Genomic DNA, 103,473 nt, shown 5'->3' with positions numbered 1-103,473 from the left:
CCATCAATCCTCCGCTATTGTTGTTTTTTGTCGTTAAATGTCATAAAAAAAAAATCTGCCGTCGGCTCTCCGCGCCAACAAGCGACATTTAGACGGCGGTTGATTGACGAGGAAAATGGCAGGAGTGGGCCGCAGACTCGCGAGTGCTGGAGTAATGGGACTCCGAGATGAGAGGTGGGCGACGTAATGACGGCGCGGGAGGCGGCGGGGGGGGGGGGGAGGGGGGTACGTAGCGCACGGCAACACGGCTCCCTCGTGTTCACTGTCAGAGAGCAGCCAGACAAAGAGAGAGACAGAGACGAGACGCCATCTGCGGCTGTCAAAGCAACGCTCATTACATATTCTCCGCTAATTGGAGTTGTTTGACTTCATCTGATTACACACTCCGTACCGCTGCCACGGAAGCCGTTGGCGGCGCACTTTCCAGGGATTGCGGGCCGCTAAGTAATGCGCCGCCATTAGCGGCAAACGTTCAACGAGGGGAAACGCCGTTATGTGCAAAAAGCAGCGCGATCGCTCTAATGAGCCGCCGGGAGAATGGAAAGAGCGCAACTTTCAACGGCGGGAAACTTTTTTACGAATTGCACAGCTAATGTTTTGGACTTGAACAGCTTTTCTTTTTCGGGTTGTGTAAAACGACGACACGTGCAGCTTGCCTTCGCTCTTGGGTGTCAAACCCAAGGCCCCGGGGGCCAGACGCGGCCCGCCACCTCATTTTATGCGGCCCGCGAAATCAAAATCGTGTGCCTCGACTCGCTAAAATCTGCACCCAAAGGTCCAATCGTCATGCGTAATAAACGCTCGTGAGCCTTTTTACACTCCCTTGAACAGTAAAGCGAACTCTTCCCGTGGACCGCTTTCAAAACTATCACTCCATTCATTTGTCAGTAACAATGCGGTGAAAGCGTTCCCCGTCAGAAGACAAAATGGAGGTTGACAACCGGGACCGGCCACCCCTGCTTGAGACGTGTCCCTCCTTTAACTCGAATGTTGTTCACGGGCTTTTGCAGCAGAGCTTGCCGACGCGTCGGACGGAGGGAGACGTCGAAAACAGACAGGATCCCGGATTCGGACTCCCCGCGGAGCCATCTTGAATTCCGACGTGCCGTTGAACTGCGTCGTGCCATTCTTTCCTATCTAGCTCGGTGTGTACTAATGCACTCATTAGCAGAGCGGGGGCCTTAATAGACTCGTAACATTGACTGCGCCCGTGAGAAATGAACGAGCCTGAAGATATTTGGTAAACATTGGACAATTAGGCTAATGTACGCCCTTCTTAGGCCGCTGTAAAAGACGAGTGCCGCAGCCATCACTCATAAATAAAACAATGGCACTTTTGCTAATGCGCGACTTCCAGGAAGAAAATAAATCATCCGTCGATCAGTGAGAGAGAGAGAGGGGGGGGGGGGGGAGCATCATGAGACCAAAATAGCTGTCAAAAAAAAGAAAGAAAGCAAAAGAAATTCATTTTTCTTTCTGCCGTTTGGGCAGCGCGCATGCGTTCCAGGAGCGACCAATCGATGCACAATTAGGACCTCGTATCAGGTGTGATGAATTGCGCTCTCTCATTTTAGTAGCGCAATCGCAGGCACATGATCAATCGCGGCCGCCGCCGCGTTCCCGAAAGCCATTCGGTCAGAGATATTGATTAAGAGCTTGCACGTGCGGCCAGATGAAAGCTCCATTCAAAGCTCTGTAATTATTCCACTGCTTTGTGGAAACAATTCCAGGAAATCCTCGAGAAAAAAATAAAAAATAGAAGTCGATAAACATGAAAAGAAATTCATTTTCAAGCTGCGGAAACGGGAAAACAAACAGGAAGCGCCTCTGAATTCAATTAAAAAAGGAGCCGGCAACATCAACGCTTCCTCATCGGCGTACGCGCCGCAAACGTCTCATTAGCGTTAGCCCGCTCTCCATTTTGGTGGCTAGTTATTTCCACACGCAAAATAGGCCACGTTGTGTTGATTATTCATACGAGATGCGTGGCGCAAATACACGGCGCCGCATCGTTGCGTCCCGCGACTTCCAAAGTCCTCGGGAGGGAGGCCAGAAGGCTCAATTTGGGAAGCGCGGCGTTCCCCCTCAAACTCTGTTCCCTTCAAACTGAGCCGACAGAGTGGACGATTTAAGCGTTGACTTGGGTACTTCATTTGATTGGCAGAAACGGTCCAGTACAGGATGTCACCCCGAAGGTTGGACGGTGACAAGCTGAAGGCGAGTCCATGAACCAGTCCGGGGTGGGCCCATGAATGCCCCCATGACTGGATCAGGACTTTCCGAGGGGACCACTCCGATGACGAGACCGACCTCATGCAGGAATGAGAACAGAATATTGTCATCATGTCTTTGTGGGGGGATGGCCACCATCACCCACAACCCTCCCCCCCCTCCCAACTTCCCATACAATGCGACCCATGACAAAGGCAACAACTTTTAATATCTTTTTTTTGTCCGTCGTCAAAATCCACCCATACAACGTACATTAACGTGCTTTTTTTTTCCATTCTTCCCCCCCCTCGTCCCCACCGCACATTGAGATTTTTTTTCTTTTTGTGTGCATTTCTTTTCCAAAGTTTTTTTTTTCTTTCCTCCCATCTTCAAGGACACGTTACATAGACACAAATGTTGCGTGATTTAGAAAAAGAAATGAAATAAAATAAAAATCAGCGAGCTGGCAAAATGGTCCTTTTTTTTTTTAAACTTGATTCGTGTGTCGTTTTGAATCAACATGCACAAATGGGAGAATTTCAACGTTTTCAGCACGTCTTCCACCAACTTCACAGCATACAGTCAATACGACAACTGATGGGTCAAGTTTTTTTCGGGGAGGTTATTGCTGCTCGGACACAATGAAAAGAGTTGCTGCAGTGCTCTGGAGAGAGTCGTCTCTCTCTCTCTCTTTTTTTTTTTTTTTCTCCATCCCTGCTAATTGAGCTTTATCCAGCAGACAACAGCACGTGGACGGCAAATGACGACCTGGTTTATTACCCCCGTTAACAAAAGATGCTCAGACAGGTGGACGCGTACGCTGCATATATGATGACGTCAGGGCTACAAATGATGCGAATTCCATTGGACTGAAGTTTTAAAAAGCTTGTCATGGCAAAGTAGGAAAACTTTTTTTTTCTCCAGTGTCTGTGTGTGTGTGTGTGAGAGAGAGACAGACATCTCAAAGTATAAAAAATGTAACCCCCCCCACACCTAATTCCCCCCCCCCCCCCCATGATTCATTATCAACACTATTTTTTTTGTCTTCTTCTGACATGGAATTACTATTGATAGGTATTCAAATACATATTAACATCATCAGCATTGGTAGTAGTAGCAACACAATGAAGAAAAGAGCAAGATGAAACAGACACAAGCGGTGGTGTGTGTGTGTGTGTGTGTGTGGTGGGGGGGGTGATGAATGGCGTCACAACAGGGCTAACATGCTATCAACAAGCAACAAAGCCGTGGGGGCAGGCAGTCAAGTGTCCCCCCCCCCCCCCCTGCACCTGCACTGCACTTATTTACACTGGTGGCGTAGAATATGGATGGTGAGATACGGGTTTGGGGGGGGGGGGTGGCTTGAAAAGGGCATCCAAGATGTCCACTGCCGGCCGCCGCCAACCCCCGATTACTTCTTTTGATTTTTGTGCACATTTTGACATCATTCATTGCAGGTTTAACTGCTGCACGGTTGGAAATGGGGGCAAGGCTGGGCGGTGGTGGGTGTGGGGGGGAGGGGGGCATCATCAGTTCCAGCGTTCTGGACATACTGCAAATCCGTTACGGATGCGCTCGGTCGTGCTCGCGAGTTTACGTCCACTCATTTGGGCTCTTTCGTGATGTGATGATTTGATCGAGCGCCACTAAAACAACGGCAAAGAACAACATTTGGGTGAGACTACAGTTTGCGCGTCGATTGATCAAGAATCCGAACAACGGGAAATTCTACTCATATTTCGCTGATTTTTGTAGCACCTGAAAAAATTAAAATAAATCCCGGCATGTGCCACTGCACCACTCTCGACGAAGGTAGGCGGCGATTTGCTTTTCGCAAACTCACCAAGTCTCGTCCCAAGGTCACGTTAGGGGTCGTGATGACTGTTGCTCATGACGACCGCTCCTCTCTTGCTACGCTTGTCACTATTCTCCTTCATTCAGGCCGCTTTGCACCATCGCAAGTGTAAATCGAAGCGTTTCTGTCGCTCTTTTCCCCGAGTACCGCTCGATTGATCCAATGATTTGATTGTGATGTTCTAAAAAAAAAAAAGCTCAATCTGATGAGCACATCAATGAAAGCCCCAAATGACCGGACGTCAAGCCAATCATGTAAACTTTCGACCACCTCTGTTGGATACGCGTGCGCGTGTGCGTCGTGTCGCTTTCAACAGGTCACGTGACCATCGACGCGTCCGCCGAAAGACCGCGGCGTGGCTTTGATGATTCACTTTTCCATAAGGCAGACTTTGCAGGTCAGTCAGTCAGTAGTAGACGGACAGATGATGAGAGCGCTGGGTGCGTGGGTTGTAGAAGGGGGCGGGGCCTGGGGGGGCGGAGTTGGCGTCCCCAGTCTGATGCGATGACTCAATGCATATACTTTTTGTTCACAGTGATGGGTTCGTTAATTAAAGAATTCCTTTCAGTCGAGGGGCGAGGGTAGGGGGTGGGGGGGGGGGTCGGTCGTCGGAGGGTCTTGCTTCTATTCCGTTTCCAGGGGTGGTTTGCGATTGTTACACCTTGAGCAGGACGGCGGCGGAGAGGGAGATCCAAACGCTGAAGCCCGATCGGAGACCGCTCGCTCGGCCCTGTATGGCGCCCGGTCCTTGCGAAGGCCAAAGTACAACAAAGCAAAGAGAGAAAAAGTGCGTAAATATCACGCCCGCTCCAAAAAGAAAGATATGTTTGTCGTACATTGTATGCACATGCGGTGAGCTCTGGAGTATTATGACCCAGCTGTAGCGTGCAAGACGCGCTTTATGAGACATAAACCGTGAGAGGAGCCATCAGATGTATTTCAGGCATGGCTTGATTTATTTTCATTGTCCACTGGGGTGGTCAACATGAATAACTGGTCAGAGTAGCCGCTCTCCCCGGTGGCAGGTGCAATTTACGATTGCTCCTCTAGTCATTTCGCGACACGCAACCTATGTGCCATGTACGCTCCTCATACACAAAAAAAAAAAACCCGACGATGACAGATAATCCATGCGCGGCACACGCACACTTGCTACACACCACATGTAATGCGATCGCTCTTCTAGCCAATGATTAACAATAACCGCCACCTGGCACACCCGACCAAACCACTAGAAATAATTGCCAATTTGAAAAAAAGTTCACGTTCCACGCAACGAGCGCCTTCCGAGTATGCCGGAGGAGGCCTAGCCGTGTCTAATTGGACCGTCTCATCACACTTGCAACGGCTGCTAATTAACCCCCTTGATTCCCATGATGTGCCCGTCAAGCAAGCTCGCAGGCCATGTGGATGGACGACCGAGATAAAGGGAGTCGCTAATGCCAGTGTGTGCATATATATATATATATATATATATATATATTAATTATATATACAGTATATATATTTTTTTTTTAAAACAATACATATATACATATATATATATATTTTAATTATATATACAGTATATATATATATATATATATATATATATATATAAGGCTTCAAATGAAGAAGACGCCGACAGAATAGCAGTTTCCGCCACACTTTATTTGGACCTGTGATGGCTTATTTAGCAGTCGCGCAATTTCTGTCACTGCTTAATAAGCCACCAGGTCCGTTCATTGAAGCAGATCAAGTGTCTTCCTTAATTAATTCATGCCAAACCTAGAAAACCCAAATATTGACATACAGTCAATCGGATACTGTTAATTGTAATCCAGATTAATTTATTTTAAAATACACGGGAAGAGGACTCAGAAATATAAATAAAATAATCACAAATTAGATAGCGATTGCAATATTGAGAGAAAAATGAGCTCATTTCCCCAAATTGTTCCAGCCTACTTGGCACCCCCCCGTATCAGAGAGCGAAAGTGAAAACGACGCGCCTCGGGTCCCCAAGTGGGCGGCGAGCAATGACACGGAGGGATGGTTTCGGCTGTGATTTGGGGTGGCCGCACGTCTGGAATTAAAAAACGTTTGTCGTGCTCTAATGACGGCCAGAGCAGATTTGGAGGGAAAGGAGGGGAGAGATGACGGAGCGATCGGCTGACACGAGGGGGAAAGCGGGAGCTGCAAGATGAATGGGCCCGACGCGAAGAGTGACTCATTGAAGGGGCACCGGCTGGGATCATGGCGGAAGAGGAAGAAAGCCGGCCAGAGATGAAGGACGAATGATGCCAAATGCGAGCGGGCGGGCGAGGGGAGTTGACGGGCGGGGGAAACGGAGGGGAAAGCCGAGCGAGAAAGAGATGGGATCAAACGGGGGGGGGGACGTACGGAATAGCAACATGCTGGCGTTGGAGGCCCCCAGACGGTTGCTGGCGAAGCAGGTGTAGTTGCCAAAGTGCTTCTCCGTCACGTTGGTGAAGAGCAGCAGCGAGCGCGTCTTCTCGTTTTTAATCCGCAAGGTGTTGTCGCTCTCCACTGGCCTGCCGCGACCGCAAAAAAGACAACAAGGGGGAAATTCAGACACACACACACACACTTCTCATTTTTACTATGCCGTGGGGCAACAAATTGAAATACTCGCAGTTGCAGTATTGCTACAGAGCCCTTATTAAGCAACATTATTAAAACAAAACAAAACAAAAAAACTTTGCATCCCCTTGCCAAGTTTGTGAGATAATGCAAAGGTTTTTTTTTTTTCTTTTAAAAAAATGCTCGTTTATGGTTATGGACTTGCGGGTCAGTTTGGCTCCTGTTTCCTGAACGCGCGGCTGTTTGAGAAACGACTAGATGTCTTTCGCTTATTCATGCTTGAGATCAAGAACAACTTTTTTCAATTTCAAAGTCAAAATCAACCAAAAATGTCGACTCGTCTCATCGCATGATGACTTGTAAAACAAAAACAAAAACAATCAGTGGATGCCTGTCGCCCGCGACCCATCTAAGGGGATAAGGATGGCTGGATGGATTACTAGCTTTGGAATCAGTCAACTATCATATTTGGTTCAGTGATTGTTCAGATGAGTGTCAACAAACAGGGTAACAAAGGGTCACAAAATCTCAACATGATTTATTCCACATGACAACGTGACTTTTCTGTACAGATGTGAGCAAAGATCATGCAAGTTGACACACGTGATTTGCTTTTGCGGGCCACATAGAATGAGGTGGCGGGCCGGATCTGGCCCCCGGGGCCTCGTGTTTGACACCCGTGACTTCGATCGCTTTCACAGTAAATTAAGCTTTTACACGGGTCGCAATTTGACCCTGAAGCTGATTATTTCCTTATGGAGGGAAAAAAACTCCACCCCAAGGTCATCTTTGCTCAACGAGAAGAGTTAATAGATTTTCCCAGAATTACTGGGCAGAAAAGTGACCCTGTGACCTTGGCCCAATTTGTGCCTCAAAATGTCCTTCTCGCGTCATTGTTTCACGCTGTTGGCCATTAGGCGCAACCTTGTCATCATTAAGGTGCGAATGCTCGGTGACATTCGGATCCGAAGAGCCTCCGAGAGCCGACTCGAGCCGACACCTTTTACACTTTTGTACCGTTGCGGAGGAATTATTCAAGGATTTCCACAAAAGCGCGACTGGCATCGACGGCGATCGGCTCGGTCGGTTTCGAGCGCCAACTGGTTGGCGTTCCAACAGAATTATACTTCTTTTTTGCCATTTTGAAAAAGAAAAGGGTGAATTCAATTTTTTTTTTAATTTATATGACATATTTAATGACCAATTGATTTCATATTTTGGTTTTATTTAACTTGAATCATTCCCTTTTCATTTAGAAAGGACAATTCAGTACACCACTGTTTTCCTTTTCTTGGGGAAATTTAGTCGATATTTTTGTTTACTTTTTTTGAATAAACTTTCCATCCATCCACTTCCTGATCCGCTCATCTTTGATTTTTGAAATGACAATAAGACAATAAATTCATCATTATTAAAACAGGATTATAATCCAAAACAATGTCCATTTACGTGTGGAAAAGAAATAACATCTTTTTTTTTTTTACTTCCATTTTTTCCATTTATTAAAAATATTAATTAGTGAGCATAAGCATTATTTTCCCGCAAATTGGAGAGCGGGGTATTCTGTAAATCGGCTTTCTCTTCAAACCCCTTCTTTTAAAAATGTATGTGAGTAAATGCAATGAGTGCTTTGTAGTCTATTTAATCATTTCTAATTTACAAGAGGCCATTCAATAATTCATCCAAATTCATAAGGGAATTGTCTTTTTTCATTGACAGAACTGAATTTTCATTTGTTTTTAATCTCTCTCTCTCTCTCTCTCTCACCCACACAAGCGCACGCACATGGAGCATTCGCGCCGAACCATTCTCACCTGTGGTCGTCGTGGTACCACTCAAAGGAGGCGGGGGGCACGGCCATGGCCTCGCAGCGCAAGATGGCGGTCTTCCCCAAGTGGGCGGGCAGGTTCTTCATGTCGGTGATAGTGGGCGGGTCTTGCGGCCCGAAAACGCGCACAACAAAGGAGGGATCTCAGAGTCACGCGATTGGATGACCACCGTCCAATGAGGGCGCACTCACAGTTGACGGTGACCTTGACCTTGTGCTGATCGGGCGGGGCCACGCCGTTGTGGGTGATGCACTCGTAGTCCTCGGCCTGCTGGCGCTTGATCTCCGTAATGTCCAGGAACTCGCCCTCGCTCACCAGGCCGTCTGGGGTGGGGCGGGGGCGGGGGGTTATTTTAACATTTTTAAGGCTGACAGGCGTCCGTACCATAAAAACGTTTTCCTGCCCATTGATTTTTTTTTTTCCTGCTATGGGTGGAACTTCATTCTCAACTGACACGAATACACAAAGAGGTACCACGTCCATTTGAAACGGATGAATGGAAATGATTGTTCTTTTTTTTAATCCGTAAGGGGAAACTCAATCAACCATTTTTTTTCTTCCTCACATGACTCGGACAAACTCCCGGGAGTTGCGCACCGGAGTGACGTCAGTCTCGCGCCGGGGTGGCGCGCAGCGGGGGGCGTGGCTTAGGGCAGCGAGCGTTTTCATTGGCCGACTTGCTCGATCGCGTCCGCTCAAATGTCTCTCGCCATTAAAGGAGGGCGGCCGACAGAAGCGAGCGCGTTTCGCATCGTCTCTGACAAGGAAATCCCGCTTCTGAATTGTCGCCGTCAATCAGCAAAACACACGGGCGGCCTTCTCGCTACAAACGCCGGCGCGCGCACACGTGCCAATCCACGCTAAACGGCGCTATTATTCACGTCAGAGATTATCACGCCGCCTCTAATTGAAGATTAGAGGCGGCGGGATTATTAGCGCGGCTGCCGAGCCGGAGACTGGGGACGCGGAGCGAAGGAAGGCGAAGCCGCCTGTCGGTGCCGCCCGATAGGCTCGGCGCAGCGCCGCTTGCCGGGCGCATTAGTCACGTTGACGCGGTGCCCGCGTGTGACAACGTTGGCGACAGAAGCGGGAGGAGAGAAGGATTTGGGGCACACGCAAAGTGAAACTTCAGTTGGGAGTAGGGCGATGTGGAGAATACATAATGGGCTTTACAAGCGCGTATGGGAGGGGGGGGGCAGGCGCCGATGGGCCTCAGTATCCCATTCCTGACACCAAAAATCACTCAGCGCTCTCCGTTGGCTTGTACTCAACTGGTGAAATGTAATGCAACCCCATGCCGAGTTAAACACAATTGTACGAGTCCTTCGGAACGGCCACGACGCGGTCGAATCAAACTCCCGATTTGTCACAGACCTCTTTGGAGGTGGACTTGAAATCCAGATTTTTAAACCCGGAGTCGAGAATGAGTTCAAGACAACAATCCGAAGGCTCCTTTGGAACGGACACATCGCGTCCGCCGCTCAATTGGGATGCGGTCTAAGCTCAGAATGAAACGAAAACATCATAGACGAGCCCTGGAGCTCAGCGTCCCACTTCTGACACCGAATTCGGATGAGGTGTATCCTCAAACCCAGATTTCAACCAGAGTCTTTACTGGCCACAACTCTTTCTTGGATCTTTCAGAACAGGCGCATGCAACCCGAGCCTCCCACTTCTAACAGCGTAAGTAGGAGTCGCCTCGACTCTGTTGAACCCGAGTCTGCAGAATTAAACGGCCGTCCTGCAAGTTCTTCGGAGCACAGTAAAAGATGACCTGCTGACGAAGCATCCCTACTTCTGATACTTTTGCTCATCCGGATCCTGACGTGGCGTAATCTCAGTCCGCCGGGGTTCAGAAAGGGTTGAAAACATATAACTGTCCTACGGATCCTTTAAAATGGACGCATCGTCGATGGCCTTTGAGCGAAACATCCCGCTTCTGACATCTTTTGCCACCGAACTCAACGCAGGTCAACCAAATGCGCGGATATCGTATGCCACCGAATTCTAATCTTCCACTTCAACGAAAGAAGAGAATCGATATCGGCTCGAACCCAACAATCCGACGGGACCTTTTTTGCGGCTGCGTCCCACCTCTAAGGAGACGCATTTGAAACCCAGACGTGAACCTGAAGATTTCACCACAATCCTACCTTTCCTGCAGAGCGGGGACACAACAACGATTCCCTCGTGGATAAACATGCCACTGTATGGGGGGGGAATAAACTTGCAAAAATTCTCCCCAGAACAGAGCAAGAGCAAGGAGGGCAAGCTGGTTGAGCCACAAAGGGGGCAGCAAATGATGATGATGATGATGATGATGATGCAGCCAGCAGGCGGGCACCGCTACCATGCCGTCTAAAAAAAACAAGTCCTTCGAGCACTTATAAGCTTTGGAAAGGAGCTTGAATCCCGACCACCTGAAGAGGGATGAAAGTGAGCCGAGGTTTTGCGGGGCTTCGGCACGACAAGGGAGTTTTCGAGCACTTTGAGCCGGCGAAGATCGCTCGAGCTCTACGCAACTCTTGTCTTTCACATCCCAGTAACAAAGCAGAGGGAGCGGAAAAGGAGCGCAGTCGAGTGTCGCCGAAAGCAACGAGCGTTTAGTACGAAGACAACGACGAAGGCCGAAATGACGCCACTCGTCGAAAAAAGCCTCGAACGTAATGGCTAACCCGGGGGTCTCCGAGTGCGGCCCTCGAGGGGCCCACCTGACCGCAACAACATCCCCGCGGTTGTCCCGGCGACGACGTTTTTCTTCTCGGCAAGAGACGATGAGCACGTTCAAAATTTGATGGCGACTCCGGCGGCACTTTGTCACCGAGTGAGACGAAAGGCTTTTTTTTCTTTGCGTCACGATGAACCGCTTGCACACAGCGAAGTCGAGCGAAAGAGAGGACCGCCTGGAAATGGATCCCAAAATCGGAAGCGTTCATTCCGTACATGTGCAGCTCGCCATTGTTTGTTTACATTAAAACGTCATAACAATTTCAGCAAAATGCCACCTTTGAAATCCGAACACGCCAACGCTTTCACTTTGAAAATACTCTTCACTGACAAACGGTGTCTTCAATGTTGAAAGTCGCCCTTTTTGTGGGGAATATTGATGGACTCGCCCGCTCGACTTCCTTACAAGGACACTTTGCTGCTTTCTGCCCGAGCGCACATATTTTTCAAAAACGGCTTTGTTTTTTTTTTTGTCTCCGCTCACAAGGGCCGCCAATCTCGTCGATGGGGGAAAACGCTCATCGGCTATCGGCGACGCGCATTCGTTGTGGCGCCCGTTTGTAACTGATGGCGTGTCACGTGATAAGCCAAAGAAGAAGAAGCCACCTCCGCTAGGCGGGTCGGCGATGCCGTCGATGCTATCCTTGCGTCTGACGACGGCCGCCGGTGTCGGACCTGCTTGATTCCGCGGGCGCTTCGCCGTAGCCTGGCAGTTTGTCGAGCGCAATAATGTCATTTTTCATGAACTAAAGGCGTCTGACAGAATAAAAGCCTCTTTCCCAGGAAAACAGGAGAGTGACCTTAAAGTTTTGCAATGCACTTTTTAAATATGACGTTTATATCATACTATTAGAGAAAAATATATACACACACGCACACGCGCACGCACGCACACATTTTACTTACCATAATTTCCCAACGACAAGCCGCTATTTTTTTCCCCCGCGGCTTCAGCGCGGTTATTTTACGGATTTTTACTCACCAGCCAATACGTTTACCGATAGTCTCGTCACATGTGCCGAATAAAATTGAAGCACACGTCACAGTGGACCAATGAAAATGTCCGAGACGGCGCTCGGACTGAATTTTCATATCGGGAATGAGAATGAAACCAAATGACCAAACGGAATGAAAATGCTGTTCACATGCGACATCTTCTATTCCATGTGCCACTCCATGAATCAGAACTGCAATTTTAGCCGTGTGACACGCTACAATTGTGTGTGTGTGTGTGTGTGTGTGTGTGATCATACCTGTCAACTCATCCGGTTTAGCCATAGTTTATACGGATTTTGTGGTGAATCTTACATATATGGCCGTATCGCACAAATCATACGGATTCTGAAAATTTCTGTTTTTTTTTTTTCACCAACTCCAAATGATTTGGAGTCGGTGAAAAAAGTAACGCGGGAATACAACTCTGAACACAGTAATGCCACCAAGTAGAATGATGAGTAGACATGAACCTGACATTGTGGCGCGTTTTGGCTGCCGCTGCTCAACCCGTATTGTTTTGTGTTTTTTGTTATTGTAAAGTGTGCTTGGGTGTCTTGAAAGGCGCTTATAAATTAAATGTATTATTATTATTATTGTATTATGGAGATCTACAATAAATATCATTGAACATTTCGTGGGTTTTTTTCTGCCGTTATTTTGACATATAAAATGCTTTGGTATGTTCTAAGGATTTTTTTGGTAGTTTATACAGGTTGGCGCTCCGAAAAGTTGACAGGTATGTGTTATATATATATATATATATATATACATACACACACACACACACACACACACACGCACACGCAAATACATATCCAACATTTTAGGAGAGCGTCAATTCCTTGTGTTTCTTTTTACCATTCGTGGTTTGGCTTTCTCATACCATTTTTTATTTCTTGTAACTTAAAAAACAAAAACTGAAAACAAGCATCGTTTGAATTGTTAAGAAAAGTAAAGGTACACCACATCTTCGTTGGGTTTGATCAGCGTTCGGATTACGAGGGGCTCCTTGGAAATGTTTCTGCGAAACGTTTGGGAACCCCTGATGTCCGCAACAGACCCGAATTCTTCCACAGCCCGCCTGTTGTCTTTTTTCCACCGAATAATAGGAAGTGATGGCTGCTAGTTCCTTGCTGTCTCCCCGGGCTTGTCCACCCTTTCTTTCCCCTTCACTGGCCCTTCTAGTCAGAGGCAATTGATGCTCGGTTGCAGACACTCTATCGGAATAGCAATGCGGCCGCTATCTCCAGAGAGCTGACGGGTTGCGCGGGTGGGGGGGGGGGGGGGGGCGGCGAGAGGGGAGGAAGATTATTGCCGACAGAGGAGAAACGCTGTCGGCCTGCAAGCGAGGACAAATGTTCGCCACTCGTAATGGTACGCAAGCGCGTGAATTGCGTGAAGGGGTCGGCGCGCGTGCGCAAGACTGCGGAGATGCTAACCGATGGACGGCTTGAATGGACAAATGTACACGCAAAACAGACAAAAGAAAAGTCATTAAAAGTATTTGTCCAATTTAGGGCATTCCCATTCATTCGGATGGGGACACAACGATTTGGGTTGAGCGCGTTGATCCACGAGCGTGCTCACGGAAACAAATTCCAACTCGGGCCACTGTCCGAGTTGGAATTTCATGAAAAATCCACTCGAAGCGAGTCAAATGCTCGGACACAAACGCAAAGCGCAAGCACCGTTTTTTTTTTTTTTTGCTTTGATTTGACAGATTTGCTCTTGGTTGGATTTGAGTTTTCGCAGTCAAGTTGGAGCACTCCGAGGGAACATTTGCGCCGGACATGGCGGGCGGGGAATCCGTGCGCGAGCAGCAGAGGACGGTCGGTTGCGCATCCTTTGCCCTCAGAGTCTAATTACACGGAGTTCAGTGCTCGTACACACTGACCTATTTCCCGCCGCTTGTCCCGGTGATCTACAGAGCTGCCGCCGCCGCCGCCGCTGCTGCTCTCGCCGCATCTCACCCGCCGCCGCTGCTGCAGAATTAAAAAGAGGCTTTGCTCGGAACTTTTTTTTTTTTTATCCTCCCCTCGGCTCCGAGGCAAACGGCTAATTATCTCGCTTGATAAAATGTTGGACGAGTTAAAGAAAATAATCCTGGCCAGATTGGAAGAGCTTCTCGTGGACTAGCACGCCCGTAACGACGAAGCGCATTTCATTTCCGAGTGCAGCTCGACGGCTAAAAAACACAAACCGGACGCAGAAAGAGAAGGTGATGAAAAAGAAGAAGGAGGAAAGAAGAGAACGACGGCGAAGATGTGGATTTTATGGCTGTGCTACGAAACGGGGGGGGGAGCAGCCCAGGTGACGGCAATGTTTTGTCCAATGTTTACACAACGTTCCCAATATTTGTATTCCAAGTATGTGAAGCAATCCAAAAAAGCAAATATGAGCAAAGCCAGCAGACAAGGCGCACCTCAAGACAAGACACGAGGGAGTGTCCGGAGGAATCTAATCAAAGCCGAAAAGAAAATCCTTCAAAAATAAAATATATAAAAAAAATCATGACAATGCTTTTATTTTTTTTAAGGTGTTGTATTTTTGGCGCGATTCCATTATTTGCTGTCTTCGATTGATTTACCCTATTGATAACCCTTTGGGGAGTTGTTGTTGCTGCATTTATTTGGTGCACATCTGGCCTAAAAAAAAAAAAATTGTAAAAAAGCTTTGTTTTCACAATTGTCTTATTTCTCCACATTCATTTCTCTTCAAGCGTGAAAGCCGAGGACCCAAAAAAAAAACAAAACATTTTTCACCACCCAACCTTTATTGACCGAAGATCTACTTTTCAAGCGACCGGGCCTCCCGCGATATTGACCCGTTACCGCACGCGCGGGCCCACACGTGCTGCAGCGTGTTAAGTGCAGAAATAATAGCACGTACGGTACGTGTACCGGATGAAAATGCTTCCCCTGCCGTTTCCATCGGCCATTCTTTGCCAGTGCCGTGGGTGAATTGGACATGGAAGAAACTTTTTAAAAAAACAGACATGGCAACTGCTCCGGTAGCAAGTCGCCATTGCGGACTGCTGAACTTCTAGTGGTGCAGATCGTGCGCCACCGCACGATAATCGTAGGTTAAAGGTGACTCGCTTTTTCTTTTATCGTTTTTTTTTTTTTTTTTTGGGTGAAAATGAAACGGTGGAGCGCGCGCTAACACAAACGGATAGAGTATTAATAACCCGCACACAGACACACATCAGCATCATTCCAGTTGAAAAGAGGCCGCGCGATGCTAACTCTGTAGCGAACATTCATGATGATGGACCAAATAGCCGTTACATTCAGTTCGGTCCTGATCAAATCTAATCAGAGGCCACTTATCGGGACACCGCGTGCCGACTACCCTGAATTGCGCAGGTGGGTGCTCAGTGGGGGCGGGCGACGGGAGCTAAAAATAGCCTCCCGTCAAGTTGCAAAAGTGGCGGTTAGCGTCATTTGGCAGCGCCGCGCCGCTCAACGCGGGGACCCCCCGATGAAGACAGATGCCGGTGATTATGGGGTGGCACGGCGGGGATAATCGCGGCTAATGAGCGGTTATTGGGGACAAAACACCAGGACGCCGGCAAAATACAGCAGAGTGGATTTTGTAGACAGAAAAGGCCAGGCTAAGCGGCTGGCGTGAAGGATGAAGAGCGCAATGCCTTGACCCCCAAATTGCTGTTCATAAAAAATACAAACGGGGAGCGTGAAGGAAAAAAAAAGAAAAATAAAGCTACGCACATTTCTGGTCCTTCCAGGTGACGGTGGGCTCAGGCCGGCCCACGGCTAGACAGAAGAGGTTGACGTTCTCGCCCTCATTCACAAACACGTCCGCGGAGATGTTGACGATTCTGGCCGGTACTGAAAAAAAACAAACAAACCCCAAATGAGTATTTTAGGCAACGATGCAAAGCCACGTTCAGCGTTCGCGGCGATCCGAACGTATCGCGACTTACGAGGGTTCCGTATTTCATTGCCAAGTTTTTCCTCCGTCCCAAGCCAATGGCGAAAAGTCCCGACTTTTACACATTGGCATCATCCGTTTGTCGGGTTTCACCTGAAACCAAATTTTGGCGAAATCCCCCGGGCGGACTTTGTTCAAGTAGCAACTGGGATGAGAGCGGAAAACCGCCTGCCATTCATCGCCTCGGATCACGGATGGTTTGGTGTCAATAGGGCAGACGAGTGGCGCATGCTAATATTTTGCGAGTGGAGGGCTGTGGTTTTTCTTTGAAGAATTAATCAAAAGTGTCAATTTTCTCTTGATCCAACGGCCGGGCAACAACAAACCCGATTAAACACCGCCGAAGAACGTGCGGCACTCCGGCTCATACTTAAATTGATAACGAGACGGCCCTTGAATTTAAACGGGGCCATTATCATTGTTTTTAATGAGCTCGGCTCCGCCGCGGCATTCGCTTCACTCGCCGGCTAGCCGCCAGCGGCGGCGGCGGCGCGATAAACACACGTTGCAAAAGCGCCGCTCGCCTCTACAAACACATCGATATAAACGTACGCGCGCGGATGTATGTCGTGCGCCTACGCTGGGCGATGCCAAGATTTGGACCCTCCGGACAAGATTGTTTGTTTGCTTGGACGCGGTTGGCAAAAAGCGCTCGAGTCAGCAAGCAGCTCTCTGCCACCTGCCAGCCACAAACACATCCTGTTCTTTCAGGGCGATGATGGGGTTTTTTTTTTGAAGCCGTTAGTATAAGAATCCATCCTGTTGATTTTAGAGGAGAGCAGATGCACAACGGGCACCGCGGCGTGCACGCATTCCACAAATTCAACGCAATCGCTTCCTGCGACGAGAACTTGCAGTTCAACATTTCTTCAACTATGGACACAATGCGGTTTTGGCAATTTTATGAGATGAGTGTTTTTAGGAGCTGCCATCTTCAAGATCAGCGCCTAAAAATAACGAACGACCCGGAGGAGGCCGGCCGCGCCATTTTGAACCAAGGAAAATTCCCGGTTTACCTTCGAGTGATTCAGAGAAACTGCCACATCGCAGCTTTCGGTTCAAATAGTCGTCGTGATTTTCGGGGAGGTCCGCAGCCCTCTACGCCGCTTGAAAAGGGTTCGCCCCCCCCCCCCCCCCCGCCCCGAGTAGATCTCCATATTCAGAACCGGAACAAGAGCCGACTCGAATAAACAGACAGGAGTGAAAATAGTGTTTTCTCCGGGGTCATACTTCATCCTGAAGACGAGACGGAAATCGGGATGCAGCTCGAGTCGGGAAATCTCATTCCTTTGCTCCACAAAGGCTTTACAGTAGAAGCTCGGAGGAGCCGCCTTTCAACGTCAGCCCGTCTTGTCTCTCCGCCGCTAATCAGCAATCACCGCGCCTTCTGCGACACGTTTCGAACATTTTCCCGAGCAGATGCAGTCGAGCCTCGGCGCGGCTGTTGGCTCGCGTCTGATCCGTCTGACTCCCCAAATCAAGACAAACAAGTCGACGGATCCCGCGGGCGCGGAGGCGAGAAAACGCTCTCATCCGTCTACTTTGTCGGCCGCCGCCTGCGCTTTCGGGCTCACGTTTACCTTTGCGCGTGAGTCGTAATGAAGCCGGGACTCTCGGCTCTCGTGCGAAATCGCCACGAGGATACGCGTCGATCGTCGCGATTTCACACGAAAAGATGCATCGAGTCCCCCATAAAACCTAGCGATTGCTTCCGCCGTGGCAAGCCTCAGTCGCGGCCAACTAACGCAACGCATCATTAAGCGGATGGGCTGGTTGGGAGGTCGACGGACGCACCGGTGGCGCGAGATATATTTGTGTTTAATGGTAAATCGGCTACCTTGGTCAAAAACAAAACAAAAAAATCCATAGCCCAAATTTCATACTAATCAGAAACACTCGTATGTCGCAGTTTGGTAAATTTGTCACCATTTTTCACAGATCTATACTATTGGTCAACCCACACGTGGGGGTGTTGTTTTTATCGATTGATTTTATTTATTTTTTTTAAACAAATGATTAACGGATTAAATCTGCTTAAAATCGCGAGTTCTCTCTGACAGTAAAATGTTCACGGGTGAACAAAAATGCGTGATCTCCAGAAAGGTGAGGATTTTGGAGGGACGAGGGTTACGTCTGATGCCAGCGACTGGCAGAAATTGCTCCCTAACCCTGGAAACAGCCCACATCAGAACCCCCCACCCCCCCCCCCCCCCACCCCCAAATCTATAACTTCGAATCCAAATGGCTGTTTCACAGCAGTATTCTATTTGGATTTTTGTGCGTTCTCGCACGATAGCCATGCGCGCTGAATTTCATATCAATCGGGCGTACGGGAGAGGGTGCTGATAACTAGCAAATCATCAAACTATTTTTGCCAGGATCTTCCTGCTCCGAAAGCGCCCCCCCCCCCCCTCCAAAAAATAAAATAAAAATCAGAATTCTGACCTTGCACAACGAGGTAGACGTGGGCGATGCGCGGCTTGTTGTTTGCCTGGAAGGTGCACGTGTAGGGCCCCTCGTCGCTCACTTGCACCTTGTCGATGTGGACCGAGAAGTCGCTGTTGTTGCTGTTGACCAGCGTGACGCGCTTGTCTAGCGACCACTTGTCGGTGCCCGTGAACAGAATGTTGGAGCGGTTCAGCCAGGCCTTGTGGGTCACCTCCTCGTTGATCCGACACCTGCGAGGACAAAAGGACACGCTTTTTTATGAATGTAGATGCACATCCACTACAGTAGGTGGCAGTGTCACATTCAGCTATCATTGATCCTTCTCGGATTGAAAAAGAAAATCGCCGTTAACCAACTCTCGGTCCGTCATTCTTGTTGACAGATGAAAGCTTGACGACGAAATGAAAGGCGAGGACTGTTCTGAATAATATCGCAATGGTGATTTCTTCTGGACGCTCCCGCTCGGTAGTCGGTGCTCTACCAGTCGCAACGTTTGGGATTTCTTGTTACGTTCCAGTTTCTTGATTCTCACGTTTCTTCACCGTGACATTTTTGTTGTTTTCTCCCTGGATGTTTTCCTCTCACCTTGCCTCGTCATCCACGCCAGCTTTGTGGCGTGCGTAGTGTCTGGCCTGCCCTTGGCTGCCTTCTTCCCACCTGTGTCTCCTCTTTGTTTGTTCAGTCTTGTCAAGCCTCTCACTCTCCCGCGCCCGCACTTCTCGTTAAATAAACGCAAGAATTCACGACGCTTCCCGTCGGCCTTGAGCCGTTCTTCGCTTTGCGTTGGCGCCCGCCCGCTCCAACCGACAATGATGACACTGACGCACGTCAACGTCCACCCCCGCCCCTCCGCCTCGCGTGTTTTCGCAGCACCCGTTGCGAAAAACCTCACAAGTGTTCTGGTTGATTTTTTAAAAAAAAAGAAAGATGTTCCATGAATAGAACATGATTCACGTTATAGCAGAGCTTTGTGCCGCCTCTGCTCGTTTATTCGCAATCACCCTTTTCCCATCCACCCCATGCAACGCTGATGAGTAAGCTTCTATGCGTTCAAATGATTCAGCCACGACGCCAACGCCAAAGCAGGGCTCCGAGTGTTCCGAGCGAAGCGTTCCAAGTCGTCGTGCGCGTTGCTACAGTGGTGCTTGACTTCCTTGTTAATTGGTTCAGCGACCGGGCTCCCAAATCATCGTTTTCCCCATTGAAAAGAATGGAAATGCAATCGAACCATTCCAGCCCACCCCCCAACAATAAATATTTTTGTTGGTGGGGGGGGGGGGGGGTTGTTTTTTAGAAAAGAAACGCAGCACTCCACGACACTGTAATGTATGTTCAAAAGAGTGATCATTTCAACAGAATGTCAAGAATGCACACATAATTCTAGTGTGAGCATATTAGCCACCGGGGGCAGTATAATGCAGACAGACCTACAGCAGATGGATTTGATGAAGGGTCTTCATGACAGTTTTTCACACCATTTCAATCAAGTACAATTTCTACTTGTCGGCGTTTCCATTGGCGAGCGTTTGGCTTCGGAGGCGTAATTCCGCATGACGTTCCGTCTCGCGAGATCTCATGATTCTCGTTCAATCTCATCAAATGTTCTCATCGGGCGAGAGGTTTGTTTACGCTTATAATGTCCTCCCTCGTGAGCTATCGCAATCAGTCCGTCTCTTCTTCCGTCATGTCGTGCACCCGCCGTGAAGGATCATCGTCAATGTAGCCCACAATGCCGCGCTTAGCTCAAGTGGGCGACATGCCACGGCGGGCGTGATGGTAGAGGAACCAAAAAGCGGGGTTCACTGAACAAAACACATTCACAAAAATACTTGCGCGGGTACACCGGAAAAACCAAATCAGTGACATTATCAAAGTCCTGAAAATAAACCAAAGTAACAAACAAACTCAAGCCCATGACAGTAAAACAAACCAAGTCGTGAAAACCACAATAAATCATAGGAACAAAGAAACTAAAACCCATAATAGCAGCGCCCCGAGTGGTCGGCGTGGCAGTCCTTTGAAAAGAAAAGAACTCATGACATGATGAACAGCCAGGCCGACACCCCCCCGCCCCCCAAATGCCACTCGTTGGTCACAAACGGAACAGCACCGTGACCGTAAACTATAAAACAAAACCAAAAACTATTCTCAACAAAAACAGGACCATGACACAAAAAGTTATGGTTTGTTTTTGACGGGCATTTTTCATATCATCACGTGACGGTATCGCGATAATTTTAATCTTGCGACATGGCCGTTAATCTCGTCAATTTCTTCGACATGGATAGTCTCGAAGATGAGGTTTGTCGAGCGGATGCGCAGACAAGGTTCGGGTGCGAGTAATTCCGCCATAAAAAGGACAAAATCTGTATACAAATGGTGCATTCATCTAATTTTAAACTTAATCACGTCTGCTGACGCTTCTTCTTCTGCTGCAGCAATCGGAGCCCAGAGGAAATGAGAAGCGTAATAACATCAAATGTGGCTTCGTATTAATGGCCCGCATCAAACGGCATCGTCTGGAGCACAGTAAAAAAAAAAAAAAAAAAAAAAAAAAGGACTTTGAGCCACTTGGGAGAAAAAAAAAGTGATTTACATTCAAGTGGAAGCTTATTTATAAAGCGCTTTTGTGTTTTGTTTGTCAGCCGCGGGCTGTCCGGCGAGTACGCGCACACTTTTGATTACAAAATAGGCCGTTTTATTGCCGCTCGTGAAGTCATGAAGGCCTGATGAGAAATGTTACACTGGGAGTCGTTTGTGGCCAAGAATGCTTTCCTCGCTGTCTGCCCTCTGATTTCATGCGAAAAGAACAAAAAAATAAAATAAAAAAAATCCAAACAACAACTAAGAAAACATTGCTCACCCAAAGAGTGTGACATCTTCACCAACTTCCTTCCTTGACTGTGTAACCTCGCAGGCGGAAGCTTAAGCCAGTAAGTTATTTATTTGATTTGATTTTTAAACAACAAAATAAAAAATGAAACCCCGGCCGGATTCATTAACCCCTCCGGTTTGTTTTAATTCCATAGGCTGCTTGGTTATACGGAAAAATAAAATTTTAAAAAAAGAATAGAAATGGTGACATCGATTGTTTGAAAGACGTCCTCTTGGTGTGTGACATTCAAGGAAATTCGATAGATTGAGAGCAGCTTGGAACTAGCAGGATTGAGCCGAGGGGGAGAGCAAATATCAGTTCGACGTGACTTTGAGATTAAACGTTGTGTTGCACCTCCACAGGGGTCTATGCACTTCCCTTGAAATGTTTTCTTAAAAATGTCTTTGGCTGGCAACCAGTTGAGCGTGTCCCCCATCTACTGCCCGAAATTAGCTGGGGGGGGGAATCTAGAAATGAAATTGAAAGTACAGCATCCAAAACCAGATCTACATGTCGTGTCAGCTTACTGCCTGCAACAACTTTCAGCTGATTTCCAAACTTTTTGGGTTTCTTGTGATAACATTATCCAAGCAAGAATCTTCAGGAGGTTTTTTTTTTTTTTTTTTCATCAATAAAATAATTTTCTCACTGGCAGGCAGTGTTCACTTTGGAGCGATAAACACAGTTGAGGAATACAGCAGGGGTGTGGGTTGACGGGGATCAGCCTGCATTTGGCGTGGCAGCTGTGTGTACGTGTACGTGTGCGTGAAGAGTCGACAAAGAGGTTTTGGAAATGTTAGCGGGCGCGGGTGCACGCGATCAAGACTCACCTCAAAGTGACGCTCTCGCCTTCAAGCACCGTAATGTTGTCCGGCAGGTGCCCAAATTCCGCTCCGTGCGCAGCGGAGCCTGCCAAGAACAGACGACAGACAGGAGAGTCCGGTGAGAATTAAATGTCCGCAACAGATGGGCAGACAGATGCTCACGCGAGCGACGAGCGAGCAAAAGATAAAATGAAAACGCTGTAGTTTACGTGCCAGACCAGTAGGAGGCATCGTAAGGAAATGGTACACAAATGTGAACTTCCAAAATGATTCATATTTTGAACAGATAGGGATGATTGAGATACAATGTCAATGCCATTACTGTAATCTGTTCTAGGCCTCAGCCCACCCCCAGGGGGCAGTATAATACATCCACTGTGGCTTGGACGATTAAACCCAAAGAAGCTGTTCCAATATATTGGTAGTTTTTCACAGAGTGGAAATAATACATGCTTTAGCGTAGCATTTTCAACATTGCTTATCTTGAACAGGGTCGCGGGGAGTTGCTGGAGCCTCTCCCAGCTGACTTTGGGCGGAAGGCAGACTACACCCGTGTCACGTTGCAAGGTTGGTGGTGGACCCCCAAAAAGCAGGCAAGAGGGAGGAGGGGGGGGGGGTGAACTTGACGAGTTGTATTCAAACACAGAAAATAAATCCCGAACAAACAAAGTCACGAAAGCAAAAAGGTTCCAAAGGAACAAAGCGAAACCATGGCTTTGGCAAAAATCAAAAACATGACAGCAGCAAACAACAACAAACAAACAAACATGACAGTGGCCAACAGCAACAATGAGCCGACACTGAGTGTTCAGGCTGGGAGTCCTTTTAAAGCACTAATTACATCATGACCAACAGGTGTGCAGCTGCAGGGAGAGCCCTACAGTGCCACCTGTTGGTCACAAACCGCATCATGACAACCCTCAACTGGTCGACAAAGGACCAATCACACACATCTTTATTTATATTACATGTGACAATTGGAATTTTTGGTCGCTTTAAAATCAGGAATTTTGCAAGATGATGTCTCCGGGCTTGAATTTGACAGCCGTGAGCCAAAACCATCAACTTAAGACCACGCTTGTCAAGTCAACAAACTGCCCCCCGCCCCCAAAAAACGTCACGTCAGCCTTTCCTCAAATCAGCTTTTTTTTGCTTCCGTTCTGCTGTCTTATTTATTTATGCACGACGTACGCACCAAGTAATGAATGTGCAAAACAACAACCGAAAAAAAGGCACAATGTCACCGCCGGCCGTCCCTGCGCCCGCCGGAATAATCTTTTTTTTTTTTTCTCCCGCCTTCCTTCAGCCCTTTGCATTTTGCCAGGATGTTCCTTGAACAGTGCTGATAATGAGCCCAAGGAAAAGGATTCACGCGGAGGTGCCGGACCGTGAAATGAAGGGACGGTAACAGAAGGCCCACACACACACACACACGCACACGCACACACACACACACACACACACACACACACACACACACACACACACACACACAAGAAGAAGAAGCACTGACACATCTAGCGAGCCATTTGTTAAAGAGGAAATATGATTTGTGCCGGACACTCGGGTGAAGCAAAAAATATATATACAGTATATATATTTTTTTTCCTCCCCCTTGGGAGGAATACAAATAAAGACTTAAGGCCTACTTTGTCCATGCCCGTCAGCCAACCCAGACTCTTTCTATACACCCGATACGACCAACCAAGGCTCCATCCTCGCTAGTTAGCTAGCTGAGCTCAATATCGCGGCAAGTGCCAGCCTAAAGCTTTCATAGATTCATCTTCATAAATGAAGGAGAAAGATGTGGAGCTGCCAAAAACACGCGGTCCATTGTGGAGCATCGCACTTTTCATCTTGGGAGCGCTCATCCGGCTAATTTTATTTTATTTTTTTAAACGTTCACTTTGAGCCTTTGTTTCTCAATGTTAGCAATATCATAGGCTTGAAAACACAGAAACACGGTAACATGGTATTTTACTCCAAAAAAAGCTTTTTTTGGAGTAAAATGTTGCAGCCTTAGTGCAACATTTTATCTTAATGAAACAGTTCCGGAATCAAACAAACTGCCGTTGTGGGTCATCGCGTAGCGCCTTGCATACTGGGTGTTGTTGTTCAAAAAGTGTTCTTCATTTTCTTATGCCAAACAATTCGGCTGCATCGCCGCCCGCCGGCCTCACAGAGTCATCGGCCCTTTTTCATGTATTCTCCCTGTTACACACCCCGCTTTATTTGGGTTAATTCTATTCGCTTCAAGAGCTGGGGGCTCGGATACGGCTGTGACACGCTTTCACAGATAGCCTACATTCCAAGACGGGAAGGAGTGGGGCTTTTCCCTGCTGTCGACACACACACACACACACACACACACACACACACGCACACACGCACACACGCTTCAACTGAATGAGTGATACACGCACGCCGAGGTTGCATCGTGGTGAGGTGCTATTCCCCATTTCCCTACTCAATTGCTATTTTCACAGCTCGATTGGCACCCAGCATGCCAAAACCTGCAAGGCGCTCCCACAACACAAAAACCAGGTCAACAAACGCACACACAAACACACACGTACACAATGTGATGCATGCTTGTCACGTTCTACTCAGCGAGCCAAAGCAGCAGGGATGAGTCTCCTTCGCAGTAGCATCAACAACACTTTGTTTTGGTGAGAATTTTTTTATGCGCCCCCCCCCCACATCCACACACACACACACACACACACACACACACACACACACACACACACACACACACACACACACACACACACACACACACATTTTTTGGGCATTTTAAACTTGGGATGCAGTGAGGTCAAATCAGTAAGAGGAAATTGCACACACAAAAAAAGTAACAGGTGGATTTTTTTTTCTGAAACATCAACGGTATAAATGACAGAATCTGGTGAAATCTGAGTAGAGCAAATTTAAAAACAAAAAATTGGAAATATCACAAAAAGGTAACGTGCTAGGAACGTTTACATCTGTGTCAAATCTACGTCTTGGGACACAAAGCCATCTCCGATAAAATTTGCTGTTCCATTTCCACCAAAGTCGTAGCATGAGGATACGATGAGGTTGGTAGGCAAGAATTTCATTGGGCTTTGCTTTTTGTTGACTACTTTCTTTTTTTTGAGGGGAGAGGAGCCGCAATGCGGAGCCGGAATGCGGCGACCATTAACTTTTGGCATTGAAAATTCATTTTGGCCTTGTTGACAAAGATGCAAATGCACAGACGCTAACAACTTCCCGTCCCATTCAAATGTCTGTTTCTTCTTTTTCACTTTCCATTTAATGCCGATGTTTTGGCGAAAGCGGCTAGTCGTTCTCTCGTCTTGTTTGTTTTGCCCAGCATAAAGGGGATGCAGAAAAGGTGCGTCGACACCCAGAGAAACAAGCCTACGTTGAAGATCTAAAAAAGGAAACCAATGTGAGGCCCAAGACGTTGCCAAAGTAAAAAAAACAAAAAACATAAGCCCTAAATTGTGGGAAAACAGGAAGTGGTAAAACATCCAACCTAATCAGAGTGAACTCATTAACTCATTCAGTACCAGCCAATTCTAGACCAAGTCTGAAAAGACGTTTAAAAACGTCTTTGGGAGTGAATGAGTTAAAAAAACAAACAAACAAACAAACACCTCATAATAATAATAACAAAAGTAAGATATGCCACATTATTTTATTGTTCAATGTTTTCGGGGGGCGAATAAATCATTTTTTTGCGGGGGTGGAAAATGTTTTTTGAAGATTTAACATGTTTTTTGTCGAATAATTTGTGTTTCCAATTTTTTTTCCCTCCATAGCATTTGAATTAATGGACGTCAATCATACGGCAATTTTCAGCAGGGGTTCGGTGAATCGCTCTCAGCGGTTCGACGGAGCCTCTGCCATGGAGGTTAAGACTCGACATGTCAATTAGTTATGACGTGCCATCATTGGCTAGTTCATTTTTGTGCACAATTCAAAAACGTATACTTTATACTTTTAATAATTGTGTTGACTTTTTCAGTTTTTAATAAATGCGTTTTCTTTATGTCTTTCATTTGTTAAAAAAAAAAATCATATTTTTATTTTTCACTAATGAAGGGTTTGGTGAATGTGCATATGAACTGGTTGGGTCCGGTACCTCGAACAAGGTTAAGAACCACTGCACTAACGTAATGGCACGTTTGGTGTCAGATGGCAAAATAGTTTGCCCGAGTTGCTGCTATCACTTGTCCTTGCTATGACCTGCCGTCTTGCCGCGCCGAGGCCAGACCCTCGGCCACCTATTTTAGTCACGCACACACATGCACGTTCGTCCGTCGGTTTGGTCATTCTTTGTGAAAGTAACATTTAAAGGACATTGGGGGATTACACGTGCATTTGCACAACGCGTCAGAGGCTAACCTTTTTTTTTTTTGTGTGTGTGTGCGCCTGTGCGGCTTCACGCGCAGACATTCTCGTGATAGCCCCCCCAACGGGGATTCGCGTGCACGCGCGCGGCGCCGGCTCGGAAGCCCGGGCGTCTATTATGTGATTTGTATTCTCTTGACTTTTACACGCGCCGTGTTTGTAATTGCACCCGCTGCCGGCAGACACTTGCGAGCGGCGCTCTATTGAGCTGTACCACTTTAGCCCCGGCGTCTTCCTTTGTGCCGCTCGTCTATTTTGCATCGCCCTTGACGATCGCGCGCGCGCAAAAGAAAAGAAGAGGACGGTTTCCTCGGAATGCACAATCGGCTTTCAGATGGGGAAACAGAGAAGGCTGTAATCTTAAATTAAAAAACAAAACATGACAAGAACGCATTGGGATGCGGAGCCGGAATGGGTTTTAGAGGCGCGCCTCGAAAATGAAAGTCACAACACATAAGGAGGAGGTGGCGGATGTGACGGACAGGCCGCGCGCGGTGACAATCGCTCGCACGGACGCGGATGCGGCACTCAGAATCGTGAGATCGGGAGACTGTCGGAGACGGGAGGATTTGGTGAACTCGGGTGGTCCACGTTTGTCCGAAATCGGGTTACAAGCCGTCCGTTTCGACCTTGAAAAAGAATGACACCGAAGCGCCGATCCTTCCCGTCGCGGCTGTCCACTCATGAACGAACGCCGAACCGATCCTCTCCACCGGCGATTGAATCGGGAATCGATGTCATGTTTGGGTTTGCGACCGACAGGCGGCACTGTAGGGCTCCCCCTGCAGCTGCACACCCGCTGGAGGATCGCGCGTCTGTTGTGAATGTCGCGAGAGAACAACAATTGAGGCAAACGGTACTGAAACGTTGGATGAGGCGTGTGACATGTGCGTTGACAAACGCTGAGGGAAGGCCGCAAGAAATTCACCTGTCACCCCAAAGCCAAATATCCTAAATCCTAATATATGTAATTTTTTTCTGTTCAAAATGCTTGCGTCATGTTTTTGGGTTGTTTTTAATTTTTTTTTCTTCCAAGGCTCGATATGATGGAAAATGGACTTTTTAATTGCTTGTAAACAAATACGCGCGTCTCGGGAGCGCCCGCCGCGCATCAAGTGTGAAATGAAAGCAACCGTGGAAATGTCTGCGGAGATTCTTCATTCCAGAGCCGCTCCGACGAAAGCTGATTCAGCACCAGAAGCGGCTTGCAAGCTGCTTTCAGAGGAACTTTCAAGCAGCTACCGGCAACCCTTCTTAGAAAAAAGAAAAAAAGAAAAAGACACCTAGTTTTGCCACTTCATTACAAATGCATTTTTAACAGTGATGTTTAAGAATAAAGGCACAAATATAGACACACTTTTTGGCTTCCCAAGTAAAAAGAAAGAATAAAGAGATTTGTTTTTTCTGGATTTTAAACTAAATGCTCTATAAATACTGTTGACTTGACTTGACTAAATGGCCGACTTGTTTTGAATATTGTTTTCAGAATCTTTCTAGACTTCACCCAACGTAAATTTTATATATACAGTATATATACTGTATATATATTTGTTTTTTGTTTTTAATTGAATCTTTCATGTTGGCAAACTCATCATTGATAATATACAAAGTTGATCACTTTCATTGATCTTTCTCAATGCCTGAATGCATACTGCATCTAAGCGCCATGCTTTTGTTTGTTGTTGTTTTTTTTGTTTTTTTTTGGTGGGGCGGGACACGTCGTGTTTTTGAAGCTAGAAAACACAGTCGACAGCATCATGCGCAACGACATTGAATATTTGGACCCATCGGTTTGGACAGTGCGTGACGTGAACCGATTTGGTGACAATCACTCCGGCTTAACACCGAAGTCTCGAAAGTGGCAAAATGGAAAGTGCCAATTACTGGCTGACAGTGACAAGATCAGACACGGGGGGGGGGGGGGGGGGGGGGGTTACAGCACGCGAGAGTGGAAGTCAACCGAGTGCCTGCATTTGTTCGCGCGGGCAAGTGGACAGCGGCGGCTGCCGTTGTCCGACGCCCTCGAAAAGGCGCGCTAACGAGCGCAAACAGATGTTTTTGTCACGATGACGTCCATCGCGACCATCGGCGTGCAAGCGCACAAAGCCGACGTGATTCGGCAAAGTCTCCAGACAATTTAAGAGCCGAGGAGGAGGAAAGAAAAAGCTTTGCCGTCAGAAAGCCTTCAACGCCAAGAGCGGCCTTACTAATTCCCCTTTTCGAGAATTGGCTTCACACTGACAATCAAGTCTTGTGTGTGTGTGTGTGTGTGTGTGTGTGTGTGCGCGCGTGCGAAAATGGATGTCGAGTGTTGTGACTGAATGGAGGGCAATTAGCCATTGTTGTCATAAGCAAACTGAGGAAAGGCTTTTGTTGTTGTTGCGGTTGCGTGCGTCGAATTTTGCCAACAGACAAACAAGACCGGAGCAGCACTTGGGCAAATTTTTGGAATGCGGAAGGAAGATGGAGTACCCGGAGAAAAGCCAGGCAGACACGGGAAGAAGCAAGCTCCACACAGGAAGGTCGGGGCCTCGGCACCGTGAGGCGGACGTGCTCGCCAGTTGGTAGAAGAAACAAATTGAAAAAGATTCAATAGCTGCCGTCCTGAGCCCAAGTTGAAAGTCGGCCATTTTGGATCGAACCTGCCATTTTGGGCAACTTTTGGGAGAGCCGCATTCCATAATTCAGAACTTTTCCCTCTTTCCCTCCCCGCTTGGATCGCTCGTTTTTCGCGTAACCCCGCTAAACAACAATCAAACAAGTGAGCGCGGTGGAAGGCGCGCAAGCTGGCGGAAATCCTTTTGCCGCACGCACGCACGAGTCTTGGTGCATGCGCGCAGGTGGAGGAATTGATGAAGCGCGTGCGTGCGGGTTGGCAGATTTCCGTCTGTTTGTGAGCAGTTTTGGAAGCCAGCCGGCTGTGCCCGCAGACACGCTTACAGCTGTGCACGGCCCCCATTTGCATTCCAAATTGCGGCCGTGCGTGTGTGTGTGTGTGTGAGACACATTAAGAACGGCGCATTTACCATTGTGGGAACACACAACCACTGGACACTTCATTAGGTACACTACAGCATAATAACATTGAATTGGAGAGATATATTCACCCCTCCACCCCCCCCCCCCCAAAAAAATCAAAAATGATAATGCTCAGAAGTTTAAAAATAAATGTATCACTGTATGAAAAAGGGGGCCACAATTTTTCATCAGCGAGTTACCACATGCAAACCAGATGCAAATATATATTGCTGTTTTAAATATGGACCAAAAAAAATCCGCTGATAATTGGCACCCATTGAAATAAATTGGGGAAAAGAAAAAAAATTCCAATGTGTCGTCTTCTTTAAATAAATAAATAAACAACACTCCTAAACCTCCATTATGCGGTTTCCGCGACGAAAAGCAGTAGTTGTCTTCAAACATTTTTTCCAAGATGGCGCCCGAGTAGGCAGCCTTCGGCAAGTGCTCTTCAAGAGCCTTGCTTTTTTGTTCTTTTTTGGCATTTTTGTCTTTTGTTTTGTCACATGTTGTTTGTTGTTTCATCGCGTGGACCCGATATGGACTGTTTTCAGCGCTTTTTGGCCACGACATTGGTCAAAGGAGAAGTATCTGTGCTTGGTGGTTGCGCCTTCTCGGCAGCACGCCTGTACCAGCGCAGATGTTGATTTGGAGGAATGTCGCCGCCATTGACCGTCGGTGCCGGACAGACCTGGGGCGCTTGTGTTTTTTGCGCCTGTAATGGGCAGCATTTTTCACAACCCCGTTTTGCTCAGTGGCTATGTCGGCGCTGTCGGACAGTCGGCGTCGGTGCGGCTGGATGGATGGCTGCTGAAGTTGAGGATGAGGAGAGAGGAGCGTTGATGCGTATTTGGAACTGAGAGTCGCCGCTTGGAATTGAAATGGATTTCCATGGGACAGGAGAAGTCAACCAATCTCTTTTTTCGTCAATGGATGCTACAGCTTCTTGTTGACTTTGAAACTTAGCTTGTAGCCGACGTGTGCACATTTTGAGCATGACGTCTCTGATCCACTGGTTAAAGGACACTTTGATTCTCTCCTCTTTCATCTGAAACTGCTTCAAACAACAAAGCGTGCGACGGAAAAGTGGTTAGGACTGCACGACTGTCCGTGTTTTATGTTATGCGTTGTGTTTATTATTTTACTTTATGTTAACTGTTTTGTGAAGCGCTTTGTTACAGCTGTCGCTGTTGTGAAAGCGCTATATAAATCTGCATGTATTGTATTGTAAATAAAACAATTTAAAAATTATATGATATATGTATGGATCTGCAGGTGCCGAACTGCAAATATCCACTGTGGTCGATATTTGATATTGAAAATAATCCTGAGGGGGGAGGGGCACCCCGAGCGGGGCAGTCAATTGCGCCTCCCTGTGATAATCCAACGATATCAAATCAAAATGAGTTTGTTTTGGTTTACTTTGTAATACAAGACCAAACATGAACTCGCTCCTCTTATTTTATGTTGAGAGGGAAGAAATTTCATCTGTGCTGTATGTTACACATGCGTACAGCACATTTGACAATAAAGTTGTATTCAATTCTATTCAACAAAACGCTCAGCCTTTGAAGACACCACGTCAAGGGAGTTTTGCGAGCAGGATGTGGAGTCACATTTTCACATGTTGTTCTGTCAAACAAGTGTAAAAATAAGCTGAAGAACGAAGTCGAAACAGTCAGCTCTTGAAAACATAAGCAAGAGGGCCTTTGGTGGACATATTTTGGACCGTCATAAGAAAAGTTTGGCCTGGACGACACTGCCCCCAGGTGGCCACGACACCACAAGGAGAAGGAGCAGCACGACGCCCGTTGAACTGATGCAAAACATGATTTGCATGAAGTACAAGATTGTGGGCAAACTTTTTGGCTCGGGGGCCGCATTGACTTTTAAAATTTGACAGAAGGGCCAGGTCAGCACGAGCTATGGATTTGACTGATCGACGCCACTAAAGAGACATAAGCCACGGACTCAAGGCTGTCTTAAATTCTTGGGCAGCCTGCTACCAAAACAACATCTGCTATCTCGACCTTCCCCTGATGAAAGTACGCACGGAAGCTAGTCCCCCACCATCACCCCCTCCCTCATACATTCCCTTGTTTCACCGTCTTCATTGTTTATGTCTTGTGACCTGTTGTAACTGTCATATGCTTGTGCAGGAGTTTTTTGCCTCACTCAAATTATCCTCAAATGAGGGTAGTTCGAGCGTGGGGTTTTTTTTCTCCCCCTGTCCCTCCCTTGTTTCTGACTTTTGGGTTGAGTGAACGCTGGCGCGTTTTGGCTGCCGCTGCTCAACCCGTATTGTTTTGTGTTTTTTGTTATTGTAAAGTGTCCTTGGGTGTCTTGAAAGGCGCTTATAAATAAAATCTATTATTATTATTATTATTATGGTACATTAAAAAAAACAAAAAAAACTGCATTTGTTGACAGTCCATATCAAACGCATGACGTACGGTATTAATATACTTTTTTTAAATGACGACAGTGTTGTTGATGACCTATTTTAGCCTGTGCATTTCTGCAGATGGGTTGTGATCAGACCAGTAGAAGTAGAGCGATACAGAGGTCCTAGGTGGTCGAAAAGATCCCGCCCCCCCCCCCTCCCTGTGTTCTGCAACTTCAAGTCGATGCGCCACCTGGCGGCGAAATGCCTGTCATTACAAGTCCAATTGAAATGAACGCAATCATTCACATCGAACCTTAATTGTAGACCGACCTTCGGCGGGCCGGATTAAAAAGACCAACGGGCCGGATTCGGCCCGCGGGCCGTAGTTTGCCCACCTCTGGTCTAGAGTATTCTTTACTTGATTTTTTTTTAATCCTTATTTTATTGGTCAAAGATGACAACCGAATTATGCCTTCGCGTCTGGAAAAGAACAAAGCATTTTATTAATGCAGCAATGTCAGCTGTCAAATATATCACGACACAATCATTTGCAACTGGCCTGCAGTTAAAATCGGGAGATTTTTTTATGATTGTTATTTTATTCCTTCCCACCCATCAGTTTTCTGCAGCGAATCCGCCAACAAATCAAGCTCGCGACGGAGGTAGTAACTTGTAATCTAACGACATCGCCGGCGGCTAATTTGCCTTTTCATCGATCTGGGCACATGGGCATTATTTTCCTCTTGCGCTCTTTATTTCCCGAGGACGCGCACCGTTCCTATTGTGGCAGTTATTCATCTTTCACGGGCCCGCTGCCGACACAAACAGATTCTTAAGTCACCGTAAGTTATTAGAGAGACGTCTCCTCGGAGCTGTTTGGATTGGATTAATGCTCCTTCGTGTGCAGCGGGTGGGGGGGAGCAAAATATGAAAAATAACTCACTACTACGCTGCGCACTTGTGTGTGTGTGAGAGAGAATTTGCTATAGATTTCCCATCGATGTTGTCACATTTCTACACGGAGAGCAAGAACTTTATTGCCATTTTTTGGGATGGTCGCCAACGTCAAATAAATCCACGTCGGCTGCAGCGCTGATAATTTTCAACCTCATTCTAATTGAGAGCGCGATTTCTTTACGCCGCGGCACGGCGCGCTGGCGGTGACCACATCTGCCTGGCAGCTCAGAGTTGCAGGGCTCCCATTTCAGCCTTCCGTGATCTCTATCCGTGTCGTGCGTTCAAGATGCTAATGCTAACGTCGCAGCTACGCTTGGGTTTCGGTTTTGACGTGGTCATTTTGTTCTGCGACGCGAAAAAAAAAATGGCTCGTGTTCGCCCGCATCGTGGTTGGAGAATCTCAGGGCGGGAAGATGATCGACTGATGGCCCAAGCATCCAAATGACCAAACAACCGAACCATCAAGTGGCCAACAAACCAACCATCGACCACCTGATGAGGCAACAAACCAACCTAGCCGCAAAATCACAAACCAACCAACCAACAAACTCGCTTTTCTTCAGTCTCCCTGGCCAAATGTTCTATCGCTCTCTCTCTCTTTCTCAATATGTGTTTGTTTTTCCAATTGAGTGGTACATTTCTCCCCAAAAATGTCTTTTAGCCCGACGATGCTTTTGCCAATATCGTATGACTTTGCTCAGCTGTTTTGGTACGCATTTTGTTCGCAGCCCCTTTTCCTCATATCTCTTGCGCTTCCTTTCGCACTGCCAGCGCTCATCTCGTCCGTCCGCTAATTCAGCGGCTGATCTGAGCACCGGTTCCACAAAGCTGCATGATCCCTGTCGGCTGGCAGCGCCCCCCCCCCCCCCCCACGCGGGAATCAGTGAGTCAGTGCCGCCATGATGGATGGCGGCGGCGGAGAGGGGGTGGGGACGGAAGAGGGGTGGGGGGGGGGGGGCTTAGTGAGAAGGGGAAGGAGCTTGACAGACGGTCTGGGGGAGTCCGAACTCCGGGGGGAGGATGCGGGGACGGCTGCTGAGTGGCAAACAGATGGCGCTGGATTTTTTGGCGAAAGCAGGCGGAGAAAGCAACAAGAGCTTCCTGTTGGATGCCTAAATCCACCATTTTGGGGTTGGGGGTGGAGGGGTCAAATTCAGTTGAAGTTTTCATCTGCTTGCTGATTATTCTTGTCACATGTCGCGGCAGATTATGTCAGAGGGGGAGCGGGGGGGGGGGGGGGGGGGGGATGTTCCCGACAGCAGAAAAAGCAGCAGAATTTTGGGGGTCAAAATGCCGATGAGGTGATTGGAAATTCAAGGGCACGAATGTGAATCAGACAAGAGATTGTTGGCTCGCGTGAGCTACTTCACGGAACCTCTCTTCAGTTGGATCTTTGCAGCCGGGCCGGACGCGAAACCACCAAATGATCAAAGAAACTAGCAACCGAACTTCCCTCAGTCGACCGAGCCTGCGATCGCCAACCGACCCGACGACCAAGCGATGGCCCAACCAATCAAATGACCGACTCTGGAAAAAAAAGAAAAAAAGATTTTGTGGCTCAAGTAAGAATCTCCAATCAATTTGATTTTCATTTCTGAGAGATAATCCGAAGAACTTTTTGCCAGCATTTTTCGCAAACATCCCCCAAAATCTTGCCCATTGTTGGCAACATGGCGAAAGGGACGGCGAATGCAAAAAAAAAAAGCGATCCGACCGCTTCGCTTCTCTCCTCGGATAAAATACGCAACAAATATCCGTCACCCTCCTCGGCGAAAATATAAACTGGCCTTCACCTTCACGTCCGCAACGGCGAGCGCAGAAGGCGCGTCGGCGCTCGCGATGGCTTTCGCGTGATATCGCCCAAAGCTGGCGGGGCCACGTCGACTTTTTATATCCGCCGTCGCTCCGCTCGGCGGCTCTCCGCTTGATGGCAAATTGCTGTTCTCTTGTCCACTTCGGATGCCTCCGGCAACAAGCAAGAACGCCTCGGGGTTGATTCCTAACCTTGAACCGGCTAAAAAAAAATGTAAAAAAGAAAAGAAAAATGGGGGCTGGGGAGTAGGCGGAAGCTTGCAGGAGTCATTGTTCAAATAATCCCCCCCCCCCCCCCCCCACTTCAGCGCCGAGAGCCTAAAAAAAGGCCTTGGACATTAATGTGGAGAGCTTTGAATTGAAGATTCCATTAGGAAGCATTTACTCTCGCACACTCTAAACTCCCCGCCATGCATTTTTTAAAAGCGCATTCTGCTGCTTTTCCAACGCCGATGTGCTCCTATTACGGGCGGCGCTGACACTGCGCTCCATTTGCTCTATGCCGGTGAGGAACACCGTAAGCAGGTCGCGATTCCTCAAAAGGGGCGGACGATCCGTCAAAAGGGGAAACCGTCGTGAACCGCGGCTCGATGAAAAACAGGCCGCAAAAACGGAATAGGTTTTAGTGGGGAAAAAAGAGTAGAAAACAGCCCCCTTTTCCCTTGCGCGGCTTGCATATTTTGCGTATCCTCTGCCGGTTGTTGTATTACGGTCGGCGTCGCCCGAGGTTACGCCGAATGATTTATGAAATACAGGAAGATGTAACGCGCTGACGCGGAAGCGCGTCACGCTGCATTACGCTAAGCCGTAGCATGAGCCGCGGTACGGCACGTGGAGCACCCGTCTTCGGGTTAATTGCGTTGACCCGAGCCGACGCGCTAACTTTCACTTTTTTTTTTCCGCCAGCGGTCCCATCAGTCCGACGAGTGACATGCGGATGATGACAGTCACGACGTTAAAAGTCAAATAAAAACCCAAAAGACGCTCAAATTAACATTTCAATGCGCTCCGCGCGACGTCTTCATGAGAGGAAGCGACGCTAATGCCGGCCGCACTCAATCAAAGACAGGAAAAAAATAGATGGAAAAAAAATAATGAAACAATCAATGCGCTTCATCACGGGGATAAAAATGCACCAGAAGCGTCTGCGAATGCAATGAATGACGACAGCGGGGGGGGGGCGTCAGTTATGGATTTCAGGCCGCGCCAATTAATTACTGCTTTTGCAAAATGTCAGAAAGACGATGCCAAATAGCAATTGCACTTTGCGGCGCTGACGCCGACGTCTTCAAATCGATCGGCCGGCGGAGAAAAAGACGGCGAAGAACTGAAATGACACTCGGTGGAGTGCAGAACTTCACCGGGGACAAAAAAAAAAAAATAATAATAAAATGTCTGTTTGAACTCTTTTTCTCCGGTCGTGTCGGTGTCGAAGAGGAGCGTGAGAAAGCGGCTCCCGGAAGTGTCAAACTTCCATCCCGGTGGCGCTTGTGCCCTCGACGGGGTCAAAGGTGAGCCGGAGCCGATCCGAGCTGACTCGGAGCAAGAGGCGGGCCCATCCCCTTGCTCCGATGGCCGGCCAATCGCAGGGCACAGACAAAGGAGCGTTCGCGCTCAGTGAGTCTCAAGCCGCCGGCTCGCCGAGCGGCGAATGCTCGCAGACGTAGCCGGCGCGCCGAGGTGTCTTGGAGCAGGGGCGCATCCAAAAGAAGGCCCCACGGGGGCCTCTGGAGGACCGGAGCGCTCCAGGGGATTTGGGGCCATGATCGGATGAGGCAGGCGTCGAGCACGGCTCAACGGTGAAGCCTCGTTTCCGACGATACTCAACTCGGTGCCAAAGTTTGATGCTTATTTTTGAGCCTTCTTCATGAAGAGGAAGGACTCGGTGATTGAATACGTGACGACGAGACAAGCGAATGCCTCGCCGCGCATCGGCGATGCGTCATCCATCTCGCGGGCGGCGAATGATCCTCCTTTATTGCTCTCTCCGCGATTAGGGCGCATCACAGCGCTGTCGGCTCACCCTTCTGCCCCCCCCCCCACCCCCCACCCCGCTGGAGCTAGAAACAAAGTGATGCAACTTTCCTTTCCTGCGCAATTTAGCGCCCGTCACTGTCCGCCATCTTCTTTTCTTGCGCTCCATCGTGCCGGCAAAGCAGGTGAGAGACAGTGGGGGGGGACGACGACTGATAGCCTTCATCTTTTGTTGCCGCTACAGCCGCTAATCTGCATGCCGTGAATAATTGATTGACGCCAGCAACCGTACATCTGCCACGGACTCTCGCCGCTTCAATTTGGCCGGCGCATTCGTTCCGTCTCTGCACCTCTCACCCGTCGCGTCGCTATCAAGGAGCACTTTTATCCATTTCGTCGGTTGTTCTTTCTGGCTTGGGGAATCGACACGATGGTTGTAATCCGTTTGGCTCCGCTCGCCCTCGCCTTCAGCAAATCCAATCTTGAAACGCTGCACTCGCTGCGTATTGGGGGACCCGATTCCAATCGGGCTCAGAAACCGTCATACAAAATCGGTCGAATTGGTGTTGGAGGGGGGGGGGGGGGGGGGTGCTTTCCGGGAATTCACCCACATCGGCTATGGTATGCAAAAAAGAAAAAAAAATTAGGATAGCAGCTTCTCGTCAGTCCAAATTCAGTTTGAATTCTCTTGCCGGTCAAGTACAAGTTCTGGAAATTTGCGCCAAAACAGCTCCTGTTTCAGGCCCAGGATCCTTAGGACCGTTTTAGGACCGCTCTCAATTTTCTCGGGGTTGGTTTACTTGAATTCCCGTGTCGGCGTCAGTGAAAGTACGAGCTCTGAAAGTCGGGCCAAAATGGCCGACTTTCTGTTCAATTTCAGTTATCGGCCTTTTCCGCACCTTCTGCGATGACGTCCGTCACGGTTGCGTCTCCGGCTGAAACTGCCGTTGGGAGACACTTTCTGAGAATCCGAGAAATGATCCTCCAAATTTGACACTGTGCTCTGCCCACATTAAAAGGTGGAGGAGATCTTTTTTTTTCTCCCACTTCTCGATTTAGCGTCACACATCTGTGTAGGATAGATGCTTAAAATGTGGGCAAATCTCTGAGCGGGGTTCAGGCCTCGAAAAACGAACGCTGGACATGGGGCAAAAAGAATTCATACAATCAACAATAAAGTCACAACAAAGACAGTAAAAATCACAAAAATAGTCCAACTAAAAACCAAGTCTCATGCGGAGTCAAACTCCAAAGAAGAAAAATGAGTTTGAAGACGAGTTTGAAAGATGGCCGGCGAGGGCCCCTTTGCCCAATTTTCATTCCAAAGAGAACGGGCTTAGTTCTCGGGACTCGAGTAGGAGTGACGGTGCTCCCTCTTACGAGTACCAAAGTCAAGAGGAGAGCGGCAGCGTTCTGGACCCAAAGTGCTAAAGGGGCGCTTTGCGAGGAGACCTTTGATGTGCCGGCACGTTGAAAATCCAACGCAAAAACTCATCAACGGCCTTTTGGTGAAAATGGTCTTCGGCAGTGGACGGCGAGTGGCGTCGTAGCGCCCGGCGATGATGCGACGTTATCGGTGCAATGGGTCAAGTCAAGCTGCTCTGAGAGCCGAGTGGCTTCCACCTCCCACCTGGAGGGCAAAGTTGTTTGTGTTCAGGGAGCGACAATGGCAAAGGTGGGGAGAAAAGCCAAATGGCTTGTAATTAATTTTTAATCGGGAGATAATTGTCCTCCCCCGCGCCGGTTAAGACTCCGAGGTAGACCGAGCGCCCCTCAGGAGGCGCCCCGGCAAAGGGCGATTGGATGTCGAAACCCGCCGGGGGGCCGGCGGCGGGCGCATTGTGAAAATTTAATGGATCGCTTGATTGTCAAAGAAGCCGGCGAGATCCTCAGAAGATGAAAGGGCTTGGGCAAAAACGGCCACACTGGCGTCCCACTTGGCCCCGGCGGAGTTTAATCCTCGCCGACAAGGACGTTTCAAGGGCAAACCGAGCGTCGATCAACACATCACCTGCGAGTTAATCGGAGCATCCGACCGGGTTCGCTGCTGATACTACACGGAGGGGGGGGGGGGGGGCAATTAGTGCTGCGACATTTGAGGAACGGGGGCAGCGACGTCTGCACCAGTCAACACCTTTCTCTCGCCTCGCGGAATGACCCGTCCTTTAAGCAAAGCCCGGCATCCAAGGGAACTTTATTACGTTATTGACTTGCCGCAAAGGAGCCGATTCATCCGGAATGTCGGACTGTTGATGTCATTGTTTCCTGGGAAACGTCTTCATGAAACCGAAGATGCGTGGCATCGTTCTCAACATCCCCCCCCCCCCCCGCCCCCCTCCCTTGCTTTCGCCACAACGGGATTCTCAGATATCGACCACAAGATTGCATTCTACTTGGAAATAAAACACCAGCGGTGGTCATCATCATTTCGTCACAGTCCATCGTCTGCAAAAAAAAAAAACAGGTTCGGGACTGCTGCTCGTCGGCACCGACTTTATAAAAAGGAAACAATTGGTTTTCATTTCGACAATTTTTGATTATCTTCACAAGAGAATAAAAGCGAAAAGTGGCCAACAAATGCCTTTGTGTCTTCAATCGCCTTCAAAACAAATGAAATGGGAGCGCCGATTTGAAGCCGACATCCGACGGCCAACGCGAAGCTGAACTTTTGGGCAAATCAACATTGCTTGCCGCAATTTGGCACCTTCTTTGCACGCGCTCAGAACAAAGTTCAGTCGCGGAGGTCGCTTGGGCTGTAAAAAAAAGAAGGAACGGTGAGCACCTTTGGTCTTCCATCATTTACAGTTTATATTTTTTTTTAAATCACCCTCCAAAGTGTGACATGGGCAGCAGGAAGGTCACAGCACGTTTATCGGGCACGAAGCGCTTTTTCGCATACCAGCGACGGTGAGTAAGAGACTGCGCTGTGTTTCTGACATGGCGTGCCACGGGGGGCACGGCGGCAACCCCCGCTTCATGAATTATGACTTCGGCCGGGCTCGGGGGACGGGGGTGGTGGTCGGCTGCCCATTTGCACGCTCGGTCAGAGCGGCGGAGGATGACGGAAGGCGGGGGGGGAAACGCGGGACACACGGCTGTGCACTTTGAGGATGGACGTGAAGTCCTCCATCGCACCGGCTCGAATGACGTCAGCGACTTCAACGGAAATGTCAATGGCGGCGCAGCCTACGCGAATAAATCGGGAATGAGAGCGCTTCTGCCGGGGCCTGGCAAACGCGAACCTCGCTAATGACTCAGATTGGATTACACCAGTGGCCTCCCAAAGTGTTTAGCCGTTAGCCGCTAGCTAGGTCGTAGCCGGTGTGGATCGAGTCGGCTGATTCTTTGCCACGGTAGTTTAGGAACAAAGCAGGGAGGACGCGTCCCAATTTGATATTAAGATTAAGATATCCTTTATTTGTCCCGCAATGGGGAAATTACAATCAGAATTCAGAAAGGAAAAAACGCTGGGTAGGGAGAGGGAAAAAAAAACACGCTCGAACTGTCCTCTTCCGAGGATAATTTAAGTCCAGGATAAAAAAAAAGACCCTATGAATCCTTTTTCATTTTTATTTCTGTATTTATTTTTGCGCGGCCCGGTAGTCCAGTGGTTAGCACGTCGGCTTCACAGTGCAGAGGTACCGGGTTCGATTCCAGCTCCGGCCTCCCTGTGTGGAGTTTGCATGTTCTCCCCGGGCCTGCGTGGGTTTTCTCCGGGTGCTCCGGTTTCCTCCCACATTCCAAAAACATGCATGGCAGGCTGATTGGACGCTCTAAATTGTCCCTCGGTGTGAGTGTGGGCGTGGATGGTTGTTCGTCTCTGTGTGCCCTGCGATTGGCTGGCAACTGATTCGGGGTGTCCCCCCGCCTACTGCCCGAAGACGGCTGGGATGGGCTCCAGCACCCCCCGCGACCCTAGTGAGGATCAAGCGGTTCGGAAAATGGATGGATGGATATTTATTTTTGCCAGCTCAGAGTTGGGTAAAAGAGCGATTGGTCAGTTCAAATCTATACGGCAGGCCAAATGTGTACCTTCGACCACAGACTACGGACGCATATCAGACAGTGCAGTTAAGGGTTCCAGCTAACATGAACTCCACCATTTGGGACAACACATGGCGCATGACTGATTTTGTGCAATTACAAGCAATAAAAGACAGGTCAAAGATATGTTGACCGCGGATGAGTTCTCGTTGCGTTTATTTCAACTGTACGAGGTGGTTAGCATGAATAAATGGTGGCAGAGAAAGCACAGCGGAAGCTAATTGGAGGGTCACTTGTCACAAGTGGAAGCCACCTCTTGTCCTGGCTTCAAAAGAAACAGTTCCGACTGGTTAACACGGGCCTCTAACCCCGACACCCGGGGGCCTGCCGGAGCTCTTAATGCACCTCTCACTGGAGAAATGCGTATGTCCCGTGTAGCGCACAGGCCACCGTTAACCACTGACCCCACGGCTCTGCGCGCAGAGTCCAAGCTAACCAAGACCAGCCCCGCAAATGAGGCCATAAACAAGTCAGAGGACCGCGGGCGCCCGACGGAGAAACAGACGCAAGCGGGGTCATCTAATTCGAAGACGCCAGGACACGCAGCTGGAACCCCTCCCCGGTGCCACCCAGTCAACCGTGGCTTTTATTTAATGAAGACCCCGAGTGGAAGGGAAGAGCAGGATTGATTGGGTTAGTACGCCACAACCCTGCGAGCCAAACAATCTAAGCCGCGGCGCAATTTCAACACCGCACAACCTTTCAAGGCACATTTATTTAAAGGAAAAAAAAAACAAAACAGAAGCACGGCGACAACTTGTCCTCAACCTCTCGGCTTGTTCCACAATGCGGGGAAGACTAATGGCGGCGCATTCCCATTAGTGGGCATGAGGCGTCTCCTATGAAAGAGACACCCGATTTAATGAACTCACTCCAAATGGCTCCTGAGGAGCACGACTTGTGTTGATATCAGGGAACTTTTTAATTAGAGACGAAGTGGGGACGACGCACAGACCGGCCCTGGCAGGTCAGCGGCGGCTCGAGAGCCCGGGAAGATATCAAGAATCAATTTGGTGAAAGCGGAAGCATGTCATGGTGGAGAATAATAAACACACCTGTTGACGATAGACGGTAGATTTATTTGCTGCGCCGTGGTTTCGCCCCCCGCCCCCCAACAGTTTAATGGTACGATTCATTTTTAGCAAGTGCGGTTCTGTGAATTCCTTATGACAGCGAAGACATGTTGAGAAGCTAAAGCAGATAAAGCAGCGGCTGATTAAACATTAAAGTGCTAAGCTATCCGTGCAACACTGTAATTATTGGAGAAAAAAAATGGTCTCACTCGCTGGTTGAAAAAAGAAAGATGGCGACTTTGTGTAGTTGGTCGCATGGTTGCTGCAGTTAAAAATCTGGACGGCGGGACCTTGATTTCACTTGGTTTGATTTTAAAATCAAAGCCGTAAGCAGCCATGACGGGGGCCCTCACATCCCAGGTTTTTTTTTCTTTTTAATGGAAAAGTCACGCAGTGATCAAACTTTGCCGTCATGTTGCGCATAGGAAAAATAAATCAATAAAAACCTCACGATTTAGTCTGGCCCATCTGTCTCGGATGGCTCCTGAGTGGGACGAAGTAAATGGGCTCCTTTAAACCAAAATGGCTGACTTCCTGTCCAATTTCAGTCCGAGCTCCTTGAGGCTTTTTCATGCATCCCGTTATAACTGACATGCCCAACTAATTACACGTTGATCGATGAAACTGCTGTGCCGGAGCTTCGAGTGAGTTCTGGGTATCATCTTTGGGACCCGCTAAACACATTGGGTTCCAGCATGGGCGCGCTTGAAACAAATTGGTGACATTTCAACAATTCCAAGAAAGCCTTTGCATCGCCCCATGCTTTGAACCGCACACAAATGTATCCGGTATTGTGCTCGGAACAGATTCAAGACACCCTGCGGCGGGATGGAGCAAAGCAGCCCCAGAACATAGCTGAGCCTCCTCCATTTTAAAATGTGCCTAGTTTCTCACTTCAATGAAAACGATTGGTCAAATGATGATGATTTGCCGACTTTGTCCGTAAAATAATCGGTATCGTTTACTCTGAGGAAGGCAGGGTCGGACGGACACAAAAGTGTCTTCGGCCAGATTGCCTTGCCGGGTTGCCGGGTGGAGCAAAGCAGCCCCAGATCATGAGGAAGAAAATCTTCTATTTTTCCCCATCTTGTTTTTTTTTTCCTTTTTGAATTGAAATGGCAAGTCGAGGTCTTGAATCTGAAGGGAATTATGCATCTATGAATTTGCTTCATAGAATAATCAGTTACACAAATAATCGATATTATCGGGTATACTAGAGCAGCCCCAGAAAGAAAGACGAGACAACGATCGCGCTTAAATCTCGACGGAATGAGCCATTATTCCATCAGTGTTTCCAAGGAATAACCAATGAGCAAAATCATCGACGGCACTGAGGCGGGCGTGGTTAGAATCGGGATTTTAGTTTTTTTTTTTATCCACGGTGTAAATATTGCCTGGCAGGTAGCTCGGCTCACAATTGATGACCTTTCGTTGCTCGACCGTGCGTGCCTCGCAAAAACTGAAAGCGGGCGAACTAGAGGAATTTATCATCTGATGTGTTCATTCAAGCGGAAAGACCCAAGGCGGGGCTACGTACCGACACGGGTTCGGGAGAATCAAGAGCTTGTCTCGGGTCCGATCAAGGCAGAACCAAAAGGTAAACGGGTGCAGGGATGGGGAGAGACGAAAAGAAAGACACACTTGAGAGGGGAGAAAGAGCAGAAGGGCAAAGCTGGGGGGTTGAAAAAGTAAGAAAGAAAAACTCATTTACAGCAGCCGATCGGAGACGGCCGTAAGGTTTGAGAAATTCAACCAATCCGCCGTACAGCGGCACTCGCGCTGGGTCCTCCGAGAGTAAAAACCTCTCCGGTCAGAACTTCCTCTCTTCAAACTTGAACAGCTGCTGGAACTCCAACACGCCTTATTAGCTCGGATTTCTCATTTCCTTCACCGGAGAGGTTGGCGGCATGTTGCGATGAACGGAACGCGCCGCCTCTCTCGTGTTCAACATCCATCCACGCTGCTTATCCTCGGGGTCAAACTTTCTGCTCAGCCTTCACTTACATTACGGCTCACTTAGCTATGCGAAGCGCCGCGCTACCGATGATCCGGAGGGTGTTTTCGGAAGGCAGCTATGCGAAGCCGTACTCTACCGACGACTCGCGCTGCCCCAGCGCATTGGTCCAGCCGCCCCTTTAGCGGATGCCGCTCGGCGGACCGCTATGCTATCTGTGACCATACCACATATGTAGACACACCTCTCGACTGGTCGGCAGTCTATCCAACTAAACGTCAGCTACACCCCGAATGATCCGGAGTGTAAATACAAGAGTCCGTTAGGTAAACGGCTAGATTAGCTCTGACCCACCAACCGATGGAGCTAAAAGTTAGCTCGGCGGGCGGCTTTGCTATCAGTGACCCAGAGTGCCGTACCGCATATGGAGACGCACCTCTTGACTGGTCCGCTGTCAATTCAACGAAAAGTCAGCAGTGCGAATCGGTACATTACTAATAATTCATAGTATATGCACGCATGACGTCAGCTATGTGGACCACCGATGACCCAGCATGTCGGAATCGTGCCCCGCTTCCGCTCAGCCTCCTCAAACATCACAGCGCTCACATTTGCCAGCAGATGTGTTTGCAAATGCGTAAATTCACTGAGATCACATTGCCATCAGCCACTCGAGCTCCGCGCCGGGCGACGCCGCTTGTCGAGCGTCGAGTCGCGGAAGCGCGCGGATCCGGGGCAAAAGGCGACATACGAGCGCATGAAAGGAAGAAGCGAGAAGACGGGGGGGGGGGGGGAGAAGCGAGCTGGAATGAAGACGCTTCGATATTTGCCGCGGGAATATCCCCCCCCCCCCCTCCGAGCGAGCGAAAGCATCAAGCCAGACTCCCAATGAGGAAATGCGTTCAGATAGCGATGAGGTGTTGCGGGAAGGTGTGAAAATGGCCTCGGGCTTGTTCGCAGATGCTGCGGCTGAGCTCTCCCGAGCCCGATTCCCTTTAGGCCGAGCGCACGCGACGGTAATGGACGCCCGGATGCCGATAAAAGCTGTGGAATTTTCACACGTTTTGCCAAGACCCTTTCCATGTATTTCTATTGGGCAAAAAAGTGCTTTTTTTGCGTGAGTGTCGTACACTCAAAAGTACACCCAAAAATGTAGCGGTCGTTTCACATACAATGCCATTTACGTTCTATTGTGCTGCTGTTTCATTTCTATTGCGCAAAAAATAATAATAATAAAAAAATGACAGCGCACGCATTCTTGAAGGAAATTTTGTTGCGTCTGGGTGACAAATTTTATGACATTGAATTTGGAATGTGTGTCGGCTTCATTTCTAATATTCAAAAAGTGGTTTTGGGGTTTAGGTGCACATTTTCAGACAGAACACCGTGATCACCACAGTAAATTCCAAGGCGATAAGCTTGGGCCGCTGCCGTTTCATTTCTAATATGCACCAAAAAAAAAGGGCTTTGTTTTGGGGTAGGGGAAAATTCTGTCCAAATTCATTGTGATTTCCAATGAGCAAAAAGTGCTTCTGCCAATGACTTTTCGCATGATCGCACCGAGACCTAATACGGATTCCCGTGCTCGCCACCCAAAACACCCTTTGTGAATCTCGGTCAATTTTGCCAGGTCTTGAATGCAAGAAAATCCGTTTTGTTTTATTTCTAGTGGGCCAAAATGTCACTTTGGAGCCTGTGTCTGCGTTCATGTGAGCACAAACACAAGGTCGAAGTCATTTTTGCCAATCTGTGATTTTTGGAGGTATCGCCTCACAGTAACGCAGATGGCAGATTTTGATCCCTGTCACGGGTGATGGGAAACGTTCACATGCTTTCATCTCCGGTCAGGGCGAGTGACACCAAAGCTGCACCGGGGGGGGGGGGGGGGGGGGCAGCCATCAAGACGGCGGCAGTTCGCTGGGGGCTGAATATGATGATGAACAAAGAGCCACTCGTCTCTGAGCACCCTTGACCAACGTGCCGGGCCACAAAGAAAAATCCTTCTATCGAGGCCCCGTTTTGCATGACGTTGGCAGCGCGCGCGCCTTCATCACGGCGGCGTGGCGTCACTGGGGAAACGGGACGGCGGCTCGCGAGAATCACACCACCACCCGCATCCCATCCAATCTGGCGTCTGCTCAAGCCAACCACCCCTCCGTCCCGGAGGTTGCACATGTTTTCTGGAACTTTTTTCCCACAAATGCCAATGCCAGAAAATAGAGCTTGTTGCCATGGAAACACCCTCGTATAGGAAGGGATTGAGAGAGCAAGGGTGGGGGTGGGGGGGGGGCAGGGAAATAAAAAATCACTGCCGCATTGCTTGAATTGGATAAGTGTGAGTGAGAGTGGATGTGTGTGTGTGTGTGTGTTTTTTTTCCGACGGAGACCTCATGAATGTGTGTCGGAGAGAGACACACGCACAAAGCAGGCAGGATGCGGCAAAAGTACGGAGGTGGCCGGGTGTCGATGATTTTGAAAGTGGAGTCCTGCCATTTGAATGCGTCACACTGATCCAATTGTACGGAGGCGTCGAGCCGGCGGGATGTCGGATGGGCGATACGGCTTCAGACCAGGACGCCCCATTTCAAAGCCCAAAACCTGTTTCACGCTTCTCCGTCCGGCCAGTGGCGGGATTACGGCGACGCAGCTCAAATTGCAAAGCACGAGAAGGGCCTTCACTGTTGGCAGACGGCAGCGACCGAGGTCACCTATTTTAACGGAGTCCCACCAAAAAAAAAAAAAAAAAAAAGATTCTCGTATAGTTGAAAGGTATTATCCTGGATTGTGACGCCAATTGTGTACCACGCTCTTGACTCTGGCCTCACTGGCTTTCCATTTTCTGCTAATATATTTGCGTGAATCAAAAAGCAAGCCCGCTTGCTAGGAGCCCCCGTCCATAGGCTGGCTGTCACATTTTGCGTTGTTTTTTTTGTTGTTTTTTGCCATCTTTCTGCGACGTGCCCACACATGGCTGATACAAGGCACTCTCAAGCAGCCGCGCTAGCCAGAAGCTGTCAAGTCGGACTTTCTCAAAGTAACGTGCATGAACTCTCAGCTGACGACAAAGTGCTTTGAGCCTTTCATGCGCAAATTAGGATAACCGAGATCAGGATTTTTTCATATAGGAGAAAGCATCTTTGGAATAATTGCACTGTCGTCAACACTGTCCTGGGAAAGGTAGGGTGCGAAACATTTTCATGCTACATCTCCACAGTTGTCCACTATAGTTGTCTGCGCATGTCGTTTATGAAGTAGCCTCAAACAGTCCCCGCAGCGGCAGCGATGGCGGCGGGGCAGAAAGGAACGAAGGGGATTGAGGAGCCGAATGGAGCGCAGCGAAGGGGAAGGCGGGACCACGGGCTCGATCAATGACGCGGCTGCATAGAACAAAATGCTCCAACTCGCCGTGGTAATGTGTGTGTGATGCATCTTCAAGGAAACGTGCCTGATGAGATGGCTGGATCAATAGAGGGAAAAAGAGAGGGCGGAAGGGAGGGACGGGAGGGAGGGAGGCGCCTGGGCTTGAGTGCGACTCTGTAACCTTCCTCCGATGTCGCATGCGGAGATGGCGACCATCCATTGCTTCTCATCCACACTTTGACTTGAAGGCCGAAGCATGTCGAAAAATTTCGCTTTTGAACTGACGTTCACGGTTCTGACTGATGCCCCATTTTGACATCAAGGCCCATGCATGTTGAAAAAAACAGCTTTTGAGTCGCGACTGACTCATTCACGTCAAACGGCGTCGTGACGGATGAGCAACGTTGTCATCAAGACTCGGAGATCCGGAAGAAATCACGGTGGTGACATTGCGAAAGCAGAAACGGACTTCCTGGGGTCCCTGATTGGCACAAAAGTGTGTTGATAGAGGTCAACTGCAAGATCGACCCTTGCGGATGTGTCGCGGCAGTCCGAGACCACCTTGAATCTCCAAGCGTGCATCTTTGTGTGAAATTCCAGATTATTACGCTTCACCCATTACAGGGGGGGGGGGCTTTTGAAACGGCAACATTCATATTGGCATATTTCAGAAATGTAAACATTACGGTTGAAGTGTTCATGTTGGGTGGGGGGGGGGGGGGGGCAGGCTGAAAACCTCTTTCTCCGAGTCACGTTAATTGATTTCCCACCCGATTTTGAGACCACATGTAAGAAATCCACATTTGAAATTCTTCACACATGTTTGAAATCCACAATTGAACCGTTAACATTTGTAGGTATGAAAGCCGTTTTTAAAGCCCAATCCTCTTTTGAAACCGTGACCCACTTTCGGAGACTAATTCGAAAACCCTCATTTGAAACTAGACCGCGCCCCGAAAAAAACAGTTTGAAATTCTGACTCGGTCTCGAAATGCTAATTTGAGACGCTAACAAATGCTTGCAATCCAAATTTACAAACTTCCCGCCGCCTCCGCTCACAAGTCAAAAGTGTCCGTCATGGACCGATGCATGCTGGGAGGCAAGCGTTCTGCCGGGCCAGAATGTCGGCACGCGTTAGCCGCCGCCGCCGCCGCCCACCATCTCGTCACTCGGCGCCTGACGAAATAAAAACAGTCCACGCAGAAACGTCAAAATAAAGAGGATGCGCACGTGGCGGCGTTCCCCATCTCGTGTTTACATTGCGACGCGACTAGCGGCCGGCGTCGACCTTGCTCGTCCTTTCGAATGAGAAAAGCCATCGGCGGGCGAGCGTCCCGCGCTCCCCCCTCATCTGACTTTTAATCAGCGGCGAAAAGATGGGACTCGCCGGCCTGTCTGAGGTAATCAACATCGGGCGCCGTAAAGCCGCGCTAATTGAACGGGCTCCCGATCATCACACGTCGTCGCGGGTCGTCCACACCTCACTCTCCGCCCGCACTCCGCTTTCTGATCTCGCTCTCCCTGGGAGGACGTCACGATGTGGCTCATCACGACTCCCGCCAAAAACTCGGAGAGGACAGACCTTACTCACAGAGGAGGATGCCGGTGAGGTGTTTCAGAAAGCCGGTGTCGCGTACGCATCCAGAGATTCCTCTATTGACCACGTGACGCTGGCACGTTTATTTGGGAGGGTAGACGGGCAGTATTCCAGCACAGCCTCTTTTTTGGGTAGATAATTGATGTCATCCACTGTCATCCTGCGTTTTATGCCTACAGAAAAAACGAGATATATATATATACACAGCAGGAGGTTATTTTTGTGTTGTGCAACGTGAAGAAGTGGTCGCCAATGCGGGGGGAGGTCTGCCCCCCCCCCCCCCCCCGCCGAGGATGTCACGGCGCATCCCACCCGCACGGCCCCGCCGTCACCCGCCCGACGCGCAAGTTGCCGCTTTTGAAGCTGGGACGGGGCAACGCCGGCGTCACCGAGCCGGCGCTCCGGCGGCACGCCGGCCACCCTCGCTGGCTCGCTCGCTAACTGGCACTCGCCCTCCCTCGGCGGGCAGCTGCCGCTGCTCGGGGGGCTGCCATCTGGAGAGCAGCTGACCGCCGCTTATCACCCCCCCCCCCCTCCCCTCCTCCTCCACACTCCCCACCAGCTCATCACACAGCTGGCACGGAGGAGAGGAAGCTCGGGAAGAAAGAGCGCGAGAGAGCGAAAGAAAGGAAGGTTGATCGGCGGCAAACGGGGAAGATTGGCAGGTGAAGGGGGGGGCGCTTGTAGTCCGAGAGGAAAATCAAATGAGGTCTTTAAAAGGCCGTCAGAGGGCATTAGAGGCCTAATTGGCAGCGTGAAATCCCAACGCCTGACAGAAGGACGGGGCGTCAATCTGCAGCGTCAGCATCGCAACTGTGGCAAACGATTTTCAATTATGGGGGGGTGGAGATGTGCTCTTATTTCATCAAATGCACTTTTAGGGCTTGTTGACCGCCGTCGCAGTTTCACAGTCGCCTTCTTCGATGATATTTTTTGCAGCTTTTGGAGCCTTCGAATAAGATTTGAGGGATTTTTGCTCCTTGTAATTTGAAAATGTTGTTGTCTTAGTTTGACCTTTGCAACTTTGGATGGATTTTCTGGACGGATTTGATGACGAGCAAGATTTGGAGATTTCTGGCAGTCCTATTTTTTAACCCTATAACTTTTGGGGGATGGATGGTCATTGCCATTTAGAACTGCACCACTTTTAGTGGAATTTTAACCTTTGCGATTTATGGCGATTTTTTGTCGAATTATTTGAACCTGAGCAAGATTTTGCTCAGGTTGCTCTCTTCCCTCGAGCATAACTTGCGAGCGATTGTCGGCGCACTCAATTTTACACATAGTCGCAAAATTGAGCGGTCTTCTTGTCCCGCTCAATTTTTTTTTTGGGGGGGGGGGGGGGTTCATTGGGATTTGTGGAAGACTACCGTAATTTAACCCTGTGAAACTTTTGGGGGACTTATTTTATCGAGTGCAACATTTGGGGGATTTACCGTCATCTTTTTTCAGATTATTAGTCAGGGAGACTTGCAGTCGGAAGTCTTATTTCAATCGAAGCAGTTTGTGTTTTTTTTTTTTTTTTCTTCTCAGCTCCTTGATGGAAAATATGCGCTGGAATCCCGAGAAGAAGAGCTGTGGAGCCCCCGCCTCTTGGGAAATCACAAATACGGCGACTTCAAGCGGCCCAGCTCCGATTCACAAAATCCGCCCCCGGTCCCTCCCACACGCACGCACACACGGGATAAATGGCTGCTTTAATCTGTACCAGTGTCTGGCTCCCGGTGACAGCTGATGCGCGAGATATATCCATGCTGCGCCGTCTCGCGTTGAACCCGCGTGACGCGTTGATTCCCGCCGGCCGCCCGAGAGACACGCGACGGACTTTGCGGACTCATTAGGAGCCGCGAGGCGGCCCGGAGGCGCTCGCTCGCTCGCGGCCTCCCGACCCGCGCGCCGCTCCCGAGGCCTAAAGAGGCCGAGTTCTGAAGGGGATTTTGTTTGCATTTTGGGAAGCCCTGAAAGGAGGTTTACCAATTCGTGGCGGTGCCGCGAGTGACAATGCAGGATGCAGGATTTAAGGCTGTTATTGTTTTTTGGGTTTTTTTTGCCCCTGTGTAGTTTGTCTTTCATCTCGGCAACCTTTGGAGGGACTACGGTAGAGTTATTTCCTCCCGTCAACTTATTTTTTCTCTTTTAGGAGGATTTCTGTTTGCGTTATTTCAACTTGTCGACCTGTTTGGTTATTTCAAATTGTTGAATTTTCATCTGTGCAATTTGAGGGTTTTGGGGGGAGGGAAGCGGGGGGGGGGGGGGGGTCGAGTGGGGCCATTTCATTTTGCCAGGTTTGGGAGATTTCTGGCACGTCGATGACAGCATTGCTTCGGAAGGAACTTTTGAGGAGATTTAACAGTCTGATTTCAACCTGTGCAACTTTTGGGGTGTGCGTGGTTTCTTTCTTTGAGGTTGCGCCGCCATTTGGAGATTGATGGCCGCCACTTTGTCATGCGGTGAGGTTGGAGAGGTTTCGGCCAGTCGCAACCAGCAACCGCAGAGGTTTTTTATTGAGGGATTGATGCTGCGCTCATTTTAACTGGTGAAACTTTGGCGTGGGATTTTGTTTGTCTCATTTGAACCTGCACAACTTTTGGGAGATTTACAGCAGCCTACCGGTGTACCTTCTGGAGGATTTATGGAGGTCTTATTTGAATATGGACGAGATTTGGGGATCTATCCAAGTCTTATTTGAACCAACACACACACACGGGAGATTTATGTGGAAGATTTATTGTGAATCGAGCGACATTTGCCAGAATCATGAACGTCTGTGCAACTGGAGGGGGAATTTGCTTATTTCAATGTGCACAACTTTTGGGGGATTGACCTGATTTAGATTTTCAATTGTGCCGTTTTGGAGGGACTTTGGATCATCTCCTTCAAAGTTGCGCAACTTCTGGAGGATCTTGAGGAGACAAATATGTAATCGGGCCCAACCGAAAGAAGGACAACGGAACCCTCCGCCATCCCCCCGAAAGCACGTGTGACGTTATGAAGTCTCCCGCAGAGCCGAGAGGGCCGCCTTTGTCTTTTGGCGACGGGTAGGCTCTTCCCAGAGAGGCTCCGCTCGACGAGGTCCCTCCCCCCGCCCCCCATTTTGGATTCTTTCGCACACTTTTAGCGCTCGTTTGCCACCCCATTAAGTGGCGTTCAGCTGCCAAAGGCGCTGCGGCAACATGGAGCGACATGAGCACGGATGAAAACATTCCCAACCACTCTCTGAAGTCTGTTGCCCTCGCACGGCTCCAGTCAACAATTGCTTTGCTTGGATTTTAGTCAAGATAAGCCCGTGGTTGCATCGCTTTTTATTTACAGGGCGACTTTCTTTTTGTTTGTGCAACTTGGTGGGATCCGCCTTTTAAGACGGTGCGCCGTATGGTCGTGAAAATACCGTCTTCCTTCAGGGGGGGTGCACACTACATTTATTTTTAACCCCATAACTTTTGGGGATTTTAGTGTGCGTGTGTGGGGGGGGGGGGGGGGTATTGCAGCCCTGTGAATCTGGCAGTATTATTTTTAATTCATTCAGTACCAGCCAATTTTAGACCAAGTCTGAAAAGACGTTTAAAAACGTCTTTGGGAGTAAATGAGTTAATTGTGCACAATGTGACAAACGGGCCAGAGGAAAGACACGGACGGGCCAACGGCAGCCAAGCTTCCTTCTCTCGCAAAGCAATCCGCCAATTCAAAGTGGCTCACGTGTGCATTGCGGGATGTCCTAATGAGTTCCTGGCACGGATCAGGCCGATGCGGGGACGGCACTTTGATGCCAGGTATGCAAAATATGCTTCTGCGCAGTCGTCTTCAAAAGAATCCATCGCGGCACTATCAACACACAGACTTTAATGACTTCTTAGCGCTGCCGTGGAGCTCGTCTTCCCATTGTGTGTGTGTGTGTGTGTGTGTGTGTGTGTGTGTGTGTGTGTGTGTGTGTGTGTGTGTGTGTGTGTGTGTGTGTGTGTGATTGCGCAGCAAATGAGCGAGGTCGGCTAAAACTCAGCAGCGGCATGCAACACGGGCCAAGAATGAGGCCATTACACTTTAGCGCCGAGCAATTCAAGTGCTGAGAAAGGGGGGGTGGATTGAGGGTTATCGCACATTGAACTGCACATCACTTTTGGAGTAGACCAAATGCAAGATGTTTCATTTTGAGGGACTTATGGATCTCTTGGATCTCGCATCTCTTCAAATATTCATGCTTGTCTTGTGCTAATTGCGGTAAATACGGCAATTTGTAGTCTTATTTTAGCCTGCGCGTCTTTGGGAGGTATTACGGTCGTCGGAACTTTTGGCATGAATTTGGCGAATTCTAATTTACCTGCTCAATTTTTCGGGATTTTACGGTCATGCCGCCCATCTTAAGTGCACACGGTTTGAGAAATGTATTGATGTTTTTGTTTGAAGTTTTGGCGAGTCACAGTCGTACGGTAAACGACCGTATGCCGACCACGCAGTTGAGGAAACCGACGCAGCGAGTTCGGGAGTAAAACATTCAATTCCGAATGTCACACGGGACAAATAAATGCCTCCACTCAAATAAGAGGCTGTTGTTGTGAAATGAATAGACTCGCTCGAACCGAGTTTTGAATCCAGCGCTGTTCTCCTAAGCGCATTTATGGATAATGGGGATTTATTTTTCCCGGCACGGTCGAGCGTCGCACGGGCCGGGATGTAAATCTTCACACCGGAATCCATGACACCGCTAGCTTTGCTCCTCGTCTTCAAAGAGCTTGCGGGACGCGGCGGCCGAAGCTTTTAAAAGCACGCGGACCTTACGGGGGGGGGGGGGGGGTGTCGCCTATTAGCCACGTTTTTCCTCCGATGGAAAGCCATGTCAAGCCTTCAGATGAATGTATTTGAGGGAGGAGATTTCGACGGAGATGTTCGAAACACAGAGCAAAGTTGAAAAACTCCGTCAGGAGCGTTGGCATGAGCGAGGAGGAGTGTTGAATGATTTCAGGGAATGTTCAAACTCACTCGCACGCACGCCCGAATACGGCAGCGCCGGCACGCCGTTACTCTCGATGAACGAGCGGAAGCCGCGAACTGAGAACTGAGAAAATATTGACTGTACATCGTATTCTCTTTTACACTCGGAACAATATGGACTACTTAACGACACGCAGTAGATCAACTCCGAGCCCGCGCGATACCCGAATGCAGGGAGAGAATCACGACGCTCGTGTGCAGAAACTCTCCCGCGGTCGCCCGCTGGGCGCATGAAGACGTAGATAATCGATCTCAGATTGCTCGATCACAAACTGTGGCGAGACCCCGGATAGATGATTGGCAAGGGAATATTAGAACAACAAAATCATAGTTTCAGCTTTCTTCACATTTCAAATATTTGTTTTTTTTCCATATTAAAGTATTTCTATTTTTTTATCTTCTCGGGAATACCGTCGGAGGCTCAAGAGTGCTTCATGTACACCGGTCGCTCTGTGTTTTGCCGACGCTCTCCTCAGCAATACAGTTTTCAATTTGGAATCTTTTCAGATTTCCTTTGTATTTCAAATGATAAATTAACATGGCGGGCGAACTGAACACTCCAAATTGTCCCGAGGTTTGATTGTGAACGCCAACGGTTGTTCATCTTTGTGTGCACCGCGATTGGCTGACAAACAGTTGAGGGGGAAACCCCGCCGACTGTCCCAAAACTGTCGGGATGGGCGCCAGCCGGCGCGCACCTCGCCCTCGTGAGCCGACGCGGCTCGGATAGAAGATGGATGAATGAATGGTCAAAAGAAAACAAAAACCAACCAGAATGAAAAATCCCGACCGACCGCAATGCTGTCTGTCGCTCATGATGCTAATGCTAACTGACAGTAGAAAAGAAGAAACGGATCGGTGCATGTGGCTATTCCCGGTACGGCATTTGCAACAAAGTGGCACCGAGGTCACAGATCAGTGACTTGAATGGCGGCTGGTCGGGCGTCGCCACGGGGGGGGGGGGGGGGGCGAGCTGTGACCGCTCCCCCTTACAGTGGCCAGGAGGGTGACGATGCTCCCACCTTCCTTGGACGAAATGAACCACTGAAAAACGTACCGAGTTTCGTATACCTCGGCTCAGTGTTGAACACTACTGGTGATATAACCGGAGATGTTCATCGCCGGATTGGATTGGCCTCATCTGCATTTGGCGGGCTGTCGCAGAGGGCCTTTCTCAACAAGAACTTGAGAATCAAAACCAAGGTTGCAGTCTATAAGGCCATCTGTCTCTCAATTCTACTTTACGCATCGGAAAGCTGGGTTCTGTACAGAAAGCATCTGAAGCTGTTGGAGAGATTTCACATACAATGTCTACAGCGCATCCTTGGGCTGAAACGGTGGGATAAGGTGACCCATATTGAAATACGCAGGCGTGCCGGTGTCGAGCCCGCGGAGACTACGCTGGTGAGGAGGCGGCTGCGATGGGCGGGACATGTGAGAAGAATGCCGGAGAATAGACTTCCTCGACGTATGTTTTACGGTGAACTGGCCGGAGGCGGACGCGGGGCGGGGGGACAGAGGAAGAGATACAAGGATCTGCCGGCTGCCAACGTGAGGGCCTGTAACATGGAGCCTCAACATTTTGAAGCACTCGCAGATAACGGGGATAATTGGAGGGATGCACGCGAGATGGGGGTAATCAATCATGTGGGGAGATTTGAGGATGCGGCGAGAAGACGCCGAGAGCGCCGACACCGAGTGAGGACCCCGCCATCTGGACAGAGACGAATTAGACTTCGATGAGATGTCTGTGGCAGGACATGCGCGTCAAGAATTGGCCTCTACAGCCACCGCCGTACCCACCTGCGATTACTTCCTGAAGGAGGAAGTGATGTCATCGTCGGCAACGACGGACAGCATTAAGCAAGTAAGCACTGTATGTGTATATATCTATATATACAATCAAGAGCAAAACAATAAAACCACAGATAAAATTATAAATAAAAGAAGAGATGCATTTAAATTGAATATGCAATTTTGAGTAGGTGGGTTTTGAGATGGGATTTGAATGTGGGAAGAGAATCAATATATACACGCACGCACGCACGCACACACACACACACACACACACACACACACACACACACACGTGCGCGTTTCGCTCGTTCCATCAAACGTCCCGTGTCATTAGCATCACTTTGCCGCCCCCTTCCACGGCAGGACTGCAGGCCCTTTTTTTTTTTTTCAAGCGCGTCTATTTGCGTCCGTGGACTTTTGTTGTCGTCCCTTATATCGTTACGTTCTCGGAGGTTTCTCCGCGTGACGATTCTCAGAAGCGCCATCGGGAGTCTCCGCTTTTCATTCGACCCACGGCCGACGCGCAATCAAGTGGCGCTCGGCTCCGCCGCTTGCTGCCCGTCGCTCACAGTGACAGCGTTTTTTTTTTTTGCTTTTATTTATCGGTTGCTTTCTCTCGCAGCTCGCCGAGCCGCAAGCATGTCCGTGGCCTCGACCGCATGAAGGAAATAAACCTTCGTGCGGTTCCTTTTAAAAAGATCAAGTTGGCAAACACTTTTGACCCTGGCATTCAAGAAATGGCCACGAATGGCACCAACATTCCTCCCGATGAAAATCAGCGCTGGTACACGCGTGCTGCCGAGAAAGCGCAACCACCGAGCACAGATTCTTCTCCGTTGACGAACGTCGTGGCCCAAAACGCTGAAAACAGTCCACATCGGGTCCACACCAAGTAACAACAAACGCCATGTGACAAAAACAACAACAACAAAAAAGCAAAGCTCTTGAAGAGCACTCGCTGACTGCTGCCTACTAGGGTGCCGTCTTCAAAAAGAAAAATGTTCAGGAATTTTCAGAAATGTTACGTGAAACGACATTTCACACCCGACCAAAACATCTTGGCAAGAATTTTCCACATCCCCCCGAATGTCAGACTTTTGACATTGCCAAATTTCACAATGACATTCAACAAATAGGAGGGATTTCAAATATTGATCCTTTTCCCATTTTACACTGTTCACCTCATTCGGAACATCTTAGTAATTGGTACCCCAAATTCTCTTTTTTTGGTGGGGGGTGGAGGGGGGGGGGGCGTTTTTCAATGAACATTTTTGGATTGCCAAAGCGACGACGCCACGCGCAGCGACAACGCGCCAGGCCGGCCCGCGTGACGGCGACGCTAATCTAACGGCGGGTGACTTTCAATTAGCCCGATGAGGCTAATTAATCAGCGAGCGGGCCAAGTGAAGCGAAGTCGTGAGAGAGCACGAGAGCTTCCCCGTCGTCGCGTCGCGACCTTCACGCCTGGCGCGCGACGGCCCCGGAATCACCGCCGGCCTCATTAGCTCGCCGCCGCGTTCCTGCGCTTCTCGGGTTGTTTGACATATCGCCGGCGACCCGCGCGCGCGGCGACGCTGCCGGCGCATTTCAATGGATTCATCAAACGGCCGAACGAGACGGGTCGGCCCTTTGCGAGGCCCGCAATGAGGGGTGGCAGCACCAGGGGGCAAACCGAGTATTGCCACCGCCCCCCCCCTCCCCCGTGAACGCCAGCCTCGCTCGGTTCACCTTTATGAACTGGACAGGCAACGTTTTCAGTTGTTTTTTTTTGTCAGTCGGTGCCAGGCTGCAGAAAAGATGCGTCGAAATGCGGTCCTCAAGGGCCGCTATCCTGCATGGGTACCCGAGTCCGGTTCTGGATAGCCCCTCTCTATTGCCTGTTTGAGATGTTCCCCCCTCCCCCAACGTGAACCTGATTCAAAGAATCAGCTGATCAGCAAGCTTCGCAAAAAGCCCGATAAGGTTCCTGAGGACGCAGCACGGAGTCGCTAGGCGTAACGCTGACCGGTCGGCAGGTGAGAGAGGGCCAGTCGCCGACGATAAATTCTTGGGAATTTTCCCGTTCCGATTCCAATTCCGCCTCGCGGCGGGTCTTATCGCCGCGAGGCCAAGGGCAAGTATCTCTTCGCGCCGCTCCGACAGCGGGCTCATCGCCATCCGCCGAGGCCGTTAAAAAAGCCGGCGGCGGCATCGTTAGCCATCCCCGCGTCCCACTTTCAATCGGCGCGCCTCGGTCGGCCGGCGGCTTTGATGAGAATTGGCCATAAATTAGGGTCGCGGGATAAGTGGGCCGAATGACTCGGCGCTGGCTCGTGGAAGCAAACGACAAGGTTTTGCATGACGGCAGGTTGGCGCCGTCAGCATCCTTTTTCATCCCGATTTTCCTCGCGGTCACTTCAAGCGCTTTGCAATTGCCCGTCTATTAAACGAACGAGTGAGTCGAAGACACCGGAAGAGAGCGCCTCCGACGTGTCGAATGGAGAGCTCTGCCCATTCACAATGAATAAAACTTAAATGGCTTGAAATTTTGCGGCACCGTGTAATTGCTTCGAATTCGGTTGCGGGTGGAGCATTTCTGTTGGACAAGTTCATCTTCCGAGTACGCGTGAAATGACCAAAATTGATGAGAATGGTTGCTTGGAGTCAAAATGGCCGACTTCACTGCAATGTTTCTTGAGATATTTGTGAAAGTGGACTCATGTGTGTGCGACGAGCCAACCAAATAAGCTAAGCGCAACTGGCTTCTGGGGCTGAATTTTGGAAGAAAAATATATTTATCCGATTTTTTGTTCCAACTTTGACAATTTGGAGTATTCGGTTTGTGTTTTTGTCACCATGCCCCACCCATACAAAATGACCAAAACTTACTTGCTTGCTCATTTTTTGAGTATGACTTTTGGTAGCATCTGGACAAAATTTCGACAACCAGTCAGGCTTTCATTCAACGAACACCGCTGCAAGGGTCAAATGACCGACAGAATCTACCGCAGACAACAACTCCAACGTCGGCCAGTTTTACATCACTCTTATTTACCGACTTCAAATGTGGTAGCAATTGGACACGGTTCCCCAAAAGTCCGTTTTTGAAGGGTCCCTGGAAATCACCCGACTATGGCTGCTTCAAATCCAAGCGGCTGATGTCCCCTGACCTCCTTTGCTGATCTCTAATGCAGGATGGCAGTTCGAGCAGATCAGAATTTTTGTTGGCTCTCATAGGATAGACTCATCATATTCCAGAAACACATTCTTTCAATTTGTATTGGAGACACTGAGCCGATTTATGAAGAAGGTTCGCGCAGCAAGGAAAACATTGAAGATATTCTCAGGCTCAGGCATCGAGCTGCTTCTTGTGTCTTCAAAGAAGAAGGAGGGACAATGTGCACTTTCTCCGCAATCCTTCAGCTGTAAATATTTGAGCAGTTCCTTTACAAAGAGTTGGGCCGAGGAGAAAAGGAGCTCAACTGTATAATTAATTCGCACTAAACTGGAGGCTTGTTATTTTTAAAAAAAGACCTTGGTTTGTTTATGTGTTAACCTTGACATTATTGTTTTTTTTTTTGCCCTTCCGGCGGGTTTGCGCGAAGCTAATTCATTGATTCAGCAGACTATTTTTACCACTTGACGTGAATAATGCGCCACCTCAGGGGGGTCAGTGAGTAATTAAGGACGATGCCATCAGGTAATTGGCACAGGACGCAGCGTAATCAAACTGAAGCTCATTCCTGGAGGTGCAAAAGGAGATTGTCTGTGGGACGCCGGCCCGATAATAACGAGAAGAAGAAGAAGAAGAAGAAGTCAAGCTGCAAGCAGCTTTGAATGAGCTCATTTATTTGAGGATTTTGTTTGACGTCGCCATCCACCACCGCCGACACACCATGATGAAAACTCAGCTGTCTGGCAATAATGCGCGGTCTGTCTGTCTACAACAAATAGTTCCGATTTGATCTCGAGGGACAAGTCTGTCTTTGAAAGACCGCCGGAAACGGCCAAATTGACCGCCGAAAAATGTTGGCTTCAAATCAAAACGGCAGCCTTTCCGTGTCGTGCGAGGCTTCTTGAGACTTTTTTGAGGGTCTCTTCATGCTAAATACGCTCCCCAAATTCCATGTGAAACTCTCTTTGGGGGCTCCATTTTTAAAACACGATGGAAGTTGCTAAAAAAGTCTACAAATGACCAAAAAAAAAAAAAAAAGTCTGACAAAGTTTCATAGTCATTCTAAGTTGCAATTTTGCTTCACCACCTGTCTCGTATCTTCATTACAAATTTGGTCGCATTTCCACCAAATCCCGAGGACACGTTTGTGTTTGAAGGACATCCGAAAATGGCCAAAATGAACCCCAAAAATGTGAGCTTTAAATCAAAACAGCAGACTTTGTATCTCGTCATGCAAGTCGTCTTCAGACGTTTGACTACAGTGTTTCAAACCTGCCTTTTTCCAAATTTCAAAAGATACGGGGGTGGGGGCGGGGGGGGCGCTGCAAAAAAAAACAATCTACCAAACATTTTTACTCTAATGAACATGGCTGCAAAATTTGGTTAGTTTTCGCTTGTGCTAAAATAGGCGTTAAAATCGTCAATCTCCCTTTTCACAGTTTCACGGCGAGGCCTTAGATCTAATCACATCCCTCGGAATTTGGTGGTACCCATCTATCCGGTATCATTCGTCCCAATTTGAAGATTTCCAGGACAAGCGGAAACACTTCAATCCAAGATGGCCGACTTTCCGTCTCTATTAGTTAGTGCGCGACATCTCTGGACTTTTTGTTGGGCTGCTCGTGACAGACATGCCCACCAAATTTCACGTTGCCAAGGGAAAGTGACTTCAAGGGATGAATTTGAAAAATATTACAAGGCTATCAAAGCAAAACAACAAAAAAAGAAATGTCGGGCAAGAGCTGTGACAAACTCTTGTACGACCCCTTCCAATTTGGTCCGCGATGAATCTTTCATTGACTGGCTTACGAAGCTCATGGCCTGATGTGAACAATGTCAACAAGGGTATAATATGAGCGCAGTGGCCTTCCGCCTGTCACACAAACACAGACGTCACGCTCAAGACCCCGACAGGGTTGTTATGAACCGTCTTGTGTAAATCTTCAGGCGGCTCATCCAACCTTGGTCACTACAGAGACTCTGATCAAGTCTGTGGCTAATCCCCTATGACTGAGCCTCTGATATGTGCTCCAAACAGCGGGAGGGGGAGAGGGGGATCGGGGGGGGAGGGACAGAAAGAAATGTTTTTCTTTTGCAAATGTGCACGCGTGTCGATGGAGCTGCGGAGGTGATGCAGAAGAGGACACGGTGAAATCAAAATGGACGGGAGCTTGAAGGATGAGCAATGGGGCGGATATTTGGGAAAATTGGATCGCGGGGCCGGGGCCGGCGAGGACAATAAAAGCACGGCACCCGAGCAAAAGCGCGTTCGCGTCGTAGCTCTTTTCACTAAGAGGTAGACAACAATGCTGAGGGTAGACTTTTTGGGAAGAACATATTTGTTTGTTTCAGTCAGCAGGTTTAGGTGCTAACGGACAATGCCGCTTTCTCTGGCCGGAGTTCTCCCATTCCGGCCGCAAAAAAACAAGGACTGTTATTGTGCTGGTGGACTACAGATGCTTCTGAAGACTCTGCTGCTGCTGTTGAAGTCCTGATTGCAGCTGTGACACGTGATCACAGTTCTCCTGCACGAGCAGCAGACAGCAAGGACTGCGATTGCAGCAGAAGACCAAAGAGAGCCTTCGGAAGATCCTCCAGCCGGTCTAGAATTCGACTGATCGAGTACTGACTTGAATTGCGAGAAGCGATTCCGGTTCTCCTGCACTACAGTCACTGTCGACAATGGCTCCAATAACGGAGTGGGAGACCACACCGATTTGTGTAAAGACCCTAGAACCGGTTCAAAATCTTAGCTTCCAACTACCGACGACAAATGTGAGAAACCATCTTGGTTCACCTGTACTAGAACAGGTCCAGACAACGACTGTCATTGGAATAGAAGATGAAAGAGATCCTTCTGAAAACTGTAAAACCACTCCAAAATCTTAGCGTCCGACGACAGACGACAAATGTGAGGAAGCGACTCCAGTTCTCATGTCCGATCATGGCTGCAACCGACTCTTATTACAGGAGAAGACCAAAGATCCTTCTAAAGAACCTACAACTGGTTCAGAATCTTAGTTTTTAAGTACTGACAAGAAATGTGAGAAGAGACCCGAGTTCTCCTGTACTACGGTAGCTGCAAACGATTCTCGTCACAGTAAAGAGTTTCTTCTAAACAGCTAGTTCAAAATTTGAGCGCTCCGTCGCCCGTCCCTCTTGTACAGGGTCCGATTATTGAAGAACAGGTTCCTTCAGCGCCTAGCGGTGAGTCATAAGGTGGAGCTTGGTATACGTTCATAAATGGGCTCATCTTAGCCAAACGTGCTCATAAAGACCTGCTTTTACCACCCCTGTTCCCCTTTAACACTGAGCCGCGATTCCGACATTTACAAGACAACGTTATGATCGGGGTTAGCTGAGCACGACTGGAAGATTTACGTTTGTCCGTCCAGCATTCAACGCCGGCCGGCCTCACCGCCGGCTCGTCCCCGCCGCGTCGTGTCATAAAATGTCCAATCAATCAAAAAACAAGATAAGAGGCTCCAATAGGCAATGCAGCAGAACCAGGACAAATTCCGCCAGGCTGGCGGAACATTGCGATTTTCAAAACCAAATTTCCCTTCGGGGTGAATTCTACGAATGAGGGTCTGCACTTAGGGGCACGGGGGCCGACAGGGCGACCCGCGACTGCTCCAGCCGCGGGAAAGGGGGCGGGCGCCCTCCTTCCCTATCGATGCCGAAGTGACGCTCAGACAGACGTGGTCCCGGGAGGGACCCGGGGCCGCAAAGTGTGTTCCGAGTGTCGATGATCAATGTGTCCTGCAATTGACATTAGTTCTCGCCGCTAGCTGCGTCCTTCGTCGACGCTCGAAACGAGAGATCCGCCGCCAAGTGTCGTTAGTTGTTTTGTTTTTGTTGTGGTTCGGGGCCAGCCAAGATTCGGAGAACCGCGGGGTTTGATCGGGGGGACGACGGCGCCTCCGGACGCTCCGCCTCGCCCCGCCCCGCCCCGGCCCCCTCGCGAGTTAGCAAAATCGCTAAACGAGTACGACTCCCCTTTCTCCCAAAGTACCCGTCGTCCAACTTGATAACTTTTGCCTCTTGCGTTGCACTGTGGCTGACAGCTCGTGCGACCGAGAGTCGAAGGCATTTCACACTTGTTAGCTCGTCCTTGGTGAGAATGCAGAAATGTACGTCAGTGACTTTTTTTTCTGGTCGTCTCAAACTCGCTGCACCTCCACGGTCGTTTAAATCATAGAAGTGGAGTGGAGCTCCCAAAATGGTTCAAATTGGCTACACCGCGTTTTATTTCTCCTGCCGCTGCCCTTGAATTTAATGCGGTGCCAACTCGGAGTAAGCGTGCTTTTTATGTATGCGGCGCACTCCTCCGCAGCCTTTAAAGTTCTACAAAGGGATCTTTGAGTGGACTATATCTTGGAACGGTCACCAATGGATTCCAGGGTGAGCGTGAATGAAGGAACGGAGTGGACAGCTGCGTGAAATTCAGGCTATGTGAACCAACAAAAAGCTATTTTTTTTTTCTATCTACAAGCGGGAGTCTCTCCCAGCAAACTGTGGGTGAAAAGCAGACTATAACTTGGATCGGTCGCAGGTCAATCGCAGGATGATTGTAAAGTGGCATCGTGGGGATCGCCGAGTCACGTTCAAGCTGAGGAAACCACCACCGCAACAAATAATGAAATCAGTTTGGTCAATAATGGAGTCAATAATTTGACCGATCACCAACGCGGGTCGATTCGGCCAAACTTTCTGGCTTGTTTGGTCAAACTGACCGATTCTGTCGCCAGTCAATCGTGAATCAAAGGAATGACTTGCCAGCGTCGTAAAACTCAATCTCAGCGTGAACTCCTTGGCGCAAAAGCTCATTTGAACGTTGAACCCTAAAACGGGAAGTAAAACGTTTTGGATCATTTTCGACAAAATTCCTCGAAGGATTTCCACGCGCTACATGTACCGCGCACGGCAGGCAGCGTCGCGGCAACGGTGAACGCAAACAAGATAAAAGGCAGGAAACGGGGCAGGGCGGGTGAAGGGAATTCCTGTCGGGCAAAATGGCTGCCCCCGGTGGATGTGTCACCGCCTCCGCATACTTGAACAAGCGGCCATATCTCCTGGCGTACGCGTACATCCCCGCGACGGGAGGTCAGCGGGTTCGGCCGACAGGAAGACGACGAGCCATTTGCATTCCCCTCGCGAGCAGGGTTCGGATCATTTGCCATCCAGCGGACGTCCTTTCACATCCCGAGTCTTTTCTGGCTCGTCACCGGCGCTCGCTGGGGATCTTAATGACGCCTGGCCTTATTTGCAGTTATTTCAGGAAATTCGCCCGGCGGGGTCACCGGCGGAATGAACAAGACAAGCATCTTTGAAGATAATGAGAATTGAAGGGCTTCAATGGGGAATGGCTTTGAAGATTCAACGGCACGGCTCGCAAGATGCGCTGCGCCGTTTGCAGCCGAGGCTCTCGGTGGTGGGCGGTAACCAAATACCAAAACCTGGTGTGGGATTTTCTTGCAGTTTAAAGCCAGTTTGTTCATTTTAATTTGTATTTCTAAAATCAATGAAAAGCCCTGCGATTGGCTGGCAACCGGTTCGCGACCATCGTGAGGTTAACGCGGATTGGAAAAATGGATGGATGGATGGATAAAATCAATAAAATAAAAAAGAAATACACGCTTCATCTTAGCCGGGGGTGGGGGGGGGGGGGGCACGGCAGTCCGCCAGCCTTCCTTCTGTCATTATTCAACATGAAAACGAAAAGCTCTCAGGCAGTTTTGCACGTGCTCCGAGAGCCAGTCCGACTTAAAAGAACCGGAGTTCCTTTTTAATTTTGGTTTGGGGAGTCGACGGATCACATTCACTGCCCGCTCGTTTCGCCACGATAAGGGATTAGCATTAGCGTCACTGACCTCCGCCGCCTCGTTATTGTTATGGCGCGTGTAGGACACTCAATGACCTTCAAATATGGTTCATGTATTGAGAAACAATCTCTGAATTCACGTTACTCAAAGGATTTGAATCAGTACTTGGTACTCAAAGGCAGCTACTTGTGTTCAGTTTGGGAAATTTGCCAGCGCTTTGGAGTTTGCGGCGCAAAGAGTGGAAGGAAGGTAATCAAGACAGCTGCAGGCGTGACGGGGGCTAGTTAGTCCGGCCACACAAGGACTCCGAAGGCTTTTGGCGGAACGCGTCACATCAGACGCTTTTTGAAGTTCAACGCGCGGCGAATGTCGAGATGAAAAGTCAAAGCCGGCCTTTTATTTGTCGAGGAAAATGGCCGTTCAGCTGCCACCCGCCCGGCAGCCTGTTTGCCGAAACCAAAGGACCAGATGGCGTTTGAATGAAATGCGCGAGTGAAAAAGTCATGCGCAGAAAAAAAAAAAAATTGCCGTCGAGTCATTACCAGGTCAGTGTTTACTAAAAAAGAAAACAAATTGGAGCCGAGCGGGCGCCGGCTTTTCTGGCTCAATGTCATTCTGCCTGAACCTCAACTTGGACATGTGGCGCCGCATTAGCCAATCAAGAAAAGCTCCCGTGAATGAAATAACAAAAGGCAGAACGTTTGCACCGATGATGCCCTTTGATCTGCAGCAGCTTTCGTTTCATTTCGTTTTGCCTGTTTGGCGATGGGCTTCAGCCGCATCATCCGCACGCACTTGCATAATGAGCGTACAAAGCGTGTGCAGAAAAGGCCGCGCAAAACTTGCTTACTTGGATCTGCTGAGCCAAGGTCAAGGTCAAGGTCATCTTTATTGTCAAATATGCTTTATGTATGACATGCAGCATGGATGAAATGTCTTCCTCTCAATCCTCAGTGCAAACATGCTGTGCATTAAACGCACACAGCTAAGACAAGAGAGCAGTTACACTGTATGAAACTTGTTTTGTGTGGAACCCACCCCCCTCATGGCTTGCTACAAAGGGGTACCAAGTGTGTCAATAGCACAATCGAGGTCGTCGGCCCGCTCTGCGATCACATCTGCCCCTTTGCCGAGGCGTTCGAGCTCGCTTTGACTCAGTGGCGTTCGGTGAGGTGCATGGTTGGTGAGGCACTGACTCCTTTAGTGTCAGATTTACAAATATATAAAGCAAAAAAGGGGAGCTTATTCAATTGGCTAAGCATTAAATTTGCGACATGCAGATCTACGGCAAGCAGTGCGAGCCAGTTGCACGTATCGACCCAGTTTGTGACGATTGCGCAATGCAATGCGCATTCAGAGGTGAGGCTCCGCCTCACCTGACCGCACGTCTCTGCTTTGACTGATGCGTGCCGTGCACCAGGCTTTCTTTTTTTTTTTTTTTGCATGGAACTACTCATCCTAACTCCTTGAGCTCAACTTCAATCTGACCCCAAACCCTAAACCGTAACTCCGAACCACTAAGCCAATCACCCTCGAGCTGGAAGGCAAACCACAAATCCACTCGAACCCCGAACACCTCCTCCTGGCCTTCGCGCCCAGCACAACTCCCAACCACAAATCTTAACCTGTAACACCAAACCCTAAACTCTCCAAAACCCGAATGCCTTCTCCGTATCATAAAAGTCAAAGCTGACCAAAAACCGCTCGACACTCACCGCCCCGAGCGAGGCTTCGTCTCCTCGGTCACGTGACTTTGTCCGGGTGGTCCGCCCCTCCACCCTCCCTACCCGCCCAAAACAAAAAATGTTGCGAGTTAACGCGAGATCTGGCCTGCTTACCGCCAAGCCATACCAAGACAGTAGATAAAGTAAATAAAGCTTCCAAACTCACTCACCCTTCTAGAAGTGCTTGTCGAACTATTAATAGCATTCGTGAATAACGTCTGAGAGGTTTCTCTCGCTTGCGGCCGGGCGGGCCATCTGGACCTCGTGCGTCACCGGACCACCTGTGGGTGACTTTGGTCCGCTTGCCAAAAACCGCAGAGGTCTCCTTCAACAATCAAAAGCAGCTTTAGTGTGTGCGTTGCCCTCTCCAGATGGAAGAAACGCAAGTCACTGAAGCCGCCAGAGTAGCGATGAAACATGTTTCAACGTCCACTTTCACTGTCAGATCGGGGACAAATATTGATTCCAATTGTAATTCGCCTTATGACCATATTGGGCATCTTTGCTGCTCGCTGCCCATTTTTGACGTACGATGCGACGGCAAAAATAAAGAAGAAAAACCTCAAAGAAGACGCGCTACAGTCAGAAACAAAAGCCTCATACTTTGTCATCGTCAACTAAATTCACAACTGCGTTTCAAGAACGCTTGAAAACAACCGCCGCCGTATCCAAAGTGCTGTGCCCGGAAAATAAAAAGAATTCATGCAATTTATTCATAACAAAAGCGGCGTTGAACCGGTTGCCAGCACACAGACACGAGAACAACCGTCCGCGCCGATACTCACGCCGAGGGTCAGTTTAGAGCAGGGGTGGGCAAACTACGGCCCGTTGGTCTTTTTAATCCGGCCCGCCCAAGATTGGTGCACAATTAAGGTTTGATTGCATTCGTTTCGTTTGGACTTGTAATGACAGGTATTTCAACACCAGGTGGCGCAGTTACTTCAAGTTGCAGAGCACAGGGAGGGAGGGGAAGACGAAGAACGAGGGAGAGAGTAATGACCATGGAAGGGAAAGTGATATGTATCTGATTAAAGGAAGCGGGTAACAAAGTACGAAACATTCAGGAGACGCCTGGAGTCGGAAAGACTCAAATCTACGAGACTTTGAAAAACAAGGAAGCGATTCTTACTCAGTCCGATTCTGGCAATTTCCATGCTCAGAGTGAATTGCTTGTGGCTCGAATAAATGAAATTTCCTAGAATGGTTTGATTAGTATCATGTTAAAAACTTTCCGCAAACTGGACCGCTAATAAGAGTCGGAGAGCAGTCAAATGTGTAGAGCGTGAACAACAGGGGGCTCAGTACACATCCTTGAGGAGAACCGATGCCGAGTGTGATGGTGGAGGAGAATGTTACATTATTACTGGCATACAAAGACATTGTGCTATCTTCTTTATTTTCTATTTCTAACTTTTGGCCCGGCCCTCCACAATATTTTCTGCTTCTCATTTGGCCCCCCCGGCAAAATAATTGCCCACCCCTGGTTTAGAGTCTTCCATTAGCCAGCACGTCTTTGGCATGCGGGAGGAAAAAGTACCCGGAGAAAAGCCACGCAGGCACGGAGAGAACGTGCAAACTCCACATGCAGGAGTTCCAACCCTGCACCTGAGTAGGAGTTGTGCGCTCCCTCTCACGAGTACCAGTCAAGAGCCAAGCAGCAGCATTGTGGACCAACTGGAGACGCTTCATGGAGGATCAGCTGACTCCAAAGTCAAGCGCATGACAGGAATCCATCTGGGATGTTTTTTTCTGCATTTTGCTGTGTAATATTTGTGTTTGATCATTTGGATAATAAAAATGGATACTTTTTTTTTCATCTTGTATTTCCTAAATATGAAGGTGTTTTTTTTTTTGTCTCGAATGTTTTGTGTTGTGTGGTCCTATTTTGGTCAACTATTTGTGCACTGTTCAGCATTTCCGTCTCCGTTGCCGCTTTTGAGATGGCAGCGCGCACAGTTTCATCTGTAGACATATTTAAATGACTTCTTAATATTCTCGCTGGCGTCAGCATGCTCGCACTACGGCGGGTACAACAAAGGCAAGGTGGAGGGGAAAAAAGTTTTGTTTTCAGCTCGGGGGAACAAAGCCCAAGAGACATTCTAACATTCACTCGGATGACAAGAAAAAGCTAATATGAATGAACATCGGCACTATTTTAGGAAGCGAGGGTTCACAGTTGAAATTTCAGTCCCATTAGGAAGAGTCAGCGACTGATGCCGATTACATTTGAAAAAAAAAAGTCGTTCCGCCGTCGAGGATGACATTTGCCGGAATGAACGGCGCCGAGGCATCCGCGCAGGCGAGCGTCACCCGCGCCGCCCGGAGGCCCCTCGGAAAACTGCCGCGTGTCATCCGCACACGGAGCCCACGCCGCCCCCGGCGGGGGGCGGCAACCACCAGAAAGCGGAAACCTCCCTGGCGCCCCCCCCCACCCCGTGACGTTGGCTTTTACTATGGCACACAATTGTAAGCGTATGTTAATAAATGATAAATGATGATATTATTTCATGTTAAGATGACCTAAATTGCATTGTGTTGTTGAATAATTGCGTGGACATGTTTTGATGTTGATAGCTTCTGGTTGGCTGTTGAAGGGAAAGCAGGAAGTGATTTTAGTTGGCAAGTGTGGGGGTTTTGGGGGGGTTTTCGATCGTGAACCGCAGGCGTCCTTTTTTTTTTTTTCAATAAAGCTGCGTTCAAACGGAATCCATCTCTCCTTTTACCGTTGCGTAGAGTTTCATTTTCTCATTTTATATTTCATGATTTCTGAGCGACACTTGCTCAATTTGTTCATTTTTTTCCCGAGATAATAAACAGGACAGTCTCTCCCAACTTGTTTTATTTCTCTGTAGATGGACAATTACGATTGTCTTATTTTTCTGTGCTCAACAGATTCACATTTTCTTTTTTGTGTGTGAGGGATGGCGGGGGGGGGGGGGGGGGGGTTCAAGTACCTATGTCATCAGTAAGATTTTTTTTGGGGGGGGGGGGGTGAGGGGTGATTTTAAAATCGGTTCATCTGACCCTCAGCAAAAAGGGAGGCTTGAATGGGATGGACTTAATTAACGTCCCGTTTCCTTTGACGCCCAAGCTCGTGAATGTCACGTTCTCCTTGGAGCGATCCATCGCAGCGATCAGATAGCAGACACCCGGAGGGGACGATGACTCCGGCCGCCGTTGATCGGTCACGTGCACGCCCGCAGACGCTACACAAAGGCGTCGTCCGACACGTGCGCGCCAGGTCAGAACAAGTCGCCAAGGATGAGGGCGGAAATAAAAGCCGCCGCCGCCGCCGCCGCCATCGTCTGATTCTCATCATCTCACATCCCATCTTGTTGTTGTGGCCACCGTGACACTCGTGAAAGAATTGGACCATTGTTGACGTGTTATCGCAAGCCGGCCTTTTCACGGTGACCCTTACTTCTGTGATGATGCAATATGTCCGTTTCACGTTTGGTTTTGATTTTTTTCATTTGCGCCGTGATGGACGGATGGCTTTTTGCTTTTGATTTGGGATTTTCTCGCTTTCACTTTTTTACTCTTGTGATGACGGGCGGCTCCAAAATGTTCTCCATTTTTCGTCGCGTTTCGGCGATGGGCACTGCGCATTTTCACGTTTGTTTGCATTCTTGCGACGGTGGGCGGCGTTTTTGTTGCACTTTGGCGTTGATGGGACAGTTTGGATGTTTTGTTTATTCGCTGTATTGATTTAATTTGACATTTGTGGCGATGGAAATGTTCCAAATCGGATTCATTTTTATTCCTGTGACGATTTTACTTTTGTGTTGAGAGGCGGTTGCAATTTTTTGCTTCACTTCTGCTTCATGGGCAGCACAGATTTAAAAAAATGTTTTATTTTAGCAGATGATTGTCTGTTGGCATTTTTTATAAAACGTTTTATTACTTTCCTTGGATAATAACTGTTTTTTTGTGAATTTTCAACGTTTTATTTCTGTGACGAGAGACAGCGATAAACATTTTCATCAATATGAAGGACAGTCAAGCCACTTTCCGGTTTTTATTCCGACTCGGCGACGCCCAGTTGGAAACGTCGTCACTTTACTTCTGCCGTGACGGCTGCTCAAGAGATGCTCTCCTTCTTTTACGTTAGATTTTTGTTTTTCTTTTTTTTTCACTGCGGTTTTCTTGTGATGGCTTTTTCTCCCGTTTTCGCTTGACAGGTCCTTGAGGACAATTTTCCCATTTTTACTTTCTCATTTGCCTTTTGTCATGATGGATTTTGGCCTTTTGTTCCTTTTGCAGTTTGACTTCAGTGACAACGGCCAGCGACAACATTTTCGTATTTCTTTGCTATTAGCTCGACTCGTGCTCGGAACGGCGAGCAAATGTTGTCGTTGGGAAAGGTTCGACTTTTTCAGTCTTACATATGCAAATGATAGCCGGCGAACATTTTCATACTTCATCTCTGCATTGATGGAGCTCGAGATTTATTTATTTCTTTTTTTCTAGTTTCAAGTATCCATCGTTTGCTTTTGTCCCCCCCCCCCCCCCCCCCTCCACTGGACATCCTTGACTTTGAACATCTGACTAAACGGTGAGCGTTTGCGCAGGAGTGAACGGCTGAAGGTCACCCGCAAAGGTTCAGCGATGGCTCTCTCCGCGAGTCTTGGCCGAGTTGCTAATTGCCTCGGCGAGCGCGTGTAGCCTGCAGGGGGCTGCGGAAAGCGGGGGGGCAGCGCAGTCGCCAATGATAAACACGCCGTTTGTCCTCCCTGGGAGCGTTCGTGACAATCATCGCCTCCGAGCTTTGCGGGGTCGCCTCCCCGACGTCAACACGGCACACGCGAGGAGGCGGCGCTGTTGACATGAAAGGTGCCGCGACCGCTTGCGAGTTTCCGGACGGCGTTGTCTGCAGGCTGAGCGACGGCGAATGTTTCATCCCTCTGCCGTTCGCCTTCAAGACAATCTCATTTTTCTTCCGCCGACTCGATCGATGCGGCCAGTAGTAACGCACGCGTCCGAGGCTCGTCCCGCGGCTCGCTTTTCGACCCCGAGCGCCGTTGCCGCGTTTGAGTCTTTGTCACCGCGATTATAAAATACAGCGCCGCCTTGACCCGCCAGTCTTACAAAAGGGTCCGCCGGCTTCACGCCGACGCAATGTAAAGAGGAGCAGCGGTTGGCCGCCGCTCACACGCAGACGCTCACGCAAACGCAGGCGGGCAGGCCGAGGGAGCAAGCCAGCTTGTTGTAAAATCATCCGGATCTGCGTGCGGAAAATCCACAATGCCGCCCCCACGACCACAGAGGCCGCCTGGCCCGATCCGCCCGCGGAGTCGCATCGAATGGAATTGCCCTCGCGAGCCATTTGTCTAAACACGGGGGGGGGGGGGGGGGGGGGGGACTAATCGTCCTTGGCGTTTTCCCGCCGCATGAACTCGTTTGCCGGCTCGAAGGAATTTTGCAGTGTTGTGGCGATCTCGCCGCAGGGGGTGGGGGGGGGGGGGGCGATGTAGGCTGTCCATTTTCTTGAGCGTTCAGGGTCAGAGGGGTGGCGAAAGACAATTCCAAAACACGTCAGCTGTCAATCACAGGACTCTGCAAACAGAGCTTTCGCACACGCGAGCAACATTGGGGGGGGGGGGAGATTCGCTGGGCATTTTTTACTCCTCTCATTGTGGACGGTGACTTGATTTCCCTCTGCGATGATGAAGCGCGACCGTTTCTCCTTTCTTTTTTTTGGGATTTCGATTTGTGCTTTTAGGCCCACGACAAACAGTGAGTACATTTCTTTGCGTGACGATGGACAGCTATTACGTTTTTGGGGGATTTGTTCAGACTTCAGTCTCCTATTTTGCTTTTGCCCTGATGGATTGTTCCGACACCGCGTTGGACTTGCGCCGCGAGGGACACCGAGGCCTTTTTCGGGGGCCATTCACGCCATTATCTCCTTTTTGTGTTCTATGGACAAAATCTTGCGCTTTGGGGTGCCTTTAGCAGTGAAAGAGCTCGACTTCTGTCATTGGGAGGCCCGCGGGGTGGCCGAGGCTATCTCAGGGGGGGGGGGCCACAAAACAATGGATTTAATTGATTTCTTTATTGAATTTTATATCTGTTCTCTCAACAGAGAAGAGGAGCAAAGGTGGGGAGAAAAAAAATCCTGGAACCATCCCCCTTGAATGTACAGGTATAATCCTTGGGGGAGGCGCCCCCCCCCCCCGTCACACATATAATCCATTTCTCTGATTCTTTCGCACTTCGAGACATTTTACCAGTCTTCCGCGAACGTAAAGTTTGGGACGCTCACTTTTGTGGCAAGAAACAGCAAAATAAATCGATCAATAGTTCTTTTAAGCCGTTGAGCAACCGGCACCTCCCATAACGCCTCGCCGAGGAGAAACTCGCTCCGATTTTGACGGAACGTCAACAGCGGACAATATGCAGAGCCGCTCTGCCCGCTGAATCCATTCCCAAATTGCCAGCCACACTTGAAACGTGCGGAGCCGCCGTCTTCCTGGAGAGCTCCTCCCACAATCCAATCGCAAGGCATTAGCGGCTCGTTTGCAAAAGGCTCGGCTCTCCCTTTCGAAGAAATCAACGGATGGCCGAGCCTCGCTCGGCTCCCTCCGAGGAAGATCAAATTAGCTTTGCGGAAGGAAAAATCAAATGGAACTTTTGTTGTTAGGCTCACGGCGGGGGGGCGGGGCGGGGATCCTGCTTATCTGCGGCGCAACAAAGTGACAAAGGCCGCCGCGGCTCGCTTGATTAGTTTTCTTCCGCTTTTCTCAATTTGAGGCGGAAAAAGGGGAAGGAAAAGGCAGGAGATGGTCTGCTTGCTGAAGGGCCTAAACCGTCACCGACGGCCGAGCTACGTCGCACATCGATGCCATCCAGCCGACCCGCATTTTTTCCACACCCCACTTTTTGCGGTGGAAAAAAAAGAAAGAAAGTGGGTGCCAATTATAGGCGGATTTTTGCCATTTGCAGATTTTGCCCTCCATTGCTCAGCAGTGCCACCGGTGGAGGCACGGCACACCGTCGGGCTCACGGAAGCAAAGCTCGCCGTCCGCGAAGGCTGAAATGGTCGAAAGGGACCAAGCTCAGCCGAGACGACCAAGTGGCAACGTCGACGCTTTCGACGATCCGCCGTAATGGCAAAAAAATAAAAAGAATCATGGCAGATTTCGAGGCCAACAAATTGAAGAGGACGAGGACGTCGACGGCTTCGGGGGGGGGCACATCCTGAACTGCAGAAGGCACTTTTCATTTGCTGACTGACTTTTTTCACACGCACGTATTTGCAATTGACATGTTGACACCGGATGACGTGTTTTTGCATCTGTAAATGTTCATACGGTGTCATGCATCGGAGTGGGAAATGCTGACAATGAACGAGCGTTCTAACGGACAGATTCGTCACCCAATTTGCTTCCCTCAATATTGTGATGGCCATCAATTAAGCAATGACTTTGTTCCGTGTCCTCTTCCCACGTCGATTTTAACAAATACAAGCCATCAAACCGTATTAGACAATATCCGATGTTTCGGAAGATGAACCATGAATGAATATGAATGACCCGATTTATAGCTTGGACTTGGAATCTTTTCCGCCTTCCCTCTGACAGCTTGAAAAAAAAAAAAAATCAAGCAAACGAGTGTGGCGTAAAGTCATAAATCACAACGGCAATTGTGCCGACAAATTTACATGAGCTATTTCAATTCATAAGAATCATGGAAAAGCCTCCCTACTGAATGAAACAGAACTCGGTTGTGTCCTTTCTTTTCTTTTTTTTTCTCAATTGCATTCGACGTCATCACAATGTTGATTCGCGTTCGATTCACCCTTCAGGCCCGGTCGGCCCCTCCGGGCCCCCGGAGAGCAAATGAAAGCCTCACAACTCGGTTACAAGGCCGCGGCGTCTTTTTTTTTGCCATCTGGCTCCGGCACTTCAATCTCTCTTACACCTTCACGCTGTTGGCTCGACTCAAATAAGCCCACGCTATCGATCGGCCATCTCTTTTTTTTTTTTTTTCCCCCTTTTCTCTGACTATCTCTACTCCCATCCGAGAAGCGGCCTTCCTCTTTGACAGCGCCTCCACTAGCGCCGCCGTTGCGGCAGAAAAGCCTCAATTCTCAAGCCCATTTGCCGGCGAGGCGGCGGATGAATGGAAATGTAAAGCGTGAAAAGAAGAAACACGGCGTGGTGGGGAATTTGAGAGCGGAGCTCATTAGGGAAAGCATGTTTTCTAATTCCTCCCTCCATAATGGCGCACAACACGCTGATTGAAATGCGTTCTCGTTCTCCGCTCGCTGGCCTATTCGGGAGTGCCTTCGAAGGTAACAATATGGAGAAACGTGACCTCCAAAAAACAATAACAACAACAAAAACCAGTGGCAACATCGGTACGAGGCGTCCCGCCCGCCCGCACGCACGCGCATGCGACACGGCATGCGACACGGCATGCGACACGGCAATGCGACACGGCATGCGACACGGCATGCGACGCGGCAATGCGATCCTTCCCCGATTGTTCTCCATTCTCCAATTTCCAGAAGGTGGCGAGGGCGGTTGGGGAAATCATCCAAATTGGAAACCTTCCATGGGAATTACCGGCTCTCCTATTCACAAAGGAGATACAGATGATAAACAAACAAACTGGAATGGCCATTTTGCAACCCTGGAAATCTAATTTGCCTTCAGATAAATCCACAGCGGAGCCTCCCTTCTCCCTCTGCCCACCTTCAACTTTTTTGAACTAATCTCGCACCCATGTCAAATGTCATTTTCCAACATTTATTTCCATGTCATGTCACGCGCGGGCTGCTGAAAAATGGAGGCCGGGTCGCAAACGGCCCCCGGGCCTTAGGTTGCACGCCGCTCAATTAACGGGATGGTGAGAATAACTGCCACTTTGCACGGTAAAAATAAACAGGGCGGTTGAAAATGGAAAGAAAAAAGAAAACGGCGCACACACACACACACACACACACAAAGAAATTGTTGCACTGAGTAATTGTTTCCTAACTACCGTGAGGACACATGACGAGGCGCAGTGTCTCCAGATAAAAAGCATATCAAGAATGATTTGGAATGGAAGCTTTCTCAAGGTCGTTTGAACAAATGTGGTCTTTGGGAAGCGCGTATCAAGCTGCCCGCTCACCCTTGGCACTGCGCATCCTCCAAAAGTTTCAGCCGCAGCTTCAAAAAGGCTTGCCGAGCCCCGACGTCATGAATAGTGGAAGTTGAGGGCTTCGCAGGTTTTGGATGGTCGCTTCTACGTTCGGAATGGACAAAAAGGAGAGATGGACTTTGTTTGAACACAGCTTTTTTTTTTTTTTTTAATTTTGCAACGTCTGCTCCGTAACTCTCGAACGAACGAGAACACACCTCCTTCCGGTAGCGACAACACTTGCTGCTTTTCTTCGCCAGTCAGACGCAAGCGACATAAGAATATTTCAGAAATGATTAAACAGAATATAATTTAAGGTAACCGTAACATAAAAGAATATAATGCTCACATATAAAATGATCACAATGAACAATTTAACAAAAGCTTACAATAGCATCGCTCCTCTGCCACTCAGCGCCGCCTTGCACAAAAGAAAGCAACACGGCTACTAGGGAAGCCCAAAACGTCCCGAGCGCTACGCGGAAACACGCACCAGCCAAGTGCCGGGCGTCTCCTTTCGCCGCTTCCTCACGCAAACAACCGCCGGCACTCACAACGGAAGTAAGCCACTCGATAGAAACGATCCCCATCGAAATTGTCGCGCGCGTACGGCTCATCATCTTCCCCCAAGAAAGCCGTGCCTGGAAATGAGGCCCGAGGCCAGCGGTTGCCGCCGCTATGTTGAGAGGGAGGACGAGGAGGAGGAGGAGGAGGAGGAGCGTTTCTCTCTCTGGGCTCCCTCCTCAAGCCTCGGCGAGCATACATGACACCGGCGCGCACGAATTGCTCCAAAGCGCGTATCGGCGAGGCGAGCGGGTGGCGAAGCGTGACCGCCCGTCGTTGAAGCCTCTTTGGCTAACCGGTGTCACTTTGCTCACAAGCGGCGTTTGCGGAGGGACGAAAAAAGATGAACCAAGGTGTCACTTTGGCACCGCAGGGATTTGACACACACAAATTGACGGGGGGGGGGGGGTCCGTTCAAATCAATGCAAACGGACGTGAATGGATTTCACTGTAGCCTGACGAAAAGGAGCGAGGATTTCAGAGCATGACTTTATTGCCGATCAAAGGTCCCCCTTAGGAGCGTCCGGTATGTATCGATTCCTTCTCTGTGGAGTCTTGCTTAAAGGCGACAGCTGCATTGCGACTCGGCGAAATGCGGGATTTGCTCAATCAAATGGACGGCGGCAAAAAAAAATGGCCATGAGCGTCATTGACCCGAGTCCGACGACCACGACGCGAGCGGGGTCTCCGCCCAATGTTTTGGCAACGTCCACAGCGGCGTGTCGGTTCCGACAATCGCTCCTCAAATCGACGCCTTCCCCAAAAGCCGCGATCAAGACCGCGCCAACGCGCAAGAAAGCCAAAGCGAGCGCACGCGTCCCAAAAGCCGTTTGCCGCGCGACGTCATCATTCGCTCCGCTGCATTGCTGTCCCCGCAGATTGCATTTGAGTTGATCACACCCTTGAGGGCCAGCAGACATGACACTTGGGACGCCAACACACACACGCACACACTCTGGCCCCCCCCCCCCGCCCCCCCACTGCTATTTCTAATTCACTAAGCCCCGCAAGCTAAACGACAGGTAGTCAATGACCTCTATCGCCGGCGCGCTGCGTCTCCTACCGAGTCAGCAACAAACTCATTTCCCAACTTAAGGAGAAAACACAAAGAGGGCCCCCCCCCCGGCCCCCGCACCCCCTGCCGCGCCGCCGCCAGAGAAAAGGATGCGACGAGATTGCGCCGAAGGGCAAGGAGGGGAGAAAACAGGGTGGAAGAGATGAGATGGATGGAGGCGGAAGGTGAGCTCTAGAGGAGTGGTGCTGGCGCGGGGCGGGGGGGGGGGGGGGGTGTATGCGGTTTGAAGTCAGACAAGATCAGCAGAGAAGCGATCGAGGATGCGGCCTTATTCACACGTAGCAGCCGCTATGACAGGTGATTCAGGTAAATTCTCCACAGGGCCTGCAGCAGACGGCGGAGGATAAAGACCAAAAGCGGGGGGGGGGGGGGGGGGGGCACGTGCGCCGACTACCTGACGGCAAAAAATGGCTTCCCAGATCCTAATCGGGCCGAGGACGGCCGGTTGGGGAACATGTTGACAAAGTCTGATGCTTTTATTCAGCAGATATCAAACGGCATCTTTTTTTTCTTTTTTTTTTTTTTAATTCAATTTCTCTTCACGGGGAAAAGATCAAGCAGGCAGGCGCCGACGAGCAATTTATTCCCGCTCCGATTTATTTTTCTGTCCGTCTAACTCCCGCTGCGCGCACGTGCGCGCAGCCAGTGGCTTGACTTGCCCATCGGACGCGATTATTTATAGAAAAATCCAGCGGGTGTCTGTGGCGGTTACTGACGCTTCCGTGTTTCTTTTTGACTCCAGACAGGTCGAAGGCAAATGTTTGTTTGCGTTCCCTTTCCAAAACCAACGCATGCCGACTCGGCGACCGTCACTCATACGAATCCGTCAAAAAAAAAAAAAAACACCGAGACTTTCATCTGCAAGGGAAACGTTTGCTTTTCTTCTGCCTCCCGACGCGACGCGAGGCGCGCTGACCCGTTCGCATTGCCGGCCCAGAAAAAGAAACGTATACGTGCGCGATAGCTTTCGTGAGACGTTTCATTGTGCCCCCGCCGGCGGGTGACAAAGACTCGACAGCTCTGAAATCAAGCCTTCCGTCTCCGATTGGTCGTTTTTCCTCGGGCGCAGCGGTTGGTTGCTTTTCTCTTTCTTTCAAATTAGAGCCACAAGATGGGGACACAGATGAAAAGAATTTTTTTTTCCACAAAATCTGATTTACTGTATCATGACTTCAAATTTGCCACCCCCCCCCCCCCATTTATTTTTTTTTTCTGTTTTGAAGTAGGCTTTGGATCAAGCGAAGCAGTCAATGGCGTCGTCCTTTGAATCATCCTTCAAAACTCGACAGGCACACGCTGGTCTTCGCCAAGAGATTTTTTTTTTCCTTTTTCTTTTCTTGGGGGCGGGGCTTCCCGTTCCAAAAACCTAAAACGAACCCAGATAAATTCAGGCTGTGCATAAAGCTTTGCTGCTTTCAGCTTAGTCATTTGAATCCACCCTCAAGAAAACAATCAATCGAGAACCATGCCGTTATTTCCTTCAAATATATGTTTGGGTTGACTTTCCAAAAAAAAAAAAAAAAAAAAAACCCAGATAAATGCAGGCTCTGGACTCAACACATTTGAATGCCTCAAAAAAAAAAAAAAAAAAAAGACCCTCCATTTTCATCTCCAAACCGTTTTGTTTGTTGGATTCCCCCCCCCCCCAAACCCAAAGGAACCCAGACCCCCGGCTAAAGCGATGTGCCCCTTTACATAGCCATTTGTACTCATTTTAAAAAACAAACAATAAACTCAACAGGTCCACAATTTTCATCTGCAAAGGAAACGTCCCTTTTTTGTTCACCCCAAACCTCAAAACTACGGCAGATAAATGAGGCCTTCGAGAAAGCTATGCGGCCGTCCGCATGGTCATGTGAATCATCCGGCAAAAATCAACGAGCACACTTGTTATAAGCTCAAAATTGTTTTGGGGTTTTTTGGGGTTTTTTTTGCTTTCCTTTCCTAAGTGCCATATTACCCCAAATGTGGGCTGCGGAAAAGTAATGCCTCAAATCCCAGCGAAAAAACAAAACAAAACAAAAAAAAAAAAGCACCAAACAACCAAAAGCAGCTCACTTGAGGGCTATTTTTTTTTTTAATGTGGCTGTCATGAATGAAAAGGTTCACCTTTACACTGTTGTTGGCCTGCTGGATAAAATGTGAGTCTGCTAACTGTTACAGTCAGACTAGCTAACGAGTCGTCATATTTTCGGGGGTGTATTTTGCACAGCGGTGCGCTGCAGATTATGAACAAAAGGGGAAACCATGAAGAGAATCGGAGGCAGTGCAAGAAAGGATTACCCCCACTGCTCCGCTGGAGTAAACACACACACACACACACACACATTTTTTTTTGCGTGTGCGCAAAGCTGGAAATTAGCGTCGACGGCGTCGGGAAAAGATTGCGCTGATTATCGGCCTTGATGATCTCTGCCTCTGCAGGTTATCGTGATGGAGGAGGCGAACGTCAAAAGCTGACAAAAACGTCTCCACCCCCCTCCCGCCTGCCCCGCGCCCTTAAGAAAAAAAAAAAAAAAGCTAAATAGACGCAAGACGTGATTAAAGATTAGCGCTGGTTTTTCATTCTGCCGGAACACTTTTTAATCATACAAAATTTGAGGCGGTGGTGTATCGTCTCCCGTGTGTTTAACATTTCATGGCTTTTTGATTTCCAAAGCAAACAAAAGCTCTCGAATAAAATCGGCGAGATTAGTCGCGAGTATTATCCTGTTTCATGGCCACACAACACCAGCGACAAAATATGAAGCCTGCACGTGGCCCAAATGGCACGAGAGCAGCCCAAACAAGACTTTGGGTGGGCCTTCTCATGTCGGCCAACTCCAAGGTCGCCATCTGCAGCTGAATGTTCAAACGGAGGCGTCACCCGACCGAATCTTGCATACAAGACTCCTGCCAGTGGCCAAATGACCCAAAATGAAATGGAAAACTTGAGGCGTGTTTCCAAGCGTGGGTTCTTGGGACATTTTTGGGCCTCCTATCATGGTGACGCGTCAACTTCATTCCATGTTGCAATTCTGCAAATCTTCAAACCAAAATGTCAGATTTCCCACGGGTTTTTTGGGGGGTTTTTTGGAGGGGATGGACGCTTGGCTCCTTGAGACTTTTTGGTGGGTCTACTCGTCATAGACTCGCCGACCACATTTCATGCCGCTAAGTGAAACTTGCTAAAGGGAGTGGCGCGATTAGAATTCTTTCTTTTGTTTGTTTTATGGCATGGAATCATCAAATCATCCGCCACCACGCGCAAATAGCGCAACTCTTGCGTTGAGCGCCGCCCGCCGGCCGGCAAATGTTCACCTCGAACCAAAGCGCGGGCCGACGAAACCCGTGAGGTGTCCTACGCCATTGACTGCTGCAGGAGCTCATTTCAAGAAATAACAGCGGCGCCGCCCCGGAGCCGAGGCACCGGCCTCAAGATTAGTTATCGATCGGGGCTCCAAACGGCCACGCGGCGTCTCGTCCGCATTCCCCCGTTGCCCAGCGCGCGTTCGGGTGCAGCTTTGTTACCTCCGCTAAGGAATCGCGCGTCTTTCTGCAGCGCATTTGTGTCGCGACGCGCAGGGGCCGCCATCCGGCAAATCCCACGAGACCTCAGCACCGGTCGGTCACGGAGAGATTCCACAATTCCGTTTTGCTTTTTTCATTGGCCGGCAAATCCGCAGAACAACACGCGCCAAAGTACAACGAAAGCAAGACTTGCATCTGGATTATTTCAAGAGACTCGCATGCCATCGTGATTCATATTGGCAATCATAAGGGCCTCAATTACTCACATTTGTTCGAGATTTGCGGCGGGTCTCTGTCCCGATACCCCACGAATAGCGGGTATTTAGTGTGTCAAAATAAAAAAATAAAGACATTCGAAACATTGAAATGCGGTCTCAATTATTTGCAGTAACGTGACCATCCAACGAGTGAACAATTATGTGTCGATTGGCAGGAAAGATGCTCTCATTTCACCTCGACGATCAAACATTGTCTGAACTTTAATGAGCGCACACCACGACGAGTTTCGGGAAGAGTCTCCACTCTGTCGGCCGCGCAGCGCAGCGGAATCAAACGGGTGGCCCCGAAAAACCCCACGCTAGGCTAACGCGGAGCACAAGTGAAAATCCATTTCATCAACCGTGGATTTCCCGATGAGGATTCTCTCTGCGGATCATTCGTTTGTGACCCAAAGTCCACCCGCATGAATCTTTCAGCTTGCCGTTTGTGGCTCACTTGAGAATGAAGAAGGAGGGCCTGGAGCGCACTTGCGTATCTGCGGAAGGGGGCTTGGAGAGTTGATATATGTCGCCCCCGCCACCATGAAGCGCACCGTCCGTCTGAGTAACAGCGCGGAAGCTCACAACCATGCCATCAAGCAGGCTAAACGACACGGATACGGCTCTCCTTAGCACCGGCAAATGAAGCGCAATGCTAAAATAGTACGTTTTCCCTAGTCACGTTGTTTTAGCTTATGACATCAAATATAATCTTTTCACAAGTGTTAAGACGGTTATTTTCTTGTTATTTTCTGTCAAAGTGGCGTTTATTAGCGGTGCTGCCGTTTCCGATGCACCTTGAACACACCGCACCGCACAACATTTGGGCCGCCGTCATTTGCGATCTCCAGCAGTTTTTTTTTTTACTCATTTTGCGAGCTCCGGCGTTTTGTTTTACCGTAATTAGTCACGTGACGGAGAAGCGTGGCTTGACGTGCGTCAAGCGTGACACAGACGGATGGAACGGAGAATCCGGTAATTTTTCAAAATAAAACATCTTTCGTATTCCGAAATAAATAAAACGGAATTAAGGCAAGTTCTTTCTGTGCAGCCCGGTACCAAATGCCCCGCGGACCGGCACCGGTCCGCAGACTGGCGGGTGGGGACCCCTGTACTAGAAGGATGTCACTGAATGGATGCACTTGAGGTGGCTTCAAGTACATCAAAATACATTCAATCCGAAAAATATATCGGACTGACTCACTCATTTGAATTGAATGTAACCAAAAACGGAGTCCGGCAAGCATAACACAAAGGCAAAATAACTGCTAGCCTTAGCCACTAGAGCTCGTTAAAGTACAGGAAGCTAAGGAATGCTACTTTCTAGCTTACTGGAGCGTTATAGTTTAAAACAAAAACAAAACAAAGTCATCCATCGAGCCTTCAAATGAGACTGTTAAAAGAATGAAAAAGGCTACAGGGCTAAATTGCCATCTGCAAGGTGATTGATTTGCACTTGGTATTCCAACCAGGAAGATCTGCACAGAGGGGTGATTGCGTCACCAAAAAGCCGAGTGTTTACCCAATCCCAAAAAGTTTCAACTTGTGCAAAGTCAAATATGGACTTAATCACTTGTTAATCTCTTATATTGATTGATTCCTTGTCCTCGCTGGGGCCCCGCGAGAATTTATTATCGGCGAGCAAAGATGCAGGTGGAGGAACACGGGCGTGAAATCAATGTGGCACAGCTAATAAATAAAACAAGCAAGCGGCGGTTGCCGGCACCGGCGGCGCCCTCCGCCATATGGCGCACGCTTGGCGCCGCCGTCTTCATCTGGCACGGCCACGCCCCGATGCTACAACCCACTTTTCTCCATTTGTAGACTCGGATTTTGTCGATTTGACCTTCTTTCAAAAAAAAAACACCACTTTGCCAGCGCCGCTTTATATGCAGCTGTTTTCACGTCGTTCTGGGTATGATCCCGTTCCTCGTGTGGTTTGTGATCCCACCCATAGAGCATAAAAGCTGAACCAATGATGGGGCATAACTTTGACTTGATTTTTATGAGTATAATATCATTTAGAGTTGGGTGATAAAACACAGAATGGACCAAGAATTTCTGCATAAAATGATGACTTAAAAAAAACATCTCATATAATATTGCACAAAAAACACAGAACTTTGTTGTTTTTTTGTTGTCATTTTTAGAAATGATTGCAACTTGACGAAAATAATTTGAACATCAAACAGAAGAATAAAGTGATATGATTGGCAAAACAATTTAATGACAGCAAAAGATGAATATTCTACAAATTGTTTTCATTACAGCTTGATTAATTTTTGGATGCTAAAACACTTTGCAATATTACGAGATTAGAGACAGAAGGTAACGAGAATCAAAATGTATTAGGAAGCTTTAAAAAAATAAAAAACTGCAAGGACGCTTTTTCATGTTGAATCCAGGCATTCGATCCCAGATACAACTTTCTTTCTTTCTCTTTCACATGGTAGGGTAAAGAAGTGTCTGCAAATGGGTGACTCTGAAGGAGTTTAAAAAAGAATCATCAATTTAACTTGGGGGGGGGGGGGGGGGGGGGTTCTTATATTAGAAGAATTTGGAATGGGATGAGAGGAAAGACACGATCGCGGATCACCAAATTTTTGTTACCTTGAAGTCAAAGTCCAGATAATACGCCGCCCCCTGTTGGTTGGGAGTGTAAATAATGGACTGCGGAGCAAATGTGACATGTTGGTCTTTGAAATGAACCTTGTCGGTCAATAGAATAACTCCAATCATAATGAATGTCAAATCAATGGCACCGGCAAAATGACTTTTCTATTATTGTGAAGAGGGGGAAACCTTTCTCTTGGACGGCTATAAGAGAAGAGGTCGAAAAAGAACCTTAATCGAAAGTCCGTTGCGTCGATACGTCTCGATTGTGATGGATTGAAGCGAGGATGGACGGCGTCGGCCTGATGAAGAAAACACCTGCATCGTCCGCCCGCATTTGTCACGTCTGATTGAGCCGCCTCCCCCCATTGGAATACAGATCAATTGTGATTATGCTTGTCAGAGGCGGGAGAAGGTAGAAGAAAAAAAAGCGCCAGCTAAAGTGGCCGTCGGCCGGCTCGATGAAGTAAACAATGCACGGGTGGAGCCCTCATCGCCTCCCGCTCCTGCGGCACCACAACCCGCACTTTAATCAGGGACGCCAATGCTGGTGAGTTTGGGCACCTGGAGCATTTCACAGCGCTACCTTGATTTACAATTAACCCAACTTACTTATTTTTAAATGTTTTTTTTAACGCAAGTCGTCATTTGGACAATTTTTGACTTTGTGCAGCAGCACCGATTTGAGTTGTAACGCCCCGTGCACCCATCACCACTTCATTGTCTGCAGTGAACAACATCAAGTAGCAGTTTGGCAGCTCGCCGACATTTCTGAAGGAAAAAGAAGCCGAGAGTGCTCGCCTCTTGCCACTTACAGTTGAAGTTGACTGTAAAAGTTAAATTCACAAGCGCTTATGTTAAGGCCGCTAACTTACCAGCACTGATAGCAAGGCTAATTTCTATGGAGCTAAAGTTATTCATGCTAACATCAATGTTCACGGTGCAAAAAGTTCATCTCTACTACTAAGGTTAGTGCAGTTTATGTAGAGGATGCTAATTTCAAAGCACCGAAATTGACAGTGACAGAAATGTCACTAGCGCGATTTACTGCCACGAACATCATTGCGTTTGTTAACGTCACAAATGTCCATTCCGCAAACATCAGGGCTGAATTTACTAGACCTAACGTAAAGGGCTTTGTCTGAACTTACTACATGTAAAGGTTCAGAACGGTCGGAATGAAGCAGTGCGGAAGTGTATTTCTGAAGGGGCCCGTTGGCGCTGGTGTCAAAGGTGCTAATGTCACTGGTGCTAATTTTCAAACGTTTTCGGGTAAAATGTGCTCGTCAATGGTGCTAATGTTCTTGCCGCTAAAACGTCTTCTGTTAATGCAGCTAGTAAAGGCTAAAAATGTGAAAATGGCACTCGTTTCAATTGCTGCTAATTGCATTGCTGCTAACGTTCGTGTCTCTAAAAATGGAGGGCGCTAACGTTATGAATGCTCGACTCCCTGCTGCGAATGATCATGCTCATGGCACGAAAGTTACTGCTCTTCAAGTGAAGTTTCTCCGCCTTTTGCAAACGCTAACCCTCGCATGACAGGCTACGTCCCGGAGACCTTCTAGCAGCATCGTACTTTACATAACCGGATTCAAAGTCAATAACATGGGCATTTCTTTCAGGCCCTGCAACGTACATTATTGAACCGTCAGCGAAAAGGGGGCGTACTAGCGTACCGTTTCCCTGACATTAAGCAGCTAATTGCCCTGAGCCGACACCTTCATTATTCCTCAATGGCCCAATAACCCTGTAAAAGGTCATGCGGACACATGCGCTAACCCTCCCGGATGGGGGGCACCGAGCCGTGTTGCTTTGCTAGTGCATCTTTCCGATGATGCCGCTACACGTAGTAAAAGGCAACCTCTCCAAGGACGACGCGAGGCCAAAGCGTTTTTAATTGGCATCATCGCTGAAACATAGCCAGCGAGGACTCAACAAGTGCAATTTGTGATGCTGTTTTCACAGAAAACGGCATGTCGTAGCAATCCTCGGAGTGTCTTGGAATAATGTTTTGGAACCCGGAGCGATCGGCGTCAAAGCACTAATAGAATTTCACTGGAAAGAGCGGTGTGGGTTTTTAGCGCTATCCAACCCGGGATCTAATTAGCAAAATAGCACAAAACAATAGCACGGCGCGAGTCCGCGCTCAAAGCCAATTAAAAGAACTCTCTCAAGCTGGCACAATCGTTTGACAATCTGGGTGTTAGGTGTGTGTTGTTGTTTTTTTAAATCAGTCTTTTTGTTCAAAAGTATAATGAAGGTTTATATGCAGCAAATGGAAACGGTAGAGCGTTTCATTAAAAAATTCAATTCAATTTAAAAAAAATCAAACTTTTGGATTGTCGTTGAAAAATCAAAACGGCGTGCTCTGATATCCAAGCTGAAAGTTTAGGAAAAGATCAGTCGACGCTGCGCCAGTGGAGAATAGTCGGAGTGCAGCATGAATTGCAGAAGAACGGTCCCCAAATGACAAGCGTCTCCCTGCCTTTTTGCAACCATTTCAAAGGAGCCCTCTTTCAAAATGTGCAACTCAGTCAAAGAGCCACCGGAGTTGCTCGTGCAACTGACTGCCGCTAAGGGGCACGATCCCGTGTTGTCCTGACACCACGGACAAATTGATCAAATTGGTGCAACGGCATTTTTGGCTCAAATCAACTACGCCCAAAAACAAACTGGAGCATCTCGAGCTGAAATCAAAAGCCGCTGCTTCTCAATGTATCTTTCATTCTCTGTCTGGAAAAGATCAGCCAAGGCTTCCCGACGGCCAACTCGACTCACAGTGCGGCATGAACAAGGGCGTTTGATTCCATTTACAAAACTGCAGCAGTGGACATTTGTGTCTCAAGTTAGCAGCTAAGACGATGTACAAGTTTGTAATAGATCAACCCAGTGCTGACTCGACTTCTCTCAGAGACACAATCACATATTATACTGACACGGGAGTTAAGATAAGCTACGATACCGATCAAACTGGCACCGTGGCATCTTCAGCTACGTATAATCCAAAAGAGCCTTTGGTTCGATGTACAATCTCATCCATTTTTATTTTTTTTTCAAAAAGAGCTGCTCCCCGAGCGCCGACTCGACTCGCGGCCCAACATTAATAGGAACGTTTTACGACAGCTACAAAACTGTGCGTGGTTACAATGTGACATGTCCATGTGTAGCATTCTAGTTAGCCTCAGAGATGATTTTCCGAGGCTGCCAGAGCACGGAATAGGCTGCTACTACAGTAGGCATGAATGACACGACTTGACAGGGAACCTACAATAAAATCATGTGGGGGGGGGGGGGGGGGGTAACGGACAAAATAAATTAATTACGTTTGAAAAAAATTTAATGAGCACACCGAGGCAAGAACTGCGTTAGATAGCTAACTAGCTAGCTGGACAAACAGATACTGTGTTACAAATACTGTTTGTAAATATTTAACAGTATTTTATTTCGTTAGTTGTTGTTAAGACACTCTAACAATCTAACATCATATATTTACAGCAATCCATAGTGTTATCCTGTTAAATTACGGGGATCTACTGTTCTTAATTGACTTATTTAACTGTGAATTGACATGCCACGGTTGAATATTTGACAGGGCAGTATTGTACAGTTCTAATAAAAACAGTCAGCTACTTACCTTAAATGTACACAAATTCATTACAATCAAGTACAATGCATATATAAATGCCGCTTTTATTAGCCCTAGCATTAGTTAAGCTTTTATTTTATTACATGAAAGCAAATGACAGCCTCAGTGCCAAACCTCTGACATTTTTTTTTTTCCAGTCCCACACTCCTTATCGCCAAGTACCCTCAGCAGCTAACAGGAAGTAGGAAAACCTGCGTGGGATTCTTACAGGCGCGATCATGAAGTGCCACAGAGTGGGGGGCCTTAGCCTCTCATAGCATGTTTGTTAGGGGCTGCTCGTTAGCGCGGCATCCAGCTCCGGCCTTTTTTCTCTCGATCCATTAAATCGGGATGCATCTGTTCCCATACCACGTCGTAATTGTCTCGCACATGCGCAAGACCGTTCCCAGAAAGGATTAAATAGTTTTGTGAAAGCCAGCTAAGAGAATGGACTTGACAGTTCATGAAATGCTCTAAACAGTTACCGGAATGTACAAGACGGTCACAAACATGTGCCAGACAGTGACCAGAATGCAAAAGACTGTTCCAGAATGTTGGACACGTGGTCCATAGGCACCAGTCCATCCTGATTTTAGAGAAAGAGCTGAACCTCGTTTTTGATTTTTGTAGCAGAGCATATATGTTCCTGGGGGGGGGGTTCCAAAAATCGGTACTACCATGAACCGATCTGTGGCAGATAAAGGTTTGGGGAGCTCCGGTCGAGACAATAGATGCGTTTGACTTTTACTAGAACCCACTAAAATGTTACCCCAGTACACAAGAGAATTCCAGAAAGTTGGCGACAATTACTTACTCGACACTTGCAGTACCAGAATGTGGGTGCGTGCGTGCCAGAATGTGCTTTATCGCTACCAGAATAGGCTAGATCATTACCGGAACATGCTAGAATGTGCTCTATTATGAAGTGCCACCGCCTCCTAGCTTGTTTGCTATGCGCCGCTCGTTAAGGCTTCTTCCGCACCCGTTCGCTCACTGTTCAAGCCTGGGTCTCAATTATCCCAGTGTCTGCCTCACACTCCCGACAATGAGCGCGCGCAACACAATTACTCTTCCCCTTCCTTCGATCTCTCCCTAGGTGCGTCTCTCTTGGCTTTGCCAGAAGCTGTTGAAATATGTATTGATCTGTTTTGCCACTCTTTTCATTCATTTTCGCGACACCTTTGCTGGAGTCGAGGCGGATTGAAAAACCCCGCGCAGCACGAGGCCATTACGTTAGCACGTGTTGCGCCTGCTACTTTTACCCGTCTAAACAGCGGCAAACAATGAAGAGGGGAGAAGAGAAGCCGACGGTCCGGTTGCCGCCGGCAACACCGAGGCGCGGCCCTTTTATCAGGAACGCCGGACCACGCCACGGGCCGTCCCGCTCCGAGTCGTCGTGGGAACAATGCCCTTGCCACGTGGGCAACGACAAACGTCGCGGGTGAATGCAACGCTACCTTGACGTCATCTCTGGTGGATCTGAGTCTCCGCCCACACCGCGACAGTGGAGTTGTGCGCGACATTTACCCGAATTGACTTGGCAGATGTCGAAATGCGCTCAAGATTTTGCCAAAATCTTCTCGACAGATTTGTACAACAAGACAGTTTCTTGAATGGACTAAACGGTTGGCAGAATAGGCTCGACTGTGACAAAAATGCGCTTTTGACACTAACTGAAAAGTAGGAGACGGTTACCAGAATGGGCTACTTTTCCTTAGCCCGAATGAAAGTTTACAATTGCAAAACCTGAGTCAGCAACCTCCTCCTCGGCTAAATTTGGCACAGTTAAAAAAAAACAAAACAAAAATCCTGGACTCAGAGGAATCGCTTACAAAATGCAAAAAGGTGCCACATTCGGTCACGTGAAATGTTAACGTAAAGTCGGTTTTATATGATACTGTCACAATAAGGTAGAAATGTTTTGTAAGTGAAAAAATGGGCGATGACACGCTCAGGCGAAATGTATTTGTAAAACAGTTTTATCAGTTTGATGGGCTTTGCAGGAAAAATGAATGACATTTAGGGGTTTTTTTCCCCCGCACTGAGCTCATATTTTAGTCTCACGTCGTCACCATCACGCACAGCAACGAGCACTCGACAGTCCCCAGAATGGACGAGATCGTTACCATAATGCGCACGACAATAAGCACTACAGCTTTCACGGGTCAAATAAAACAAAGTGAGTCATCGGGCCAGCACTCACAAGTGCAAAGACGCTCACTTCAAGACAAAAGATGAAAAAGTCCCCCCCCCCCACACACACACACACAAAAGCAATGGCACGGCCCGCATTACCACCTAAGCCTCTGCCATTGATTTTGCCGGCGACTTCCTTGTCTGGCGGTAATGAGGACAGAGAGGGAAGCGGGACCCTCGTGCCTGCCGGCTCCCCGAGGACCAGCCGCCCGCGCTAATCTCGATTGCCTTCCTCTCCCTCTCGCCGTCTTTGACAACGAAAAAGGTGTCGGCGGAAGATCACGCCAGTGGCTCTCAGCCGCCCGGCCTTTATTTTATTGTCTCCATATAATTGCCATTGGATGAGAGCTATTCATAGTCACGCTGACATGTTTATATGCGACGGGCTTGGCTTCAAATTGATTTCACATTCAGACTTTTTACTAGGGTGGAATTCATCTTATTCTCATCCGGGGTCACTCTTGGTGCCAGGAGCCGGCACATGAGCAGCTACTTGCAATTTAACCGCGATAACTGCCCCTGGCGTTCCACTACGCTGCACTCTCGATATTACAACGGTAATTAGAACTGCAAACAAGTGGCGGCTTCGATGGTTGTTTACGACGCTAACGATGAGGAAAGGATGCGGGTCGCGGCGGGGTGTCCTTTTCACGGCGACCCAGCCAAGCCTGTCGGTCGACGCTCGGACGGGAGGGACGCCAACGCTACATGAGTTTACTTATCCCAGAGTTATTGGTCTCCAGAAAAATTGCCGGAATGCGCTAAAACAGACAAAAGAGTTACTGGAACGGATTGACCTATGATCTCAACGTGCAAGATCCAAAAGGCGATAGCCAGAATGCGCTGCAGGTATGTGACATCAACAGCTAGCACAATGTGTTAAGCAGTTCACCGATTGTGCCGACAGCGACCGAAATACGCTCGATAGTTACCGGAATGGATTTAACAGTTGTCAGACTGCTCTCGCCACTTCCTGGGATGGATGTGACAGTTACCGGGACGTGCTAGACAGTTACCAGAATGTGCTAGACCGTGAGCCGCTTATGTAACCGTTCAGGGAACGGGCCGGACAGAATATGCTAATAAACAGTTACCGGAATGTGCTCGAGCGCTACCCAAAATCTTTAAGATAGCTGCAGACGGGTGACCTTTAGCAAAATATGCTGAGCACTGACACAGAATGGACTAAACGGGTCCCAAGAATGTGTCATCTTCAAGTTTGCCAAGATCAAAGGTATCCTTCCGTGGCAACACCACACAGACACCAAAGCCCAAGAAAAAGCAATGCGCACTTGTGGAGTCATAGATCGGGGCGCGGAACACTGTCAGTCTATGTCCTCTCCAAAAAAAATCACACGTTCTGTCCTCTTGGCTCATTATTCAGAACATAAAATGTGGAAGCTTCACATTGCGTTCCATTTTCCTGATTCAATAAGGTCAGTGATTCCAGAAAAAATATTAAGGACCGATGAGTCACTCGCGCCAGACTTGTTTTCAGGAACATCTGGACTCATTTTATCAGAATCAGAATCATCAGAATCATCTTTATTGGCCAAGTATGTAGAACACAATTTGTCTTTTAAGCGCTAATTATAATGATTAGCGCTTAAAATGGAGAAATCTCGGCAGTGGCGACGTTCGCTCGGGAGCCATGCTAGGACGCCAACGCCGCCTTGTAAAACTGTCAACGTGATAAATGAGCTTTCTGATCATTTTTCCATCAAGGTACTCGTGGCTTCTAGTTTTAGGTCAAAACGCAGCAGGATCCCCCCCCCCCCCCCCCCAAAAGGTGACGCCGCGGTGGGGTGTCGACAAAGGGAAGAAGCAGATGTCTGAAGCACTGCAGCATATAGTCAGCCAAAGAAATGGGAATGAAAAGCAGCACCGGAGGGTGGGAGTAAGGGGGGGGGGGGGGGGGGGGGATAGTCGTGGGATGTTGAGCACACTCGAGGCTGGCTCAACCTCCAACACTTCTGCTTGTGGCTCTTGACTGGGAATGGTGGCGGGCTAAAAATGAAAGCTGCCACCCAGCCGAAAATGTTTGTATGAGCCGAGTCGGGAGGACAAAATGAGGATTTCACAGGGAGGAAAGAAGGAAAAGGGGAAGGGGGGGGGGGGGCTGCTTCCAGATTAGCAACACCAGGCATCTGTTGACGCTGGCATAGTCCTTCTCTTATTCAGCTCGCCAACACATTTGATCCAGCGGGTGTTGAATGTGCATGGATGTGTGTGTGTGTGTGTGTGTGTGTGTGTAGGGGCGTGCTGTGCTCACCGAGATTCAACCCACATATGCCGCTGAAATCAGAAGGACATGAGTCAGGTGACAAATGGAGCCTACCTGTTCTCATCTGAGTTGGTGCCATGAGCCCCCCCCCCCCTCTCTGTCTGGCATCATGACATGTGGGTGAGCGACAAAGGCCGCAACGGCATAGACACTAAAACTGTGCCAAATCATAGAAAGAGCAAAGCAGTGACCGAAATGTGCTACGTAGTTGTCGGAACGGCTCTGAGTCAATTCCGTTCAAGAGAATGAGTAAGGCAGATACCAGAACGTGCTAACCTGTCGCCAGAATGTGCCAGGCAGTTTGCAAAATTGGCGAGACTCTTTACGAATTGGAGACCACTGACCAGAATGTACTAGTTACAATGATGTCATAGACAGTTACCAGAATGTACCAGCACGGCGCTGCTTAGCCACGATGAATTACACCCATTGGAGAGATACGACAATGTGCGAGATGGTTTCCGAAATATAAGGCCGTATTGGAAGGTTATCGATCATGACCAGAATGTGAGACGGTTACTGCAATCGCTCAACTTCATTGCTGATAAACAGCACATATTGGAGAGTGACCGGTCTGCACCAGACAGCGACCAAAACCAACATTGTGAGAATGTACAAGACAGTTAGCAGATTGTCATCGGCAGTTGCCGGAATGTGCTACACAGTTCACGGAATGTAGTAGACAAGTTACCAGCACGTGCTTCGGTTAGCACAGGGGTCGGCAACCCAAAATGTTGAAAGAGCCATGTAGGAGAAAAAAAACCCAAAAAACAAATATGTCGGGAGCCACAAAAAAATAAAAGCCTCCTATAAACCTTACAATGAAGGAAACGCATGATGTATGTATGTAGGAGACCGGACTGTCTCAGAATTGTTTATGTTATTCATTACTTTGTGTGTTCACAAACACCCTTATAGAATTTATTTTGTGATACCCTTGCTTGATTTTTTTTGTTTGTTTTGGTGCATTATGTTCGCTTTTCTTAGTGTCAGTAAAGTGATCATTAATTTCCGTTTTTTGGAGGCTGTCTTTGAACTATATGTATCTATATCTATTTGAGCTATTTTAGCCTACTATCAAAATATTTTTCCATTTTCAAAGAGTTTTTTTATAGAGCTCCAGAAAGCCACTAGATGTCACTGAAGAGCCGCATGCGGCTCTGGAGCCGCATGTTGCCGACCCCCGGGTTAGCAGAACGAACTGTGCAGTTACCCGAATGTAGTAGACAGTTAGCAGAATGTTCTAGAATGTTACCAGAGGGAAGTGAATTTGCTCGACAGTTATCAGAATGTGCTAGGACTACAAAAAATATCCTGTACGAGACAGTTACCAGCATGTGTTAGGCAAGAACCGGATTCGGCCAGGGAGTTATCTGAACAGGACCGTTCCAGCACCACCGTTTGCTGATGTGGAACCAATCCAAGTGCCTACTTGGTGGCGAGTGCACTCTCGCCTCTCGCGGGGTTAGTGGCAAACGCCGCATCATTTATTCACATTCTCCCCCTCCTCCCAAACAACACGCTCGCGGGACCGCCGCGCATCTCTGGTCATACGAAGAAACCGGTGCTGATGGGTCCCTTTGCACGGGCTGCCACGGATGAAATGCGTCTGTGCTTGTGTGTGTGTGTATGTGTGTGTGTGTGTGTGTGTGCGGCCGCGCCCACTGAGTTGGTCGTGTTTTCATGCATCCTGCAGCGCCATCCGTCTGCTCGCCGTCAAGCTTGACCGATCGTACGCTCGCAACCCCCCACCGCCTCTGCCAGCCCGCCCACTCACTCCTGCCCCCGAGAGGCGGGAGTCCTACTGCAGGTTGTTAACCCCCACCGTCTTATTGCACTGACACATCAATTACTGTTATTAAGGGTCAGGGTAATTTAGTTATATCCTGATTTCCCACAGGGCGGAGGTGGAACTAATTGCGGCGGGTGTGTGTTTGCGTGCGTTTTTTAGCATGCGTGCACAGATGAAGTAGGAGCGTGCGGTGGGGGCGTGAGGATAATTACTGAGCGTGCTGAGTACGTCTTGCAAAACTAATAAACGTGGGCACGTCCCACAGCACGCCAGGAGCACACGGGGATGATGCGAGGATGGATGGAAGAAGGCTTGAATGGATTCCTAACTTTATTGATCACGAAGCATGTTAGGAGGAACGCTCAAGCACTTTGCATCGATGTTAGCGTTGTTGGGTTGTTTTTGTTTTTAAGCGCGCTGAGCTGTGGTAGACAGTTACCAGAATGTCCTAGACGGGCATCAAATTGAACTCGACATTCTTGACGGTCAATGGAATTGGCTGGACACGGTCATCTCTGCGAGGCAGACATTGAAACGTGCGAGACGGCAACCGGAATAGGCTCAGCGCTCACCGGAATCCTCGACCTCACCGATTCCCAACTGGTGGGCCGAGGCACAAGACCCTTGTTTGAGATATCATCGACGCCCGGTCGTGAAAATACGCTATGTATTACGACGTGCTACGCAGTTAGCAGAGTAAGCTAGCACTAGACGGTGAATGTGCTTTGCAGTCATCAGACTCTGCGAGACACGTGTTACGATGCGCTATCAGAATGAGCCAAACTCTTACTGGAGAGTCCAAGACTGGGCTCGACCATTGCCGGGATGACCGAAACAGGAACCGAAATGCGCTCGACTTTGGCCAGAACGCAATTGACAGTTACAGGAACGATTCTGTGATGAGACAATCACCAGAATATGAAGCTATTCTAAACAGTCACCAGAATGTGCGATGCGGTTGCCAGAATGAGCTCGAGAGACACTTGCTCAAACATACGAGACAATTATCAGGATGCGCAAGACACTTAACCACAGTGTGCTAGACGGTCACTACAACGTGCTAAGTACAGTTAGCAGGAATGTGCGAAGCACATACATGGCACAAAGACATTCTGAAGTGTTGTTGAGGCACAGCTTGGACATGAGTATCGTTTTTTTGTTTGTTTGTTATCTGTCACCTTGCGTGGTGGACCCCAAAAAGCAGGCAGGAGGGAGGAGCAGGGTGTACTTGAAGAATTGTATTGATAAAAACACAGAAAACTAAATCCAAAACAAAGTCCTGAAAACAAAACCGATCCAAAGTATCAAACAAAACCCAGGCTGTCGCGAAGAACTAACAGTCACCAGAACATGACCGAGAAAATGACAGACAAACATGACAGCTACAACACCCCCGGTCCTTTTCAAGCAACAATTACATAACGGCCAACAGGTGTGCAGCTGCAGGGGGAGCCCTACTGTACCACCTGTTGGTCACAAACAGAATCATGACACTATCTGAATCCAAAGACGGCTGTTTTGTTTGCCAGACGGATAGTTCGGAAACACACCTGCTGCTGGAAAATAAGGAGAACTACAACCCCCGAAACTCCAAACGTGACCTCCCCTTTACAACTTGAAAGCAATTTTAAACCACTCGTTTATCCTTTTTCTCTTACTGCAAAACAAGACAAACCCTTAAGGAGCTTCTTTTGTATATTTCCTCGCGGAGGTGCTAGGGGGACCTGGGGGGGGGGGGGGGGGGGTTGTCAAAGAATAACATTCTCTGCAGATGGCATCATCTTGGGCACCCCCCCCCCCCCCTCCCCTTCCACCTACTTCAACTTTGACCGCAACCGTCCACCTTGTCAGCATGCGTCACCCTTTGTGTCCCAGTCGACCTTGTTGATGCAGAGAGGTGACAGCACCGACTCCTCTGCGTGCGCCGCTCCACCTTTACAACTACGCGCCGCACACGCGCATCAAGATGGGCTGTCATTCCCGTCACGTAGCGAAAATCACGGCCCTCCTGGCCTCTGTTATTTTGGTTCCGAGGAAACATCTTAACATGCACCACCCGTTGCACTCCGTCTTGGCTCCGCGCTGATGAATTACGCGCACACACGCTCACGCAGGCATGCACACGGGCGCACGCACGCACGCACGCACAGGCGCGCGACATCCTTCCAGAAACGCATCAAGCAAAACACGCGCGCGTCTCGTCAACTTACATTTGCACAACAGCACCAGAACCAAGCCGGGCAACGCGTTCCTCAGGAGGGGGCAGCCCATGATGGCAGTTGTGATGATTTCCACCGATGCGCTGGGTTCCGTTCGTCGATGGCGGGACTATTCCGGCGTCGGAAATGTCACGCAAACCAGAGGGTCTTCGAGGCGCCGGGTCCACTTGTCGTCTCTCTCGGCGCACAGGGGCTCCGTGCGCGGTTTATATCACGCTTGCAAAATGTCAGCCGAGGCAAAAAGAAAAAAGCAAATATTCCACGGTCGGAGTCGGGCGCGCTCTGGGATTCTCTGTGGCCAAACTTGGCGTGGACGCGGCCGTCTCTGAGAACGGGTGGCGGGTCCCCGGGTCCTTGGGTGGGAGCGTGTGTGTTGGTATGCGGCGCGCCTCGTCCCCTCTCAGCCCCGCAGCAGAGCTCGCCAGGCGCGCAACAAGGAGCTCCGGCGTCTTGAGTGGCAGCTCGGTGCGGGGGGCTCGACCAATGGGCGCGCCCGGGGGAGGCGGGGCTTGGGAATGGGAGAGGAGGCTCTCGCCTGGCCAATCGGGGGCGTGCGCGAGTCCCGCGCGTCGCCGGGAGAGTGGGGCTAATGCCGTGTGATTGATGGGCAAGCGTGGGGCGCTGCGGTACTAACAGATCACAGTGGTGGGGGGGCGGGGGGGGGGGGCTGGCGCAGGGATTCAGGTGGGCTCAGGTGGGTTTAGTTTTTGATGAGGGCCAATGCAAACAATAGATGGGTTACTCGATGATGAGCAGACTGATATTACAAGGGAACAAAAAGACTGGTGCGGCGCCAGACATCCTCCCCCCCACCCAATAATTAAATGCAAAGTACCTATTCTGCGGTCACACACTGGTTATCATGAAGATATCTCGAAAAGTACTATTCAATAATAGAGAAAACATCACACACACACACACAAAATCTCTCTCTCTAGATAGATCGATCAATCGATCGATCGATAGATACACACACACACATACACTACAATAAAATGAACTTTTTTTTTTTTAAACAAATCTACATGAATACAACAAAAATTTACTAGAGCAAAAATGTCCATCACTTTCATCAAATCACATCATACATGAACTAATTACCAAAACAAAGTATTTCCCCCCCCCCAAAATAAAAACGAATATCATTTTCCAGTATGCCAAAGCTAGCGAAATGTGCCAGATAGTGATGTTAAGGCAATGTAGACAGTCACAAAAATAGGCGATGCGCTGACCGGAATGTGGTCGACACCCATGAAAAGTGCCAAGGCAGTCACTAAAACAGGGGTGTCAAACTCAGTTCCTAGGGGAGGGGGGGGGGGGGCCGCTGCGCCGCATGTTTTCCAAGTCTCCCTGTTGCAACGCACCTGATTCAAATGAACAGGTTCAATGTCAGGCTTCCGCAGTGCTTGCTGATGACCTGATCATTTGAACCAGGAACTACCACAATTTTCAAAAATATTAGAAAAACTATTTTCTCGCAGACTTGATAGCTTTATACAAAAGCATGCGCTGTTAAGTGAGAATCAATATGGCTTCAGGGAAAAGCGGACCACCTCAATGGCAGTTATGGAGTTTGTGGAAGCAATAGCCACTAATATAGACAACAAAGAATTTACTGTTGGGGTTTTCCTAGATCTAAAAAAAGCTTTTGACACAATAGATCACAGTATATTATTGAAAAAACTAGAAAGATATGGCATTAGAGGTGTAGCTTATAAATGGATAAAAAGTTATTTAGAAAACAGATATCAGTACGTGCAACTCAACAATAAAAAAACTAATCAACTAAAAATCACTCACGGAGTTCCTCAGGGGTCAGTGCTTGGTCCAAAACTATTCATCTTATATATAAATGATATCTGCAAGGTCTCAAAACAATTTAAATGTGTCCTATTTGCTGATGATACAACTTTCTACTGTTCTGGAATAAATCTGAAACAGCTCCTGACAACCGTAGAAAACGAATTAAACAAATTAAAAAACTGGTTCGACAGAAATAAATTGTCACTTAACCTGAAAAAATCGAAGTTAATTGTTTTTGGCACAAGACCAATCAAACACCAAGCTAAAATTATGGTAAACTCAATTGAGATAGAAAGAGCGTATGAAACCAAGTTTCTGGGATTAGTAATAGACTCAAAACTATGTTGGAAGCCACATATCGATAACGTAAAAAGAAAAATAGCCAAAACCGTAGGGATCCTCTACAAAACCAAGGAAGTGCTAAATAAGAGATCTTTGTACACATTGTACACTTCATTATTATTACCATATATGACCTACTGTGTGGAAATATGGGGAAATGCCTGCAAAACAAACACACTCCCTATTCTCAACCTACAAAAAAAAGCTATTCGAATTATTAATAGATCAAAATATACGGAACCCACAAATCCACTATTTATCAAATTAAATACGATGAAATTTTATGACCTGGTTGACTTTAAAATCGCCCAATTAATGTACAAAGCACACAATAACCTGCTCTGCCAAAACATTCAGAAGTTTTTCGAAATTCGAGAAAGCAGCTATGATTTAAGAGGTACCAACTTATTCAAAAAACTCAAAACAAGAACAAACATCAAGCAAAGAAGTGTATCTATCAAAGGTGTTAATCTGTGGAATAATCTCGAAACGGACCTGAAAATGAGTAAATCGCTTGCTGAGTTAAAAAACAAATTCAAAAAAATTGTACAAACAACCTACATCAATCAGAGTTAAAATGATAAATTCAAAACATTAGATATAATGATAAATCAGAACTAAGTTGATAAATAGAGAAAGGTATATAAATATCCATTATGAATTTAAGAGAAAATTGACACAAGAGTGTCAGGGTGTGGAAGTATATAATCCCGATACAAACCAAAAGTTGTAAAAATATCACGGTTAAGGGTAAAGTATGAGCCTTAATGGAGACTTCTTTCTTTCTTCTTACTTTTCTGATTGATATAAAAATGATTTATTAGATACAATCACATAACGGGGTAGGACTAGATAAGTTTTTTACTTCTTCCTACTCCCTTGAACATAATAACTGTGTTGAATGAAGATTGATTTCTTTCTTTTTACTTTTTTTATCTACCTTATTTTCTGTCAAATTATTACTGTATATATGTTTTATGTTCAATAAACAAACAAACAAACAAACAAACAAGGAACTGAGTTTTCAGGTGTGCACTTCAGCCGTAATACAACGCTGCCTTTTTTTTATTTTTTATTTTTTTTACGACTTGGAGGAACTGAACAAAGTTTGCATCCATCGCTAATTAAGTTCTCGGAGAAAAGCAGAAATTCTTGACAAAACGCTGAGATAAATTGCCTTTTTTTTTTTTGTGTCTCTGAAAACAAGACAATTACTGGGAGCGGCGCCGCATTCCCCGTGGCAGCAAGCCCGCAGGAGCACTCGAGGCGATGAGGGGGGCTCTTCGGGTGAAGGGCGACGACTAACGTGTCAAACGAGAAACAGAATATTTCACAAAGGCGCTTTTTTTGTGCTCACGCAACGCCGAGGCAGTCGACATAAATGGCGTCCCGTTGAAGATGACGTCTAAGCGAAGCTTCCAGATGTCCCTGCCGGGGAGGCGATTGAGTCAACTGAAACAGTGCTGAGGTCCCAGAAGGGAGGTGAGTAATTTCCGCCCGCATAAAATAAAAAAGAAATAAAGAAATTGCAAGACAGTTGTATAGTTTCTTTGTCTTTTTTTGGGGTAATTTCTGCACGAGACGGTGACGCTGATTGAGTGAACTCTGAAATGAGGTTCCAAAAGGCTTTTATCAAACGGAGGACAGCGCCGCGAGGGCAGGTTGGTCTCGAAGTTTGATTTGTCAATCGACTCCATGCCGAAGACAAAAGGGACACTGGGGTACCGTCGAACGAAAACAAACCGTTCGAGCAACGGATACTTACGCACGAACCGGTGCATCAACAAACGTAGACAGACAATATCATATCAGTACTCAGGGGTGCATCTTCTTTATCCTCTGCAACAAACAACTCCCTACCGCACTCAGAGTCTTCGTTTGTCTCTGCATGACTGTATTATATTGCCCCCGGTGGCCAAGTTGCACACAACTAGAATTCATCGTGAGGTAGGAACTGTTGAAATCTTTAGTGTATTTAATCGTCATGACTCGATAGATAATAGTTTGATTCCAGACTTCCTGTGTGGAGTTGGCATGGGAGCGAATAAGCGGGACTGTAATAAATGCTCGTTAAAAACCGGGTGGGAGCTAGCACGCGACAGACTGAAATGGTGTCAGAGGTGGGATGGCTACCAAGCCTGGTCCTCCTTCTGTGTCAAGGTGCACAGATCATTTCGAGTCCGCAATCTATTCGAGTGATTCAAACGTGGCTCGAGGCGACGGCTTTGAGCAGAAAGGACGGCAGGCGTGGCACGCCAGCCCTGTGGCCTTCTGCTTTTGGGTCATCTGATTTCTCGTCGACCGTGGGTCTGCGACCTGCCCAAAACTCATGAAGACCTTATTAATATGCCAAAACGGTGTACTGAAAGACTCATTTGAGTGCTCGTCTCATCCCGCCGACCTTTGAACACTCGCGTCGACGTTTCTTCCTCCGAGCCAGACGAGCTGATTACCGCCGCGATCATTTTTGGCGAAACCTCATCGCCCGCCACGCGCCACCAATCTCTGGGCCATCCATCATTTCCTTGTAGTGAGCCCCAGCCACGCCACCGCAACCCCTCCCCCACCACCACCACCACCATCCCATCTCATACATTTACGGGCGCTGCGGCAACGCCCGCATTTGCACTTAAATGCGCAGCCAGGCTATCGGCGTTTGGGGCCGGGCGCTCCGTCATGGAGACACCTTGAGCGCCTCGGCTGGAATGACAGTCATTTCACACCCAATTAATAAAGTAGAAAGTGCACCTCCGCTCTTTAATATCTGCTGTTGGCACCTTGTAGAGCGAGGACAAACACGCGAAGGACACCTGGCTGAGCTCGGCCTGGCAAAATGGTTCGCCCCCCCCCCCCCCCCCATCTTCGAAAACAGCCCCCTGGCAGCAGCCTGGCCGGCTGACACTTCGCTCATTTGCGGTTGATTGGTTTTTATTTTAGCAGAAGCCTAACCTACAAAACCCAAACATTTATGTATGAAAAATCGGAGTTTAGTGGAATACAGAGTGAATTATTGTTGGTTTGCTGCAAAAACAGGGGTCGGGGGGGGGGCAAAAATCGCTCAGTCAGCAGGACTGATGAAATCAAGAAGAATTTCAGCGTTATAATAGCAACAAAAACTCATCCACCGGTAACTGGGTCTCACTTTCTGAAGCTCAGAGTCGGACGTCCCGAATAAGTCTTGAGTCTCGTGCCCAAAATCAAAACACAGAGTTGGACATTTTGGTTTAAAGCAGCCATTTCTGATCGACACCAACAAGGGGATTTGCCAAAATGAACACCAATCGGTACCTGATCTGCCAAAAAGACGGCTAACCCGGAATTAGAAAGACTTTTTTTTAAGCTATCTAAGAATGGCAGGGCATGGTGTCGAAGCGTCATCATTTTCGGGGGTTCTTCTAAAAATGAGCCGGTCGGATACAGAAGACGACAGACTTTCGTCACCAAAACGAGCCGAGGAGGAGAAAGCCAAAGCGACTGTTGAAAAGTCAGCGAGCCGCCTTGGCGACGGCCGCCGCGCCCTCCTCGTAATCACCGAGTTTGAGTCCAAGTCCCGCCGAGTGTGATTGGAGGAGTAAGGGAGGGGATGTCGCCCTCTGCGCCGGAAAGGCTGGCCTTCGTCTGAATTGCACGACCGCAAGGTGGCGCACGCAACGCGCGGCGACGTGGAGGCACCATGGGCCGAGCGGGGAAAAGCCGGGGAGGAAATTGCGGCACCGGCCCCTCATCTTCCGGAAACATGGAGCTCCGTTCGTGTAAGGAGATCACTCAGGGAGATTGAAACCAAAAGGAAATGGTGTCAAAAAAACCTCGCGGGGGCTCACTGATAGAAGCAAATATCCTCATCCGTCTCTTTGTCCCAAAATGCTGCAAAAAGGCAAAAAGGTTGAATTTCCAGAAGATGGCGCACAAGTAGTCAGTGGGTAGCGATGACGGGGGGGGGGGGGGGGCCCCGCTGCCGCTACGCTCCATCCCTTTTTACTCCCAGCCGACTAATTAAAAAAGTCTTAATGATAGCGCGTCAATAGCCGTCCCCGCGCAATTTATCATGCACGCGCGCCATCGATCTCCGCGCAAACGAGCCGTGAAGAAGCAGAACTTTTCTGTCGGCGGGCGAAACTTGGATGCTTGGTTATTATCGGGAGTGCTGTTGCACGCATTACTGGCACTCGGAGAGGTACTTTAGGCAGCCGAGTCGTTGATCAATGAATGATTAATTATGGATGGCATATTGAGCTCCAAATAAGAGTCCGAAACGTTAGCGGAGGCACCGCGCCGCGCCCTGCTCACACCCGACTGAATGAAGGATGTCCAACGGGGTCCAGCTAGTTCCCGACAAATATATTTTTAAGTAATATTTTCTATGGTGTGTGGTGTATCCACGTCCCAGTGCATGTTTTTGAATGAATGAAGGAGTTACCATGCCCCTGTTAAATGTTAAGCACCTACGCTAATGTTACGCGGGACGTTTCTTGGCGGATCCGCGTCGAACGTATGGAAGCCCATTAAATGCTTCCCATTAGCCATTTGTGTTAGCGCTGGCGCTAACCCAACCGTGATGAGCGCAACAATGCCAAGGACACGTCTTCTGTAGCATTAGCATCGGCGCTAACCAGAATATTCCACCACCGATGCCGTGATGTTTTGACGGCGACCCCGCTTTGAGTTTGCGAAACATTTGGACACGTTTGCCGTTTTCTTCGAGTAGCCCCGGTAGCAGCGCGGCAGGACATAAAAGGTGAAAGACTCGCCGTCTCATCAAGAACGATCATCACTTTTGTCCGTGCGTGTCAATGCGGAGGCGGCGGCTAATCAATATGGAAAAAGAAAAGAGAAAAAGAGCAAAGAGCATGACGGCGCTAAGAAGTCGTTATGCACGGTGAAGTCTCTGGCTTTTAAAAAAGGGCTTATTTGAGAACGAAAAGGAAAGACTCGTCGATACGCAGTTGAAATAACCTCAATGATGAGAACCGTAATGACACGGCAAGGCGGAAACGCTGCTAATGCCAGCGTTTGCGTGATTTGTTTTTCACGGGTAATTACACTGGAATACAAGAAAAATCAAAGCGGGATCGTCATCAGCCACTGACAATCACACGTGCAGAGACACACTGTAATCAAACCGATTTCTTGCAAAGATTCTCTCGCTCTCACACACAGACACGTTCCCCCCCCCCCCCCACAGAGGGGTTTTTTTTCAGTTCAACAAAACCATCTGATATTTGTCATTTAAGGCAACTTTGAAAAAAAAAAGGAATCCTATTCAATTGTTCTATATCAAGTAGAGGGGAGCTCTTCGTCATTACTGTCGCGTCACTCACAGAAATTTAGTTTGGACATAAAATGATGTGGCCGGCCGGATATCTTGATATCGCAATTACTGTAAATATGAATTTTCAAGGAATAGATCGATTATTTCCTGAGGATAAACGGATCAGATGACGGATGGATGGATTATAGATTGTTCTTGTTTATTTTTTTAAAAAAAAGATCTTTAGTTTTTCATTTCATCTTGTTCCAGCCACAAATTGTGTCTTTTCTCCCCCGTGATGACTATTAATTCTGCATTTGTTTGTTATAATAATGATGCAACCCAAAAATGCACATCAGTCGTCACAACTAGCTGTGAACAATTTGTGAAGAAAATAAATACAACACCCATTCAGGTCGACGCCTTCCTAGGGACCGCCCTGAATGTTTTAGATCAAC

At 48.6% G+C, this 103,473-nt stretch overlaps 1 protein-coding gene and 1 non-coding gene across 3 annotated transcripts; both read right to left on the bottom strand.

Annotated features, from left to right (window-relative positions):
- Positions 1-2,418: 2,418 nt before the first annotated feature.
- Positions 2,419-96,174, bottom strand: iglon5 (IgLON family member 5). Of its 2 annotated transcripts, none has more exons than XM_086113963.1 (8): positions 95,614-96,133; positions 22,306-22,384; positions 18,598-18,830; positions 15,930-16,049; positions 8,670-8,801; positions 8,464-8,584; positions 6,449-6,600; positions 2,419-4,813 (listed from the first exon to the last, which is right to left on the bottom strand). In XM_086113963.1, exons 1-8 carry the CDS (start codon positions 95,672-95,674, stop codon positions 4,722-4,724), a joined length of 990 nt encoding a protein of 329 aa, XP_085970089.1. In that variant the 5' UTR covers positions 95,675-96,133; the 3' UTR covers positions 2,419-4,721. The 2 variants fall into 2 exon arrangements, with proteins under 2 accessions (XP_085970089.1, XP_085970090.1); XM_086113964.1 differs by lacking the exon at positions 2,419-4,813 and adding an exon at positions 14,096-14,183 and having other exon boundaries at positions 6,453-6,600; positions 95,614-96,174.
- LOC147204382 (5.8S ribosomal RNA) lies at positions 62,495-62,648 on the bottom strand. Its single transcript, XR_015101293.1, has one exon. It is a non-coding gene; the product is annotated as a 5.8S ribosomal RNA (ribosomal RNA).
- Positions 96,175-103,473: the final 7,299 nt, after the last annotated feature.

This window comes from Hippocampus guttulatus, chromosome 6 (genome assembly GCF_054856545.1).
Source record: "Hippocampus guttulatus isolate MCC_2025c chromosome 6, RoL_Hgut_1.0, whole genome shotgun sequence".
NCBI lineage: Eukaryota > Metazoa > Chordata > Actinopteri > Syngnathiformes > Syngnathidae > Hippocampus > Hippocampus guttulatus.
This window is presented reverse-complemented; position numbering and strand designations above follow the sequence as displayed.

Coding starts and splice junctions, on each gene's coding strand:
- iglon5 (XM_086113963.1), bottom strand. CDS start 95,674: ATGGGCTGCCCCCTCCTGAGGAACGCGTTGCCCGGCTTGGTTCTGGTG. Junction 22,385..95,613: donor TCTGGTGCTGTTGTGCAAAT/GTAAGTTGACGA, acceptor TGTTCTTGGCAG/GCTCCGCTGCGCACGGAGCG. Junction 18,831..22,305: donor GGCGAGAGCGTCACTTTGAG/GTGAGTCTTGAT, acceptor TTGTCCTCGCAG/GTGTCGGATCAACGAGGAGG.